Raw genomic sequence first — 144179 nt, 5'->3', positions numbered from 1 at the left:
ACTAAAGGCAGTCTGTGGCAGGGTACAGGTGGTAAGAATTGGCAGATTCAAGAAGTAATTTGACATTAGAAGTGACAGAATCTATTAATATCTATTCATAAATTAGAAGTGGAGTATAAAAGAAAGAGATCAATTAATGATAATTCCAAAGTCTTTGACCTGAGATATTGAAAATGAAAGTTTTTACTTACTTGCTGGGTGGAGAAAATTGTCAGAGGAATAGGGTTGGATATAAAATCAAAGTTTAGCTTTGGAGATGTTGTATTTAAAATGTTGAATAGGAAGTTTGGTATTTGTGTGTGAAGCTCAGTAGAAAGGTCCAGACTGGACATATACATTTGAGCCATCAATGTCCAGGTGACATTTAAAACAGTGAGTCTGACTAAAATTCCCTTGTAAGTGAATGAGATAAAATAGCATTAGAAGGACAAGCAGTGGAAATCGTAAATGTTTATAGTTTTTGACCAAGATGGAGCCAGGTTTTATGGATAAGAAGCTAAGTATGATAATTTTAATTTTATTTTTTAACAATCCTTCTTCTTTTAGTCAGATAAGCCATAACTCACAACAGAAATAATACAATTAATTAACAAAATTGTTGGCTGTTGATTGCGAGACTAAACTTTAGTTCAATGTTACCTTCAGAATTTTAGAATTGTGTTAAATTACACTTATTAACAGAATAAAATAACTTGTAAGGATTTCCAACCAAACCACAATTTATCATAAAGACTTTACTTCAGAAATCACAATGTTCCAGAGTATGATTTCTTTTGGCCTAGAATTAGTTGAAGAATTGATGCAAGAATTGTCATAAATAGAAAAAAGTGACAGGAACCGGTCTTTCTGAGGTCAGCAGAATTTGGACAAAGAAGCCTGTGATGCTGTCCAAAGAACAGAATCCAGACTAAAGGTCTCCCAGTTTGGTCTTCTGTTTGATCTTTTGATCTCTACTCCATGTTTCAATGTCATTATCTGACAGTAAAAGAGAAAAGTCATTTTTCCTTTAAAATGTAAGCCCTTAAACTTCAGTCTATCTTCATTTCTTTCTTTCCTTTGTGGTATCAATTTATCTCACCTGGTCCATGGTAGTCCAAAATTCTCAAACTGGTATAATGTGGAGACAAAGAATTCTCCCCAGAAGAACCAAGTCAAACAGCACAGCATAGTCATTAAAACATTCATAGACTCAGCAGCCAGATAGAACTTGCTTCTATTTCTAATTCTGTTTCCATTTAGCTAGGTGACTGTATCAATTGCTTAAAAGAAACTGGGTAAAAGAAATAACATCACAATCCCATGGTGGTGACTGCTAAAAGACTCAGGACAGACTTATGACATTGTTTAGGTAAAAATTGGATCCAGACTCTTTTGACAAAGGACTTCTGTATCTTCTTACGAGTGAAATCAAAACTTGATTAGCTTAACAAACAATTTTCAAGAAACTGCTATACAGAATTTCAGTAATGCGTTTCAAAATCTTTTATCATCTGTCATCTTTCCTGTCCCTCCAGCTTTCTTGATCATATTTTGTATCCCAAAATTTTAAATTGTTTCTGTTTCCCAGAAAATTCCTTAACATCTAAAGTCTCATTATCCTTCATTCCTCTCTCTGAAATATTTCAGCATAATCCTGGTATATCATCTCAAAGCCTGTCTCTGTGCAGAAACCTCCCCTGACTTCACCAGGGTAACTAAATCTCCCATCCTCCTGGTACCCATTCACTCCACACCATGCACATCCCTATGAATCTACAGTTTTATTATATTACAATTATTTGCATGTTTATTCCCAGTAGAATTTAAGCATGCATAAGCAGGCTCATCTTCTTCAATTCTCCCCTCTCCTCTTTTTAGTCTCAGACCTAGCACAGTGTCTGATACAGTTAGTTTTGTTAAATGATGAAGAAACCAGGGAGATGGCTGCCAAGGCAGGACTGGGGGCAATTTTTTTGGAACATAATAAATATTTAGTTTTATATGGGATATCGCAGGGCACATAGTAAGTAATCAACAGAGGTGATTCATGTCTCACCTCACAAACTAAATCTAAAACAGTCTGAGATCTTCTGGTAGCCAGAAATATCTACCTAAATATAACTCAATATGAAAATCAAAATACAGTGTAGTGCCATGCACTAAAGCATTCAATAAATGTCTTTTGACTGATCCATGCCATGAATACAAAACAAGAATGAATGAATGAATGAATGAATTCATTGTTTCATAGACAAAAACAAACAAATGGCTTTTACATTCCCTTTCAATTCTGAATTTAGATTGTGACTCCTGGAGTCACATAACTACTAAAAGTAGTTTTAAATATGCAATCCTGTTAATTTAGATTGCTTTTTTTTTTACAGATGATTTTTTTTTAAATCCCACATTTGTTGATGAGGAAAAATAATATTTTCTGTGTGACGGTCTATTCATGACTTTCTATAGAAGCTCCTACCTGAACTCTCTATCTTAATCCCCTTTTCTCTTCCTCTCTGGGGAGCCATTCTTCTAAAAGACCTACTTCTTCAAGAGAAACAATTACATTTAACAAAGGACAAGGACTAATGCTATTACTACGCATATCCTTGTGCATTGACTACTGGAAAATCATAGTAGATAGATTTATAAACATTATTGCTGTTTGGCACTGTAGGAAACTTGTAATTTGGTCAAGATCCACATTTAATTCCTGTCCTTATATTCAGATCTCCGTTGTATTTTCTCCTTGGCATCTTTAAAAGATATTTTATACAAAAGAATTCTATTAATAATGAATCAGTCTGCCTTTATATCTCACTATGAGCCCCAAGTTGCTTTAGATAAGTAAAGAGATAGGTAGCTCCATAGATAAATAAAAGAAATAATAGCACTGTGTCATATGATTTGCCACTACGTTGAAGATTATATCTTGTAACTTATGAGAAGGAAGCTTTAAATGAGTTTCCAAGGTCAAAACCTTATGGTGATGAAAAACATATACATAATACACAGTCTTCTTACTTTATTTTTCTAATAATATATTCCTTTTTGTGATAATAAAATATTAACTTATGTCTCATATATTTTCAAAAGTCTGCTATGATTATCATATATGTATGTTGAGAGGCATTCTTGCATCAATAATATATATTAGTTTTTTCACAACTGGATATTTTGTTCAAGCATCTTGATAAATTATTAAACTTTTGAACATATGTATCTTTCTGTTTCAAGAAGTTTGAAAACACCACTAATAGAAATAAATTTTATAAAAATCTATTTTTTACCCATATAAAAATTTCTGCCTTTCTAATATAAACATACATAGCACATATAAAATTACCCACAGACTACCTGAGAGCTGCTATTGTGAAAAGTACAAAAATACTATAATAAGAAACCTAAATTTAATTTGTTCACTTGAGATCATAAATAAATATATGTACATTCTTTGTATGACAGGCATCAATTCTGGAGGTGACTAAATGGGATAAATGATGATTGTTTTCTTAGTATATCTTGATATTTTAAAACATGGTCTTACTCTCAATGTCAAGGCTCCATTCTGTTCAAAACTTGAGGATTAAAAGTATTATCTTCCACAACCTGATAAAAAATGGGGCAAAGGTACTATGTCCGGGTTTCGGTATTTACTTAAAATGAAATATATATGAACACTGAATGATTCTTTCCAAGAATATTCAAAAATGTTTGTAAGTATTGCTCACTCCTAGTTTATGTCTTTTGTCTTAAAGTTGATGATTATTTCAATGCCCAATGTCTGCTATTATTTGATGTTTAATTTTAAGACAAAAAGTGTATAACAACAGATTGTTTCCTCCCTTAATGATGAAAGAAAAATCATAGGGAAACATAGAAATCCTGAGATGGCTAAGACATGAAAAATTCATCCTAACAAGAAATGGATATTATTCTTTTTTTTTTTTTTTTCTTTTTGCGGTATGCGGGCCTCTCACTCCTGTGGCCTCTCCCGTTGCGGAGCACAGGCTCCGGACGCGCAGGCCCAGCGGCCATGGCTCACGGGCCCAGCCGCTCCGCGGCATATGGGATCCTCCCAGACCGGGGCACGAACCCGTATCCCCTGCATCGGCAGGCGGACTCTCAACCACTGCGCCACCAGGGAGGCCCGATATTATTCTTTTTATGATGAGAAGACTTAAGGCTAACATCCCAAAAGGAATGGCACTCTAAGTGCTATGTCAGAATAGGTTCACCTATTATATAGGTTCACCTAATAGGTTCACTAGTTTCACCTAGTTTCACCTAGAAACTCCATCCCTCATTCCAATTCAGTCTTGAGTACCAGTTTGTCTGAAATTTCTAGGAATAAACCCCAAAGTAGTGACTGAGAAGTTGCACCTAACAAGCTGTACAAAGTCTATAGAAACGTGTTTTCACTGAGTGTCTCAAGGCTACTAATACGTGGGAGAGTTACTGGTTAATCCCTGGATGGTCCCTAGGAAGTTTCCTGATTAACCAAACTTGCTGGTGCAAGGGGCGTGCTTCAGCTTTTTAACTGTGTCAGTCCCTGGCAGAATGCTACAAAGGCCCTAAGCAGTAATCGGCAGCTCACTCTGTGAAGGCCAAAAGGAAAACCTCCTTAGATGAAGCCCCAAAGGGTTTCATGCCTCAGAACTGTAAGATTGTGTAGATGGAATGATTTTAGAGAAATTTACAAGGAAAACTTTATTATGAATCTCTCATGCAGGATGTCCCCAGAGAAGCTTATCACTGTTTGTCAACTGCAACAGAAAGCATAATGCTTTTTTATTAATAGAGTTCTCTTTTTTTTCCCCAAAGGGATAGTTGTAAAATACCATGATTAATTGAAGATTTCTTTTTACTTCTGATTTGCCTGATTGACACAATAACCCTTATTAATTTCCCCAGATGCCTAAAGCAGCAGTGGCAAAAGAACACAAGATGATGCATTATTTATTCTGATATTCAATGGTCATTTTCATCCTCATCACAAGTATTAATTTAATGAGGTCACATTACCATGGTGCACACCAACTCTGACATGCATAGTGTTGATAAAACTGATTAAACTCTCTAGATTAAGCATATTTACTCAAATCCATGTTCAGATATTTAAAACTCTTATCATGCATTATATCATGCATAATAAGTCTCATAGCTAGTTGCATTAAAAAAGGATAGAACAAAATAATTAATGCAAAAAAATTAGAAACTCTCACTAAATGCATCACATCTCTAATAGTTTCCTACTTAAAGCAACTTGACAATGTCAGTTCATAAAATTTAATGAACTCGATAAACTTTTGCTTCACTCATTTACTTAGAGAACATAATATTTTTATTGATATTTCCTATAGATTTTAACTTTGTGAGACTCAGATAAAAAGAACACTGTGTGTCAGTCTGTCAATTATATTTTGTTAAATGCTGTAGATCTTACTAAAATATGTTATTAATCTTTAAAAGGGTATGATGTATATCTCTACCCATGAAATAAATTCTAGACCTCTTCCACTACCTCCATGGGCCCTTGCTTTCAGTTAATATTTAAATATATATATATATATATATATATATATATATATATATATATATATATATATGTTAGACATGTAATATTTCTTAAAATAAACTAAATATTTCCTTAAAGATAGACTTTGAATTTTTGAAGCCCAAAATTCATGTAATACTTTTTCTTACCTTCAAGTACAAGTTACAAAACACTTGTTTCAAACTGTCAAAATCATTAGCAATAAATAAATATTTTCAGAAAGTCTAGAATTGTGTTGATTATTGAAGAGTTCAGACCTTTTGTATTCAGGAAGCTGAAAATAATGGCTTCCAGTATTTTTAATTGTCTCTATCCTCCATTCAAATCCCAGAATTCCTGTCTAAAATACAGACATAGTCCTATCCTTTTGCTCTTAAAAAGTATTAATTCATTTTTTAGCCCATAAAGAAAAAAGAATTCTTCTCAATAATTTTTTAATTCCATGACATTGTCTATGCAACTGCCATTTGCTCTTATAGAAGAACCTAGTTTGTTTACTTTTTTTTTTTTCTGAATTAGCCTTTAAGGGTCGGTTATTGTATAAACTCCTCTATGAGACCGCCCATGACCTTGTCTCTCTGACTTGAGTGCTCAAAACAACCTTGAATGTCACACTGTATTATATATGACATCACTGCATTGTGATTCTTTATTGATGAGCTAACATCGACTCTGAGTTTCTCCAGAGGAAGGAGAACTTCACATCTACAGTGTCCAGAATTGTGTTTAGCATAGGTGGTTGTATAGACTACTGAACAGATAAGTGAATTATTTCAGGCCACTAAGCATTACTGAAAATTATGTTACTTCTGAAGGAAGGTCATAAGAAATTTGGTGAAATTTGTCACAGGGTCACAGATACAAAGAATGAAGAAATATCATCAATATAAAAGTCAGCAGCCAGCTACTTGTTCATCCCCTGGGAAACTGCAATCTCCCCATTACAGGAAAAGTGGCTCCAATCTTCCCTGTATAGTCCAGAAAAGAGAAAATTCTAGGCTGTCAGAATCAGTAAGGAAGGACAAGTCAGGACAAGTCAGGAGGGATTACTGGGGCCAAGTAAGCCCCAGTTCTAAGCCCTTAGAACACATTCCTAAACAAAATAGCTAAGACTTTCTACTTCTAAGTGTTTACATTCTCTATCAGTGCCTTAACTTAGGATGCATGGGGTTTTAGGAGCTGGGCACTATTTAGTCCCCAGCTTTATTTCCTGACTCTCTCACACATGTAACCACCACTTCAGTTTTATCTATCTCTCTGTGCTCTTCCATCTGTAGTACCCTTCATGTTTCTTTCTCTCACTTGTCTAACTACTGCATTTAAAAAATTCAGCTCCATCCTCTTTTGATGGTTTCAGCCTCTGTTTGCACCTCTAGGGCTCCCATAATTCCTTATCCTGTTAATTCGAGAGGGTGAAAGAAGGAGGTTTTGGGAGATAGATTGTGGATCTTTGTGTGGACTTAGAGGGCAGAATGTTATACTAAGCCTGATAGGTTAGTTTGTGAAGTTGTCAGGAGAAGATAATGAATTTAACTTTTCTCTAAATTGAAGAAATATACTTAAAAATAGACAAGTTATCTATACTTCTGACCCTTTCTTATAAGTAAATTATTGTCCACTTTTTCTTTCTATATCATGAACTTCATCTGAAATTATAAATGATTATAATTTATTTTAATTCATCCCTTCCTACATAGATGTGGGAGTAATTCTAACAAAGTCTAAGAAGCTTTCTATCTCCTTACCTCACATTTGCTCTACAGTAATTAGCTACATAAAAAAAAAAAAAAAAAGAAAAAAATCTCTTTAGGAACCTATGTTTGGTAAATATACTTAATAATATTCCATACTTCAAAAAGCCATGTATTTATATGTCCTTTGACATTTAAATAACATTATGCAAATTCCATTGCTTTATATATATTATTTAGGTTTAGTTTTAGTGTAAATTATTTATTTACTGAGGAATCAATTAAGGGGTGATCTACTGATAGTTCCCATTTGGAAAAAAAGTCATTAAGATAGTGAACATACACAGAGTATTTATTACGTGACAGTCACTGTTCTAGGTGATTTACATCTACTATTTTTTTTTTTTTAAGTTCTACAATGTAGGGACTATTAGTATTCCCATCTTACAGAAATACAGTGGAGGGCCAAGAAGTTTAAATGTTTTATCCAAGGTCACAAAACAAGCAAATGACCTCTTGAGGAGTTGAAGGAGTTGGAACCAGATACTATCGATGTTGCCTCTCTGAGGGGATATACACGTTTGTGTGTGTGTGTGTGTGTGTGTTAATTTTGATGAGAATTTAACATATTTATTTCAAAACTTTTAGTTTTTCCTTTAATACTAAGGTCATCGTTTTTGTGTAATGTTTTACTCTTCTCAGTGTGAAAAAGAATCTCATAATTGCTCAAACTATTCAGAAGAGCCCACAAAAATTTTGACACTTCATGTATTATAATATAATTATACTTGCTTTTCTATGTCTTGCTTCAAGTGGGTTGCTTCGTTATTGATTTAATATAGGGATACAAAGGCTGCGTTATTTTAGTATTGCCCTGTTATCAACCATATACATAAGTCCACCTAAATGTTAGAGAATAAAAAATATATATATACATTCCTATTTCTAAACAAGCAGTACATTGAATGGCCCTGAATGAATACTTGAAAACCTCTTCCTTTATCTTTAAAAGTGTGTGGGTGTTCCAGGCGTCAGAGAAGCTGGGATTCAGATATGAATAAAGTAGTAAGACCAATGACATATTATTGAATTTTAATAATTTATTATCATACATTTGTAAGGAAAAGGTTACAACAACATTGGAACTGGTCCTAGATTTGAAAGTATATCAGAAGCCAATAATTTGACACTGTTAAGACTGGTATTCTTTAGGTACCTAGAGGAGAGGCTGAACACAGCTTGGAGGGAGGTTGAGAAATGTGTATTCACTCTGCTTGCAGACTCTACTCACAAAACTAAAGGTCTTTAGTTCGCTGATTCATTCTCACCAGAATGTAGTTTAGCTAATATCTATTGTTTCTCATATATCCCCATGGGTGCTTTACCTCTCACCTAAGCAGCAAATCAAAATAGCCCTTTTATCTACGTGCAAATATATACACTTTATACATTGTATACGTATGTCTCCATATATATGCTAATATATGCAAATATATATCTCCTCTATCATTTATCTATTTATGTAATCAACTATTTGTCCATTACCTTAAAATTTCAGAGATGTTTCCTGTAGATCCTAAACTGGCTGATCTACGGTTCAATCGTGCTTTACCTTTGCAATGCATAAAAACCCATAAATGGCTTCCCGTTGCACTTAAAATGAAATTCATGCTCCTCATTGTAGTTTCCAAAGCTCTGGATGATCAGGCCCCTGTTTGTCTCTCAGTCCTCTTCTAATAGGACACTTACTTTGGTCATCAGACTCCACAAATTTAAGCTTTTTTCTTTTTCCTTAGATACTTCAAGCATTTTTTTTTTTTTATCTCTAGCCCTTAAATGTGTTCTTCTATCTTGTGAAAACTCTCTTTAACCATTGTTTAATATATTGGGATTTCTCATTCAAATACTGCATCCTCAATGACATCTTTCCTGCCCATCACACAACTAGTCACTATCACATTATCTGTCTACTTTTTAAAATAGAATTGTTAGTATTTGAAATTAATGTATTCACTCATTTCCTTTTTGGTTTATTTTCTAATTCCTTGTGGTGTTTAGTTGTGTGTGTGTAAACTTGACTAGGCCATAGAGTGTTCAGATATTTGTTTAAACGTTATTTCTGAGCACGTCTGCAAGGGTGTCTTGGGAAGAGATTAACATTTGAACTGGTAAACTGAGTAAAGTAGATTTCCCTCCCCAGTGTGGGTTGGCCTCATCCAATCTCCTGAATAGATTAGAAACTGACTAAAAAAAAATAGTTCTTTCTGCCGGTCTTTAAGCTGACACATCAGTCTTCCCCTACTTTTGGACTCAGACTCTGACTAGAACTTACACACACCATTGGCTCTCCTGGATCTCCAGCTTGTTAACTGTAGATCTTGGACTTTTCAGGCTTCATAATTATGTAATATCTCTATATGGACTGGTATACAGAACCAATAGCCTATACAGTTGACTACTGAACAACACTGAGTTTGAACTATTGTGGGTCCACTTTATACACAGATTATTTTCAATAAATAGATACTATAGTATTACACAATCTGAGGTTGATTGAATCCTGTAGATTCTGAACCTTCAAACTGGCTGCACCAGTTTATATTCCCACCAACAGTGTATGAGGGTTCCCTTTTCTCCACATGCTCGCCAACATTAGTTATTTGTGTTCTTTTTGATGAAAGCCATTCTGACAGGTGTGAGGTGACATTTTGTTGTGCTTTTCATTTGCATTTCCCTGATGATTATTGATATTGAACATTTTTAATGCGCCTGTTAACCATCTGTATGTCTTCTTTGGAAAAATGCCTATTCAGGTCTTCAGACCATTTTTTAATCAGTTTGTTTTATTGCTATTGAGGTAGGAGTTCTTTATATATTTTGGATATCAACCCCTTATCAGAAATAACATTTGCAAATATCTTCTACTATTTAGCAGGTTACCTTTTCATTTTATTGATGGATTCCTTAACTGTGCAAAAGCTTTTAGGTTTGATTAGGTCTCATTTTTTATTTTTGCTTTTTTCCCCCTTGCCTGAGGAGATAGATCTTATAAAGTACTGTTAAGACTTATGTTAAAGAGTGTACTGCCTATCTTTTCTTTAATTGTTTTATGGTTTCTAGTCTTAACTTTAGTCATTAATCTACTTTGAGTTTATTTTTGTGTATGTTGTGATAAAATGTTATAATCTCATTCTTTTACATATAGCTTTCCAGTTTTCCCAACACCACTTAATTGAAGAGATTTCTTTTCTCCATTGTATATTTTTGCTTCCTTTGCCACAGATTAATTGACCATATGTATGTGGGTGTATTTCTGTGCTCTTTATTCTCTTCCATTGATTTGTGTTTGTGCCAGTGTCATACTGTTTTGATTACTATAGCTTTGTAATATTGTCTGAAGTCAGGCAGTGTGATACTCCCAGCTTTGTTTTTTTTTTTTTTTTTTTTTTCAAAATTGTTTTAGCCATTTGGGATATTTTGTAGTTCCACACAAATTTTAGGATTATTTGTTCTAATTCTGTAAAAAAAAAAAAAAAAAACATAAAAAATGTCATAGGTATTTTGATAAGCATTGCATTAAATCTGTGGATTGCTTTGGGTAATATGGACATTTTAACAATATTAAATCTTGCAATCCATGCACACAGAATAACTTTCCACTTATCTTTATTATCTTCAGTTTTGTTCATCAATCTCTTATAGCTTTTGGCATATAAGTATTTTATTGATTAAGTTTGTTCCTAGGTATTTCATTCTTTTTAATGCAATTATAAATGATATTGTTTCTTGCTTTATTTTTTGATGGTTCACTATTAGTTTATAGAAATGCAACAGATTTCTTTATATTAATCTTATATCTTGAAACTGTACTGAATTTATTTATTACTTCTAATAGATTTTTGGTGGAGACTAGGGTTTTCTATATATAGTATCCTGTCATTTGCAAATAAGGAGTTTTTCTTTTTCCCTTTTGGTTTAAATGCCTTTTATTTCTTTTTCTTGTCTAATTGCTGTGGCTAGGACTTGCAATAATATGTTAAATAGAAGTGGCAAGCGTAGCCATCCTTGTCTTGCTACTGGTTTTAGAGGAAAAGCTTTTAGCTTTTTGCCATTGAGTAGCTGTGGGTTTGTCCTAAATGGTCTTCATTATGTTGAGATATGTTCCCTCCATACCAACTATTCTGAGAGTTTTTATCATGAATGAATGTTGAGTTTTGTCAAAGGCTTATTCTGAATTATTGAGATGACCATGTGATTTTTATCCTTCATTTTGTTAACGTGGTGTATCACATTGATTGCTTTACAGGTATGGAATCATGCTTACATCCCTGGACTAAACCTCACATGATCATGATGTATGATCCTTTTGATATATTGTTGAATTAGATTGGCTGATATTTTGCTGAGGGTTTTTGCATCTATATTTATCAAAGACACCAGCCTGTAATTTTCTTTTTATGTACTGTCTTTGTCTGGTTTGGGTATCGGAGTAATGGTGTCCTCATAGAATGAATTTGGGAGTGTTCCATTCTCTTCAAATTTTTTTTTTTTTGAATAGTTTGAGAAGGATAGGCATTAACTCTTCTTTGAATGATTGGTAGAATTCCCTCCCCTGTGAAACAATCTAATCCTGGACTTTTATTTGTTTGGAAATATTTTTTTTTTATTACTGATTCAATTTTAATACTAGCAATCAGAGTACAGAGTATCTATTTTTTTTTCTGTTTTTTAGAAATTTATCCATTTCTTCTGGGTTGTCTAATTTGTTGGAATAGAACCATTTGTAGTATTCTCTTATGATTGTTTGTATTCCTGTGATATTGGTTGCAATTTCTCCTTTCATTTCTTATTTTGTTTATTTGGGCCCATTCCCTTTTTTTCTTAATGAGACTGCCTACAGGCTTGTCAATTTCATTTATTTTTTCACAAAATCAGCTCTTGGTTTTATTAATCTTTTTTATTGTTTGTGTGGTCTCTATTTTATTTATTTCCTCTCTGAGCTTTATTATTTCCTTCTGCTGACTTTGGGCTTTGCTCATTCTTCTTTTCTAATTCCTTTACATGGTAGGTTAGATTGTTTATTTGAATTTTTATTGTTTCTTGAGGTAAGCCTGCAATGCTAAAACTTCCCTCTTAGAACTGCTTTTGTTGAATCTCATAGATTTTGGAAAGTTCTGTGTTTAATTTGTCCCAACGTATTTTCTGATTTCTGCTATGATTTATTCATTGACCCATTGGTTTTTAAGTAACATGTTTAGTCTCCACATGCTTGGGTGGTCCTAACAAGGTTGCTTCTCTTCTCTTCCTAGCAGATTCTGTGTGGCTCCTTCTTTACAGACTTAGTTGTAGAAAAGCCATTCTGCTAGACTTTAGGCCAACTTTAGTGAGAGTTGTTCTGTATGTAATTGTAATTTTAATATGTTTGTAAGGGGAGGGGAACTCAACGTCTTCCTACACCACTGTCTTGATCCCTGCTTTATTTCCTTTACAATTTTTTGTGTGGGCCTGAACTTACAAAAGTTAACTGGTAAGTTTTGAGTCAATATTTTAAATGTTTACTAGGGTTTTTTTTTTTTTCCTGAAGTCTGTATAAATAGCTTATGGTGATAAGCACTATGCTCAAATTTTACATGAAATACTTTACTACTTTTTTCCTTTGGAAATTCTGTACTTCCATAGAATGAATAAGTCTATCAAGGAACATATTGCATATAAAAATGCATTACAATCTCAATGCTAGGAAAGGAAATTCTGCTTCACAGCTCCCTGCCACTGTAAGAGTTCAGCAATGGTATATACAATTGACCCCATGATGTCTATTTCATTCTATTTAAAAGTCACCTGTAGTGTATTGTAAAAAGAAGCTTCTTGTTCCTTAGGTCTTTAATTATGTGATAATTTCAACTTAAAAAATATCTATCGGTTCTATTAGAATCCAGACTAATACATTCCCTTAAGTAGAATATAAGCTTCATGAGAGAAAGAACATTTATGTCTTAGTCACCATTGGCTTCTCAGTACCTAGCACATAATAACTCTTCAATAAATTTTGCTGACTGAATGAATATTGTTCATGATTACTACTATCTTGAGAGGTACCATGGTTTTAGGGAAGAGTAGTTTTTACTATGTAAATTATAATGCATAATGAGTTATTGTAATGGTCCTTTACTCTCTCAAATCCTCAGTTTCTTTATCTGTAAAATAGAGAAAATAATGCCATGCTATTTATATTTATTTTATTTCATTCAATAAAGTACTTGAGGTAGCTCTAAAATTCATGGCATTATTCATTATGTGATAAGTGTAAACACCAAAGAAAAGAAAGATAAAACACACAATCTAGGAAGAGGTAAAATGAAGATAAATTTGGAAGCTCCTAAGTTTAATAACTACTTCAAAAATAATATCCTTTATAATCTCATTTTATTTTGATCTTTAAAATAACTCATATATGTAACAAACTAAGTAACAATAGTACCTATCCCATGATACTCAGAGATTTTTGGGGTGAGTGGGTGGGCAATACTGAATAAAATAATTTATTTGATTGGACCTGTCAAACAGTAAACATACATTTACTATTATTAGTATTACATATGTTCTTTTGAATAGCCTTCTCCATAAACATTATTTTCTTACTTTATATTTCTTATAATATTTTATCATACAACCCTCATGCTAAACATGTAGTAGACAGAAACTGAAAGCTGGCTATCAACACACTTATAACTCAAGATGCCTAAAAATTAGAGAAGAGACATTATAAGTTTTAAAATATCAAAGGTAGAATTTATGGCATTGAGAGAATCCTCCATTTTTCAGAACTGACTTTTCCTTCTGTTTTGATGCAGTATGTTAATTTATATCTCAAGTTTCATGAGTTATTTAGATATTACTCATGATGAGCACAAGGCCTTGTCTATCTAAATACCCTCCTACCACAATGAGATATTTTTTGCACAGTCTACTCCTCTAGAATTGGCTTCCTATCTCATGACTCATAGAGGCTATCTTCAACATAAGAACAAAAAATTAAAACACATAGTCGTAATGTGTTTTACATATAACATACTACACTTTTAATGCAACTTATCTAATTTAAGGGAAAGGAAAGAAAACTTATCATGAAATTCCCCAATATAACAAATGCCTTTATCATATCTACAAAGAATGGAGGTAAGAATAATGGCCAAAATGTACCAGTAAATAAATCTTAAGTCTGTACCAGTAAGAGAAGTAAATTTTATCCCATACTAAATACTAAAAAGAAAATTTTGGGAAAATAAGTAAGAAAGACAGCTCTGATGTGTTAAATGTGACTGGAAAATGACATTAGGGATGCAAAATCATGTTTTTTTCTGTTTATTTTGTTTGTTTTGCTACTGGCAACAAATCTTCAGTGGAAGACACCTCCATGGAATTTCCTCCAATATTCCCCAGAAGAAAACATTTTTTTCTATAGATATATTATATAGCAGTTAATAAAATATCTATTATAATGCTTAACAAAGTATACCTAGTAAAAGAACCAAAGTTTAAAAAAATTGAACAATTTAACATATTATAAAAACATAAAGAGAACCTTAAAAACACCAGCATGATTTTTTTTGTATAAATGTTATAAACAGGAAAAAGCCTCAGTCTACTTGGAGTAATTACAGGAATACCTGTCTAAAACTAATAACATTAAAATTAACCAGTAATCTATAAAGAATTTATAGCTGCATTTAGCATAACATATTTTTTAATCTTCCCAAACTGTCTGTTCCTTTTTTGTATTACTTTTGGTTAAAGCTGTTAGAAAAAACAATCCAAATTAAACTTTGTATTAAAGACAAATGTCTCAACTATTTTTAATTGTTTTTATTATGGATAAAATAGAACTTTGGTGTACTTTGAATGGACACTGAATGTTGCTGTTAAGAAAGAGTGACTACTGTGAACAAGACTAATTTAGGCTGAACTTCCTCTTTAAAACAATCTGATGAAATTCTTTCTTTGAAATAATGAGAATTACTTTGTGGTTGTGCAAAGCTATAATTCTTCTGTGAGGAGTCAGAGTAAATATGTGATGGCAAAATTTAAAAAACAATAATATTTCATCCATTTCCTTTGGCCTCACACTTTGTTTATATAGTGGTGTGAGGGTTTCAGTTACTTCTTTGTCTGTGAAGTTTAGCCTTTTTTGGGGGTGTGTGATAACATTTAAGATCTACTCTTTTAGCAACTTTCAAGTGTATAATATAATATTGTTAATCATAGTCACCATGTTAGATCCCCAGGACTTATTCATCTTATTACCTGTAAGTTGTACTCTTGGATCAACATCTCCTCATTCCCTCTAATTATAGAAGTATTCTTATGCTCAATGCTAATAATAATAAAATACTTTTTATTTTTATGAATAACAAATTATTTTTAAAAATATTTTAATTTGTATGTGTAACAAATCTATTTGGCTTAAAATTCAGATATATATACATATATATCTATGTAAATACACACAAATGTACTTTTTGTATCAGGTTTACAGAAAAATTGAGCAAAAAGTACAGTTTCTGTATGTGGCCTCCTCTCTATTTCTCTTATTATTAACATTTTTGCATTAGTGGGGTAAATTTCTTTGAACTGATGAGCCAATACTTATATATTGATAATATCTGTAACAGAAGTCCATAGATTACATTAGGGTTGACTTTTTATGCTGCATCTTCTAGGGTTTTGACAAATGTATAAGGACATATAACCACCATTACACCATCAGACAGAATAGTTTCACTGCCTTCCAACTATTTGCCCAGACTGTTTATAGTGAGATTACTATATATATGTTAATGATTTACTAATTTATGGCTCTAGTGCAGACTTCTCCTTCATCATCTAGCCTCCGATGTTCAACTACTCTTTTGATGTCTTAACTTGGATGTCTGATAGAGATTTTAAATTAAAATAATAAACATTGTTCATCCTTTAATCTGCTTTTCCAGCGTTTTACCAATTCAGTTTGATGGTGAATCCATTCTACCAAATGATCAGTCCAAAAAGCTTGGAGTAATTCTTGACTCTTCCATTTCCATCACATCCCACATCCAATTCATCAGGAAATCTTACAAGTTCTAATTTTAAAATACATCCAGTATCCAACCAATTTCTACTTCCTTCATTCCTCTTACCTTGGTCTGAGCCACCAGGATATATAGACTAAATTATTGTAGTAACCTCTTAACTCCCCCCGCCCCAAGCTTATATGGTTGTTGCCAAACTGTCTATTATTATAGAAGTACCAAGAATAATTCTTTTAAACATGAATCAGATCCTGTTACTCTTTGCTCAAAATACTGTTTTGCTTCCTCACATTGAGTCAGTCCCTACCATGGTTGTTGGTACGCCACCATTGCTCACCACCATCACTTCTTATTCCCTTAAATCCCTCCCCCTTGTTTTACTCAAGCCACAATTGCCTCTTGCACTCCTTCACCAGGCACACAGCCACCTTCAAGGCTTTTATACTGGTCACACTCCCTTCCTGGAATGACCTCACTTCTTTTACCTCCCTCGCCTTCTCTAAGTCTTTGCTCAAATTTCACATTTTCATTCATGTCTTCCCTTTCCTTGATCTCCTTTTTATTTTATTATTTAGTAGCACTTATTGTTGCTAACATATTATTATATATTTACTTATCTTCCTTATTGTTTATTGTCCAAAAGATAAGAAGCCAAACGAAGAAAACATTTTGAGAAGGAAAAGCACTATGTGAGTTTTATTTTTCCTTTTTGAAATTTATTAACAGTAGGTGAATGACATACTGTATTGCGAGAAAATTAAAATTTTAGATCATAAGTATAGTCTCTGCTTTTCCAAAGATATATGTTTTACCAAGTGGTGAACCCAAGTTTGATTTCTTGACAAAAATTTGAAATTCTTTTAGATCCATTTCCTCAACCATTTGTGTTTATTATTGTTATTACATTATTGTTTTTATTACTGTCACTCTATGATCTACAAATCTTAAGATCTTATGTATTCATTTGTGTATATGCATATATATATATATATATATTTTTTTTTCCTCTGAAACACTAGTATCATTAAATTTTCTCATTCTTATCTCATTTATTTTGGGAGAAAAAGGTCTAAGCCATGAACAAGTTTAATGAAACAGTCTCTCCAGGTATTAAATTCAGTGAATATATTAGTCAGATTTTAAATACAAACAAGATACCTTTAGAAAATGTAATATTTTTAAGCCTATATAGGAGCCTAGAAATATTTGATTACCTATTTTTGAACAGATAAAAAAAATTAGCCAAGCTTATACATTATAAGTCTTCAAACTGCCTGGTTAAATATTGTAAATGCTTCTAATTTAATTAGATATTGTTCTTCTTCAGCTTACTGAAAAGAAGTAAAAAGCTTCAAACCATTCCACTCTACTAAAAAGCAGGTATCAGCTCTAACTCCTTCTGAAAATATTTAATGTATTCAGTTAATCAAATTCTCTAGAGAATGTTACAATCCTGTTCATTTGTCCTAGTAGTAGATTTCTTCATTATTTACTGTGCTCCTTTACATTCCATGATAAAATTATATTTAAGATTTTTCTGGTTTCCCTGTAAACTCAATTTTAGCCTTCTTCAGCCTTTCAATCAATAAACTGAGCATCCCAGTAGCACCATATCCTGACTTCTAGAATCACAGATTTTCATTCTGAGAATCCTGAGACTAACTTGGCAATTTTGGAAACTTTACTTATCTCAGATTAACACACAGTACTATGTCAAATACCTTAAAGCTCCATAGATGGGTGTGCCTCAAAACAAGGACGTGATTTTTTTCTCACATTTTTCTTGAAGGTAGCCATGGCTTTGAGGACAAAAGTGCTTTGAGGTTTGGGAAGGGCCCCTGTAATTTCTTGGAGCCTTGTCATTGAGAATCAGGAGGATGTTGGGAAGGCTGATTAGAGGGCTTAAGGTATCTGAAGTGCTTACATTTGCAATGATGATCTCTTTTGCAATGTACTAGTTCTTTGCAATGATAGCATAAAATAGGAGGATTTTGGTTTCATTTAGATGCCTTCATTTGCTAGAGTTGAAGATTAAGATTAGGATTTTGGTGGTCTTTCTTGAGGTTACACATCTAGAGTGCAAGTGAGGTGGTTTGCCAGATTATTTAAAATCTGAAGTGAACATAGTTTTCTATCCCATCCTAGTCCTTTTTACCAGAAGGGAAATGTCCTGGTTCACTCAAATAATAAACACAGTTAAAAGTTACCTGGGAGGAATCAATATCTGAAGGAAGACCAAAATCTTCTTTAAAAATAATCTGATGTCTATTATAATATTTATGGACAGGTGCATCAGATTTTTGTATGCAAGCCTGAATTTTGCCCAATCAACAGGCTTTGGAATAGTCCTAGGAATTGCTTGATGAAGTCATCTAGTGATTGCTCTAGCCTGATCATATAAGTTAGCAGCCTGGCCTCCTGGATGTAATTCTGGAGACTTTTCAGGATTTTCCTAATTAGTAGTTTTCATTCTATACTGGGCCTGGTCTTCACTGAAAAGTATATTAACTAGCTGATATAAGTCAGAGCAATCAGGTTGATAAGATTGAATGACTATATTTAATTCCTCAGCAAATCTGTGAGAATCTTCGGTTACTTTTGTAAAATCTTTGACTATGACTCATAGTTCAGCTTTATTTCAGGGAGTATAAGAAATTAAGAGTTTAGCATCTGGATCATCAGAAGACTTAATTTAAAGGGAGAGATTATGACAAGTTCAGAAGAAAAGGGAGTGGGGAAAGTTTCAGAGAAAAAGGGAAGTTTGGTGAGAGAATTCGTATGTGGGAACTAGTATCTGAGAGTATAGAGGAGGCATAGGCAAAATAGATGGGAAGGAGGAAGGTGGAAGTGAAGTTGGGATCTGGCCATGAGGAGCTAAGGGAGAGAGACAAGAGGACACCAGACATGGAGTATGAGACAAAGAAGCCAAGGAAAAGTAGCCTGAAGCTTCGGGAGCCATTTTATCTTTTATCTAATTGTTTGTTTGCCTCAGTTCATCTTAAAATCTTATTTTGAAGAGAGGAGGCAATTTTAAACTAATAATGTTGGGAAGCCTCAAAATACCAATTGAAATAGGTATTCCACTCAGTTTTGGAAATATTTGAGCTATTGTAATACAACTTGGCTTTAAGGAATTTAAGTTTGGGGATTTTAAAAGTTCCTCACCACAGTCATTGATACTCTAAATTGCCCTTGGTCAAGTTGATCCATTTAGAAAGAAATGCACATAAGGATGTTCCATAATTCTTAAACATAAAATTGGCTAGAGTTCCTGTGATGGGGCACCATCAAAATATTTAGATAACTGGGATATCATTTCTTAGAAGATTTTCCTTAGAGTAAAAATATAATTTTCAAGCAACTCAAACAGCTCAAGTCAAACAGCTTGCAAGCTAATAACAGCTACTTCTAAGAAAACAGCTTTGTCCCAGTGGATTCAGGCTAAAGCCTTTTCAGCCAGTTTCCAGAGAACAGGTCCTATTCCACAGGGATGGGCCAGCTTCTGAGCTGGTACAGTTTCAGTGGAGCAACCCCTGTTCCTGAAGGAATGGGTTGATAGATTCTCAGCCAGCTTCGGTTGAAATAGTCTGATCTCAAAATCAGACCAAAGTGCCAAAAGAGTATCCACATACAGAACCAGGCCTTAACCAGAAAGATAAAACCTTAAAATAGATTCTGAATAAAGCCTAGAAAGCTTCAAATGCAAAAAGGGTCTGAGATCAGCTCCAGGAGAAATGTATACCTTTAATATCCAGGATTGACCAGAAAAACAGTGAGCTCAGTGGACTCAATTTTGGGTATAGCACCTATTTGTGCAACAGCCCTGGAGATTTCAGGGGTCTTCTCTGGTTTCCATATGAGTCACCAAAAATTTGACCTAAAACAAGTAGACTACCAGATAATTCTCCAGCAATAATGAGTTTATTTGGGATGAGCAGAGAATTGCAATTTGGGTCTGCAGTCCTGTGCAAGTCCCCACATGGCAAGGGAAGAAGAGAACTTTTATAGTGGGGAAAAGGAAGTTGGGGAGGGCTGGAGTAAACAAAGAATCCATGACTTTTAATTGGTTGAGTCCTTGCCAGGAAAAAAAAAAAAAACCTTTCTTCTTCCTGTTTTGCTCTGCCATCTTTTCAGGGTGTGAGAGCTTCCTCTTCTGGACTCCAAACTCTATTTAATTAAGGTTTCTGTTTATTAAGTTTTTATATAAGAAACATAAAGATGTGTGATATATTTATGTTAGTAAAGAAAAAGGCAAAGTCTCATATAGGTAAGCCTAAAGTAAATGGCATGTGTTCATGGAAAAACAATCAAAGTTTTCATAAATGGTCACTCCAAAAAGAATTAAGTAAATTTTGCCTCTTCTTTTCTTTTCGCTGAGATTTAAAAAGACTCTTTTAGTCCAAATTCTAAACGAGTCTTCCCATTTTAATTGACTGATATTATGTTCAAACTGACAGAGAATTTTTAAGATAAATTCAATCAAAATTCTGATTGACTTGGGTAAATATAAGTGTGATGTATTTGTGTATGTGCTTTTTTTTAATATTGTAATGAGAAACATTTGGATGTCAAATCTTAGTGCTGAAGCTACTAGGTTCAGAGAAATAGTGTAGATATTAAATATTATTGTATTTCTAAAGATTATGCAAAATATTGACAAGTTTTTCTTAACTAATTCACTTACTTCCATAACAGTATACACCTTAATTGTAAGTGAGTCTTAAACTTCCATGAAAACATTTTTGTTGTTTTTGTTATATTTCATTTTGCTATAACACTTTCCATTTTATTATGCAGAAATGTTATAATTAAATACAGTGATCAATAAATATCACATAAACTTAGTAATAAGTAAATGTGGAACAGCAGTTTGAATATTTTCATATACATATTCTGTATCTCTCCCTTTGTATACATTGCTATTTCCAACATGCTAAACTATTACCTCTTTAATGAACTCTTCAAAATTTAATTTCTTTCTCTCACTTTCTCACTCTCCTCTCTCTTTTTTAGTCTCTGTACTTCTTTGACAACTTCTTTATGCTTCTCAGGAATCTTCATTGTTTGCCTGGAATCAACACAATAAAACACATACTCCTTAATTTGTCAATAAAATTTCTATCAATTTGTCATAATTTATTGTCTAGGTTAAAATATTTTATCTTTTATATCTTCTATTTCAAGTAAGTGTGTGTGTGTATGTGTGTGAATGTATGTTTTTATCATTCCTGGATAACAGTTTTGCATTTTTCAGTCCATCACATTGTTTACATGATCCCAAATGTTTGCAATGTCTTCCCTTTTCTCTTTATCTAATTAAATTCTATTAATCCCTTGTGTTAGCCAAAGTAACTCCTATACCTTAGGTAAAGTCCACTGGGTCAGATGGCTCAGGTAACTCTCTTCTGTCTTGTAGCTGCGCCATTTGGAGGAATGTGTGACTTCCAAGGCTACAAGGCAGAAGATAATAAAGGAGGAGATTCACTGACATTGCAGGAGAGCAAAATCTGCCAACCCAAAATGTACATGAGGATTATTTTGGGTTGGTTGTTTTTAAGGAAAAAAAAAAAAAAAAAAAGCTCAGTAAGAGCTTTTACTTCCTTCCTCTTAACTGCCTAAAAGAATTTAGACTGTGACCTATCCCAGGAAGAGTGCTATCACCAGCACTAACTACAAGGGAGTGGTAGACTATGGGAAATTTAGCAAGACCTGTTTGAATAAAGACTTCTCTGCATCTCATTGTATCTGCATAGCATGGAAAACCTTTATTTACTAAACATTTGTTTCTCCCATCTTTCTGTAAATTGTTTCTTCCCTTTTGAAGTCCCAAATTCCTACCCCCTTTTCTTTCTCTCAGATGGTGTATAAGCCACAATTTCCTTACTTGTCCTTGAGTCTCATTTTTTCTTATAAGGCCCCACATGTATGTAATTAAATTCAATTTTCTCCTGTTAATTTGTCTCCTGTCAATTTAATTCTTAGACTAGCCAGAAGAATCTAGAAGGGTGGAGGACAAATTTTTCTTCACTGACAACACCTAATTGCCCTCACCTAGAAAAGATACAGTTCACTTCCTTTTATAGCCTTCTGGCATGGTTACATGGCTTCAACCTAACTGAATAGCAGGCTAGAAAAAATAGGAGAACACATGGAATATTTGTTTTAGTCAATTCTATTAACACGGACACAATCAATTTCTACTGTAGAAGCTTAACCCTCCACCTCAGCCTAAATCAATCTTTCGCTCCTCTGAAATTCTACACCAATTTTCTATAATATTTCCCAGCCTGATTATAATGAATAGCTTTGCAGCATCTTCTCTACCATCTTTCTGACTGAGACAATTTTTCCAAAATTTATTTTTTCTCTCCTGAATTAAATTGTAAGCTTGTTGAGGACAGGATCTAGTAAATATCACCTGAGAGTGCTTAGCAAGATGCTTTATATATAGTGGAAGCTCAACCAGTAGTTCTTGCTAATTTCACATTCAAACAGTTTTAGTTAACGGAAAAACATCTAATGAAACAAGACTCCATTGCACTGCAGGCTTCTTTGGTTGAAGGACAAATTCATCTGAAAAGGATTTTTTAAAGGGGCAGGTCACATGATGTGTCACTGCTCTTTTGAATTCCTCTATACTCTCAAGACAATGTTGAATCCTCCTAAAGTTGCTAATATCACTGTGACTGATGACAATAACAACAATTTTCAGTGGTAATGTATGGTTTCCAAAAAGTTAAATAATTTGATTACTCTGATTCTCAGAACAATCCAAAAGAAAGCAAAGATGTTATCATAAAGTACATCACTTGAAGGAGGAAACTGAGATTGAAAGTAATTATGGAGCTCGTACAATTATACGAATTTAGCACTGACAAAGACCTTAAAGATGTTCTAATCCAGCAGTTTCATTTACAGTTGAGGAAATCACAGCCCAACTAGTTTAAGTGGCTTGCGCAAGGTCCCGTAGAGAATGAGTGGATACAGCAAAATCAGAGCTCCTCAAGTCCAGTGATATTTAGGCTGCACTATTCTTTCTTTTGTTTAATTAAGCACAACCCAAAATATGCATTGTTTTAAAAAGTTATGTAAAACAGCATCCACCTGAAATGGACTAAATGTCAAAAGGACTTTATAAGTCATAAGTTTTTAACGTCTTTTACTTCTCTTCATTAAACGGGAAAAAAGGAGCGAGCGAGAGAGAGCTCTCTTAGGTAAGAGTGTTCAGTATAAATCTTGAACCTTAATTATATTTGATTTTAAATTGGGTATGCAGCAAGTATATGAAGTTAACTATAAGCTTAAATTTTACTCAATACGTTAACAAAGCTGGCAAGTATAGCGAATAGAAAGACAACATGAGATATTTAGAAGTCTTCTTAATGCAGAATTGATGGAACCACGTTTCGTTTCCAAAATATTTGATAGCATTTATTTTAAACTAGTAACTGCAATTCGACTATGAATTATTTCTGCCATTATTTTAAAACTAGAATACAGTTATAGTATTTAATATTAACACTCTCTATGCCCTAGATTCTGTAAGAAACAAATAAAATATGCAGTTCTGTTGCCAGGACAGTTTCATTTGCATTTCATTACACTTTTAACCCTCAGTTTTTATTTTTTAGAGGCCATTATAGGGGATGGTAATCATACCTTATATATTATAAATAACACTTGGGTCATCAGAGAGATCGTGTGGTCCATTCCTCTGATTCTGGGCATGACAACCTTAGATCATGCAAAACTAAACTTACTTCTCTAATTTTTCAAGATAGCAGGTGTGAAGATCAAATCAGTCAAATGAAAAAAAAAGTGTATTTCCTTGGAAGCAGATATGTAACAGAAATTGAGTTATCTCTTGTGAGGAATAAAATAATTTGCATTTGTTCTCAAGCTCACAATCAAAGGATAAAAACAAAACAATACAAGATGCAAAATTTTGATAAAGCAATAGTGATGTCATAAAGTGATATTTGATTTATTCTCATATGATTGATTCAGGCAATATGTATTTGGTAGAGTTCAGAGAAGGGAGAAATACATCCATTCAATAGAAATTCTCTCTTGCTGTAATTAAAGGCAATTTTATTTGACTTAGTCTTTTGTGATCACCAGAACTGGCAAGTTACAAGTATGCTTCTTTTTTTTTTTTTTTAAGTCTTTATATTTGCAACATTACCCATATCTTCTTATCTGTCTATGAAACTTTTCCTCTAGGGTTCAGCTGAGTATCTGTTAAATAATCTATAATTATTGATAATTATGCTTTAAGTCAATTTTCATGATATATCAAACTCTAAACTAGTGGAAAGCTTATATCCTATTCCCCATGTACATACAGCACAGTTAAATCCATGTCATCACCTCTTATTACTTCCAAATCAGTCTGGTCTTATTTGAGTCCAGGTAGGCCTTTGTCACCTCAAATATACACAATATTTTCTTGAAATAATATGTACTCTGACCCCATTACTATATCTTTTTTTGAAAGCAGCTTGATTCAATTCTACTCAAATAAATTAATATTGCCATTGCAAATAACTCACTTGGTGGGAACAAAAAAGTTCATGTGTCAATGTGATTAGAAAAGAGGTTGAGGCACTGGAATAAGTGAGAGAGGCATTTTGGAATTAATCAAGATAAGGGTATAGTCACGTCATATCTCATATTTTACCCAAACAAAAGAACAGGGTATATGCAATATATACTTTTCCTTGGCCGTATTATTTTACTTTGCCTTGTAATTGATAAATCATTCGTTTAGTTAATTCTATTTCTAGACTACAAAATATTAGATAGAATGTTCTTTTTGATTTGTTTTTTTTTCTTGCAGCCTAAATTTCTGAATATACATCTTGTTGTATCAGGAATAGAAATAATATATTTGGGGTAGAAAGCAGATATTAAAGACTACAGTGTAAAATTTAAAAAAAGCTGTTTTAGTTATAAACTAAAATACAACACACACAAACCTGAAATACTCTTGAAATAATTTGAAGGGATTTTCTTCTCCAGTGATGAAATGCATATGGACTCAGTAATGTATGCCATTGTGTTCATGACTGGTAGATACAAAATGCCTATTCTATTTTTACTACTCCAAGTCGCTGTTATAATATAAAATTATCAGTAGGTAATAACACAACCAAATCTTCTGTAGCACCCCTTCGTAGGTAAACATATTGTTGGAGATTTTCTGTCAGGGTATGAATACATGAGACTGAAAGAGTGAAAAATGGTCTTCTCTACCCAAACTTTCCTTCATGTTTACTGCACCTCGCAAAGAGGGAGGAGATCTGAGTACGGAACAGAGAACAAGTAAAATAAAGCCATACAGAGTAGTGAATCTTATGTGCTTCATACTCATAGGTGCTGATGTACTTTCTCCCCAGAGGAAATAGTACCTCTCTTGCAGACACCGAAGAATATAAACCAACCATTTACACAAGAGAAAACATAAACAAGCAAATGTGTTATTAATCTTTAGATAAAACTTTATTTCCACTAAATTATCCTCAATAATTTTAATAACACTAAAAATGAGAAAGAGTGCAGAGAAACTGGGAGAAATTTAAACCTAGACTACAGTTGATAGTATTTAATACTAATAGTCTGGTGCCAGTGCTCAATCAAATGACTACATACCAATAATTATGTCTTTTGCCCTATTCAAATCATTTCACTGAATGAGTTTCCTGGAAATCAAACTGGGTATAACAAATGCTTTCCCGGGAGCTTAATCTGTATTTGTTCCTAGGAAACAACAGAACATTTGTTGATGAAAAATCAGAACCTGAGCCACCCAACCTCACCTATATTGATATCGAACCATGTTCATATATTCTCTGTATTTCCAATGTGTTATAGAGCCACCTATAATAATGGGTCATTCACTCATTCAGCCAAGAGTTAAATAGCATTCTTTTAACGCCAATCACTATGCCAAATGATAAGCTTTCAAAGAAAACTGCAATCCACTGCAAATGTCAATTCCTTTCTTTGCATTTGCATAAAAACAGACTGAGGTTTAGACCCATTAAATCTATATCTTATTAATGGCTGCATGTCCACCACAGGAACAAATAGCAGTAATGTTAGGAAGAAATGCTATACTTATCACAAAGCATGTGTTTGTTTAAATAAATACTACCTTGAGGGTGTAAACATATTGTTCCATAATACTATTCCATGATCAGGATGAAGATTCCTTTTAAGTCAGGAGGGGAAAAAGGGGAACCCATGAAAAACCCCATGACTTCCCAGAGTTTAACAACTGATAATGTAATGAACCAGAGGCTTTTGGTGTATCACATATTCTTCATACATCACATCACCATCTTTCAGTGACATATTTGAGCACTGAGGGTACAGGCTGTTTGTGTACATGTGTGTGTTATATACACACAAAAGCTACAGAAATATAGTTTATATTTATACATATAAATACACACACATGTATTTAGAAAATATATTACACCTATAATTATTAAGAAGAAAATGGAGATAAAAGAGAAAAATGCTTGCTTTAAAAGTGTAAAACTTTTATAATGAACCCACATATCAGAAATTTCCACACATTAGAGGTTATATTTCGAAAGCGTATTGTCAGAACCATAAGGCTTACTGTCATTACTCTTACAGCAATGAGCTTATGAGTCATTTCATTGGGTTTCATTTTAAGAAGGAAAGAATATATGACAGTTAGAATATGAAAGGTTTTGTCACCATGACCACGTTCTTGCAAGAAAAAAGTAAAGAAAGTTGAGCAAGTCTTCTTAGTCTAGAAATAAACTTCAGTGTGCCTTTCACCTTTCTAACCGATAGAAAATTGCCCTCAGTTATCTGCATAATTTCCATTGATTCCAAGAAATATTTAATTGGATAGGAAAAATAAGAAGCTAATTTGTTCATCACGTCTTTTGTTATTAACTTTGATTCTTCAGGGGTTATTTCTTTTGCTACTTCTATGTGACCCCTTTTCATAATGTGACTCTGGTGTAGTGAATGGCATAATTTGACATAGGCAAAACTAATCTTTTTTTCTAACTGGATTTTCTTATATTTGACAACAGAGATAGTGGCTTAGTTAAAAATCCTCATAACACACACACACACACACACACACACAAACATACTAACCTAGTTTTCCATATGCTTCTTTGAGTGATTGTTCCTGACCACATACACTGAATGACTGTGCTGATTAAATTCTGTGATCTTTTCTCCACATTTAATTCATCTTGTCAGGTATGGAAGACCAATGGCTTCATTTCAAAAAAGAAAAAGAAAGAAAGAAAAAAAAAAGCCCACAGTGCTTTGTTCCTTGACCTTTAGTTCTGAGGAAAAAAGAAAAACACTGAAACACACCCATCTAAGTGGCAAACGTTTATAGATAATTTCTATTTTATGAAGGAGAGTGAGACATTTTTAAGTTTTAAAAGGAGACTATTTTTTTGGAGTCAAGGCAGTGTTTCTCCTCTACCTTGGACAACTGGTAGAGAAAGGGCCTTCCATGTATCTGTCGGATTCCCACACACAGCCTGTGAAGTTTCCCCGAGTCCAGGCTGGTTATCTCACAAATCTGTGCAAAGCTCCAGTGAATAATTTATACCAGGCAGGAGGTGACAAGTTAAACACGCCTATTTTGTCTAAAACGCTATGAAGGCATCGAGATGGAGCCAAGCTGCAGGGTGAGGGGAGCTCGGCTGATGGGAAACCCAGTCCGTCTAGAAGAGAGGATGCCGCTGTAAAGAAAATGAAATGTAATGAGATCCTCTTTCATGCATAATTCATAGGTGAAAACACGACTGCATAAAAAGCTATGGATTTTAACAAGGCAAGCCTGCAATCATGCACATTATCTTCCCAGAGGAACTTTATATATAATATTGGTCAAAAAGGAAAGGATTCTGAATACCAGTACAAAATAAAGCTGACGGGTTTTCAAATGCAGCACAATTTACTTTAATGTACAATGCCTGTAAAATAAACAATTTCTATTTACACCCGAAAACTATTGCTTAGCCAAAATTTACCTTAAAACATTTGCTATTTCTTCTTTAAATGGAAACAAACAAACAAAAAAAAGAAACAACCCAGAGAAGGAGAGAATAGAGGACTCAGGTGGATAAACATAACGACAACGCACCAGCTGTGTTTCCTGAATGTTGCGGGGTCAGGTGAAACTGGACTTGGCAGGCATTTTACCTCCACCAGCAACAAACGTTTAGATAGAAAAGTAGGCAATAAAGAAGCTTTAAAGATGATGACATGTTAGCTCTTGTCAAGGTAAAATTTAATTTGGATGTGTTGTCAGAACAAACTTTGTAATTCAGTTTTCAAGACCAGTTTTGGAGCTAACACATGCCTGATTTGAAATGGTGTTTAATGCATGGGACTCTTAGTTGAAGGATTAAAAAAGAATGTTGATTAAACTTGGGCTGCCTTAAATTTATCAGCGTCAAACCCTAAAGACGCCTTAGCTTGAAAGAATTGGAGGGATGGAGGCTGGAGTTGGAGAGAGTCCTTTGATTGTCCACGCTTAGAAAGTACATAGGAATACAGGGAATACAACAGAAGCACTCAGAGGTGTCTGCGAAACATATAAGCCAGAGAGCTGTGCAGGCTTGTTTGCTTGGCTTATGCTATGTAATAGCAATATTTGAAAGAAAAGCAAAGTAGTTACATGGCATCCGGTTACAGTTTTGTGGCTCTGATATTTGACTGAAGAAAGCAGTAAATGTTGAAAAAGCTTGATGTAGAAATATCAAAGTGATTTTCTGTCTACCGTGGGATTTTTTTAAGGTTCATAAGAAGCAGAGATATGCTATAAAGAACAGTGGGTTGAAGTGGCTTAGATGTCAAATAAATCTATTCCTCTTAAACAAAACTGTAAACTCCATTTGATGTTAGTTGTGCCTCAAGTTTTGACATTACTTGAAAAAATGTAAGCTTTGGGAGATAATGATTTAATTTCTTAATTTAGAATCATAGCTTTTGTGACTTAGAAGCAGAACAAAGCCTACCCACCACTGGAGCTGGTCACAAAGGGAGTCCTTCCAGGATTCTAGGGCTTTTAGTATATCCAGGTTCCAGTGATAAATTTGGAGCCTAAAGTTTACCACTGTATTATGTTTAACTATTCAGTTTAATGCTACTCTGATATATTCTTGGAATTGTTTTGCTTTTCAAAAATGTTTACAACCCACTGCCCCCTACATAGCCTCAGTGACATGAGGTTATCTCTCCAAGGCATCCAGAGCTAACCAGCTAATCACTTCAGAGCTTAATACTCCACTGCTTGATTTCCTTCCTTTCTTCCTTGCTTGCTTTCTTCCTCCCTCCCTCCCTTCCTCCTCACCCTCCCTCCCTCTCCCCTTCCCACTTCTTCCCCCTCCCTTTTCCTTCCTCCCTCCCTCCCTCCCTTCCTTCCTTCCTTCTTTCCTTCCTTCCTCCCTTCCTCCCTCCCTTTTCCTTCCTCCCTCCATCCCTTCCTTCCTTCCTTCTTTCCTTCCTTCCTTCCTTTCTCCCTCCCTCACACCCTTCCTTCCTTCTTTCTTTTCTGTCATAAACACACGCTCGCAGAGTGACTTATCTCTGCTTGTAATAAATCCATATTGGTAGTGTGACTGGGAAAAGACCGTTCAGGGTGACAGTATCTATTCCTGACTCTGCTGGAAGGTGAGAGGAGGCGATCACATCTGTTTCCTCTACCTGACAGCTGTGCACTCCTGCACCTCTTCCTGCTAGCCCAGCACACTGCTGAGAAGTTAGCTATATTGAAGGATCAATTTTCAAGCACAGAAAGAATTTGTTTGCTTGTACACCTGTGTTCTAAAGGAAGTTTTCCTATTGCTTATGCCAGTTGGATGACTTGCTGAATTCTTTAGCATATATAAAAATGCAAAGTGCCTGAAATGGGAATGAAATGATAACATTATTAGAATTCTCTCTTGGGGTCAGATGAGACAGACGGTTGCATTAGGGGGATGCTGGGAATAGCTTCTCTAGTCTAAGTTTGTTTACTATTTGTTTCCCTTTCTGTGAAAGCAATGCACATATTCAATATCCTACAGGACACAAAGCACATTTAAAATAAAGAGGGGGAAGGCAGCAACATGAATATTAAAACTCCCACTGACCGAGTTTCAGGCACAAGCATTGGTAAAGGCCATTGTAGGTCTCCTGGATTCCACATTTCTCCTGAAACCTTCTGCATTCAGGAAACCTCGTGAAAACAAGTCATATGTGTAGGAAGATGCAATCCCCAAATCAAGTGAATTTGCTTTTCTCACTCATTCAAATAAAATCAGACTATATCATCCTTAGCCATTAGCTTAAATTCTTCACATGTCCTCTTATGAAGCTTAAAACATATGTCTCTTTTGGGGTTTGGCCTCTGCCTCTCTCTCCAAGTTTATTTCCCACCACTCTCCTATCTTACTCTGCTTACTCTGGATTCCATGGTAATAAAGAAGTTGATGGGGTCTAGAAGCAAGAAAGAAAAAGTTGGCTTTTAAGGTAAGAACTGTACTCCCTCCATTGTAATGAGAAAAAGATGTACAGACACAGATAGTAAAATAGGGAATTCTCCTTTAATTTTTTTTTTTTTTTTTTTTTTTGCGGTACGCGGGCCTCTCACTGTTGTGGCCTCTCCCGTTGTGGAGCACAGGCTCTGGATGCGCAGGCTCAGCGGCCATGGCTCAGGGGCCCAGCCGCTCTGCGACATGTGGGATCTTCCCAGACTGGGTCACGAACCCGTGTCCCCTGCATTGGCAAGTGGACTCTCAACCTCTGAGCCACCAGGGAAGTCCTAATGATGTATTTTTGATGAGTGACACGAGATAAAGGAAATTTTTCAGAAGGAATTCAGATTTCAGGTTTTCTTGTAAAATGACCTGGAGAAATTAGTGTCATGCTATGCATCTAGAAAAGGAAATGATGATAACTAGAAACGAGCATGGATTCACTAAGAATAACAATGTGGGGAAAATTTTCTTTCTTTCTAGACAGTGTTATTAGATGAGAATATTAGGGCATAATAATGACATTTGACAAGGTCTGTTGTGATGAAAAACCTTGACTCCATGCTTATAAATTTGATAGACTGGAAGCACTAAAAATGATTTTGCCCTAAGATGCCAAACATTAAGCAACATAGAAGGAGGAATCTAGTTGTGAGTCACAGGGTTCTCTACTCCTGCATTTTGCTCACAATGTATAAATAATTAGGATGAAAAAAAGCAAGACACTTTTGTCAGATTGGTGGGTAACTTGAGGATGGGAAGGAGAATGGATAATTTGCATGCAGATTTTTTTTTTTTAATCATGGCAAGCAGAAGCACGTGCTTGATTCTTGAAGTCCTTCATATGCTGTGTTTCCTTTTCTTTGAAAAGCTGTAAAGATTGAAAAGAAATCCATGATTTAAATAAAACTAGGTTTGGGATGGGACTGGATAAAAGTTCTGAATGCGTGAGAGTGCAGGGCGATGGTATCTATATAGTTCTCAAAGTGACTGAAGGTGGGAAGAGATGATCAACATTAGTTCCCTTCTACCTGAGGAAGAAGGTCTCCTTGTCTCTGTCCTTTCTATCCTGATTCCTTTTTTTTTTTTTTTTAACCTCTTTATTGGAGTATAATTGCTTTACAATGCTGTGTTAGTTTCTGCTTTATAACAAAGTGAATCAGTTATACATATACATATATCCCCATATTTCTTCCCTCTTTCATCTCCCTCCCACCCTCCCTATCCCACCCCTCTAGATGGACACAAAGCACCGAACTGATCTCCCTGTGCTATGCGGCTGCTTCCCACTAGCTATCTATTTTACATTTGGTTGTTTATATATGTCAATGCCACTCTCTCACTTCATCCCAGCTTACCCTCCCCCCCTTCCTGTGTCCTCAAGTCCATTCTCTACGTCGGTGTCTTTATTCCTGTCCTGGGTTCATCAGAACGTTTTTGTTTTTTTTTTTTTTTTTAGATTCCATATATATGCGTTAGCATACACTATTTGTTTTTCTCTTTCTGACTTACTTCACTCTGTATGATAGAGGTGGTCCATCCACCTCACTACAAATAATTCAATTTTGTTTCTTTTTATGGTTGAGTAATATTCTATTGTATGTATGTGCCACATCTTCTTTATCCATTCATCTAGTGATGGACACTTCGGCTGCTTCCATGTCCTGCTATTGTAAATAGTGCTGCAATGAACATTGTGGTACATGACTGTTTTTGAATTATGGTTTTCTCAGGGTATATGCCCAGTAGTGGGATTGCTGGGTCATATGGTAGTTCTATTTTTAGGTTTTTTTGTTTGTTTGTTTGTTTTTGCGGTACACGGGCCTCTCACTGTTGTGGCCTCTCCTGTTGTGGAGCACAGGCTCCGGACGCGCAGGCTCAGCGGCCATGGCTCAGGGTCCCAGCTGCTCCACTGCACGTGGGATCTTCCCACACCGGGGCACGAACCCGTGTCCCCTGCATCGGCAGGCGGACTCCCAACCACTGTGCCACCAGGGAAGCCCTATTTTTAGTTTTTTAAGGAACCTCCATACTGTTCTTCATAATGGCTGGATCAATTTACATTCCCACCAACAGTGCAAGAGCATTCCCTTTTCTCCACACCCTCTCCAGAATTTATTGTTTGTAGATTTTTTGATGATGACCATTCTGACCGGTGTGAGGTGATACCTCATTCTCGTTTTTTTTTTTTTTTTTTTTTTTCTGGTACGTGGGCCTCTCACTGTTGTGGCCTCTCCCGTTGCGGAGCACAGGCTCCGGACACACAGGCTCAGTGGCCATGGCTCACGGGCCTAGCCGCTCGGTGGTATGTGGGATCCTCCCGGACTGGGGCATGAACCCGTGTCCCCTGCATAGGCAGGCGGACTCTCAACCACTGCGCCACCAGCGAAGCCCCCCTCATTGTCGTTTTGATTTGCATTTCTCTAATGATTAGTGATGTTGAGCATCCTTTCATGTGTTTGTTGGCAATCTGTATATCTTCTTTGGACAAATGTCTATTTATGTCTTCCACCCTTTATCCTAATTCTTTTTGGGTTCATATTTCCAATCACTTCCTGTTTCTCTCCTCTGATTTAATTCTATCCTGGAAGCCAGGATCATCCAATATACGGACTGCAGTGTTTCTACTTTTTAGATTAATTTTTCTCCTAGTAGGATCTAACTTCTTGGCCAGAAGGAATGTGACATATTTGGTCTAAACATTGAGCTCATTTGCTACAAATAGACTCCTATAATGAAATAATGTAGAAGTGTGTGTTTTAAAAACTTTATTCAATCCAAAAGGCAAGTTTCTGTCAATGGACTCTGTGCTGAGAAGTTTGCAAGTCAGCTCCACTGCAAGAGGTAATAAGAAAAGTTTTAAAGCTTCTGAATTTTTTGGTAACTGTGCTTTTAACTGTTACCAATATTTGAATTAAGACGAACCAGAGGATGGGCATTTGGTTTATTTAAATATGTCAGATGACTAGTTCCTGGAAACCAACTGATATTTACTTAGCTGCTTCCTCACATCAAGGGCTTTATACTTTCTTGCTCATGTAACAAAATGCTTAAACAAGCTGAATTATCATCTGTGAAGAAAAAAAACAGAGGCATTGTAGAATGTTCAAGGAGGATTAAGAATTCCAGTTTTAAAATGCATTGATTTCATGAAAATGTGAGACCTGCACTCATTCGCCATGGCTGAATGAGTTAAATTTAATCTCTGACTTTTAAAAATTTCAGAATTGTTTGCTGAGAAATAAAGAATTTGAGAAGAAATTTTGGAGAATTTGATAATTATAGTTAAGTCCTCTTGTCTGTTTTCCTTCTAAATTATCTTAATGTTATACAATTAAAAAAAAAACCTTCAGATGTTTTCAGAATTTATGTGGTAGAATTATTATGGAATTAACATATGTTTCCTGTAATGTATGCATTTGAACTAGTTTCTACATAGTATAGTAAATTTTAGAAGAGTCACAAAGTTTATATATCTACAAACCAAAAATGTCTAACAGCAGGTGATGGGTAAACAAATTGTGTTATATAAGTATAATGGAATACTACTTGCTGAAGAAAAGGAATAAACTATTAATAAATACAACAACATGGGTGAACCTAAACAAGAATAGCTGAGTGAAAGAGGTTAGACATAGAAGAGTATACACTGTATGATTTCATTTATATGAGCGTCTAGAACATGATCTTGATTATGTTGGTGGTTACACCAGTGTGTAAATGTGTTAAAATGCATGTAACTGTATATTCGAAATTGGTGTTTATTCTATGTAAATTACAGCTCAATAAATTTGTTTTAAGAAACAAAACATACAAAACAAAAAAGCTTATATATGTGGATCTCTGACTGTGTGGTCCACCATGAAAATATGTGGACACCTCTTCTTTAAAACACCAAGATAAAATTTGTGAATTTGTTGAAACTTTCTCCTCCCTAAGTACAAAAGTATCTGCAGCCTGCGGTTCAACCAGAGCTTAACGTGGAGGTTGCCTTGGAGAAAAGTGAAGGGACAGCTAATCAAGCATCCTTTCAGATTTGCATAAGGTGCTTTCAAAACATGTGTGTATATTGTGTTGTGTTTAAGAATTTCTTAGGGGAGAGGCCTTCTCTTGTCAGGAAACTTCAAGATAAACCAGGTGCTGGGGGTACCTTCCATTCAAGAGGCCTGAATGTGGTAGAACCATCCTACATGAGCCAAAGGCAGGAGTGTGTTAATTGCCCTGGGAAGGAATTTGTAAGCATGAATGTAGTAGGCCAAGTGGTCAGAGTCAGTTGTTGGGGAAGTTTGTGGGATTCATGATGAAACCCTGTCACATAACCTTCCACATCTACAATAGAGTCTGTAAATGATTGCAGCAGCGTTGGTAGCTTGACCCTGGGGTAACCCAGAGTAGAAAAGGAGCCAGAAAAATTGCAGGAGTTGGACTACTCCCTAGAAATTAGAAGACTCTTGCAAGGTCCCTGGTTTGCCTACGTACAATGTCTGAGTACTTCCTACCTAAATCTGTGGAACTCACTTGACTTTCTGGGTTACACATTTATAAAATCTTGATTTTACAGTATATGCATAACAACTTAAAATTTTTTTCTCAATGTAACAAATTTTTTTAAAAAGGCTCTAAGATGTCAGAGTTGAAAAAGGGGAAGGAACCAAGAGGGCTGGCTTTCAGTTGGTTGAAAGCCATACATTCCAAATGTGACTTGACTCTTATTGTAGGTAAATTCCATAACATCCAGCGTTTTCTATGTCAATATGTATTCTGAAGCCAAAATTTGTTTGTGTGAGACTTCGTTTTGGCATATTCTATTATGTTACACTGTCACTTGAGGTGGTCAAAAATTTGAGAATAAATTTAAGTAAACATTTCAAATATTACTGATAAAAGTTTATTTTAAATGTTAGATTCACTGTTATAAAGTTTCAGAACTGATATCTTTTTTTCTTTTACTATAATTCTCTTTAGAGTTCACTCCTGCTAAATTCTTAAATACTTCTTTCTCATTCTAAATGAGACTAATACCTGGGGCCAGGACAAAGAAAATCAGTTTTCTTACAAGTAAGGGAATTCTTTATATTACTTCATTAAATATAAGCATTGCTTGCCTAGCAAATACAAAATTACAATGTTGCTGGGCAAAGAAAAAGTTAATTCTGTTTTGTTTTGTTTTTTTCTGAATTTGGTGTTTGGCAAAATATTGCAGAACTGTGCTAATTTTTCCCCTGAAAATATAAATAACTTTAATTAGCCTATAGTAATTGGTCTAGCTCTTTGTCTTTTGTTTTTAATATATAGATCAGAGTGTTCATATTGCTGAATGACCTTTATAACACTCTTTCAATTGAGACCTATTGGTGGCTCAGGAAATCAGTTCAGTAAGTTGCAAGAAGCACTTTTTTAAATGAAATGATAAAAAATACTAGAGCTCATCACACACGGAAACCGAAAGCATTGTTCTGTGAAACATTTTTCAGCTATATGTGCACGTGCCTCTTTGTGTGTGTGTGTGTGTGTGTGTGTACTAGGTTGAAAGATAAAGACTGTTTCTTCCTGTGGGTTGAGAAAATCAAAAATATTTTTAAATAGTATTTTAGAGGATCATTTAAAATGTGACAGCTGAAATAATTGAGCATCCGTCCTATGAAGAAAGAGATAGTTAGTGATAATTGAACACTTAGATTAATAAATTTCATTACAATGGGATTGAACAAGAAAATTAGGTTGAAGATGCCTCTCCTACGTCTTTTTCTGAAGTCACTGGAAACTTTTTTATCCCTTAGATAACCCACCTTAAAACACTACATTCATATATTTTTAGGACATTTCAAAAATTTAAATATCTTCAAACCTCCGTGGTTCACATTTTGATCAAATATAAATATTCCCATGAGCTAGTTTATTTTATTTTTTTATTCCCTTTGCCTGGAATGTTCTACCTACAGCTGGTCATATGGACAGTACTCATCAGAAAACATCTTTAATATTTCTTCTAGAGAAGGGTTTTCTGAACCACCAAATCTAAAATGTATCCCCTCAGTATGTCAGAATATGATTTTTCTTTTTAATAACACTTATCATGTAAAATAAAAAAAAATATTTGTTTTCTTCCTCATTTTGCTAACTACTCGATCTAACATCCACCTATCCATCTCTCTACAATGTGGGCTCCAGAAAGGAAAGTCTTTGCCTCTCTTGTCCACTGCTTGCCTCAGAAAAGTGTCTGAACACAGAGTCGTCCCTCAATAAATATTTATTGACTACATGACTGATTTAGTTTAAGAAATGACCGCAAAATTTGCTTCTTGCTTTATAAAAACTTTCTAAAAGTGGAAATCAGGACATCTATAGCAATGTACAATTCAAAATTATTTGGGGGGGCTGGCTTTCCCCTCATTAGACTTTATTTATTTTTCTTATTTACTCTGAGTAGGAGTGTTTGGTTTCCAAACCTTGAATAGCTTAGGAAATAATCAGAAAAAAAAAAGAGTTTATTACCAACTCTGACCAGCAATCCCATTTAAAACTAGAGTCAATAACAGCTCTGATGAAGGCAATTAAAATACAGTTTGTAACTAAGATGGCTACTTTAGTAGATCATTCTGTCTCCATCTGCTATTTTAGGGGTCAATATGAGCCCTTTGTGTATTAAAATCTGTCAAATATACTCCTGAAAGTTCTTTTTTCAGTTAACAAATTAAGAGGAGTGGATGACTACTATCTCTATTACAGGCTGGAAAACCAGTATATCTGCCTGAGTGCACTTATTTGAATGGAAAATTGCTAGATATAAAGTACACTGAAAAGAAATATGATAAAGCCTTTAAGCTAAGAGGCAGGTGACCTTATGTTAAAGGTTAAGTACTTCAAAAGTAATATTATTGGGGGGAATTTTTGCCTCTATGGGTGATTAAATTTAGTCTTCAAGAATTTGGAGAGTTAGAACATTTAAATTGTTAGATGAGCTTTTAGTAAAACAGTGACCTTGAGATTACATTGGTTATGTACCTAACCCACTTAAGATATTACTGTGATCATGAAGCCATTATTTGAAATATGCTGTTTGGCAGATAGATACTATAATAAATGTTACCTCTATTTTAATACCAAGGTAAAATTAATAACTTTCAAGTGGAAATTCAGTTTATTTATATACATCCTCCTCCAAATTCTCATCAAGTTCTACCATTGTTTGTTATGTTATAACAGATGTAGCAAACACCAAAGAGGAAATACGTCAAATCAAACTGTTTATTGTTTGATCTTGAGAATGATCCAGGGAAGCAAAAGTCCAATGTTTAAATTCTGAGGCTTAAAATAAATATGTCAGAAAGACTCTCATCTTTTGTTGATTGGTAAAATACACCACAGAATATCACTTCACCACTACTTAATTCACTGTAAAGAAATATAGAAATTTTTAAAAAGAATTGCTTTGTCTGGTAAACGTGGAAGGTCTACTGAAATAGACATTTAAAAAAATAGATTGTGCTAGCTTTGGCAGCATATATACTGAAATTAATATGATACAGAGAAGATTAGCATGACCCTGTAGAGGATAACATGCAAATTTGTGAAGCATTCCATATTTTTGGTATGTGTGAAAGTTGTTGAGAATTAATCCTTCTCATCACAAGGAAAAAATATTATTTTCTTTTTCTTTTTCTTGTATCTATATGAGATGATGGATCTGTATGAGATAATGATGTTAAACTTGTAGTAATCACTTCATGATATATGTAAGTCAAATCATTATGCTATACACCTTAAACTTATACAGTGTTGCATGACAATTGTATCTCAATAAAATTGTAAAAATAGATTATGCCATAAAAACATAAAATTGAAAGACAATCATTATAATAGCAACAAAATAAGGGTCTATTTTATTGCATACTGAGTTAGTGCCAGATTCTGAACCAGGTACTTTCTCACAAAAACTCTGGAAAGTCACTACTTTCTAGTAGTTTTTAAAAAGTATACATTGTATACCTCTTGCCAATTTACAGACATAGAAACTTTCTTAATTGAACTATATAAACATTTATACTAGAAGTGCATGAATATCAATGAAATAACTTTATTTCCAAAACGTGGCCAGTAAATAGAATATGTTTTTGGGAAATTATACATTCCTTCTATTACTGGCACAAAAATATAACTTTGGTTAAAAAGAGATTGAATGATTTATTGATTGATTTGATGACTAGTTATGACAACCTTATTTACCCTCACTTTCAAATCTACCATCAGGAATTGTCCAGCTGCTAAAAGTTTCAAAGTGTTGGTAAGTAAGAGAGACTGATCCTGATAAAAAAAGTGTCTTACTTTGTGAAAACATGACAAAACTTTAAGAAGTGACTATTGTTAACACAATTAAAAAAAATTAAGAGTGTGGTTTTGGGGGTTTTGATTTTTTAATTCCATTATGTTAATTTCAATTTCCTTCATACAGTAGAAATTGAAGTCTTCAAAGGGATTCCCAAAATGTTGTCTGTGTTAAAATGTCATTTCTAAAAGATAATCAACAACTGATGTTTGTAGGTTATTCTCATGGGGATCACATATGACAAATATAAAGCCAACTGACCATTATCATATTACCCTTGACATGCACTCCATTCTCATAATGAACATAATACTGAATGGGGGACAAGTAGAAAATTTACATTTCAGAACTGAATCCAGAGAATTACAGATAAACTTGGTAATATAGAATATGAGGTAGATTAGTGAAGCCCAGGATCCATAATTGTCACACTAATACCACTTAAATATGTATGTCTTTCAATAAAAGCAACTACAAAAGTGCATATACAATTAATTTTTTTTTGCACTAGAAATGTATAACATTGCTCTATGTAACTCAAATACATTACTTAGTATATGGTAATCCCCTGGTAGCAATGATTGATTCAGGATGCTCCAATCATAGTGAAGCAATTTATTCATTAGTTTTGAGAAGCAGCCTCTTCCTGTACTGAAAAAGCAAGTTATGTAATCCAGGTTGCAGCAAACATTTATGTCCACCGTGAGCAGACCTAGCTTGCAGGTAAAGCTGCAATACAGAGGAGGGTAGAACAAACTGCTGAAAAATTGTTTAGTATCATTGGTCAAGCCATGCTTGGGGACAGATTAGTTTTAGACTTTTAGTTGTGTTTAACTAACCTATTTCATTTGCATTGGATTTTTTATTACTTGCCACTTATAATGGTCTGGCTAATAGTTACCAAATCTTTAAAAAAAGATATTTACATATTTTTTTCTCCACTTTGATATGAACATTATTACTCTGTCTAACTTCTCACACTCAACATATTATTTCTATAAATGTTCATTGATAAGCCTTGGGTGGAGAAAAGAAAAAAGTTTCCTACAAGAATCTGTTCCATTTATTTTTATTATTAAGGAGGTAGTAGTTATAATCAAGGTAAGGGAGACAAGTATAGCATATTGATTTAATGTGATCAGCCCCCTTCCAAAAAAAAATGTTGTTGAATATAGCAACATTTTCAAGCCAGCCCACAAAAAATATCCTCAACCCCAAAATAATTGTCTGCCTTTCTATGCTCTTAGAGATATTAATATCAGAGTTAAACTGCATGGAATGTTGAAGAGCCTTTGAGAGTAACCTATATATAAAACATGCTAGTAGACCATTATGTCCTGTGTTTTTAAAAGTTACTAAAAAATAAACAAATCTATCTAAAATATTTTATAGCTAAAAGAAAAATTGGTTAAAACAATTTTTATAAAGTATTAGGGAAAGGAACAATATATAGAGTGTTTATTTATTTTTACTTTCATTAATGAGTATTTAATCTGGCCAAAGAAATTCTAAAATACAACACAAAACAATGTAATGTACACCTATATGTGTACACCCAAATCTCTGAGGGGAAAGTCCATAGTATTCATCAGATTTTCAAAGGGATCTAGTATCTAACATTAAGGATTAAGGGTTTAGAATTCAATTTTCATAGGTTTGTTTGTCTCTCATAAGTACCACAGTTTTATTACATCAATGTGTAAAGGGTAGTGACTATTTGATGGTTCACAAAATCAAATTCATGTAAAAGAAAGTAGCTAAAAAAGAAGATTCTGGAATATGTCTGCCAAGGTTCAAATCTCAGGTCTGCCACGTGCTGACCAAGAGACCACAGACAAATATAGTTCCTTGTCTCCTTTTACTTACTTGGAAAATGAGAAACTTATAACACTTACCTCTTAGGTTTATTGTGAGGAATAAAGAAAAAAAATACTCATGTAATACATTTAGAATATTGCTCTGAATGGAATAAATGTTCATAAATGAGCTCTTATTATACTACTTGTCTTTCCTGAGGAGGGAGGGACTTGCCCAGTTACATGTATGTGCAGTATGTTTATTTATTTTACAATCTACCTGGATTATACATTTGTCCAAGATATCAAATGACTTATGGAATTTGATGTCATTTTAAGTAATAAAAATAGTATATATTGTAAGAATACATATATTTTCACAAACATATATGTAGTTAAGAAGGAAAACTCAGTCTTTTTTCTTCTGTTGTAGGGAAAACCTCAGTTCAGTCTATAGTGGATGGGGGATAATGTGTATCTCCTTTACTGTTCACAGAAAATACTTCACTTCTGACACGTCTGGTCACCAAATGTGGGCTGTTGTTTTCCCCACAAAAAACAATTCTCTGAGACATCAACTGGGTGTCCTATAATTTAACTCAATTCTAACATTATCTACCTGGAGATAGTGTCAGATCCCACAGGTAAGGACTCAGTCTCACAAGACTTCTCCCACCCCGCTTCAGATGACAAAGGATACAGATAAACAGCAGGATGAAGAGATACAAAGGGTGAGGTCTAGGTTGTCCCCGAGCACCAGAGCTTCTGTCCCTGTGCAGTGATGTGTTTGCCAGCCTGAAAGCTCTCCAGACCCTTATTCTTTTTATGGAAAATCCCATTGGGATTTTATGAAGGTTTCCTCATGTAAGCCTGATCAATCATGAACTCTGTTTCCAGGTCCTTTCCCCTCTCTAGAGGTATGTGGGGGCCAGACTGAAAATTAGCAGCTTCTAATCATAGTTCAGTCTTTCTGGTGACCAGCCCTCATCTAAGAGCCATCCATGGGTCCATCCAGAATTACCTCAGTAGAACAAAAGATGCTTCTGGTGCTATTATCACTTGGAGATTACAAAAATTTTAGGAGCTCTGTGCCAGGGACTGAGGGCAGAGACCAGTATATGTATTTTCTATTATCTCTCAATAGTAAAATTATATAGCAAGTGCACCATATTTCAAAACATTTGTTACCTTAAGAAAAAAGTTTGGAGAACATGATAGGGAAGGTGTCTTTAGCTCTTTCACACAGAGAAGAGGAGGGAGAAGTGAACTCTAAATATAGAAAGATAGATGCATGAGTGGATATTATACCACGTTATTTTCTACATGTTTGAACTGTTTTGATAAAATATAAAATATGGGGGCTTCCCTGGTGGCGCAGTGGTTGAGAGTCCGCCTGCCGATGCAGGGGACACGGGTTCGTGCCCTGGTCCGGGAGGATCCCACATGCCGCGGAGCGGCTGGGCCCGTGAGCCGTGGCTGCTGGGCCTGCGCGTCCGGAGCCTGTGCTCCGCAACGGGAGAGGCCACAACAGTGAGAGGCCCGCGTACCACAAAAAAAAACAAAAAACAACAAAAAAAATATAAAATATGTACAGATGCAAATATTCTAGAAGTTTTAATGAAGCTGGGTAACGTTGGTAACTTTTTATTAGAAAATTACTGACTCAGTACTACAAGCTATGAAATTATTCTAGAGGACCTTTTCATTGAGTATTATCCCTACCACTTCTAAATATATACCAGATATATTGTTCATAGATAAGATCCCTGTAATTCACAATATGTAACACTATATTGGATAAGAGCAAAATGCAATAAATATTTCTCTTAGTAAAACAAAATATTTAGACATTGACAGAAGTGCAAGTATGTTATAGGTAGATATATTTTCACCCTATTAGTTTTCCAATCTGATATACAGAGAGATACATTACATTGCCCTAATTGCAAATCATTTAGTTTAAATAAGTCTTTATAACCCCTTCAAATATTTAATTGGTTACAAGGACTACTTCTTTTGCTGGATTTTAGTTATCATTAGAATTAAAAAGGATATATGGGTCTATATGTTTATACCCAAGACAGACAGACATGTAATGCTGCCTGGTAATTCCTATGATGGGTAAGATATTTAGACAATTATTTAATACCTAATAAGTGCAAAGAGCTGGGATAGACTTTGAGAAGAAATCATTACAAATTATTTTGAGGATGACTCATAATCAAATAATTATAATATTGTGAATTACAAATTATGTGTTAATATATCTGTGTACAAAGTGTTATAGAAGGCAAGAAAAAATTGTGAAAACTCATAGACTGTGATTTACATGAATTTCTTTCTCAAAAGCAAGGCTTCTGCATTCCACCTTGGATCCCATTCATACTATTATCTGTGCAGGGATAAGCTGGGGAAGAGTGGAATTGCTGCTAATTACACAAAACAAGTGAAAAGGATTCTCTTGGTTGTGCCATGAGGTGGCTCTTTGCAGATAGTAATTTGTCTAAATGAAGATTGTTGCCTTGATTAATGATATAAAAAGTATAGAAGTTTGTGAGATTAAGTTCTCTCTTAGAAAGGCAAAATTTGATAGAATAAACATGCTTTTGAAATAAAAACATTTTATTTACAAGCTGACACCTTTTTAAAATTTAATTTAATTTAATTTTTATTTTTGGCTGCATTGGGTCTTTGTTGCTGTGTGCTGGTTTTCTCTAGTTGTGGTGAGTGGGGGCTCCTCTTGGTTGCGGTGCATGGACTGCTCGTTGCAGCGGCTTCTCTTATTGCAGAGCACAGGATCTAGGTGCACAGGCTTCAGTAGTTGTGGCATGTGGGCTCAGTAGTTGTGGCTCTCGGGCTTAGTTGCTCTGCAGCATGTGCAATCTTCCCAGACCAGGGCTTGAACCCGTGTCCCCTGCATTGGCAGGTGGATTCTTAACCACTGCACCACCAAGGAAGCCCAAGCTGATATATTTGACTCTTATTTGCTGTCAATAAAAGGGCAAAATTCGTTATATTTGTATCATTTCTTTTGTCTCCCCAAATTCCCTAGCCACACCCTCCTCAACACAAATATTTACACGCAAGAAGATATATGACTGAAAATGAAGGACCCTCACACACAGTGCAAAGGGGACATTGTGGTAATTAATATGAAGTATTGAATAAAAGTTAAACTAGTGACATATTCTATGAGGAAACAGATCTTCATTAAATAATGATAGTCAATCTGTAAGCATTTAGTTTCTTGTGAGATTCAGATGATATACTCCAACACTTAATAATTTAGTACAGATATAAAGCATATATAAGGAGTTAATAATACAAATAAGTGATTAAAAAGTTAAGCAAGATAAATAAGTACAGTGTACTTTACCTAGTACCTTTCCTACTGTTATATGATAAAGTATTTTGAATTTATTAATTAATTTGGGATTGGAGTGTACTTAAACCAGGATTTTGAAGATTGTTACGGTTTTGTTAAGCGGAGGAAACATGGGGGCCATTTTATTAATTCATTCAGTAATTCATTTACTTAGTCAATTAGGATGTAGGGAAAAGTTTTTAGCATCTAAGATGAACGTCTAATTAGCAAGATGGGCTTGTCAATAGACAGTTATAAACCAATTAGATATGGTCCCTGACCATATGGGATGACAAGTCCCATGATGAATACAATGAAATAAATGTGCTATAATGTTAAATCTGATGACTTTTAATTTATAATTCAGATAGGTCACAGAGACAGTCCATTTCTGGAATAAATACTCAAGACTAGAAAAATTAATGGAGTACAGAGAGATCAGTATGTTCTCTGAAAATCAACCTTAGGAGATCTTTCTGGGTTGCCTGGCAGTGGTCTTCCTTCCAGTAGCCAAATTACACATCCCCCAGAAAAGTCTTACTTGTAGGCATGGAAGAAACTTCTCACTCAGAATATTGTACAGTTTGGCAATCCCAAAAGCACGGGGTCAGAATCGGGGGGGTGGGGGACTTGTCTGTCTAGTGACACCTTCAGTATTTTGGTCCCTGGAATATTACTGTCTTTTAAATGGAAGTATAGTTGATTTACAATATTATAGTAGTTTCAGGTATACAACACAGTAATTAAGTATTTTTACAGATTGTACTCCATTAAGATTTATTATAAGATAATGGCTAGGATTCCCTGTGTTGTACAATATATCTTGTTACATATCAATTTTATACTTAGTAGTTTATATCTCTTAATCCTATACCTCTATCTTGTTCCTGCCCCTTTCTCCCCCTTGGTAAACACTAGTGTGTTTTCTCTAACTGTGAGTCTGTTTCTGTTTTGCTACATACATTTGTTTGTTTTATTTTTTAGGTTCCACATATAAGTGGAATCATATGGTATTTGTCATTCTCTATTCCTTTCCACTAAGCATTGTATATATATATATATAATGTATATATACATTATGTATATATATATACATATATATATTATATACATGTATATAATATATATATACCACATCTTCTTTATCCATCCATCTGTTGATGGGCACTTGGGTTACTTCAGTATCTTGGCTGCTGTAAATAGTGCTGCTATGAACATTGAAGTGCATATATCTCTTCCAATTAGTGTTTTCATTTTTTTTCTGGATATATACCCAGGAGTGCAATTACTTGATCATATGGTATTAATAGTTCTATTTTTAGTTTTGTGAGGTACTTCCATACTGTTTTCCATAATGTCTGCACCAATTTACACTCTTACCAACAGTATACAAGTATTCCCTCTTCTCTACATCCTCAACAGCATTTGTTATTTGTGACAGTATTCTGTCAGGTGTGAGATGATATCTCATTGATTTTTTGATTTGCATTTCTCTAAAGATTAGTGATGTTGAGGATGTTTTCATGTGCCTGTTAGCCATCAGCATGTCAACTTTGAAAAAGGTCTCTATATAGGTCTTCTGCCATTTAAAATTTTGTTCTTGTTTTTGTTTATTTGATATTGAGTTGTATGAGCTGTTTATATATTGTGGGTATTAAACCCCTGTAGGTCAGATCATTTGGAAAAGTTTTCTCCTATTCTGTAGGCTGTCTTTTCATTTTGTTGATGATTTCCTATACTTTGCAAAATATTTTAAGTTTAATTAGGTCCCATTTGTTTATTTTTGCTTTTGTTTCCTTTGCCTTAGGATACAGATCAAAGAAATATTGCTACATGTCAAAGAGTGTTCTGCTTATGTTCTCTTCTAGGAGTTTTATGGTCCCAGGTCTTGTATTAAAGTCTTTAATACATTTTGAGTTTATCTGTTTATATTGTGTGAGAAAGTGTTCTAATTTCATTCTTTTACATGTAAATGTCCAGTTTTCCCAGCACCACTTATGGAAGAGACTGTCTTTTCTTCTCTATATTTTCTTGTTCCTTTGTTGTAAATTAATTGACCATAGGCATATGAGTTTATTTCTGGCCTCTCTCTTCTGTCATGTTAATCTATGTGCCTGTTTCTGTGCCAGTACCATACTGTTTTGATTACTGTAGCTTTGTGTTTATTTTTTTACATTTTATTTTATTTTATTTTATTTCATTGGCTTATAGTTGATTTACAATGTTGTGTTAGTTTCAGGTGAACAGCAAAGTGATTCAGTTATACATACAGTTATTAAGTTATACATGCATATATATCTTTTTTTCAGATTTTTTCCCTTATAGGTTATTACAAAATATTGAGTATAGCTCCCTATGCTATACAGTAGTTCCTTATTGGTCATCTATTTTATATATAGTAGTGTGTAGATGTTAATCCCATACTCTTAAGTTGTCCTTCCCCCACTTTCCCCTTTGGTAACCATAAATTTGTTTTCTATGTCTGAGGGTCTCTTTTTGTTTGTACATAAATTCATTTGCCATTTTCAGCAGTATGGATGGACATAGAAATTAATCATACTAAGTGAAATAAGCCAGACAGGGAAAGATGAATGTCATAAGGTATTGCTTCTATGTGGGATCTAGCTTTGTAGTTTAATATGAAGTTAGGGAGCATGATACTTCCAGCTTTGTTCTTTTTCTCGAGATTGTTTTGGCAATTCAAAGACTTTTGTAGTTCCATATGGACTTATGCATGATTTTCCTGGTTCTATGAAAAATGTCATGAGTGTTTTGATAGGGATTACATTAAATCTGCAGATTGCTTTTAATAGCATGGCCATTTTAACAATATTAATACTTCCAATCCAAGAGCACAGGATATGTTTTGATATCTTTGCATCATCTAAAATTCCCTTCATCAATATTTCATAGTTTTCAGAATATAAGTATTTCCCCTCCTTGGTTAAATTTATCCCAGGTATTTTATTCTTTTTGATGCAATTTTAAACAAGATTTTTTTAAACTTTCTTTTTCTGATAGTTCATTATTAGTTTACAGAAAAGCAACAGATTTATGTGTAGTAATCTTGTATCCTGCAACTTTGCTGAATTCATTTGTGAGTTTTTTGGTGCAGACTTTAGGGTTTTCTACATAGAGTATCACGTTATTTGCAAATACTGTTAGTTTTACTTCTTCCCTTCCAATCTGGATGCTTTTTATTTTTTCTTGTCTAACTGCTGTCATTAGGACTTCCAATATTATGTTAAATGGAAGTTGCAAAATTGGGAATCCTTATCCTGTTCTTGATTTCAGAGGAAAAACTTTCAGCTTTTCACCATTGAATATGATGTTAGCCGTGGGATTATCATAAATGATTATGTTGAGAAATGTTCCCTCTATACCAACTTTGATAAGAGTTTTTGTCATCAGATGTTGAATTTTGTCAAATGCTTTCTCTGCATCTGTGAAGATGATCATATGATTTTTATCCTTCATTTTACTAATGTAAAATTAATCATTTTGATTGATTTCTGAATATTGAATCATCCTTGAGTCCCTGGAGTAAATCCAACTTTATCATGTTTTATGATTCCTTTTGTATGTTGTTGGATTTTGTTTCCTTTTTTCAGGTTAGGGATGTGTTCAACCATAATTTTATCAATTATATTTTATATTCCTTTCTCTATTCTTCTTTGGGACCCCTAAACTAGAAAATGTTAGCACGCTTGATGTTTTCCCAGAGGTCCCTTAAAGTATCCTCATTTTTTTTTAATTTGTTATTATTTTTGCTTTTCTGATTGAGTGATTTTCATTATTCTATCTTCCAGATAACTTATGGTTCTTCTGTATCACCTAATCTGTTGTTAATTCTTTCTATTGTATTTTTCCTTTCAGTTATTGTATTCTCAGCTCTGACTGGTTCTTTTTTAATATCTTCTAGTCCTTTGTTGAAATTCTCATACTTTTTGTCTATTATTTTCCCCTGTTCAGTTAGCATTTTTATTACTATTGCTTTGAACTTTCTATCAAGTAAATTATTTACCTCTGTTTCATCAGGTCTTGTTTCAGGGTTTTTTTTTTTTTTTTAATTTTTTTGAAACACGTTCCCTCTGTCCTCTCATTTTGCTTAAGTTTCTCCATCTCTGGGAAATTAGGTGAAACAGTTACCTATTCTGGTCCTAAAGGTGTGCCCTTGTGTGGGAGTGTCCATATGCATTCTGTGACTGGCAGTAGGTTTGGTGAGAGTTGGGTCTGAAGTGAGCATTGCCCACATCTTCTTTCAGGGAGTGCTGGCAGCCACAACCTTGGTCGGGAAGTAGGGCTGGAGTTGGAGGGGCTAGAGCTAAGTTAATGTGCAGGCTAGGGCTGCTTCTATGCTCAATGGTCATTACTGTCCTATGGTAATTATCCCTGAGGGAGTTGTGTTTCTCCCGATGGTCATGGTAGTCTCCACTTTGGTTCAAGTCATGGCCGAGGCCTGAGGGCTTGGGCCTACACTTCTGTGCTAGTTGCACTTTTTTCCTGATGTGAGCTCCTTGGTTAAAGTCTGAGTCGGGGCTGGAGCAGTTGGTGACACAATACTGAGCTAGTTTTGTTACCATAGGCAATGGCTGTACGTTCCTTGGAAGTAGTTTCACTTCTCTTAAATGTGGGTGGGGACATGCTTGCTGGAAATGGCTGCCTCTGCCCTGGTTAGAGGCAGGATCAGGACCCAATAATGTCTTACTGTACATATTCTCCTTGGCAACAGCAGCCTCCGCCTTACTGAGGAGCAGAAAGAGGAGCTGGAGCAGGAGCCTGGCACAGACTGGCAGGAAAGCTGGGGTGGTCCTGCAAGCCAACCAGAGCCCCAGGCAGTTTTCAGTCTGCTGTCTCCACACTGAGACCAAGAGTAAGCAACGCTGTGTACACACTCTTCAGGAGAAGAATCTTTGTTTCTTATAGCCCTTTGGTAAACTCCACTGGGTTTCAAACAAGCTAAGAGGGCTTTTCTCCCTGGTGTCAGATCCCAAGGACTGGGGTGCCTAATATGTGACTCAAACCCCTCCCTCCCCAGGGAAGATCCCAGAGCCCATGATATCCTCCTCCTCTTCTGTGTACTCCCACAAGCGGTGTGGGTCCCAACCTGATCATTTTTCCTTCCATCCTACCAAACTCTGTGTGTATCTTTCTTTACAGCCTTTGTTATAGAAGAGCTGTTCTGCCAGATTCCAGGTCATTTTCAGCAAGAATTGTTCCACATGTAGTTGCATTATTTTGTTTGTTTTATTAGGGGAGTTGAACTCAGCATTCTCCTACACCACCATCTTGATCTCCACTCTCTGAAACACTTTTAGTTGAGCAATGCAATGTTCTCACAAAGTATTTTGCACACCAAAACTCCTCTTTTCGTTTGATGCAAATGGGCCTTCATACCAGAATGAGAGGCAGATACCACTCTGCTTGTCTTCTCTTTTCATATCCTCACCAAATAAATAAATAAATAAGTGAATTGATCAATACTTTTAAGATGGAAACTGAATCTTGCCCTGACTCCTTTCGACCCCATATAAAGATTACATGTATCCCTACAAATATTTGAATATTTCCTTCAAGTAGGAAATGTGCTAAAGAATCTTGCAAATAACATCAGAAGTTTACAATAATGATTTTAAAATATCTATTGGAGAAAATCCCTAAGGCATTCAAGGTGATGAAAGCAGGTGTGATACTGGCTATTTATTAAGGAACTGATATATTGAGTATGACAAATATTTCCAAATACACTAGACTTTTGTCCAGTCAAGTGCAACGCCTTTTCTAAGTAATGTAGGCAGGAACTATCTAACACCCAAATTTCCTTTAGTTATAGTATCAGTATCAGCAATCATAAAATTACATTGTGTTCTCCATCCTCTATATACTATATATATATATATATATATATATATATATATATATATATATATATATATATATATATATATATTTTTACAGCAAGATAATGTGCAGTGGACTATGATTTACTTCCATGGATACAAAAATACACAATTACAGACAGTGAAAATAAATGTTGAAAGATGACATCAATATGGTATAAATCTAGAGAGAGAGAGTTTTCATTAACATTACTTTAGTTACCTTCAAAATCTCTGATTTAAAGACCTCTCAGAATACGTGTATGTAAGAATATGTAGGATGAAAACATATGACTTGGAATTCTTTTAGTTATACATTCTGTGCAGAAATATCTGTATTAATGAAATGTTGCTTTCATACCCTTCTCTACAATGCTCTCAATTTCTATGGATGGAAAGATTTCCATATCTAAAATACAAGACATTATGCCCAATACAACCTAAAGAAAGCTATTGTCACAAAACATTATATGCCATCTCATCCTGACACATTTAACTCCTCAGGGAAAAACAAATGTCATAAAAATCTTGTCAGTCTCACAGTAGTAACAATCCAATATGGCTACCTACCTCTTAGTGTTAAATTATGTTTTCTGTTCAGTTAACACAAAGCCTTTTTCCAATGTCCACATTTAATAATGTGCCTACTATACATAGATTAAAAAATTCTAAGCTTAAAACAAATATGAAAAATCAGGAGAACAGATGAAAAATGCATATAGTGATTTTGTTTCTGTGGTGTTAATAGCTGACATGTGATTAAGCTAGCTCTAGCCTAAGTATTATTATTACTATGTTTTAGTATTTCTGGACTTTTGATTACTTGACATGATGTGTGTCAACTTGCTATTCACATATCTCTATTTTCAATTGTATTGTTTTCTGTCATACTTACATTGTCATTTTTTCTGTTAATATTTTAATTTAATGGTAACCATGGAAAGTTTCTAACCCTTATGTTTCTGAATATAAATATTAATGAAAATGGCCCCAGCAGTTTTGATTCTGTTTTCTGTTGTTTCTAACTGGCTGAAAGCTATGAATGTTGAGTACAACTGACCCTTTCAAAAGGAATCCAGCAGAGACTGAATTAGAGACACTGTGTGAAAAGAGTTAATTGAAGTTGTTCTGCCTCAGGGATTTTCATGAGATTTCAAGATATTGGCTGGAATCACAGTCATTTGAAAGTTTGACTGTGGCTAGAATATTTACTTTCAAGATAACTCATTTACATAGCGAGTTGGTACTGGTGTCACCAGAAGAACTCATATTTTCCATGTGGGCCACTCCATGGGACTCTTTGAAGTCTGGTATCTGACTATTCCCAAAAAGCAAGGTGTAAGTAGCCACATTTTTTTTATGACTTAAAAGTCACACACCATCACTTCATCAGGTCCTTTTCATCACACATATCAGTCCTTTTTCCTGTGGAAGCTACCAGCCAAGTGTATGAACACCAGGAGGCAGAAATATTGAGGACCATCACGGTGCCTTGTTACCAGAGAATATGTGATAGGAGAGAAGGTATTTAATATGCACTTGAGCTATAACAAGAAATGAAAAGGTCCTGCTACCTCAATTCAAAAGGGAGAAAAACCACCTGTTTTTTACTTTATGTATATTGATTGATTAATAATGGTGATAGACTATTTGATATATTAATTTTACTCATATCAAATTGTCTGTTACTTTCAGTCTTCTTTCATCAAATCTAATTATTTCAACACATTTATAATTTGTTTCATTCTTCTTTTGACTTTTCTACTTTATTTTTTTTAATTCATAATCACAAATGTTCAGGTGAAGAGGTTTGAAGTGACACTGAATCAAAGGGGAGAAAGCTAAGGTATCTCACTATTAGTTCATTACAACGATGTCATTAAAGTCTTATTTTGCACTACAATTCTATGCTATTTTGCTAAGAAACATTAAAAAAGTTTTTTTTTAATAAAGATATTACTTGTAAAATTCACATAACTTTCTGACCTTTTGTTGTAATGTCATTAAAGTAAAATTATATTACTAAATGATAAAATATGGTAGAGAATATGAAAGAAATAGTTGGCATTAAGAGAGTAGAAAATGTTGAATATGTAAAAAAAAAGACAAGAAGAAAGAAAAGGAGGAAAATTTGAGAACATAGATTAAGAGTTACAAACTCAAATATGTACAGGGATCAGGCAGGTAACATAAATGGGTAAAGCAAGGCTAAGTGGACATTGTAGAGAACTGAGAAGATGCCACACTTAAAGAGGGCAGTGAATATGAAGCCCATGCCAATTTTTGAAATAACTTTTCTCGTACTAATAAAAAGAAACTAGAAATGTGAACTTTTAGGGGAACTCTTTTTATGTAACAGCTTTATTGCTATGTAATTAACATACAATAAAACGCATCCTTTTAAAGTGCAAAGTACACTGTTTTACAGTATATTCGGTTGTACAACCATCACCACTATCCAATTTTAGAACATTTTCATCACACCATAAAGAAACCCTGTACCCATTAGCAATCAATTCCCATTTCTCTCTCCACACAGTTCATGGCAATGTCAACCACTAATCTAATTTCTGTCTCTATGAACTTGCCTATTATGGATATTTTATATAAATGGGATTATATAACATGTAGTCCTTTTTTAGTAGTTTTTTCTGCTTATGTGATATGTCTGAGCCAAAGATGGCTTCTCTATATTATTCTTATGTTGTTGGCTTCTTCATAGCAGACTAGCACCTGTTAGCTCAAAAGCTCACTGACATCAAACTCAAATTGTTACACATCCCGTTGTTTTTAAATAAAGCCCAAATAAGCAGATTTTTAGCCATAAAGCAGCCACTGCTGTCCTTCAGATATTTCTGGTCTAGAGAAACTACACTCAACATCTACTAACTATAGATAAGATCAACTCCAAGGCTATAGTGACCCAAGCCACTGTTGCCCTTCGGAGATCTCTGATCCAGACTCTCCCCATGGTGTTGTGCAGCAACATCACCTAGACACATAAACTCCCCTCTCTGATTCTTCTCCTTTTTTCTGTGAGTTCCTCACTCTGCTCCTCTGTGAGTACCCTTGCCCTTCTCCTCTTTTTCGTTGTGGTCCTCATACCATAGCCTCTGAAAAGTTTCATACTATGAGGGGCTCTCTTCCCCATGCCACCTCCAAAGCAAACCTGCCAAATTGTTGCCCACATAAAGCTCATTACGTGCTACTATCACCTCATGGTTATATGTATTTTTCTTGACCAGCTTTGAAATTCTTCAAAATCACTACAGCTTAACACAATGTTTTCAAGATTCATTCATACTGTAGCATATATCAATACTTCATTTTTAATTGTTAAATAATATATTATTTATGGGTATACCACTTTTTGTTTATACACTCATCAGTTGATGGACATTTGGATTGTTTCCTCTCTGGACTACTATACTAGTATGTATATTCTTATACAAGTTTTTATATGGTTATATACCTAGGAGTAGAATTTTTCTTGGTTATATACCTAGGAGTAGAATTTCTGTGTAATATGGTGACTCTATGTTTAACATTTTTAGGAACTGCCAAACCCTTTTCCAAAATGGCTGCTTCATTTTACAATCCCACCAGCAATGTACTATGGTTCCAGTTTCTCCATATCTTGCCAAAACTTGTTATTGTCATAGTTCTAATAGTTTTTTGTTGTTGTTTGCTTTTTTATGAGGAACAAGGCTGATTCTTAGTTTGTTAAGTGATTTTTGTCATGAAAATATTTTGGATTTTGCCAATTACCTTTTCTGCATCTACTGAGATAATCATCACATTTTGCCCTTTTGTCTATTAACATAGTGTATTATATGCATTGATTTTTCAGATGTTAAACCAATCTTGGATTCTAGAAGTAGATCACAGTTTGTCATAATGTATAATTCTTTTCATATATTGCTTCATTTGGTTTCTGGGTATTTTATTGAGAATTTTTGCTTCTATATTCATAAAATATTGGTCTGTAGTTTGTTTTTGTTTTGTTTTGTTTTGTTTCTTGCAATGTCAAGGTCTGGATTTGGTGTCAGAGTAATCCTGGCCTCATAGAATGAGTTAACAAATTGTTTCCTCTTCTTCTATTTTTGGAAGAATTTAAAAATGATTGGTATTATTTATTCTGTGAATCTTTGACAGAAATTACCAGTGAAGCCATGGGGATAGTTTTGTGGAAAGCATTTTGATTATTAATACAATCACTCATTATTCAGATTTTCTTCTTGTTTTTGAGTCAATTTCAGAAGTTAGTGTCTTTTAAGAAATTTGCCTAGCTTGAATTGACAGCTATTAAATTGAAAATATACAAAAAATTTGGATACAATTTAGCTCCATTTCATTTACCACTTTTTGTTATTTTTGTCACATAAAATACATCTTTGTTCACTTTAAACCCAACACAGATATGTAATCAATTTTTAATGTAGTTGTCATTTAGATTCTATGGAAGAAGAAAAGTATTGTAAACAAACATACATTCATACTATGTTTTATATTTGCCTATGTAGATATTTTTGCTGATGATCTTTACATATTTGTATGGATTTTGTTACTGTTTAATGCTCTTTCATTTCTGCCTGAAGGATTTTCTTTAACATTTCTTGTTGGGCAGGCTGGTTTGTGGAAAGTTATCTGGAATTTCTAAACTTTTCTTTATTATTGAAGAATAGTTTTAATGAAAATAAGACTATTTTTTGACATTTTTATTTAGCACTTTAATATGTTATTCCACTTCCTTCTGGACTCCATGATGTTAAATCAATTGTTATTATTGTGCAATATAAATAACTTTTCTTATGCTGCTTTGAAGATTTTCTATTTGTCTTTTCCTTTCAGTACTTTGACAGTTACTTGCCTAAGTGTGGATCTCTTTGAGTTTATCTTAGTTGGAGTACATAGAGCTTCTTGGATGTTCTTTGCAACAGTTGGGAATATCTGGTTATTATTTCTTTATATTCTTTCTGCTTCTTAATTTTTCTCCTCTCCTTCTGGGAATGCTATTATGCATATGTTAGTGTGCTACATGATCCACCATATATCTCTGAGGTTCTTTAAATTTTTTTCTTTCTTTTCTTTTTCCCATTCCGCAAACTGGATAATTTCAATTGTCTTATATTCAAGTTGGCTGATTCTTTCTCTGAAAGCCCAAACATGTTGTTGAGCTGCTATAGCATATTGTTCACATCAATTATTTTTATTAATTAATTTACTTATTTTTGCTATGTTGAGTCTTTGTTTCTGTGTGAAGGCTTTCTCTAGTTGTGGCAAGAGGGGACCACTCTTCATCATGGTGCACAGGCCTTTCGCTATCATGGCCTCTCTTGTTGTGGATCACAGGCTCCAGATGTGCAGGCTCAGTAGTTGTGGCTCATGGGCCCAGTTGCTCCGTGGCATGTGGGATTCTCCCAGACCAGGGCTCAAACCTGTGTCCCCTGAATTAGCAGGAAGATTCTCAATCACTGCGCCACCAGGGAAGCCCCACATCAATTATTTTTATTTTCTATTTCAGAAGTTTTGTTTTACAAAATTTCTTCACAATTATTTTTTAATAACTTCTACTTCTTGATTGATAATACACTTTTGATGAGACACTGTATTGTACTTGTACTTTCCTTTAATCCTTTAGCCATGGTTTCCTGATTATATTTATAATAGCCAATTCAAAGTCTTGTGTAGTAAGGTCATCATCTGGGCTCCCTCAAGGACTATTTCTGTTGATCTCCCCCTCCCCACATCTGGGTATGGTCAATACTTTCCTTTGTATTTGTATGTATCATTTTAATTGTTGTTGAAACTGGACTTTTAAATAATATGTGACAACTCTGGAGGTCAGGTTTCCTCTCCCCCTTCAGAGTTTGTTTCTGTTGCTCTTTGCTCTTGATGTTTTTATTCCCATTTGTTTATTTAGTGACTACTCTAAACTGATTACAAACCTATATGTTTGCCATGTGCAACCATTGAAGTCTCTGCTTAGTTAGCTTAGTAGTGACCTGTTGTTTGACTGAGATTTTCTTAATGTCTTGAAACTTAAAAACTTCCAAGCTTTCACCAAGAACCTCTGTGTATGTGTGTGGGGGGGCACACCTCCAGCACTCCAGCAGTTTAAGTCTCTCTGTAGCCTCATTTCCTGCTTGGACAGAGTCTTGAGGCTTAGCCAGAGATGAAAGATTAGGGCTTTCTCAGGTCTTTCCTGGACATGAAAATAGCCTTACACATGTGCATGCAATTCTATATCTACAGAAGTATGTTAGAGTGTTCCAAAGACACTTGTGGGTATCTCATTCCCTAGCAATTCCTTTTAAATGTCTTGGTCAGCCTCTTATTTTCCCTATCTCATATTGCCAACTCAGTCATTGTGATGTTAAACAATTGCCCTGTTTTTTTTTTTTGTTTTGTTTTGTTTGTTTTAACTAACTCTGTAAGAAGAGCTTTTCCCACTGAATAAGTTCTGCGTTAGATCTGATAAAGATAAGTCCTATGAATGGATCTTTTCCAAGAAGCTATAGAAATGTCAAGTATTGATAATTCTCTGAGGATGGGGGTTGGGGGAGGTTTCTAATCCTACTTCCTTCTGCAGTGACTGCTGGGTGCTCACTTTCAAATCTATCTTGGTTGTAGGTCTTGGTTTTCAAGAGCCCTATGGAGTTGGGGAGAAAAAGGTGAAAATAGGACAAGTTAAAATGTTCCAGTGCTCACTCTTACAGAGAGTCAGCTGTTTTTCTTGGAAAAACATTGTTAGAATTGTTGCAAGATTTTGGTTAATTTCCAAGGTTCTAAAGAAGTTAATTTTGATAATTTTTTCATTGTTCTTTTTGCTTCAATGGAGGAGTCAGTTTTTTGGAACTCATTACTCTGTCATTCCAGAAGTTCTTCCCAATTCTCTCATTTTGAAAGGTTGAATATTCTATTATTTTTTCTGAATTTTTCAGTGTGTTTCAAACAAAACATATCTATGGGCAGCCATAGATATAGCCACAGAAAGAGAAACAACTTATAATTGCTTACATAATTTCATGTAGTGAAAGTCTACAGTATTAACTGAACACCATTTGATAAAAAACTACTGATATAGAGAGCTTCCTAATACTATATCTTTATTACGGTAATCAGAATGAAATAATTTTATTTTATAATCAGCCAAAAATTAAATTGTTTATTGTCATATTTGTATAAATCAGTAAAGTGAGTAGTTTATTTTTAAAATGTTGTCAAAGCAGAAAATGACAATTTTTGACACATGGATTAGGGAGTCCTTTCTCAGGCTGCAGATATTTTGGTTGAATTGTGAGTCAACATATCTGTACAATTCACTTCTATAGACCACAGCATTCTTTACTGAAGATATACTCTTATTCTTGAATCACAAGTTATTTTTGACTCCCTGTTCACTAGTTTAGACTATACCACCTCCTTTTCCTTTCAAACAAGTGCCAGAAATTGTTTCTATATATTCATATATGCAGGGAAGATTAGTTTGGCAGCTAGATGAAGACAGATGATGTTCTCTCATTATAACAGTGAGGCATTGGGATGAAAAAAGGAAGTGAGAAGCATAAACTAGAGTAGAAAGTCTTCTATAGCATGCTAAGTGTCTTGGGGTGAATTTAAATACACTGTAGATTTGGGAAGTTAGGGGCAGATGCATATGGAACTAGTTAAGAGGATTCAGAAGACAAAACATTAGTTTTCCTTTTCTCTCCAGAGCTTAGGACATCTATCTCTCAGTATCCATGGGGGATTGGTTCCAGGTGACTCCACAGATACCAAAGTCCTCAGATGCTCATGTGCCTTGTATAAAATGGCTTAGTATGATGACTACAGTCACCTGCATACATATGAAACCTGGGTTTTGCATCCTTGGAAACAGAGGACTGTACCCTCCTGTTTTTCCCAAGATTGGGGAATCTGGGGATATCAGAATATAACAGGTGTACACATTAATTATCCCAAGATGTGTGGTGGCAGCATCTGTGCTCTCCAACTGGCTTTGCTCAAGAGTATGCAGACAAATAGGAGATGGAGCAGGAGAGAAGGAACAAAGCCACCGAAGGTAACTACAAAGAGATTTTGAGAGCTCCTCAGAACAACTAATCAAACACTTGAGGGTAGAGACTGTGGCCCTGTTTTAAATGGGTAGTTGTTTTTGAGACCACAGACCTGCAGGCTATATTTAAATTTTATTTTCCTTTTATCCTGATGAACTGTTTAGTTGACCTGTGTCTCATCAGTTCAACCTTCTTGTTTCCTTAGAACATAGTTGGTGATCTGTCCTTATGCACTGATAAACTAACTCCTTGGTATCAAGATTACAATAAGTTTACTTCAAAGATGCATTGGTTCATGTTACACAGATAGACAACTGTTATAAATCTCAATACCCAGGTTGACTCTGTCCAAATATGTGTGAAACTCAATTTAGCTGTTGAAATGATTTATTATTTATACTTCCAAATATGTATATGTTTTTGAAAGGTCTGTTTACTGCTCGCTCAGTGAAACATACTTGTAAATGAGTGAATTGCTGATCTAAGCCACTGACCCACACAGTTCTCTTAGATGTTCTGGTCATTAGCTGGAAGAAGTCTGTCCAGTATCTACTGGTTTAGTTAAACATTTCACAACCTCACAAAAAGTTATACTCCTAGATTTATCTTCTTCCCTTGAAAATTCCTGCACAGGGTGACAACTTGAAGCTCCTCCCTGGGATGTGTGTCCTGTTCTATTCAGATACCCAAGGAACTCAAGCATCAATGCTCTACTTTATTCCATCTGAAATCTCACCTTTTATTTAGAGTTTGTTTCTATCCTGACTTGATTCACCAATTATTTGTACTAGTCCCGATGTTCTATTTCAAAAGCCTTTGCAGTACAGTTGATAAATGGCTCTTTAAGCTCCAAGTATTAAATTAATTTCCTTAATTCCTATATATTATTTTGTCTGACCCATGACTTTTTTGAGAAAGAAAGAGGCCATTAACTGATGGGACACTAAAACAATTAGTGCAAACTGAATCTATGGCCTCCTTACCTGTGAAACACAAGAAAAGATTATGTAGATTAATTAAAAACTTTGAGAGCCACATGTACTCATCTTTGTGTATGTGCTTATAAATATTCTTTACAGAAAACATTGAAAGACTTTCTAGGGTGTGTCCTTTCTCTCTTTCTCTTTCCTGTCTCTCTCTCTTACTCTATGAGATTAGAACAATGACAAATTTATTTTTGAAATGAACAGCACATTATGAAAAAAGCTCTTTCATTAGCTTCTCTTTGCTTTATTTGCTGCAAGAGAGAGAATACTCTGAAAGCAAGCTATTTGCAATAGCATTGGATTTAAAAATTATATCCAAGGCTCTACCTTCAAGTGTAGAATTTCACCATAGAAAATTCAACTAAAAGTGCTATAAATTAAATAGATGTTCAAATTAGCACAGGATAACTTTTAAAATGATAAGAACCCTGAAGATCCAACTGAGAAACCAGGACATTGGAGAGGTTATCATGAAGATAGGATTTTGTCCTGACTGTGCAACATTTTCTTTCCTTTAGCTGACGGTTTTGGGAAAAGGAATACATTCAAATCTTTGTCAGGTCACATAGTCTGAGTCTGTCTCGCACAATATCAGTGATGCTGATATGTGATAAATATTTGGTCTTTGACCTTCTTTAGGCTAACTTTCTCTAATTTGCTTACTTTCCTCTTTTTATGTTTTCTCCTAAAAACATAAAATCAAGCTTCACTTGATTTCCATTCAAACTCACTTGGCCAAAGAGATAAAGGAAAACAAAACCAAAAATGTTACACACATCAAATGAATACATTTTAAAAATGTTTAAGTTTTGCCATATATGCTTCATTATAATTGCTTATTAGAAAAAAGACTTTTTCTATAAGCTTTTAAAAATTCTTACAGAAATTTAAAATTTACAGGAATCTAGATTGTATTGTGGGAGGAAATAAAATGTACTGGTTATGATCAGAAATCTAGTCAGACTGACTTGAAAACAAGTCTTGGGTCAACATTTACCACCTTTATGATGTTGAGCAAATGATTTAACTTATATATGTGGTGCGTACTATTACTATCACAGGTTCAAACACCCTCTCTCCCCCAAAATTTCCTATTTTGTGTTTAGTTCATATGTTTTTAAACCAATAGAGTATAATGCTGTTAATTGAGTTTTTCCTTGAAATGAGGACATTTTACTTTATGACAAAGTCAATATTTTAACATTCATTACACAACTGGTTAGGAAACAAACTCATGGCTTTGTACATAGCAGCCTCTTCAGGCACAGTACTTGATTTCTGAACAGGGCTCGTAAAACCCACCTAAATGCTGTGGATAAACTAGATGGCCTTCTGACTTCCCCTCTTGATTAGAAATCTCTGAGTCTGATAATTGCCCTTAGAAAATAAGTACCAAGTACAATTTAAATATACTAACATGATTCGCTGCCCAAATAATTATGAAGCTGAAAGAACTTAATATCAGATAGAATATGACGCTATATACTGATATTGAAAGTAGTTTGCATTCAACTTAGTTCCCCTGCCACTCTTCTCTGCTGCTTGTATTGATACCCTCTGTTTCTCACTTACTCACCAGCTTTTCCCTAATTGTCATCCAAGTAGACCATCCTGTGCTCTCTGTATTTGTTAGTGCTCCAGGCCTCACCCATCTAGTCAGCAATATGTGTTAGGACATTTTTTGTGGACAATGATTAATATGCATGGCCATCCTCAGGTACCAAGCACTTGACTAACTCATTATTTTGTGATTTTTGAACATTAACTAGTCATTTTACTAAAAATCCGTTAAAAAGCTCTCATGTTTAGGCAGCTTTACGTACTCCTGCTATTTTCAAGTAGATCCCTGATACACTTTTAATAAATGCTCGTTCCAAAACCACAGAATCAAATAATGTTTTAGTAAATATGCTTTAGCATATATATAACAAATAGGCTTCAATATGAAAAGCCCTATTATCACAATTCATAATAATTAGTAAATGAAACATAAGAAAGCTAGATGTGTAATCTCAATTTCCAGTTGAACAGGTTGACCCTACCACTTGCCTCTCTGACACCCTGGAAAAAATGTTCAGTTTTTTAACTTTGATTTTACATGGACAGCAACTGTTCTCCCGAGGGAAATATTCTCAGCAGAAAATCTGAGAGTCCTATAGTCAATAATAAAGGGAAAATATATGAGAAATGGGAAAAAAGGATCTTCTGAATAAATGCATAGGTCAAGAAAAGAATGATATACTTAGAGGCATTTTTATGGTGTCTATATATCCTCTTTTCAAGGCTGGATTTAACAGGGAAATGTCCAGCAAAGCGTGACTTGGTGTGATGTTACAGCATTCAAAAGGATACAAAATTTTGAGCAAGGTTGTAAATGATATAAAATATCTCCTTTTAAATCTGAGTACATACAGCTATATCAACTCTATAGTTGTAGCACAAGTTAAAGTAACTATAAACAATAATGTTTTCAACTAATAATATCTGGAATAGTTGTTTTATCTTGTAATAGGTAAGTTCAGATCACCCCATAACCAGAGTGTAATGAAATTGTCAACATTTTCTTCATTTCTTCTTTTCCTGACAAATGGTGTGAACATATCACCTTTTTCTCTTAATGGAAAACCTAACTGGAATACATCAAAATACTATTAGGTTTTTCATTTTCTTCTACAATGCAATGCTGGGGAACGCATGCAGCCTTCATCTGGGCACCACTGTGGAATATTCCTTGTCCCTGATAAAATAACTGCAAAGGAAAATCAAGCAGAATTGTTCTCTGGTTTGTACTGCAGCTCCTTTGTTACAGTCTCTCTGAGAATGTGTGCAGGGGGATTATCTGTGTTGCAGGAATACACATGTGCTATGTTAACCAAAATGTGTTTAAAATTTTACCCAAGTAATTTTAATGTGCAAACATATTTAATGAATAAGTCTTCATGTCCAACAAGACTTATGCATAGGCTGTATTTTGGAATAAAAAACAGCAGCAGTATAGACTGCTTGCTAGGAGTTTCAAAAGACGTTTACTGTAATATTATGTAGGAAGAGGGGAAAATAAAATCAAGTGTCCTTACCCCATGGGAAATATCTGTAGCCTATTCATTGTTTAATTTATTTTGTCTTGAACTAAACCAATAATGGGATATAAAATAAATCCAAGTGAGCATACATGAGGCATAGAAGTCGGTATAGGAAGAGGATATTCTTTCCATCTGTAAAATTTTACCTATGGATTACAATTATTAAAATAGTAACATTTTGCTCTAATGGCAGTTGAACAATAAGAAAACCTTAAGTAGTATTTTTGTTGACATCATAAGCAATTGGATTATCTTGTGATAAAATGAAAGCAATAATACTTAAATGGAGTATATATAAACATATACACACACATATATGTGTATATATATATATATATATATATATATGACATCAATTTATGAAGAAGTTATGTGGCAGAAATACAGATTTTTGAGCAATCAACACAAATTCAAACGCCATTTTTAGAGAGATGGTCCAGTGTGACATAAGTAATCCAACAATTTAAGAAATCATATAGCATGCAAAAAAAATAATTTAAAGTTATTTTGAACCCCCTTATTATTCAGCACAATAAAAAGTATTTCATACTTGCATGTATCAATCAGTTCTAAATACTCTAAATTGTTAATAAATGAAGAGACAATTGAATCTTCTCCAGTTATGTTATTCTTGACAATGCTTTAACAATTCTTCTAACAATGTCTGAACAGTGGTATCTTGATTTGCTCTGAGTGACAGGTCTAGAGCATTTTTCCTAATGCTTGGGAAGAGCAATAAATATTTTCTTGGAGCTCTTGTTATGATTTATTTTTAAAATCCTAACTAGTGTTATGGGAAGATTTCATAGGGAAACATTTTTATTTTATTTTCACCTCAACAAAAATGCACCAGCTATGTAGTGAAAGTCATTTCAAGTACAAAAATGATGCTCCAATATTCAATAACTGAACTTCCTAGAACAAGTGACTATTAAGAATACACAGTGCAGTCCTTTCAATTCCCAAATAATTTACTACTAAATGTGGGATGGACACTCTAAGGTCAGAACAAACATATTTATGCCTATATCCTTTTCTCTTTTCTGTGTCTAAATAACTTAAAGGCCAAAACCAAATATTTATGCATCACATTTTCCTTAGGAGGATAATTTTATAAGGAAATTTACCTCTAAATTGAAAATTAGAATTTAATATTATACCTATATATATATATATATATATATATATATATACATACACATACATACACACACACACACATACATACATATACAGTATACATGTGTGCATGTGTACATCTCCATTAGAGTGATCTGGTGGCTACTCAGCTACTGTGTTCAAATTTGGTTGACGTAAGGTACAGTAGTCACTATAGAGAAATTCACATTTTTTATTCAGGCTCATCAGTGTGTTAAATCTACAGTCTCAGATAGATAAATTTTCAAGTCAGAAAAATAATAAAATAAAATTCACCTAGAAATCAAATGTCAAGGTCATTAGTACCACATTTGGTCTTGCTGTAATAATATCCCAATTTCATGCATGGCAATTTACATAGCATTACCCATTATGCTCTGTTCTGCAATTTGGCTTTTGTAGGTCACTGTACCTTGATTTACTTTGTTAAAAGAGAGGATTTTCTAAGCATCAAAGCCATGCAGTTTCAGGGCCCACTGTATCTCTGCTGACAGCTTCTGTAAAAACAAGGTGCAATGACAAATTGAACTGGAAATCCTGAAAAGTTAACCATTAAAAAAAAAAACTTTAAGAAAATTTCATAATCTTCTATTGTAAAAAGAAAATCAAAAAGAAGAAAGCTAAATTGGAAATTGATGTCTGTAAATTTCATCCTTTGGTGCATTTTGCAGCTATGACAGATTTCTCACACTTCCATTATTTGTGTGGCATTTATTTGTTTTATTTTTAATTAAAGGTGTGAAGTAGCTGCCTCACTGATTCATTTACTTCAGCATTAGCTGCTCATGGTAGATGCTTAAACCACTAGATACCTGTCACAATTTTGGATTGGATACCCATTACCGAGATTGATAGCAGTTATCAAACCTCAAAATACGTGTGTGTTCTCTTTTAAATATTAGCTGTCAGAGTGTGATAAGTTGTGTTGGGTTGTACAGAGCGGGGTTGAACATATGACACGGTGAGGCTTAGTTTTAAAGACAAACACACTTTATAGCTGAAATCCATGACAAAAGAGAAAGGCAGGCAGAATGCCAACGTGTATAGAAGACAAACACCAGGGTTCAGTAACGATTCCAGATAAAGGAAAACAATTTGACCTTCCTACTTTTGTCTTATGAAATAATTTGTTTAACTTTTAGCTTTATAAAGCATAAAAGGGAGAAAGCATAAAATGGCTCTCCTGCAATGGGGAATGTGAGATTTATTCTAAGTTCTCAGAGAGGCAGTTCTGCCAAAGAATTATGAAATTCTTGAAATATGTATTCTGTGTAATGACATATTTCATGAAAGTATGAAAAATATTTTCATTTTGGAGAGTTAATTGAAACTGGTGTGGAATACTTTGGGAACTGATTTTTATAAGGCCCTTAGTTGAAGTATCTTTTTTTGTCATATATTTAACATATTTATGTTAAACACCACCTATTCAGCTTAGAAGTAGTACACGCAGGCATATCAAAGCTACAGCGCATTTATTTTGTCTTAACAATTTTATTTTTTCCATTCCTGAATGGTCTTTAAAATTTTGCTTACATATTTTTCTGCAGAAATTTGTACATTAATTCTATCTAATTGGTAACTACACAGCCTTTATGGTCTCCTGGCCGAAGAGACAGCTGTAGTAAGGAAGCTCTGACACAGCGTTACCTCTTTAATGGATACTTTAAAAGTATATAATTGTCCCTTTGTCCATACAGCCTAACAAATATGCTCTTCTTCTGACAAAGGATTATGTTGATTTTTATTACTATGATGTTTTATATCTTTAAAATATACTTGTGAAGAGTTCACTTTTAACCAAGTAATTGCCGTGTTTTAATTAAGCAGAAAACTTGCAAAGAAGGGTTTCTGCAGAAAGGCTCAATTGCTTCCTGCAGCCTTTATGAAAAGGGCAGAGTGTTAAAACATACCTCCCACTTTTATTTTCAAAGGATAAAGAAAAAAAATCAGAGCTAAAGATAATCTCTCCATTAGTATTATTAATAGTGTTCAGCTTTCTTGACATGCTTTCGAAGCAGACAGACTTGTCATGAGCATCACATTTGCAAGCACTGTCACAGCTCCTGAAGGCTCTGGTGAAAGCAGGGAAGTGTGTTAACAGTAACTGCAAATGGCCTTTGGGGACAAATAGGCTTACCTGAGACTGTACCTAGCTTTTCAAAAACCAAGTTGCTATATTATACTCCATAATCACGTTAGTGCTCACATAATACTTGACCCAGCATCATTTTTTGAAGTACCGTTTCCAATTCTAAACCCCTCTCTCATCCCCTTTGGATCATCTAATTGGAGTGTTACAGCATCCACCCACAAAACAGTGATTCCAGCACGCGTGTCCAATGGTTTCTTGCACAAGGACTTAGCTACTCAGATTAGTGGATATATGTTTTCCATTTATTCCAAAATATTTGACTTCTTAGTTCTGCTAAGTCTCCTAGGACTTAGGTGTCATAAATAGTTATCTAATAAAGCCCATGGTATTAAGCTAATAGCTAGAGATGATCCTAAGATTTTCAGAACAATTTGTCACAAAACTGTTCAAGCATATCTGAAACATTAAACAAGAACAGTGTAAAACTCCTATAGAAATGTGTGTAACTAGGAAATAATTTGTTTCACTGTTCTGTTTTATAATTAATCTGCTCTATGTTGTAGGTGTCATTGAATAAAATACTTTGTAATGGCAGTTTCTCTATGCAGACTGGCCAAGAGAATGGACTAAGTTTGCATTACTGTATTTTGTTCCAAGAGAGCAGTAGCTGGGGCATAATCAGTTTGAATAAGTAATCAGCTCGGATATTGTTCCGAGATTTATTTTTTCCTTAGGTCAAGTAAGTCCCTAACTGACATAATTTTATAGAATTAGGCAAGGAATAACTGAGTTTGGCATCTATTGTCTTTTAGCCAGTAGTTCATTTTATAGATTGTCTGCATCCATTGGGAGTCCAAGCTGCCCATCATACAAACAATGTGTGCTCTTATTTCTTTGTAGAAATGGTATAAATTTTGTTTCAAAGATGAAATATGAAACCAAATATTTCACATGAAATAAAATGTACCACAGAAAAATCTCTAAGGACAAAGGGGTAACCAAAGATAAAGCGCGCACACACACACACACACACATACACACACACAAATATCAGGCATATTTACACAAACAAAAAAGCCATTATAATTTTAGAAAGTTATGAATAACAATACCTTAATTTCTCTTTTTTATTTGCACAGGTATATTTAACATACATTACAATGTTCATGAGGAATATGTCTTGCCCTGTAACATTTTTAAACATACAGGATGGAAAGCCATCTTGTAACTGGATTTTTGCTGCATATATTTCTGTTTAGAATCCTAGGTAAGATTATCATAGAAACATACACAAGCCAACCAACATGTGGATTCTCATTTTAAATATGATATTGGGATACTGGCATCTTGACATAGAAGACATTATAGGATGCACAAAAATAAGGAGTGTTAATCCACTATTATAGTTCTCAAAATGTGACGCACATAAAACATATAATAGAAGATAACAGAGAAAAGAAGCATGGATTATTATTCTTTGTTAAATTTGAGTGAGTCATGTAAATTTCCCAAGTATTTTGCTATTATTTTAATCTGGGAGAAAAATGTACTCAAGTCATTAGGACTTGAATTTACAAAATTATACATGTGCCTATATATATATATATATATATATATATATATATATATATATATATATATATATATATATATGAGGGTGTATATATGTATATAAACATGTAGATGTGAATGCTTTGAGTTTGTGTACAAATGTACATTCACATGTACCCTCACATAGTCTAGTAACTTTTTCTTCTTTTGTTAATTTAATTTGAAAATATTTAAAATAAAAATAAGAAATGATAGTGAACTCATCCATACCTATGTTAAAAAAGGAATATAGAATAAATATAACATTATTTAGTGAGGCACTAAAAACTTCTGTGGCTTTTTTGCTTAAAAGAAATTCAGAAATGTAATATGGTTTCATCCGTTGTTATTTTTCTACCACTGAGCAGATCTCTCTAACTCTAGGCTCTGATGCTCAGGGAAAGTAAAGCACAGCAGTTGAATTTCACCCACTCACACTATACCTGACTTGTGGATAAAGATAACAGTTCTGGTCTCTGTTGCTTTCAGTTCTTTTCTTGAGATGACTTAATTCATCACAAACAGGGTAAGCGATAAAAAATAAGGTTGAAGCTTGTGCTTTAGTATGAACATAAACTGTGCCTTATATATATTCAAATTCATGTCTAGTTGGAGGAAATATTCATGACTAATATTAAACTAAGCCCAGAATTAGGCAAAATGCAACAGACATATATTGAAGTGAGCATTTTATTATGTGCTATGTCAGCCAGATTAAAGAAAAGAGTGCATGACACCGACAGGATATTGCATGTATATCAAGCAATCTATTTATACGTGACAGGGAGGGTTTAACTTCTGGAAAGAGTGACAACCCAATGAAATAACTGCTCACCTTCAAAATTTCTATAGTATAAATATGCACCTTTTAAGGTAGAATTTTAAATTATAATTAACAAAATGTAGATAAATATGTTTAGGAATGAATAGTGACATACCGAGAAAAAGAGGATGAAGAAGTCTGTATAAATACAAAGGTTTTTCAGTCCTTTGTCACTGTCCAGCACAGAACATTAGTGGAAGCTTGCCATGTCCCTTGATCTAAAAGCAAGGAATTTCAAACAAGTTAATACTCTTCTGCTACCCAAACAGAGAAGGGTGTGGGTGTGGGAAGGACTTAAGTCACCAACTGGGCAAAGCTAGAATATAAAATATAAACACTACTGTGTTATTGGCAAAAGCTAGTCAGAAAATGATTATAAAACTCAGGTCTACTCTCTTTTTTATATTGGCACTATTTCAAATAAAATTATATGTTTTGCGCTGTAAGAAGTCTGCTTTTATTTATCTAATTCTTCCTATCATTATTAAGAGTTCAGAACAGAAGACAGACCATAGTGCTCAAGCAGTATAATGACTATTTGTCTGTCATGGAAGTGGCCTTTGAAAAGGGAGGGGGGGAGAGAAAGAGAGAAAGAGAGAGACTAAAGTTGAAACCACTAACTTCATTACCAGTAAAAATAAAGTGCAGTGAAACAGAAATTCTTTGAGTTTACAATCATGACACTTGGATGCTCTTGCCAGGTACTGGGATAAGAGGAAAGGCCTATCGATGGTCAATTGACTTTATTTCCTTTTCTTAAATAATAATTTGTATGACTTTTACATGTTTCTAGGATTAGCTGAGCAAACCACACAGAGACCACCTGACAAGCAGTCCATAAAATAAGTTAAATGAGAAAAACAGAGGTTGGATATGATGCTTGTCAAACTGGGTTCTTATAGCAGAAGCAGGAAGAGCTATGACTGAAGCTTCCCTTTATTCCATTTCCAAGATTGAGGCAATATCCAAGAGGTGCATATGGGGGAGCTACAGGACAGATGCAATCAGAGCTGGCTTTGTACATCAGTAATGGCAAACTGTATTTTCTCTTAACCTTTCTTTCTTTGTTCAAAAGAGGGCTTCCATTTTAAACTGTAATCTGTGACTTGAAACGGACATTAAGGAATCTTGCCGAAAAATATTTCTGGCTGATTTTCTTTTTCTCTCCCTCTTGCTGTTTTAAAAGAAAATCATCATGACAGCCCTATGTGCAGGTGAAAGGTACCAGACCTTCAGTAGACAATTAAGTGTCCCCCACGCCAAGATTTCTAATGGGATTACGTTTTTAGGAAATGTTAATCAGAGTTGTACACTAATGTTACAGTTCAGTGAATATTGACTGCACATACTCAGATAAAGCCATTTCCACAATACCCAGACTAAGATCTTGGTTTGAATATTTTCTACTTTCAATTTACATTTACATTTTATTTAACTATCTTCAACTTCTGAGTGTATTGTTAATGCCGTCTTAAGCAAAAATGGATATTTGACAGTGTAACAACAGCAATAAAAAATGATGAGTTCAAAACTATAAAACTCTAATACATGAAGTACGATAAAGATGCTTTTTGTATCTAACTGGTCATTGTAAACTAGTCTTGACAATCCCTAGGTAGACAAATTTAGCAATGTTTGATTGGGAATGATTTAGTAACCTCTCTCTCCCTCCCCCCTCCCCGTCTTTCCACTGAGAGTGAGACTTTTTGACCGTGTTATTTGTAGATATGCAGCACACTGGCTAAATCTTAGACAAAAAAAAAAAAAAAATCCTTTCCCAGGAGAGGTACACACTTTGGACCCTGTATGATACATCACCCATAATAAAATATATCTTGCTTGGACACCTTGTACTAGGAAACCTCAAATAATCCTATGCCTTTTGGGAAAATATTGAGAAGTTTAATCTTTAAAATACTTATGAAAAACATAGAGGAAGGAGAGAGGAAATAAACAACAGTATTCTGTAAGGTTTAGTTATAAATTGGGCTTCAATATTTTTTTTTGGGTAGGTTTGTAATTTGCAATGCCATGTTTCATGGACAAAGTTTAACTGCATCTGGCATGTGTACCCTCCAGATGAAAAACAAGATGTGCCTAGTCACCTGGTGGAGCAATTTCAGTATACTGCCCCTACAATTAATCGCAGGGCAAACCTTCTCTGAGTAAGATACAGAAAAGTGTTTTTTTTTTTTTTTCTAGAACATTAGAAGACACAGGATATTTGGAGATTAAAAAGATCATTCTGATTGCCTTGTAAAAGCTAAATACATATACAAAAGTAATGATTGTGAAAAAGCATTGGGGTAGTCTCTGTTCCAATAACGAGGTTAATTTGGGGATGCAAGCTAATGTTTATGAGCAAAAAATCAAATTCTAAATATGTGTACTGTTTTGCTTATGATGATATTGCTATTAGCTTCCTTGTATGTACTATTGTGGTGGGAGAATAAAAGTTTTCCTGAGCTCTTGTCCTTTGTCTTCTCAATATGCTGAAGTCTGTCTACAGAAGCAGCTATTAGCCTGCACAGTACTGCCTCTATGCTTCACCAGATGTAAGGAGGCTTTGCTTAGATGCTATCCTATATCCCATAAGGAATGAATACATTGAGTCAGGAGGGAAGTGTTAAATGTTTGAATATATAGCCTCAGAAGCAATAGCAAAAAGTATTTTTTAACGTAAATACATTCTGTTGCTTATATAATGTAAGTAAACAGAGTCATTGGATAATAATCATATCTAAAAACCAATATGAAGAGAAGAAAGACATTTTATTGACATGGATATTTAGGCCTAGTCTAGTGGTACCTAAACTAGCAAGAAATAGGAAAAACTCAGCTAGTGTTTTTTTTTTTTTTCCCTCACATGCCCTAATAATATTTTATTTAGAATTTATTTTTTTCACTAATTGTACAGCAGTTACTTTGTTACTGACTCTGCAGTATTTGCAATTATTTTGGAATCATGCAGACAATGAATGATTGATGAAAATTGTAAAGAGAAGTCTAGAGAAGTGTCACGAAGTGTCACTTTGTATTCACCTTTAGAAAAATCAAAGTCTAACTCAATTCTTTATTCATGGGAAATTCTTCATACATTGTTTAATAAATGAACGAGGAAATGAATAAATACACAAATGTGTTAAACCTAGAAATTTGAATGTGCAATGGCAAAATGTAAAATAAAGTTAAAATTGAACTTGGACTCATGATAAATATTGAATGATATTAAAAAATATTGTTATTATTATTAAAAACAAAAGGTTCTATAATTATCTGACTATATAGCTAGTTTAAAAAGAAAGGACTTATTAGGTGTCTACTTTACACGCAAAAGTGTGCTAGGTGGAGTGTAAACAAGAGTGCTCCCAAAGAGTATTAATCAAGTTTCTTCCACTGAAGGCACCCCATACTTGAGTGTCTTAATAGTGTGGTGCAATCCAGCAGCCCTGATTTTAAACATAAAGTTCCCTCTGTGTCTAATTTCTTTTCCCAAGCCATATTTCTTTTTTCTTTTGACATTCAGTCCATGCAATTGTCTTTGTTGGCATTTTCCTTATCTCTCTCCAGCCCTTGATCACTGGTTCACAGTACTTAGACAACCTCCCCAATCCCACAAGACTCAGTGTCTATGCTTTTGTGATAATATTTTCAAGATGATATTGCAGCAGTCTATTTCACTCTGCAACTCTTGAATTACTCCATGTTTTAATTATTTTTTAACAAAATACTTAGCCCTGTGCCTGACAGAAATGGGCACTCAGTACACATTTGGTGAATAAATCTAGACAGGAATATATGAATAATGGATAAAAAATGGTCCTGATAATACATGTTTAATTACCTAAGATGGAAGGGAATATATATTATGCTAGAAAACAAACATTGGAAATAAATAAGGGGAGGTACTAGCAACTATATTTGATAGGGATAAATACATAAAAACAAAAATGTAGAATTCAACCATAAGGATTTGACTTTCAGATATTTAGTAAATACATGTAAGCAACGACGTCTCTCAATTTAAAATATTTTTGAGCTACTCACCCAAATGAGTTGCATATGCTAACATATACCAAGGGCACTCCTTTCTTAAAAATATTTAGAGATTAAGTAAATCTTATTTTTGTTTTGTTTTATTTGCAAAACATGTGACCCTTGCCGTTTATAACTTTTGAAAGTAATTGAAATTTTTCCTATGGTATAGTATGTGATTGCTTTTGCAAAACTTTATGAACACTCAGAAACAAGGTTTGGCAGATACAAAGTTTGATAAATATGTATGGTATCTTAACAATTACATAATTCACCTTTATGTCTTTAATTATATTTTATCCAGTAAGTCTACTAGAACATGAGTGTATGATCTTAAAATTCTCCCATAAAATTTTTACTTATGCTATTTTCTCCTAGTATTTCTCTATCTTATAACAGTGATGCAGTGATATTTAGCACATATAAATTCAATACTCTTATATTCTGTATAAATTAAATGGATTAAATTGCTTATCAATAGAAAGTAATCTTGTTCCATTAATCCTTTTGACCTGAAATTTCACTATCCCTGGTAACCTTGCTTTTATTTTGTTTACATTTGTTTGACATATCTCTTACTATTGCTTTTTTAACCCTTGTAAGTCATTGTATTTTATTTTAGGTGTTGCTTAAATCAGCATATGTTTAGATTTTGACTGATTACACTTTACCATACATTATGGATTACGCTATATCTCTTTCATTTTTCATGCTTTTGTTCTATGTTTTCATTTTAAGTGTTTCCTTAATATTTCCTTTGTTTTCTGGATTTATTTAATTTTTGCTTCTTATATTACATTAAAAGTAAATATGTGATTAGTAGCTCTACCTACTGGAAAGTTCTTTTCTATGTACTCAAGACATACTTAAATTCTCATATACCTAAAACTCAATGACAAAACAAAACAAAAAGCAATGATGTGATTCCACACCAATGTAATATTATGGACAGTTATGGACAGTTCTATGAAAATCATATTTCAGGAAGGATTATGTCTTTTTTGGAGTCTTCAAATTAAACTTACGTCTGTTCAAGTGTCCACTTGCTTAACAGGGGGTTTCACTGTCTTCCTTTCTCTCTTTATCGTTTTAACTTTTTTTTTTCCCCAAACAATGAGAGGCATTTACAAATTCCAGCCAGAAGGACTATCTGACTATAATTAGAAGAGTAAGGCTCTTGTTTATAATATTCTTTAGCTGCTATTCCTGCCACTGCTCTTTGTTGTCATGAGATGTTGCTGATGAACACTAGAATGGTACTCTACAATAAGATCACTGCTACTTGTCTACGAGGTAGCAAATATCTGCTTGTCTGCAGTGAAGTAAGCACTTTTTGAAGGATGTTAAGTCTATGGTGACTCCATGATCTCAGGGTACCATTTTCATGGAAAAGGGTGAGCTCTTTCATACTGCAAATTTTCTCCTACAAATATTTTGGGTATTATTTATTATTTAAAGTTGAGTCTCAGTTGTTTCTATACCAATAAGTTCCTTTCTTTATCTTCTATTTTTAAATAGGCAATGTTTTACAACAATATTAAGCTGTAAAAATTAATAAGTATTAAGCTGTAAAAAAATATTGAGCAGAAAGTAAGAGATTTCCCATATACCTCCTGCCCCCACACATGTATATTTTCCCTTATTATTAACATCCCCCACCAGAGTGTTACATTTGTTACAATTGATGAACCTATATTGACCCATGGTAATCGCTCAAAGTCCATAGTTTACATTAGAATGAATTCTTGGTGTTGTAAGTTCCATGAGTTTTGACAAATGTACCTTGACATGTATCCGTCATTATAGTTTCATACAGAGCAGTCTCACTCAAAAATCCTCTGTGTTGTCTACTCATCCCTTCCTTCTTCTTAAGCCCTAAAAAAACCTCTGGTCTTTTTACTGTCTCTCTGTATTTTTTTCATTTTCCAGAATGTCATACAGTTTGAGTCTTCCACTACATTCTTTTTAAATTGGCTTCCTCCTTTTAGCATCATGACTGTCTACACTGAATGGTATACCATTGTCTGGATGTATTACAGTTTATTTATACATTTACCTAACAAAGGACACCTTGGCTGATTCCAAGTTTTGGTGATTATGAATCAAGCTATAAACATCTGTGTGCAGTTTTTTTTTGTGTGGACATAAATTTTCAATTTATTTGGGTAAGTACCAAGGAGCATGAATGTTGGATTGTACGGTAAGAGTATGTTTAGTTTTTAAAGAAACTGTCAAACTATTTTCCTAATTGCCCATATTATTTTGCATTCTCACCAGCAATTATTGAGAGTTCCTGCTGTTTCACTTCCTCACCAGCATTTGGTATTGTCAATGTTCTGGATTTTTTGCCATTCTAATAAGTGTATAGTAAATACTATCTCATTGTTGCTATAATTTGCATTTCTATGATGACATATGATGTGGCTTTTCTTTTCATGTGCTTATTTGTCATCTGTATATCTTTTTTTTGAGGTGTCTGTTAAGGTCTTTGGCCCATTTTCTAATTGGGTTCTTTGTTTTCTTATCGTTGTATTTTAAGTTTTTGTATATTTTGGATAACAGTCCTTTATCAGATGTGCATAATGCAAGTCTTTTTTCCTTGTGTGTGATTTGTCTTAACATTTTCTTGGCATTATCTTTTGCAGAGCAAAAGTTTTTAATTTTAATGAAACCCAGCTTGTCAATTATTTCTTCATGGATCTTGCCATTAGAGTTCTGTCTGAAAAGTCATCATAATATACAAAGTCATCTTGATTTCCTCCTATGCTATTTTCTAAAAGTGTATAGTCTTGTGTTACATTGGGTATATGATTCATTTTGAATTAATTTTGTGAAAAGTGTAAGGTTTATGTCTAGATTTATTTTTGTGTGTATGGATATTTAATTGTTCCAGCACGATTTGGTGAAAAGTTTGCTTCATTGCATTGTCTTTGCTCCTCTATCAAAGATTAGTTGAATATATTTATGTGGGGTCTATTTCTGGTCTCCCTACTGTGACATTGATCTATTTGTCTATTTTTTTCAACTACACCACTTGATTAGTGTAGTTTTATTGTAAGTATTGAGTCAGGTAATGCAAGTCTTACAACTTTGATCTCCTTCATCATGAGATTGATTATTCTGGGTCTTTTATTTCTTTATATAAACTTCAGAATCAGTTTGTTGATATTTACAAGATTGTTTTCTGTAATTTTAATTGGTATTGCATAAATGTATAGATAAAGTTGGGGAGGATCAATATCTTGACAATGATGAGTCTATCCTTGAACATGGAATATCTCTCCATTTATTTAGTTCTGCTTGATATCTCTCATTAGAGTTTTATAGCTTTCTTTCTATAGATCTGTACATAATTTGTTAGATGTATATTATTTCATTTTTTGTAGTGCTAATGTAAATGGTACAGAGTTTTTTACTTCAAATTTATGTGTTCATTGCTGAAAGTGAGTGACTTTTGTATATCAACACTGTGTCCTGCAACTTTGCTATAGTCACTTATTAGTTCTAGGAGGGTTTTGTTGTTGTTGTTGTTGTTGTTGTTAATTCTTTTAGATTTTCTACACAGTAATGTCATCTGTGAACAAAAGCAGTTTTATTTCTTCCTTCCCAATCAATATACCTTCTATTTCTTTTTCTTGTTTATTCATTTGCCAAGATTTCCACTACAATGCTGAAAACAGTGATAAGAGGGGATAACCTTGTCGTATTTCTGATCTTAAAGAGAAAACTTTGAGCTTTTCACTATTAAGTATGATATTCACTGTAATTTGTAGATATTCTTTATCAAGTTGAGGAAGTTCCCCTCTTTCCTAATCTATTGAGTTTTTTTTTAATCATGAATGGGAATTGGATTTTTTACAATGCTTTTTCTACATTTATTGATATGATCATTTCTTTTTTGCCTGTTAATGTCATGGATTACATTAATTGATTTTTTAAAGTTGAACCAGGATGAATATGTGGGATAAATCCCACTTAGTCATGGTGTGCAATTATTTTATACATTGATGGATTGGATTTGCTTATATTTTATTGAGAAGCTTTGCTACTTTGTTCTGGAAAGGCATTGATCTGTAGCTTTCTTTCCTTGTATTGTCTTTGTCTGGTTTAGGTATAGGGTAGTGTTAGCCTAATAAAATGGCTAGGAAGTATTTCCTCTGCTTTTATTTCCTGAAAGAGATTGTAGGGAATAATTTCTTCCCTAAGTGTTTGATAGAACCCAGGGAATCCATCTGGGCCTGATCTATCTATTTTAGAGGGTTATTAATGTTTCATTTAATTGCTTTAATAGACACAGACCTATTCAGATTGTTTATTTCTTCTCGTGTGAGCTTTAGCAGACTGTGTCTTTCAAGGAATTGGGCCATTTTAGCTAGGTTATGAAATTTGTGAGCATAGAATTATTCATAGTATTCCGTTATTTTTTATTTTTAATGTCCATGGTATCTGTAGTGATGTCCCCTCTTTCATTTCTGATATTAGTAATTTGTATTCTCCATCTCTTTTTCTTAGTTAGCCTGCCTAGAGGCTGATCAACTTTATTCACCTTTTCAAATAAGCTATTTTTAGTTGATTTTCTTTATTGATTTCCAGTTTTCAATTTCATTGATTTCTGCTCTAATTTTTATTATTTATTTTCTTCTGCTTACTTTGTATTTAATTTACTCTCCTGTTTCTAGTTTCCTATGGTAGAAGTTAAGGTTGTTGATTTAGATCTTTCTTCTTTTCAAATATATGTATTCAATGCTATTAATTTTCCTCTAAGCACTGCTCTTGTAGTCCCACAAATTTGGAGAAGTTGTGTTTTAATTTTCATTTAGTTCAAAATATTAAAAAATTTTTCTTGATATTTCATTTTGATCCATGTGGTATTTAGAAGTTTGTTTTTAAATCTCCAGCTATCTTTCTGTTATTTATTTTTGATAGCAGACATTGTAAGATTTTTATTATTTTAATATTTTCAATGTTTGTTAAGAATGTGATTTATCTTATTGAATATTCCATGTTAGCTTTGAAAAAATATGTATTCTGCTCTTGTTGGAAGAAGTAGTTTATAGATATCGATTAGATCAAGTTGATTGATAGTGTTTCTTTTGGTTAATTTTAGTATGGTATATGTTTCTTCATCCATTTACTTTAGTTTATATGTGTCTTTATACTTAAAGTGAGTTTCTTGAAGACAACATAGAATTAGTTCATTTTTCGATCTACTCTGACAATCTCTGTCTTTTAATTGGCAAGTTAAAACATTGATGTTCAAAGTTATTAATGATATATTTGGATTAATATCTACCATATTTGTTACTCTTTTCTATTTGTTGCCCCTGTTCTTTGTTTTTTCTTTATCTCTTCCACATTTTCTGCCTTTTGTGATTTTAATTTAGCATGTTATACAATTCCATTATCTCTCCTTTCTTAACATATCAGTTATACTCCTTTTTAAACTTTTTTTTTAGCAGTTGCCTTAGCATTTGCAGTGTACATTTACAATAAATCCAAATTCACTTCAATAGCACTATACAAGTCATGGGTAATATGAGTACCTTATAATAACAAAATAAACCTAATTCATCCCTCCTGTCCTTTGTATCACTGCTATTGTTAATTTCACTTGTACATTAGCATACATAAGCATATATATGTGTGTGTATGAATATATATAAACACATAAATAAGCATATGTAGTCAACAACAGTGTTTCTGTTATTATTTTCAGCAAACAATTATCTGTTAGATCAATTAAGAATAAGAAAAAAGTTTTTATTTTAACTTCACTTATTTCTTCTCTTATGCTCTTCCTTTCTTTATGCAGATCTGTGTTTCTGATACTCTAGCAGTATATAATCCACCTCCAGTTTCAAGAATCTCATGTCTTGTTCACTATTACATATCCAGAATATTTTAAGGAAGTTTTTAGAACATTGAAAAAATGAGGGGGAAAGGTAATAATAACAATGACAGCTCTCAGAATTACAAAAAATATCTTTCTTACCAGGACCCTGTTTACATGTATCAAAGATCAACAGGAAGAATATCAGCGGCATTTAATTATGATACTTATTGTGAATAGAGGGTTAAAATGGAAATAGGAATGTTTAATAGTGGAGACTGTAGCTGAAGGCTACTAGCCAAAATTTTTGTGCATGCTTAATGGCCCATTTCATGATGTTTAAATGCCACAGCTTTTCACATTTGCCCAAGTTTTGGCATGCAAGCCTAAGGAAACTGTTTTGTCTGTGAAAATCTCTCATTTGAACAAAGATGAATTAAAACAAATCCATAGTAGAAAATTTTGCAACCTGCTGAAATTAATTCAAGTAATTTGGAGAGATGTTTATTCATCACAGCAGTTCCAAAGGTGTATATTATTATCAATTGGCCTGTTCCTATGGTGAACAGGAATGAAAAGAAAGAGCTTTCTGAGAGTAAAGTGCTTCATCGCAAAGACTAGATTAACTCTTTATGAACAATGAGTCTTATGTACAAGTAACCTCTTTATGGTGCTAAGTTGTTTCCTAGAGACTAAGTAAAGTTAATTTATCAGACTGCAGCTATAATAACAAAAACAATATAACTTCAATTTGCTTCAACTGATTTCTAGAACATGCTTTTTTTTTTTTTGTGCAATCACAGAATTCAATTTAAATCACACAAAAATGCCTGCACACAGAGAAGAAAATGTAGTGCTTCCAGAAGCAAGTGAAGGAAATAGTTTGCTGGAATGAATATTTTTGTCCCATTGTTTACTTAGTACCTGCTTCTATGACAGACTTCTTTGTTTTCATTTTAAAAGATAAATTATAGTATAGTTCAGTCTCTAGCCCAATCTATTTTGGATTTACTTAAAGAAAAAGTAGTTTTTTTATATGTAAAACAGTTTAGTATTCTTTATTTAGAATTGAAATTTTAAGACATAATAACTAAAGTATATTCAGTTAAGTGAAGGAGAACACTGTTTACATAATTTAATTTGTTTTTCTTAAGTTCTTTTTGAGGTTTCTGAATTTTTATCTTGTTTTTATTATATTATTTTTGATATCTTTTAATTTAGCAGGATTTATTTACCAAAACCCAGGCCTTTCTTTGTCATGTTTCAATAATTATAAATCCACATCTTCTAGAAAGTGTTTCATAAGCTTCAAAAAATGAATAGCTTACGTAAAAAAAACCTATGGTCCTTTCAATTGGACTCATCTTTTTAATTCTATATGTGCTTACTACTCTCCTGAATATGAATATATATATAGGTATACACACACACACACATATATCCACACATGTGTACATACATGTAGGCCTATACATATATACAAATGTATATATTTTCATATATATGTATACATCTATAGAGATAGAGGTAGATGGATAGACAGTGATAGATAGATAGATAGAAAGGTAGATAGACATATACAAGACTCATTCATATTGTACTATTATACAATGTTAATAAAATTAAAAGTTAAAGTGGATGTTATCCCTCATTGCTTAGAGTGGTCAAATGCTATGTAGTCATAAAACAGATATAATCTGTATTCTTGAGACAGGAGTTTCACTTCACTAAATGATAAACTACTAAGGCAACCTTGTCATTGCAATCAGACACACCTTTTCGTGTTCTATATATCACCAATGACTCTTTTCTCCAGTCTAGTTCACTAGTTGCTTCAGTGGAAAAAAAAATTTTGAAATTGGAAAGAACTGGTACAATAGCAATGAAAATTAGCAAAAACTACCACTACTGAGAGTTTCATTTCAGATATAGATATAGATACAGTAATAGATATAATATAGTTAGATATAGATGACATAGATATACATAAAATTTTTGAGTTCCTACTATGCACTGGACCTCCACTAAGCATTGTAATAAACTACACTTTGCAGAATTGAATCAGAAAGATGGGAAAGTTTTGTAATTTCCTTACACTATTCATTTGTTTCACTCTTTCTTTCTTTGTTGTCACTTCTCAAAATGGTTGTAAGCCTCAGTGTGACTTCTCACTGAGATTCCTGTTTCTCCTTTACATTTATCCTTGGTTAGAGGAAGAAAGTTTAGGAGGAAAATAATTTTTTTCTTGGGTTTTTAAATTGTGCAATAGTATTTCCTTAATGCAGGGCTAAAAGTGTTCATGAGAGTAAAAGCTGGAGAAAAGTAACTAGGGATTTCAATAAAACGCAGTAAAGATGACAAAGAAGAAAGTGATGACAAGATGTAGCTCAGATTAACTGAAATGATGAAAAGTTGACTGCAGATAATCAAGTGTTGACTGGATAATCAAATGCTTGCAAAATAAAGGCATTGACAAAATAATCTTACCATTTCCATTTAGGTTTGAATAAAATATTTCTTTCTATGTTTTCTTAGTTAATGTCATACTGTTTTAGCCTAAAAAAGCTCCTAGAATTGTAAATTTGGCATTGTCCTGGATTCATTTAAGGGAAACTCTATGTGAGCATGAATGTGCTGAGCCCGAAAATAACAATATAGTGATAAAGCAACTATATATAACTTTGTTATTAATACTACTTTTGAAATTATTTCCCTAGGGCACTAAACAATCAAATCACATTTTTAGAGAGGTGATATGACAGCAGTGCTTGAAGCAAATTAAATAAAAGAAATGAAAATTATTTTCTTAGCATTTCGGAAATTCACCTATATCTTTATCTGCTCCTTGTTAGTGCCAGTGTAATAATTTATAAATGGTCATGAGTTGTGCTCAGGCTATAAGAAATAAAAGGGGGATGATAAACATGGTAAACATTAAATACTAAAACTTGACATGTTCTAAATGAATAGGACTTCCTTAGACCTGGGAAGACCCTGCCTTGATTATTTTGATTTAGTAAAACCCTCTAGTGTGTTTTCTAGCATCACCTCTCCCTATGGGGACAAAGGTTTAGCCGGCTAATGGGACATGCTCACCCAGACATCAGAACCCACTTCTAGACAGCCCGGATCCCTGAATTTATCTGTAGCTTCCAGTGGATAGCTAATTTGCCAAGGCCACAAAAACAAGTAGTGGTCTGGACTCTAAATCTGGGCCTAATCTTATAATTTGTGTTCTTAGGTACTTTCTGTGCAGAATTAACAGTTTACGTGATCCTGTTATCTAGAAAAGTTATATCTTAATTTTAAGAACCAAGAAAAATAAAATTATCATTCTAAATTTCTCAATTTTTCTGGTATATCAGTCCTTAAGTACTATCTTCTAGACATCTACCACTACCTTGGCTCAGAAGCTGATTAGATTTTGTCAAAGTTTAACCAGTTCCTTTTAGTATTATTCAATTCTGTCCAGCTTGATTTGATAATCTGCAGACCAGTACTATTTTCCTAAATGCAATAACTTAACTTTGTTTAGGCAGGTATCAGGCATCATGCATTGTGCCCATAACTCCACATTGTCTAATATGGGTTAAACTACGCTAGATTCATTTGCATTGTGTTTGCATACATGTCATTATTTTGGGAGGGGTCTTTTTATTTTCCACTTTCCGTGTTCCTATATTTAAGATGTATCTCTTGCAAGAAGTATTTAATTTTATTTTTTATCTATTCTGCTGGTGTTTTAAATAGAACATTTAATTTATTTATAGTTAATATAGATAATGACATGTATGGGTCTATACAAATATGTCAGCTTATCATTTATTTTTCTATTTGTCTCATCTTTTATTTTTTATATTTGTATTAGCCTATTTCCTACTTCTATTAACTTATAACTTATATTTTTTACCATTATTTTATACTCCTCTAGAGATTACAAAAATGTAACTTTACCATATTACAGTCTATTATTCATAAGCAATACTAGTATTTGGACCCTTTTAATTGCTTGTTTTCTCTTTTCTACCTTTTAGTTATTATGTCATTAATTTTAATTCTACAATTTATACCCCAAAGACATTATAATAATAATAATAATTATTATTATATAATGTAGTCAGTGTTTATTTAGATCAATCCATGTAGTTACCATCTCCATTGCTCTTCATTCCTTTCAACAATTTCATGTTTCTAAGTTCATTTTCCTTCTGCCTGAAGCACACCCCTTATTTTTCCTTTTGATGTAGTTTGCCCTTCAGGTTTGCTATTATGGATTTTTCTTTCATTTCTTCCTCAATTTTGAGAGAAACTCTTGCTGAGCATATAATTCTGGGTTGTCTTTTTTTATTTTTTTAAAGCACTTAAAAGGCAATATAATGCTGTTTACTATTTTTATATTATTACTCTTAAGAAGGGAGCTACTTATTGCTGCTGCTTTCAAAGTTATGTAATTTTATCACTCTATCTGCTTTTTAAATGTGTTTTTGGTTTTCTTTTTTAGGTTCACGTGGATTTTTTTAATATGTGGTTTTATATTTTTCATTATTTTTCAAATTCTCAGCCAGTATTTATTCAAATAGAGTTTTGCCTTAGTTTCTCTCTCCTTCTATTCTAAGCCTCCAATTACACACATTGCTTCTTATGCTTTTTTATGTATTTTCTTTTCTTTGTGCTCTCCGAGCATTGGCCCAGGTACTTTCACTCCATCTTTCTTTCAGTTCACTAATTTGCTCTTCTGCTATGTCCAGTCTTCTACCAAATGTCTCATAATTTATTTTTAAAATAAATAGTTCTTGGTGACATTTTTCATCAATTTTTGAACATATTTATCACAGCTATTTTAAATTCTATGACTGACTGCCATCTCTAAACCTGTTTCTATTGTCTGGCATTTTCACTACTGTTGTTTATTTGTGTTTGTGTTGTGTATGTATGTGCTATGTGTGTGTATGCATGTGTATTGGTTTATCTATTAATTTCTGATTGAATGTCATGCTTTCTGTATAATACATGATGGAGGTATATGATGATGTGGTCTTTCTCTTGAGAGAATGTATTCTTTCCTCTGATAGGCTAATAGAGTTAAAGGAAATTTCCTTCTTTCATTGGGTAATCATCTGATTAAAAGTCAGATCAGACATTTTATAATGTTCCACTCATGTCTGGTTCACTCTGGCTCTGAGAACACAGCTCTCCGGGGATCCCAAATGAGAACTGTGGTGTTTACTGAGACTTTCTCTTTTAACAGGTTCTGAACTTTTTTTTTTTTTTTTTTTGTCTTTGAGAACATGAGATTGTATAAACTTCCACTCTGCATTTCAGAAGATTTTTACTTAGATTTTGAGGCTCTTTTTCTGTGCAATTTAAGAATTTTTCTAATACTGAGAAACAAAATTATTAAATATCAAGTTCACTGCTTTAAACTTCACTTTTCAATTAACACTTGATTCCCCAATTCTTAGCACTTTGATAGCCTTGACTTTGTTTTATGCTTCTCTAGTACCTATACAATTGCCAAAATTTCTGCTTCTGTTAAAAGCTTCTCTTCTGTTTCACTTCTTGGCATTCAGCATAATGCCAATAATTAGCAACTCTTCCAGGAGAAAATTCACTTCTGAAATATAAGTTCTCCTCTGTCTACATTTCCTACTTTCCAATGTCTTAGTCCCTCATGTCCTGATTTACTTGGCATCTCACCAATATCTTCAAACATATAATTGTTTAACTCTACCTGTATTTCCTAAGTATTCTTGACTGAAGCATTGGTCTGTTAAAGATAAATCATAGCCCAAATCAAAAGTTTTCACAAAAAAATAGTTTCTGAAAGAGAATTATTAAATTCTATTGTGGTGGTAAAAATTTACAGAACAAAAACAGACTGAAAAAAGACCTCTTGTTTATATGAGCAGTTTTTCTAGTTTTATAATGCTTATCTCTTTCTCAACCCCCAACTTACAGGATTCTAACATCAAACAAACATACAACCATTTTTCTGCTTTCTTTAACTATATTCATCCCTAGTCCATGGAATTAATGCTTAAATCATTATTAAAATAAAAAATCTTGGAGAATTGTTCTTTAGAGAATAAAGGGTTCTAATACACTTCTGGCCTACATTTTAAAGCCTTTCTTATACTTCCTCTGAAGTATTTTTATTGGCTATTATTATAAGTAAAATATTTTAGACAAAGTATTTTAATTGCTTCACATGTCCCTTCTATACATTGGCATTGGCATTATGCACAGAAAACATTTTGCTTTTTAAATTCCACTTTCATTTTATTCAGGTTTTATTTGACAAAGTGGAACACAAAGATACCCCAAAGGGGACATGATCACATACATGAGTAATCGTAAGACAGAGATATGTATTAAAATTGGGTTCCAAGGATCATTCTGTTGACTTCAGAATTATTACATTTTAATAACACTCTAAAACATTATAAAGAATCTAGTCTATCAATATTTTTTGACAATAATGTATCTATTTAAGTAGGTATTGAGAGTTTTTATTAGCATTCAGAGCTCAAAATAAGAGATTATTAGTTTGAAAGTCTCCAATCTTGAAATTCTTATAGTCAATGATTACCTAGGCAAGCTTAATTTTCATAGATTATGGTCATAATAAACTATCTGATGAAGTGTTCATTGAAGGGTTTTAATACAATATTTTTTTAATACTATGATATATCTATATCAAACCCCATCCTTTGATCCTTAACATTCTATAAAAATTCTTTATTCTAATTATTTTTTTCCTATATATGGAAAACAAATTAATTCAAGTAAAATTAACAGACATATCCTATAAGGAACAAGGAACTCATTTCCATGGCAAGTGTACCCACAGAACTGGTCTGGGTATCAGGCCAAAATGTTTATGTCATTTACTTTATGGATATACTTATTTTTTCTTAAATGTAGAACTAGTTCTCTGCTATAATAATAAACTCCTCAAAGAACTATGGTTTCTAAATACCCATAAATAAAAAATAAGAAAATAGCTCAATTCTTTGACGATGACATGTGATGACATGTTATTGTGACAAGAAACAACATATGGGGCTTAATATTTCCCACAGAGACTACACTCAGAAAACACAATGTGATGTAATGTAGGATAAACACACCCTTTATGTGCCACCAGACATAGGTAATTTGTAAGCCCAAGTTTTGAATAGTTTTTAAAGATGAACAAAAATATTTCTCTTTCCAGGTGGAGCATCGTTCTATATCTACCATGTTGTTTTTGTGCACATGTTGATTGCTATTTAGAAGCAAGTGAGAAATAACAGTAAAGTAGATTGAACACGTTTTGAAGACATTATTTTCCACTGAACATATGTTTAGCTTGTGTGAATTCCAATTTCTTTATTCAGAAGTTGGATTAAATGTGTAAAGCTATGTCTCAAATACCACCCTAACTGTCTGCATTTTATTAATATGTGATTTAGTAAATGTTGACTGAGCTAGGGCTCAGACTGGGAGATTCTTAGTGAAATAATAAAGACACCAAATGTGGTTTATGTAACAGAACTAAACTAAACACAGTTAGTTTTCCAGAGGTTAACTTACAGGATTTTGAGGAAAGTCACATAACAGTATAAGGCCTACTTCCTGGTTTTATTATAGATTGAAATTACCTAAGATAAATTCAGTATTCAAAGAATTTCCTGCAACATGAACATGAGTGGAAAAATAATTTTCAAAGTTAAATCTGCTGAACTGCTGAACTTTGTTAATATTTTTTGCAGTGTTCAATTTAATTTTAATAAATTGCATAGCTCTGGCAGCAGAGTGAAGTCTAAAGATTGAAAGCCTGAATAGGTCAAAGGAAAAGTTGTCTTGCCAATGCAAGCCTGTTAAAACACTAACTAGAAAATTGGGCAGGAAAAACAGTTTAAAAAAATATTGTGAGTATCTTTGATCATCAGCTGGTTGAAAAGAAGTAATATGACAAACAGGAAATTACAAAGAATAACTATTTTGACTGTAGTGGAAATAGCGACTTAGGTAGCCACATTTCAAACCAAATGCAGAATATTTTCCTGGAATTTAAAGAAAAAGTACCCAGATGTCTAAACATTCTACTCAATGCAGCTTTTATTTGGAGTTTGGCAACCCTTCAGAAAACTAGTAGTCAAGTTTAGTTGTAATACTTTATCCAGCCTATTTACATAATTTTATAAATACTTTATGCTTCTGCACTACATTTTTAAAGTAGTGGCCATATTTAATTTTAGGTTTTCTGCAATGTTATATTTGTTTGCATGAATTATTTTATTGCTTCCCATCAAAATACTTTGTGGATAAACTCAAACCTGTGAACAACTCCTGCAAATAGTGGTGAAGACAAACTTACATAATAATATCATTAAATCCTCTAGTAAGTGTCTCCATATAATTATACCATACTGTCCCCAAATAGGAAAAATTCCACCCAAAAAAAAAAGAAATGGAAATAATCCCTTATTTGTAGATTTTACACAAATGTGTTTATTTTTAGGATTTAAAAATACTATATAAACAAAATTTACTTTACAGTTGTATTATAGCATATTGGACAATTGGGTTTAGTGTAATTACATGACAAAACTTCTCTTATAAAATTTTATTATGGGTGACAGCTTCAAGATGGTGGAATAATAAGATGTGGAGATCACCTTCCTCCCCACAAATACATCAGAAATACATCTACGTGTGGAACAACTCCTATAGAACACCTGGCAGAAGAACTCAGACTTCCCAAAAGGCAAAAAAATCCCCATGTACCTGGGTAGGGCAAAAGAAAAAGAAAAAGAAGAAGCAGAGACCAAAGAATAGGGACAGGACCTGCACCTCAGGGAAGGAGCTGTAAAGGAGGAAAACTTTCCACACACTAAGAAGCCCCTTCACTTGTGGAGATGGGGGTGGCGGGAGGAAGCTTTGGAGCCATGGAGGAGAGCACAGCCACAGGGGTGCAGAAGGCAAAGTGGAGAGATTCCCACACAGAGGATCAGTGCTGACCAACATTCACCAGCCTGAGAGGCTTGTCTGCTCACCTGCTGGGGCAGGTGGGGGCTGGGAGCTGAGGCTACGGCTTCGGAGGTCGGATCCCATGGAGAGGACTGGGATTGGCTGCATGAACACAGCCTGAAGGGGGTTAGTGCACCACAGCTAGCCAGGAGGGTGTCCAGGTAAAAGTCTGGACCTGTCTAAGAGGCAAGAGACCATTGTTTCATGGTGCACAAGGAGGGCGATTCAGAGCACTGCCTAAACGAGCTCCAGAGAGAGGTGAGAGCCATGGCTATCAGCTTGGATGCCAGAGATGGGCATGAGATGCTAAAGGTGCTGCTGCCACCACCAAGAATCCTGTGTGCAAGCACAAGTCACTCTCTACACCTCCCCTCCCAGGAGCCTGTTCAGCCCGCTACTGCCAGGGTCCCGTGATCCAGGGAAAACTTCCCCAGGAGAACACAAGGTGCCCCTCAGGCTGGTGCAAAGTCATGCTGGTCTCTGCTGCCACAGGCTCATCCGGAATTCTTTACCTCTCCATCCCCCCGGTCTGAGTGAGCCAGAGCCCCCTAATCAGCTGTTACTTTAACTCTCTCTTGTCTGAGTGAAGAAGAGACCCCCTCAGGTGACCTACACACAGAGGTGGGACCAAATCCGAAGCTCAATCCCAGGAGCTCTGCGAACAAAGAAGAGAAAGGGAAATTTCTCCCAGCAGCCTCAAGAACAGCGGATTAAATCTCCACAATCAACTTGATGTATCCTGCATCTGTGGAATACCTGAATAGACAACGAATCATCCCAAAATTGAGGCGGTGGACTTTGGGAGCAATGATATATATATTTTTTTTCATTTTTCCCTTTTTCTGAGTGTGTATGTGTATGCCTCGTTGTGTGATTTTGTCTGTATAGTTTTGCTTTTACCATTTGTCCTAGGGTTCTGTCTGTCCATTTTTATTTATATTTTTAATTAATTCATTTTTTTAGTATAGTTTTAGGGCTTGTTATCATTGGTGGATTTGTTTTTTTGTTTTGTTTTGTTTTGTTTTTTTGGTTTGGTTGCTCTCTTCTTACTTTTTTTAACTTTTTTATTACTTTTTAATTTTTTTACTTTTAATGATTATTTTTATTTTAATATCTTTACTTATTTACTTTTCTCTTGCTTGCACTATATTTTTCTCCCTTTTCTTCTGAGTTGTGTGCCTGACAGGGTCCTGGTGCTCTGGCCGGGTGTCAGGACTGTGCCTCTGAGGTGGGAGGGCCGAGTTTAGGACATTGGTCCACCAGAGACCTCCATGCTGCAAGTAATATCAAATGGCAAAAGCTCTCCCAGAGATCTCCATCTCAATGCTAAAACCCAGCTCCACTCAATGACGAGCAAGCTACAGTACTGGGCACCCTATGCCAAACAACTAGCAAGAAAGAAATATAACCACACCCATTAACAAAGAGGCTGCCTAAAGTCATAATAAGGTCACAGGCACCCCAAAACACACCACTGGATGTGGTCCAGCCTATCAGAAAGACAAGATCCAGCCTCATCCACCAGAACACAGGCACTAGTTCCCTTCACCAGCCTACACAACCCACTGAACCAACCTTAGCCACTGGGGGCAGATACCAAAAACAATGGGAAAAACAAACCTGCAGCCTGTGAAAAGGAAACCCCAAACACAGTAAGTTAAGAAAAATGAGAAGACAGAGAAACACACAGCAGATGAAGGAGCAGGTAAAAACCCATCAGAACAAACAAATAAAGCGGAACTGGGCAGTCTACATGAAAAGAACTCAGAGTAATGATAGTAAAGATGATCCAAAATCTTGGAAATAGAATGGAGAAAATACAAGAAACATTTAAGAAGGACCTAGAAGAACTGTGAGCAAACAAACAATGATAAATAACACAATAAATGAAATTAAAAATTCCCCAGAAGGAATTAATAACAGAATAACTAAGGCAGAAAAATGGATAAGTGATCTGGAAGATAAAATATTTGAAATACCTACTGCAGAACAGAATAAAGAAAGAAGAATGAAAAGAATAGAGGACAGACTCAGAGACTTCTAAGAAAACATTAAACGCTCCAACATTCAAATTATAGGGGCCCCAGAAGAAGAAGAGAAAACGAAAGGGACTGAGAAAATATTTGAAGATATTATAGTTGAACACTTCCCTAATATGAGAATGGAAATAGTTAATCAAGTCCAGGAAGTGCAGAGAGTCCCATGCAGGATAAATCCAAGGAGAAACAAACCAAGACACATATTAATCAAATGATCAAAAATTAAATACAAAGAAAAAATATTAAAAGCAGCAAAAGAAAGAGAACAAATAACATACAAGGGAATTCCCATAAGGTTAACAGCTGACCTTTCAGCAGAAACTCTGCAAGCCAGAAGGGAGTGGCTGGACATATTTAAAGGGATGAAGGGGAAAAAAAAACTACAACTAAGATTATTTACCCAGCAAGAATCTCATTCAGATTCAACAGAGAAATTAAAACCTTTACAGACAAGAAAAAGCTAAGAGAATGCAACACCACCAAGCAGCTTTACAACAAATCCTAAAGGAATTTCTCTAGGCAGCATACACAAGAGAAGGAAAACACCAACAATAACAAACCCAAAACAAGTAAGAAAATGGTGATAGAAACATACATATCGATGATTACCCTAAATTTAAATGGTTTAAATGCTCCAAACAAAGGATATAGACTAGATGAATGGATACAAAAACAAGACCCATATATATGCTGTCTAAAAGAGACCCACTTCTGACCTAGGGACACATACAGATTGAAAGTGAGGGGATGGAAAATATATTCCATGCAAATGGAAATCAAAAGAAAGTTGGAGTAGCAAATCTCATATTGGAGAAAATAGTCTTTAAAGTAAAGACTATTACAAGAGACAAAGAAAGACACTACATAATGATCAAGGGATCAATCCAAGAAGAAGATATAACAATTGTAAGTATTTATGCACCCAACATAGGAGCAGCTCAGTACATAAGGTAAATGCTCACAGCCATAAAAGGGGAAATCAACAGTAACACAGTCCAAGTAAGGGACTTTAACACCCCACATTCACCAACAGACAGATCATCTAAAATGAAAATAGATAAGGAAAAACAGGCTTTAAATGATACATTAAACTAGATGGACTTAATTGATATTTATAGGACATTCCATCCAAAAAGAGTACACTTTGTTCTCAAGTGCTCATGGAACATTCTCCAGGATACATCATATCTTGGGTCACAAGTGAAGTCTTCATAAATTTAAGAATATTGTAATTGTGTCAAGTATCTTTTCTGATGACAATGCTCTGAGACTAGATATCAATTACAGGAAAAATATGTAAAAAATACAAACACATGGAGGCTAAACAATACACTACTTAATAATCAAGAGATAACTGAAGAAATCATAAAGGAAATAAAAAAAATACCTGTAACAATTGACAATGAAAATATGACACCCTAAGACCTATGGGATGCAGCAAAAGCAGTTCTAAGAGGAAAGTTTATAGCAATACCATCCTACCTCAAGAAACAAGAAACATCTCAAATAAGCAATCTAACATTACACCTAAAGCAATTAGAGAAAGAGAACAAGAAAAAAAAAACTAATTTAGCAGAAGGAAAGAAATCATAAAGATGGGATCAGAAATAAAAGAAAAAGAAATGAAGGAAACAATAGCAAAGATCAATAAAACTAAAAGATGGTTCTTTGAGAAAATAAACAATATTGATAATCCATTAACCAAACTCATCAAGAAAAAAAAGGAGAAGATTCAAATCAATAGAATTAGAAATGAAAAAAGAGGAAATAACAACTGACACTGCAGAAATACAAAGGATCATAACAGATTACTATAAACAACTATATGCCAATAAAATGGACAACCTGGAAGAAATGAACAAATTCTTAGAAAAGCACAACCTCCCGAGACTAAACCAGGAAGAAATAGAAAATATAAACAGATAAATCACAAGCACTGAAACGGAGACTGTGACTAAAAATCTTCCAACAAACAAAAGCCCAAGACCAGATGGTCTCCCAGGCAAATTCTATCAACCATTTAGAGAAGAGATAACACCTATATTTTTCAAACTCTTCCAAAATATAGCAGAGGGAGGAACACTCCCAAACACATACTGCAAGACCACCAATACCCTGATATCAAAACCAGACAAAGATGTCACAGGGAAAGAAAACTACAGACCAATATCACTGATGAACATAGATGGAAAAGTCCTCTACAAAATACTAGCAAACAGAATCCAATAACACATTAAAAGGATCATACACCATGATCAAGTGGGGTTTATTCTAGGAATGCAAGGATTCTTCAATATACACAAATTAATCAATGTGATACACCATATTAATAAATGTAAGGAGAAAAACCATATGATCATCTCAATAGATGCAAAAAAGCTTTTGAGAAAATTCAACCACCATTGATGATAAAAACCCTACAGAAAGTAAACATAGAGGGAACTTACCTCAACATAATAAAGTCCATATATGAAAAACCCACAGCCAACATCATTCTCAATGGTGAAAAAGTGAAACCATTTCCACTAAGATCAGGAAAAAGAGAAGGTTGCCCACTCTCACCACTATTATTCAGCATAGTTTTGGAAGTTTTAGCCACAACAATCAGAGAAGAAAAAGAAATAAAAGGAATCTAAATTGGAAAAGAAGAAGTAAAGCTGTCACTGCTTTGCAGATGACATGATATTATAGATAGAGAATCCTAAAGATGCTACGAGAAAACTACTAGAGCTAATCAATGAATTTGGTAAAGTAGCAGGAAAGAAAATTAATGCACAGTAATCTCTTGCATTCTTATACACTAATGGTGAAAAATCTGAAAGAGAAGTTAAGGATACACTCCCATTTACTACTGCAACAAAAAGAATAAAATACCTACCTAAGGAGACCAAAGACCTGTATGTGGAAAACTATAAGATGCTGATGAAAGGAATTAAAGATGATACAAACAGATGGAGAGATATATCATGTTCTTGGATTGGAAGAATCGACACTGTGAAAATGAATATACTACCCAATGCAATCTAGAGATTCAATGCAATCCCTATCAAACTACCAATGGCATTTTTCACAGAGCTAGGACAAAAAATTTCACAATTTGTATGGAAACACAAAAGACCCCGAATAGCCAAAGCAATCTTGACAGAGAAAAACGGAGCTGGAGGAATCAGGCTTCCGGACTTCAGACTATATTACAAAGCTGCAGTAATCAAGAAAGTATGGTACTTGCACAAAAACAGAAATATAGATCAATGGAACAGGACAGAAAGCCCAAAGATAAACCCACGCACATATGGTCACCTTATCTTTGATAAAAGAGGCAAGAATATACAATGGAGAAAAGACAGCCTCTTCAATAAGTGGTGTTGGGAAAACTGGACAGCTACATGTAAAAGAATAAAATTAGAACACTCCCTAACACCATACACAAAAATAAGCTCAAAATGGATTAAAGACCTAAATGTAAGGCCAGACACTCTTAAACTCTTAGAGTAAACCATAGGCAGAACACTCTATGACATAAATCACAGCAAGATCCTTTTTGACCCACCTCCTAGAGAAATGGAAATAAAAACAAAAATAAACAAATGGGACCTAATGAAACTTAAAAGCTTTTGCAGAGCAAAGGAAACCATAAACAAGACAAAACGACAACCCTCAGAATGGAAGAATCTATTTGCAAATGAAGCAACTGACAAAGGATTAATCTCCAAAATTTACAGGCAGCTCATGCAGCTCAATATCAAAAAACAAACAAACAAACAAGCAACCCAATCCAAAAATTTGCAGAAGACCTAAATGGACATTTCTCCAAAGATGATACACAGATTGCCAACAAACACATGAAAGAATGCTCAACATCACTAATCATTAGAGAAATGCAAATCAAAACTACAGTGAGGTATCACCTCACACCTCTTCAAAAAGAGTCATGTACCACAATGTTCATTGCACCTCTTTTTACAATAGCCAGGATATGGGAGCAACCTAAGTTTCCATCAACAGATGAATGGATAAAGAAGATGTGGCACATATATATAATGGAATATTACTTGGCCTTAAAAAGAAACAAAATTGAGTTATTTGTAGTGAGGTGGATGGACATAGAGTCTGTCATACAGAGTGAAGGAAGTCAGAAAGAGAAAAACACATGCCATATGCTAACACACATGTATGGAATCTAAAATAAATAAATAAATAAATAAATAATGGTTATGAAGAACCTAAGGGCAGGACAGGAATAAATATGCAGATGTAGAGAATGGACTCGAGGACACGGGAGGGGGAAGTGTAAGCTGGAATGAAGTTAGAGAGTGACATGGACTTATATATACTACCAAATGTAAAATAGATAGCTAGTGGGAAGCAGCCACGTAGCACAGGGTGATTAGCTTGGTGATCTGTTACCACTTATAGGGGTGGGATTGGGCAGGTGGGAGCAAGACGCAAGAGGGAGGAGATATGAGGATATATGTATATGTATAACTGATTCACTTTTTATAAAGCAGAAACTAACACACCATTGTAAAGCAATTATACTCCAATAAAGATGTTACAAAATAAATGTCTAGAGGAACACTGAGAAAATTTTATATTAATGTTGTGTATGTATGTGAGAGAGAATATATGTAAATAAAATATTCAAGAAAATTTTTATTATGAAAATATAAAAATACAATTACCAGCAGCTGCTCAATAAATAAATCAGCAGCTGCTGATTCTAAGAACAGCAACAAAAATAGAAAATACGTCATTTATTTGTATTATCAGATTAAAATTTAATAACTAGTTACCCTTTGTGTTAGATACCAAAATTATGCCAATTTTTAACATGAAAAAGCTTAGCCATATGGAGTTTTAGTGCTGTGCCTAAGGTCAAGAGCTAGTATAATTTAAAATCAGTATTCAAATCCATTTATTCTGACTTAGAGAGTTCACATTTAACAGTCTACTAAGAAAAAGAAAAAAAAAAGAAAGAAGGAAGAATAAACAACAAAACAGAAAGATCAGCAAACAACTAAGCCAAATTAGTTAGAAACATGGACACAATTGCAGGAACCAGATTCATATATTCATAGACACATGCAAGAAACATTTCTTAGGTAACACTAGAAAAGGAGAGAAAAGAAGAGGAATAAACAGTTCCTGATCTTGGGGAGTTGAGTCTAGGTGGCAAATACACCTGTCAACGTTCTTAGTTGTAACCAACAGAAACTAGTGGCTTATTAAATAAGACAAGAACTGTGTCGAAAGTATATTGTGTAATTCATAGATGCCTTGGGAATACTAGAGTACTGGGGTAGAAAATGATTAGGAACAAAGAAAGATATGCAGATAGAATCATACCATGGAGCTATTCCACTGACAACTCTCTGCTATCCCTTCCAGATCCTTAAAGCTTCAGCATACATCATCAATTGAACGGACACTGGATGCTGGTTTTGTGCTCTGGTACTATTAAAATTGAGTGTTGATAGTGTCCTTGCCAGAGAAGGAGCTCCACTGCATCTGTTTCTTTGCATCACTGTTCTGATTCTGATGCCTTGGATGGCTGGTCCTTCTTATCACGCCCATATTGAAATATTTGCAAGGAAGCCTAAAAAATGAATATATAGTATATCAATAAAGGGTTTAACCAGAGGAGCAGAACCAGTTTGAGATATATGTGTGCATGTATATACATACCTATGTTTGTGTGTGTGTCTGTGTGTCTGTGTGTCTCTGTCTGTGTGTATGTGTATATTAGAGTTGCAAGTTAAAGAAGCCCAATTCCACAAGTAAACAGTCTGGATGGGAAAATCCAGGTAATCCAAGGGACAGAAATTACAGTCCCTCCTGTTTTTTTGAGTCCCTAATTTTCAGGAAGGACCTATTCCAACTTAAAAGGCTCACACCTGATTTATTCATGTCCAACCATAATCTCCCTTTTGGTCAGTTCAAAGTCAACTAATTTGGAACTGTAATTACATTGGCAAAATTCCCTTACAGCAACATGTAGATTAATTTTGGATGGGATAACATTGAGAGGTACATGTATGCTGTCAGTGGCTACTTCCTCCCTACATTCTTCAATTTTCACTAAAGAAACTCTCTTATATTCTACCCTAACTGGAAACCTACCAGAAAGGGAATTCTCGGAAATGCGATTCAGCCCACACATTTATACACATCACTAAGCCATCAGAAGCCACCTTTTGTCAATCTGGTATATGTACACATATCTTTAAACCATACTGCATCTTCAAATAAAGACAATAACAAAGTCATACTTTCACTTAACATAACACAACTGTCCCACATACACCAAAAACACACTAAACTTATCTGCAGAAGAGATGAGAAGTCCTTGAACATAAATATTCACTCTCTCTTTTCCTAGGTGATCCACACTCTCCCTTTCTTTGATATTCTATAACTTCCATACTGAAAAATAAATATATTATTTTATTAACACACCTTATGATAGAGGATAAGGGGAAGAGATGAGAAAGATAAAAATAGTTGGCTAATATATCAATATATGCACAGCAAATCCAAATAAAAAACATAGAATTACAATTCTTACTAAAGTCCTTGTTTCTGCAACTGGTCATGTGAGTAGAGCTGGTATATATAACTACTTTTTCTACTATCTTTTCTATATTCCCTTTGGTCTTAGTAAATACTCCAGTTGATTATGTTTCTTTGCCCAGTGGATTGATCCACATCTTAATTTTTGAAAAGTATGGGCCACACTCTTGCGAATTGGACTTTAGTTTTTCCACTTACTTTAGTCACAAGACAGAATATCACCTGTGTTCCAGATGAACTCCTCTTTACTCCCCTTGTATAATAGCAACCAAATTTCCCCTTCATAGTCAGGATCAATCAACCCAGGCAGTACAGTAACTCCTTTCTTTACCTGTTTATTCAGAGACATAAGAAGACCAAAGTGTCCAGGTAGCAGTCTAAATTTCCAGTTTAATAGAATCAATGTGTCTCCTGGTGGAAGTTGCTCCCATTGAAACCAAGACCTCTAAGCCAGCAGAGCCTAAAGTCTTGGGCACAGGAAGAAATGTTTTGCAGTAGATAATAAGAAGGAATAGTTAGAGAAGCCATGCCTACTTACCCTCCTTTTTTCTTGACTATGGAAGAAATAACACCATATGTAAGACACATTTAGAACATATACCACATCCTGAAGGACATCGGTTTAGCACTATAAGGTATTGGCATGTATCTGGTACTGTAATTGAGACTTCAAAAGGCTATTACACCTTTCTATCAATCCAGCTGCTACAGAATTTTGGAGGCCATGGTAAGATCAGTAAATTCCTTGAGCACGTGCCGATTGCCACACTTCATTTGCTGTGAAATGGATTCCTTGGTCATAAGCAATACTTCATAGAGTACCATAGTGGTGAATATGGCTTTCTCTTAGTCCATGGATGGTGGTTTTGGCAGAATCATAGCAGGCAGGAAATACAACTCCATACCCAGAGTACATGTCTATTTCAGTAAGAACACATTGTTATCCCTTCCATGACGGAAGTGGTCCAATGTGATCAGCCTGATACCAAGTGGCTGGTGGATCATCCTGGGGAACAGTAGTCAGTGTTTGCCTCTGATGCCGGCAGATTGGGCACCCAGATGTGACTAGATCTAGGTCAGCCATGGTGAGTGAAAGACCATATTGCTGAGCTTATGCCTAATCTCTATGGTCACTTTTTTTATGTACCCATTGGGCAATGACAGGAAAGGCTTGAGATGCAATCTGACTGGCATCCACAGACTGAGTTATCCTTTTGAGGGATTATTTACATTTTTTACTTTTTAGGGCAACTTTTAGGGAGCATTCACATGGGACACAGATATCCTGACATTCTATACTCATTCAGAGCGGTCTATCCCAGATCTTGCCATCAGTTTTCCAATCATGTTCTAAGTCCCTAACCATCCAGTCAAAAAATTGTCCACAGCCTATGAATTGATGTAGGTTTCTATCACTGTCCATCTCTCTTCCCAGGCAAAATGAATAACTAATAAGCTGTTTGAAGTTCTGCCCACTTTGATAACTTCCTTTCAGAAAGCTACTCAGAGTTCTCTCAGAGTGAGAATGAAGGACCACAACTGTTAACTGTTAGGTGGTACCAGGACCATTGGTTAAACATACTCAAGTTTCTATTTCCTCAGTAAACTGGTCATAGGGAACGTCTCATGGGACCATATGTGTTGACTGAGAGAAAGAAAAGGCAATATATTAGGAGCAGGGACCATGGATAGCTACTTCCATGCAACTTACTTGTGCATTCAGGGTTTGTTTGAGTCTGATATCATATATACTATTTATATCTGATGATGGAGTGTTGCCGTGTACTTCCAATCTTCTGCCTGGGTGGGTCAGACATCCAGTTCATGACAGGGAGTTCAGGTTACATGGTAGCATGGTCTACAGTCAAGCAAGCAACCTCTGCTAAGGTCCTATCACAAGGCAAAATCTCTTTCTAAAGGGAGAGGGGTTGTCTCCAGAGAACCTATAGTTTTACTCCAATATTCTAAGGGTATGTGCTCTCATTTACCTATACAGTCCTGCTATAGATTCCAAAAAGCATCCCTAAGAGCAGGAAGAAGAAACCAGACAGAACTTTTATACTTGCTTGAGATTCTCCTTCACTCTTTTACCAAGTTCATCACTTATGTTTTCTGTTTTCCACATGACTGCAGGAGGAAATTTTGCTAAGCTATCTGTTACTACCTGACAACCATCCCCTTTCTTCTACTTTCCAAGAACATTTTCCTCATGTCCTTCTGAGCCCTCACTAGCAGTGGCCTAAAAGCCTAGATTTTTATGAACAGTCTGGTTAAGACAATTTAGACTTTCTCTGTTATGCCTCTCAAAATTCTCCCAGCCTCTACTTTAAGTTTCCTGTCTAGCCTATAAGGAGTTTAGAGGTCACTCCTCTGTCCTAACAAGTAAAAAACATGAGCAAAACTAAAAATTCAACAAGTCTTCTCAGATCATTGGAGAAATTTGGTCACACAGCAACATGCAACCCAAAAAGTTGTAGGGACAGACAAATTCAGAGAATCACAACTTACTGGAGCAGGAGGCCATGAGCAGAAATCTCCACAGCAACAAGAGCCAGGGTAGGAAAACCTACACCATAACTGCCCAATTGCTGAAGGCTCAGTGTGGACAACTTGGAAAGTTAAAAACTCCAGGGGGACCCAGTTATCTATGTGGGACCTCCCACACTTTTGTGAATTTTACATCCAGAAATTCTACTAGGTTCTCACAGTAAATATCAGACAAAAATTTTCCACAGATTTATAGCAGTGGGATGGGAGAAGGAACCATTTTGAAATACTTATGAGCATTCTGTTCTTAACAAGACCTGTTCTCAGGCGAAGCTGTTTAACCAAAGCTTAAACTGCTGAGGTAGTATCAGAGCCTAACCTACCTGAGGGGAGGGAAATACCCAACTTCAGACTCCTCTAACCATCCTGTCTCATCTAATTAGGAGGGGGAAGTCATTGCGAATCACTTGGTGATGCTCACTGTTCAGGGATCCAGGCTCACCAAAAGGCTGAGACCTAATCATAGGACTATAAATCACTTTCCGTCCCCATGGTTTACTAATATTGGGGTAAGCTGAAAATAAGCTCATGTCATTCTAAATGGCATAATAGCACCTTTGAATATAATTAAAAAAAATAATTATAACCTATGTCACAAATCGTACGTGTGGAGAAGTGTTTCCATTGAATAACTGAAGAAAAAAAAAAGATGCTGCAAACACTTTAGACAGTACTCCATGGCCTGAATTGTATTATCTATTTTTATTTCTGTTCAACAAAGGAAGTAAGTATTCAATCCCTTTCAAGATATAGACTACAGGACCCACTGAATAATTTTAAGCTAAGTATTATATTGTTTTAATATCAATAAGATAAGAATAGTTTCTTAGGGGAAGTTACAATTTTATGACAAAAGCATTAAAAATCAAACCACGATCTCTGAGAAGCCCTGAGACTTGTGATTTTGTTTTTTGTTTTTTATTTTGTTTTTGTTTTTTAATATATACAGTGTCATCTCTGAAGAATCTTTGTCTTTTTCCCCTATTATTTTCTCCTTTAGTTGTTTTCTAGCAGTTATTTGGCTCTTCCTCATTTTAATCTTCTTTGTGGTTCATATTGTAATATTACAGAAAACACCCAAGAGAAATTAGAGGAAAAGCAATTGCAGCCTCAAATACAGAAATAACTTTTTTAGTTAAGTCAGGATCCCTTGTGTCTCTCAGATATCTTTTCTTTAAAATGGGAACACTCAATTTAGAAAATGTGTTGATATTTACATAAAACCAAATAATTCATATATAATCAGGAGGTAACCTTTTAAAATTGTCAAATTATCATCTATAAACCCTTATCCACCATTTTTTTTCTAGGTGTCTCTGATGCTGGATGGTTTTCTGCTTCAAGTTTTTGTTTTCCCACTCCTTCATAGTGAACCAAAATGTAGTTGATATCATAATTTTGTTAAGGTTTATGACTTTGTTAACATTTGTTAATTAGAACATAGGGTGCTGGGTGGTGAGCCACAGTTGAACAGGTCAACAACAGACAAGAGAAGCTGAAATACATAAGTTTATTATACACAAGTCCTGGAGGAAGTACATGGCATGGCTCCAGGGGCCATATGGGGAGCTCAAGGCAGAGGGCAGGCAGAAAGAAAGGTAGGACTAGGGGTGGGGCACATGTCTTTATTAGGGTCCATGGATGAAATGTTTTGGGGTTCTTGGGGTAAGGTTGGATAAGTCAATTCAAACCAAAAATAGTGGGGCTTTGGTTAGCTATACAGGGAGATTTATCTAAGGGGAGCTCAAGAAGACCCTGGGAGGTGGGGGAGATTGTTGATCACACAGACTGTTGGGAAAGTCTGATTAGGAATTTATACTTGCTTGTAAGTCTGAGGGCTGTTATCTAGGCCATACAGTTGCATGAGGGGTCTAGTGTCAGTTTAAGTTCCCCACACCACTTGGACAAATAAAATGAATGCCAAAGCAGCAATGCCATGGAATAACTTAGTTAAACTCTCAGAATGAGAATTTTCTCACAGCAAGTTCCAGAAATGTTTGCTGTGTCTCACTGAAAACTCTCAAGACTTTATTTGGAGATGCAATTTTGTTCAGATAAATTGTATACTTTGTTCTTCTTAGATGCCACATCATTATTCCTACCACCAACCACCACTGCCACCACTACTGTCATCTACCATAAACAACTTTTATGTCATCAAAGAGTTGCTTAATTCTTTGTGGATGCACTTGGGATGTGATTGCTACATGTTGTCTTTGACTATGCTTACATTTTTGCAAGAATCATAACATAACTTAGCACAATGTAAGTAGAATTACTTCTTCTCTAATCTTTACTAATGAACCTTTTGAATTTTATATATCAGAATAGTTTTTTAGAAAAAGAGGGAAATTTTAAGTGATATCTAACTTTTCTTGAGGGTACTGAAATATATGAATGCAATATTTCATTTTCATTTTTAATATAAACCTATGAGATGGTATTGTCATTATTACTGATATACAGCTACCAAAACTGAAGCTTCAAAAAGCCAGGAAAATTGCCCAAGATAGCCTACCAACACTGATGCAATATTGATTAATTTTTACCACAATATCACACACTCTCCTGTTCTGGATTGTTTTCATCTAGAATCTGGTGAGGTTTGACAAAGGGGAAGTGAGGAGAGCAGAGATGATAAGCAGAGCTCCCTTTGCCTTTAGAGTCTCATGTGAGGTATGTTTCTTGAGGAGTAACTTGTATTAGTCCACTGAGAGAGTCTATTTTCTTTCTCTTTCTTTTTTTTTCAACTTCCAAATTGTTTCATTATTTTCTGAAAACAATTCTTTGTTATATTAGTGTATAACATAGTGGTTCAATATTTTTATAGATTTTACTCCACTTAAAATTATTATAACATATTTCTTATAATTCCCTGTGCTGTGAGGTGTACCCTTGTAGCTTATTTATTTTATATATAAATTTTGTACGTCTTAACCACCTACTTCATCTTGCCTTTCCCTCTTCCCTCTTCCCACCAGTAACAACTAGTTTGTTCTCTATATCTGCAAGTCTGTTTCTGTTTTGTTATATTCATTCATTTCATTTTTTTTAGATTCCACATACAAGTGATAACATATAGTATTTATTTTTCTCTCTCTGACTTATTTCACTAAGAATAATATTCTCCAGGTCCATCCATGTTGTGGCAAATGGCAAAATTTCATTATTTTTATGATTGAGTAATATTCCATTATATATATATATATATATATATATATATATATATATACCACTTCTTATTTATCCATTTATTTGTTGATGGATACTTAGGTTGCTTCCAGATCTTGGCTATTGTAAAAAAATGCTGCTATGAACATTCGGGTGCATGTATCTTTTTGAGTTAGTGTTTTGGTTCTTTTGGATACATACCCAGGAGTGGAATTTCTGGATCATATGGTAGTTGCATTTTTAGTTTTTGAGGACCCTCCATACTGTTTTCCACAGTGGCTGCACTAATTTATCAATACATCCCCACCAAGAGTGTACTAGGGTTCTTTTTTCTCCACATCCTTGCCAACATTTGTTATTTGTGTTCTTTTTGATAATACCTATTCTGACAGGTGTGAGGTGATATCTCATTGTGGTTTTGATTTGCATTTGTCTAATGATTAGCAATGTTGAGCATCTTTTCATGTGCCTGATGGCCATCTGTGTATTTTCTTTGAGAAAATATCAATTCAGTTCTTCTGACCATTTTAATTTTTTTATATTGAGTTGTATAAGCTGTTTATATATTTTGGATATTAACTCCTTATTGCTCATGAGAGTCTATTTTTTTTTTATTTAATGTGGAGTAAACATATTCAAAGAACATAGATATTTGACCTTCTCAAGCAATACTTTTGAGATGTTTATCAATTCTCCATATCATGAATGCTATAAAAGTATATTATTCATTTAAAGAGTAGTGGAAACATGTTCTATAACTGTCAATATTTGATGACAATGATGCCTTTAAGATGATGAGTGGAGAAAAACAATGGTATGTTCATATGTGAATACTGGGTAGCTCTCTAGTTCTCTTTGTTATTGAAGAGACAGTCCAGGCTAAGGAGAACAAAATTAAAATTTATACTACACCATCAAAGAGTTGAAATCAGTGATATCAAAATGCAAATGCCAAGAGTTTTGTTGTTGTTGTTGTTGTTGTTGTTTTGTGGTATGCGGGCCTCTCACTGTTTTGGCCTCTCCCATTGCGGAGCACAGGCTCCGGACATGCAGGCTCAGTGGCCATGGCTCACAGGCCCAGCTGCTCCACAGCATGTGGTATCTTCCCAGAGCAGGGCACGAACCCGTGTCCCCTGCATTGGCAGGCGGACTCTCAACCACTGCACCACCAGGGAAGCCCCACCAAGAGTTGTTTGACTCTGTCAGAGATTAGTTGAAGACCAGCAGAAAAATTAATGTCTCAAGCCACTACTGCTCAGTCTCAGTGAATCACAGAAAGAGTTCCTGTGACCGAATATATAGAGTAATATATGAAGTGCATCATGGGCTATAAATTGCTGGAAATCTCAGCTATCATATCATCACTTTACAAAAGCTACTGAATTTATTTATTAAGAATATGAGCAGATTATTTGGTATGTACAAACATCAAAAAACAATTGTTAACTTGAAAATAGCTATATTTAAGTTTACTTATTTGATTTGGATAACGTACATTTTTGTAAGAGTATGATAGGTTTTGTAGTCACTGTTTTTATTTCAGTCATCTCTTAAAGTTTGTTAACTTTATACTTTAAGAAAAAGTTCAACAGCCATTTCAGAGGAAAATATATCTGAAAGGAAAAATACACCGTGTTTCTCAATCTTTTTAAATATGTGCTTACTTTTGGTAGATGTTTTTCATATCCATCTTTATATTAATTTGGAACCTTCTAATAAATTATACCACATGGCTACTAAAAAGCAAACTCAAAACAATAATTATTTCATACCATGCTTTTTTCAAATTATCTGAACTTCTGGCAATATGTACTTGACCTTTTATGGGACCATCTCCTTGTTTCATGGTTGCTATTCATCTTCTCCATTTGAGTATGTAAGACCAGTTAAAATTAAAATAAAACATTTAAAATAAATTAGCCTCAGTCTAGAAAGAAGTTGAGGGAAGAGGAGAGAGATATGTCTCAAGCAGAATGAGAAACTTTAGAAATTTATAAGCATTTGAGAAACAAGACAGCTAATTAGAAGCATGAGGGCACGGGGTTAGAGTGAGGAGGAATGTCAATTATAAGGTAGAACATAGAAAAGAAAGATTGAAAAATGGAAGATATACACACTCAAAATAACTTGTAAATTGGTAGCTGAAAAGTTGCCTGAGAAGAAGGCAAACTAAGATTATTTATAATGCATTAAAGCTTGACTAGACAATATGATAAGTATATGCACTGGCTTGAATTATGTCACCCTCAAGTTCATATTCACTTGAAACCTCTAAATGTGACCTTATTTGCCAATAGGGTATTTCAAATATAATCAAGTTAAGATGAGGTCATACTGGATTAAGGTGGACCCTAAATCCAATATGACTGGTGTCTTTATAATATAAGGGCAATTTAGAGCTGGAGACACATGAAGAGAGAGGAAAAGCCTATTTGAAGACACAGAGGCACACACGGGGTAGAACACCATGTGAAGACGGAGGCAGAAATTGGAGTGATGCAGTTTCAAGAAAAGGAGTGGCAAAGTTTGCCAGCAATCTCCACAACCTGGAAAGAGGAAGAATGAAGACTTTCCTATGGTCTTCAGAGAGAGGACAACCCAGCCAACACTTTGATTTGGGACTTCTAGCCTCCAGTACTGTGGAGAATTTCTGTTGTTTTAAGTAACCAAGTTTATGATAATTTGTTCCAGCACCCCTAAGGAATTAATAGAGCACATATGAAGATGCAGAAAAAATAAATGAACTTACCACATAAAGATGACACAACCTTTTAGATTAAAGACAGAAATTGGTTAGGGTGCATTTATCACTGACCGAGTAGGAGCCTGAATAAGGTTTCAAAAAGTCATTCTCTTGAAAAGATTTTCACTGTGTTAAGAAACAGAGTCTCAAGCAATCTTAGCCTGAGGACTTTTTTGTTAGAATGTTTATATCTCTTCTACTATAATTCTACACTCACCAGAGTAGTACATTGTCAGATAACAATTTGGCTCCTTGTTCAACTCTCTTATAAGAGAGAATGTCTTTCATCACTTAAACGTCAATTTTTACAGTTTCCATGGAAATGATGCCTTACTGAAAATTAATAAATTGAGAGCTATGAGTATCTTAATCATGGTTTGTATTTTTGTGGGGTCTGATAACCCACAGGCACTGATAAGAGCAATAATTCTGAAAGGACTGATAGCAGGATTACATGACCACTCAACCATGACCTCCAAATGCCCACACTCCTGTTCCTAAAACTTGCATAACACCATGTCAGACTCTACATATACAAATGATAATGTAAAATAATTTCAGAATTGAAAGGAGTTCTTACAGCCTACTAAATCCTATCTCTACATTAGTGGATCTCAAATGATTCAATGGAGTCCAGAGGTGGTTCTCCAGAAGTGCCAGAGGTAACCCCTCAACTGTTCCAACTTCAGTGATTTGTCAAGTGAATCTGTTTTTTATAGTGAACGTCATAAGGTTTGATTTGAAAGAACATGTCTAACACACACACACAAAGTTTGAAAGATGACCTCTCCTCAATTGTCTATGTTCTATCTCTTCAGACCATAATGAAGGAGAATAATGTGTTCTTTCTAAAGTTAAGTGGTACAAAAATAAATAAATAAAGTTAAGTGGTACAATATTAACTCAAAATAGAGTGTGAATATTAAAAATGCATAATGTGGGGACTTCCCTGGTGGTGTAGTGGTAAAGAATCTGCCTGCCAATGCAGGGGACATGGGTTCAATCCATGGTCCAGGAAGATCCCACAGGCGGCAGGGCAGCTAAGCCCATGTGCCACAATTACTGAGCCCACATACTGCAACTACTGAAGCCCATGTGCCTAGAGCCCGTGCTGTGCAATGAGAAGCCACCGCAATGAGAAACCCGTGCACTGCAACGAAGAGTAGCCCCTGCTTGCCACAACTAGAGAAAGCCCATGCACAACAATGAAGACCCAATGCAGCCCAATCAATCAATCAATCAATTAATCAATCTTTAAAATAAATAAATAAAAAGCATAATGTGAACTCTATAACAACCAAAAATGTGAAGAAGTATAATTACATTCCTCAAAAAAATATCACAAATGGTCCAAATGAAGGAAGAAAAGCTGAAACAAATAAACAACAACAGACAAGGAACAGAAAAACAAAGATTATTAACATAATGATCTTAAATATAACCATATTCATAAATATGGTAAATTTTCATGTGCTAAACCATTCTATCAAAATGCAGAGACAGCTAGAATGGATTTTAAAAGAAAGATACACAGCTGTTTACTGCCTAGATGTGATATAGTAGATAGAAGTATAGTTTAACAAAGAGTATCATCAATGATAAAGAGAGCATTTCAGAATTTAAAAAAACAAATCATCAGAAAGACAATATTTACAAATCTTTATGAACCTTATATTAGAGCAGCAAAACAGATGAACCAATAGTTGATAGAATATCAAACAGAAACAGAAAATTTCTATTAACATAGAAAATGCCATAATTAAGATAGAAACTTTAACACCCTGCCCTTGGCAACTAACAAATAACACAGATTACTAAAGATGTAAAATACATAATCAACACTATCAAACATTTTGACCAAATTTTAGTTTGAAACAACCAAATAGAATACTCATGTTTTTTTAATGTGTCAATTGTATGATTACCAAGACATGCCATATACTAGCCATAAAATACCTTAATAAATTCAAAAAGTATTGATATCTTAGTATATTATCTGAGCAAAATTAAATTTAAACAGAAATCAATAATGATAAGGCACATATAGGGAAAACACAAATCTTTGGAAAGTAACGATATACTTCTAAATAATTCATGAATGAAAGAAGATATTGTAAGGAACATTTTAATATATTAGGTATATTAAAATCCTAAAGACTTGGGGCTTCCCTGGTGATGCAGTGGTTGAGAGTCCGCCTGCCGATGCAGGGGACATGGGTTCGTGCCCCGGTCCGGGAAGATCCCACATGCCGTGGAGTGGCTGGGTCCGTGAGCCGTGACCACTGATCCTGTGCATCTGGAACCTGTGCTCCACAATGGGAGAGGCCACAACAGTGAGAGGTCCGCGTACAGCAAAAAAAAAAAAAAAAAAAAAATCCTAAAGACTCTATTTAAAAACATAGTTTAAAGAATCTATAAAAAAAAAAAACAAGTAGACAAAAGCTAAAAATTGAATTCAGTAAGTTTGCATAATACACAGTTAATGTATAAGTATCAATTATATTATTCTCTACTAGCAGGAAAAAAATAGAAATAAAGGTACAAGTATATTTATCATGACATCAAAAACATAAAATATTTAGCAATACATTAAAAATATGTATTTTGGAGGGTAAGAACACTTGATATCTACTCTTTTAGCAACTTTCAATTATACAGTACACTGCTATTAACTGCAGTCATCACGCTGCACATTAGGTCTCCAGAACTCATTCATCTTAGAGCTAAAAGTTTATACTATTTGATATCTCCCTTTTTTCTTGACTCACAGACTCTGCTAACTACCACTTATTCTCTGTTACTATGCGTTCAATTTTTTTCACTACACATATAAATGAGATTATGTTATATTCTTCATTATTAGTAATATTGAACATCTTTCCATGTGTCTAATTCTGTATGTTTCCTTTGCAAAAACCCCTATTCAGGTCTTGTGTCCATTTTTCAATTAGGTTGTTTGGGTTTTTTTGATATTGAGTTGTATGAGTTTTTACCATATTTTGGATAGTAACCCCTTGTCAGACATATCAGTTGCAAATGACTTCTCGCATTCTGTAGGTTGCCTTTTTGTTTTGTTGATGGATTCATTTGTTATGCTAAAGTTTTAAGTTTTATTATGGCCCATTTGTTATTTTTGCTTTTGTTTTCCTTGCCTGATGAGACAGATCCAATAAAAAATATTGCTAAAGGTCATACTGTCTGTTTTTTTTTTCTAGGACTTTTATGATTTCTGATCTTACGTTTAGATCTTTAATCCATTTTGTGTTTATTTTTGTATATGGTTTGAGAATATGTTCTAAATTTATTCTTTTACATGTAGTTGTCCAGGATTCATAACACCACCTATTGAAGGTAACGTCTTTTCCTTATTGTATATTCATGCTTCCTTTGGATAGATTAATTGACCATATGGGTGCATGGGTTTATTTCTTGGCTCTCTGTTTTGTTTTATTGATTTATGTACATGTTTTTGTGCCAGTATCATACTGTTTTCATTTCTGTAGCTTTGTAGTATAGCTTGAAGTCAGGGAGTGTGATAACTCCAAGTTTGTTCATTTTTCTCAAGATTGCTTTGGCTATTCCAGGTCTTTTGTGATTCCATACAAATTTTAGTGTCATTTTTTCTAGTTCTGTGAAAAATGCCATGGGTATTTTGATAGGAATTACATTAAATATGTAGATTGCTTTGCATTGTATGGACGTTTTAACAATATTAATTCTTCCAATCAATGAACACTGGATATTTCTTTTTATTTGTATTGTCTTCAATTTCCTACATCAATGTCTTATAGTTTAAGAGTATATGTCATTCACCTACTTGGTTAAATGTGTTCCTAGGTATTTTATTATTTTTTTATGCAATAGTAAATCTCTTTTATTTCTTGATTTATTTCTGGTAGTTCATTATTACTGTATAGAAATATAACAGATTTCAGAGTATTTAATCTTCTATCCTGCAGTTTTACTCAATTCATGTACTAGTTCTCTAAGTTGTCTTTAGGGTTTTCTTCATTCAGAATTATCATCTGCAAATAGTGACAGTGTTACTTCCTACTTCTTAAAACTTCTTCTTGGTTTTATTAATCTTTTCTATATTTTTCTCTAGTTTATATATTGCCAGTCTGATCTTTATTATATCATTCCTTCTGCTGACCTTGGGCTTTCTTTGTTCTTTTTCTAATTCTTTTAGATAGTAGATTTGGTTGTTTATTTAAATTATTTTTTGTTTCATCATGTATGCTTATATCACCATAAATTTCCCTCTTTTTTATATTCTTTTTTTATATTATCTCATTCTGTGTTAAAATTCTCACTGTGTTCATCTATTCTTTTCCCCAGTTCAGTAATCATTTTTATTGCTATTGCTTTGAACTCTTTATCAGGTAAATTATTTGTCTCTGTTTCAGTAGGGTTTCTTTCTGGGGTTTTATCTTGTTCTTTTATTTGAAACATATTCTTCGGTCTTCTCATTTTGACTTTCTCTGTTTGTTTCTATTAAGTTGGGTGAAACAGTTACCTGTCGCAGTCTTGAAGCCATGTCCTTGTGTGGGGGTGTTCATATACAATCTGGGGGTACTCAGTGACATTGGTGTAACAGTTGGATCTGAGAGGTAGTAGCTGAACTTCTGAGCTGACTATATTTTCCCAGGTGTACAGTCTCTGCCCTGGCGAAAGGCAGGGATAGGACTCCAGCTGGCTCCACTCCTTTGCCATTGCTTGTGCATGCATTGATGACAGCAGTCTCTGCCTTAGCAGAGAGAAGTGCCAGAGAAGAAGGTGCAGGAGCAGGAGGAGGAGCCTGGTGCAGGCTGGGGGTACCCTGTAATTGTCCTGGCAGGCTGGCCAGAGTACTAAGTTACCTCTGTGCTGGGACTGAGAGCAAGCAAGTCTGTGATTGTGTTCTTCAAGAGGGAAGTCTCTGTTTCTTACTGCTCTTCAGTGAGCACCACTGGTTTTCAAAGCACCTAAGGGGGCTTATCTACCCAGTCTCAGCTCACAGTGCTGGAGTGTCTAATATAGGTCTCAAGCCCTTTGTTCCTTAGTGAGTGTCCCCAACACTGTGATATTCCCCTCCTCTCTGGGTCACTTGCTAGGGTTGTGGGTCCCAACCAGATTGTTTCTCCTGCCTTTCTACCAGACTCTGTGATGTTCTTTCTTTATAGTCTTAGTTGTAGAAGAGACATTCTGGTAGTCTTCTGGTCATTTTCAGCAAGTCATTCTATATAGAGTTGTAGTTTTGATGTGTTCATGGGGGCAGGTGACCTAAGGGTCTTCCTACTCTACAATCTTGATCTCAGTCCAGACTCAGGTTTTTAACATATCTTGGCTACTATGAATAATGCTGCAATGAACTTGGGAGTAAAGATATCTCTTCAGGATAGTGATTTTAATTCCTTTGAATATATACCCAGAGTGAGATAGATGGATTAAGGGAATAAAAAATGTAACTATGGGAGGTGGCAGTTGTGCTAATTAGTTTGACTTTGGTAATTATCTCACAGTGTATACATATATCAAAACATCATTCTGTACACCTTCAAAATATATCATTTCTATTTGTCAAAAATAAATAGTAACATAAGACTTCTACACTGAAACAAAACCTTGCTGACAGAAATTAAAGAAAAACCAAATAAAATTTTAGAACAGGAAAAACTTCACTATGGTCGAAAAATATCAGGGCAGTGGTTTCTTCTTGGTGAGTGCAATAATTAACTAGGAAGGGAAATGAAGGAACTTTCATGGTTGATAACAACCCTCTATGTTTTGATAGAGGTTTGGGTTTCATATATGTATATATTTGTCAAAACTCAGCAAGTATACACTCAAGGTTTGTATATTTAATATATGTAAATTTTACATAAAACTTTAAATAAGTAATGATATCATAGTTAATGATATACATCTGCATTGTTTTGGTGGAAGCATACTGGTGATAGATGGATAAAGAGATGGACAAATACGTATATGATAAAGCAGTATAATAAAATATTAATGGTAAATTTTGTGTAGTGGATATATGAACAACTGTAAAATTATTTCATTTTTCTCTATATTTGAAAAATTTTATTAAAAATATTGGAAAAAAACCTTTTATTCAGAAAATAAACATTTGTTGATTTGTAGACATAGTGATGTATGACCCATATCTCTCTTCAGTGAAGGGCTTGCTTTCTCACTTGTCTGGAATGTAATTGCTTGAAAGGCACAGCCTTCAGCTGTTAGCCCCTTAAGAATTGTCTCAGCTGCATAGAGCTTCCTCACCCAAACTCATACGCTCCCCAGGCAATCCAGTGACTGATGGAGGTGGAGGATATAAGGTTCTAGCCATTTTGGCCCAAACTGGAACAATTCTGACTGGCCATTTCCAAGCCAAGAGCTTCCACTCCCTTCCACAGGTGCTGTTACAAAAGACGTTCCCTAGTAAACTTACACATGCAAATATGTCTAAATTCTCAGAGTCTGGTAAACACAACCTGTGAAGGAAATTGATTAAGTTAATTCAAATATTATACTTTTTGTATTGAATAGAAAATGTTTAGCTAAAGCTAAGTCAACTATAGGATACCACTTTATTTTACTCAGCTCTTTAAAATTCAGGGTTGATTATCTTATATATGTACATAATTACCTCTCTAATTATTTAAAAACTTTCCCTTGACAATTTACTTAAAAATTTTCATTACTTTTGTCAATCTCTTTTTAAGTTTTCAGAAAAATTTACTATCTTGTGAGCACTTTACATTTAAGTTTTGTTTGGCAATAATTTTTTATTTTTCTTCATTTTCTAAATTCCATCTATTTTTTTTTGTCTGTTTACATCATGAGCTTTAAATTTCTGATAGTGCCTTTTATCAGAAGGAGTTTTACTTTACAAAGTTCTCTTGATTAGTGGTTGTTCATTGATAATATACTTAACTCAGATTTTCTGTTAAAATCTATTCTTACAGAAGATTTTGTGAATGTTTCCTTCATATTTCAGTTCTTATTCAAATGTCTCAATCTTTCAGGACCAGCATTATCAAGGAATATATTCTTAGTTTAAAACTTCCCTATTGCCATGGAGAGTGAGTGAAGAACATAGGTACTGTGAAGAACCAGATATTTAAAAATACTTGCAAATCAGCCAGTGAGACTGCCATTTTGCCTGTTTTCAGCTACTGGTACTATGCCACTGCCCTTTTCCTTTTTATTTGCTCAGATGCCCAGTTGTTACGTATTCTAGAACTGGTTAAAATTGTTTCTGAAAGTTTATCTCCTTATGTGTATGTCATTGACATTTTTAGGGTTCTTGTTCCTTTGGGATTTGAGTGATTTTATATGTTCTCCTTGTTGGATTAAATGGCTTTGGGGGGAATGTGTAAGAAGATTAATATTTAGATGGCTTTAATTATCCAATGTGTGAACACTAAAATTTTTATTAAAACTAGATTAATTTTACAGATTACCTAGGTGAGAATGAACACCTTTATAATATTAGAGTTTGCATCTAGAATAATGCTATGGATCTTCATTTATTCTTGTTTCCTTTTGTACTCTCCTATAATTTTTTGTCTATTTTAATAAAACAGGTCTTATTAAGTTTGTACTATGGTGCTTTATTTTTATTTTTATTATAAATTTTATCCTTTAAATTGCTTTCAGACTGATTTTTGCAGATACTCTGTAATGCAATTTAATTCTGCATATTTATTTAATAAAAGACATGTTTTCAGAATTCTCATGAGGGTTTTAATATTTTTTAAAGTTGTTTCTCTTGTTTTCTCTCCCAAGAGAGCATTCAACTAATGAAAATTCATTTTCCTCCCTTCCAATATTTATAACTCATATTTTATCTTCTGATTTCTTTGGATAAACTTGAAAAACAGAATTGAATTATGGATACAAGAGTAGATATCATTGTTTTGGAACCCATTATAGTGGAATTACTCACAGTTTTAGTGTTGTACATAATGTTTGTTAATACTTTTTATATAGATATCCCTTACTATATTAGGAAATTATCCTATTCTTATTCTTATAGCTGTCTTCATAAGTGAAAACTGAATTCAATCAAATAAATTTTTAGCATCTACAGAGAGAGTAACAATTATAGGTAATTACTGACACATTTTGGGGGAGAAGAGAAATGGGAATATTATCTGATTAAGCTGTGTTGATGACACCAGCATTGTAAGAACGGCCTTGGACACAAATCCAGTTGTTTGATCTCCAAAAATCCTGTAAATGGAGCATAGAAGCCATTGCTCCCGACCTCACAATAAAATAAATGCTGACAAACCTGAAATTTAATATCTCTTCTTAGATACATCACAGAATTTAAGGTCACAGGGCAAACTGTTGCTCTCCACCCCCAAATTGGAGAGACAGACAGGTCTCAGACAGAGAATCACAACTTACTAGGGCAGAGCCCAGGAGTAGAACTTCCATGGGAACCAGTGCTGGAGTAGGAAAATCTATACCATAATTGAGAAATTGCTGGAGGCTCGGAGTGGACAAATTTGAGAGATAAAAAATCCTATCGGGCCCAGTCATAAAGACGCTCCCAAACTTTTGGGAATTGTTTGCCTCTAAGAACCCTACTAGGTTCTCACATTAAAGATTGGAGAAAAAAACCCTGAAACTGCTCACAGGAGGAGGGGTAAAGTAGGCATTTAAAAATATATCCAGAGAAGTCTGTTCTTCTTAACAATGCTTACTTTCAAGAGAAACTGTTTTACCAGAGTCTAGCTGAGCTGGGTTTAACCAGACTCTATGTAAACTGAAGGAAGAGAAATACACAACTCCAGTCCTCTCTGGCCTTTCCTTCACACCTAAGGTGGATGGGGAAATAGCCTGAGAAGAACTTGAGAAGGTCACAGCCCAGGGCACAAGCTCACTAAAAGACTGAGACCTAATCATAAGATTAGAGAATGCTTCTCTTTCTTCCTCCATACCTTACAACCACATTAACAGAGTGCCTATATAAAAGTAGGGGATTACAAGAAAAAAAAAAAAAAAAAAAAAACCCTGCAAGCTTCAGAGCTTATTTAAGAAGAAATCTCTAGAGAAATCCAAAAGCAACAAGGAAGACCAAAACAAGGGTACAGGAAGAAATTTTAGTCTCTGACAGTTATAGTTACATCAAGAAATAGATACAGCCTAGCTCCTAGTCAGATAACCATAAATCCTCACACTAAATGCCTATTTACCTCAGTTCCTTTTCCCTAGTACATTACAACCTGCTTTCAACCAAATATTACAAGGCACACTAAAAGACAAAAATCACAATTTGAAGAGACAGAGTAAACAATCAGAACCAGACACAGATAAGGCAGAGATGTTGGAATTATCAAATGGGGCATTAAAAACTAGGATAAATATACCATGGGTTTTAATGAAAAAAGTGAACAACATGTAAGAACAGATGGGTAATATAAGCAGAGAGATGGAAACTCTGAGAAAGAATCAAAAGGAAATGTTAGAAATCAAAAACATTGTAACTCATCAGGAGACCAGACACAGAGGAGGAAATAACAAATGATCCTGAAGAGATGTCAGTAGAAACTTTCAAAACTCAAATACAAATAGGAAAAAAAGAAGAAGAAGAAAGACTGAATAGAATATCTAAGAAATGTGGGACAATTATAAAAGGTGTAACAGATGAGTAATGGTATACCAGAAGGAGAAAAAAAAAGATTAAAAAAAAAAGAAATCTTTGAAGCACTGATGACTGAAAATTTCTCAAAATTAATGACACACACCAAACCTATAAAGTTTGCCTTTCTACCAGTTCTTCCCAACTCACCCCCACCTACATTTACATTTTATTATAAAATCATGTACAATCATAATATGAATTTATTTTATTCCCCCAAATTGGAACTGCTTTTTAAAAATCATTTAAAATCACTGCTTTCTTTCACATTTTATTTTATTTCTCTCAAGTTTTATTTTTTATTTTTTTATTTTTATTTTTAAGTATCTTTTTAAATTAGTTTTTATTGGAGTATAGTTACTTTACAATGTTGTGTTAGTTTCTACTGTCAGCAAAATGAATTAGTTATACATATACATATATCCCCTCTTTTTGGATTTCCTTTCCATTTAGGTCACCACAGTGCATTAAGTAGAGTTCCCTGTGCCATACAATATGTTCTCATTAGTTACCTATTTTATACATAGCTTCAATAGTGTATATATGTCAATCGAATCTACCAATTCCTCCCAACCCCACTTTCCCCCTTTGTATCCATGTATTTGTTCTCTATGCCTGTGTCTCTACTTCTGCTTTGCAAATAAGAAATGCTTTTATTTTATCATTGAAAGGAGAACATCAAATGCCTTTATTAGTAGCTTTCTTACACATACCTTCTGAATCACATAGAGTGCTTTACCTATACTAGTTTTTTTAATTTCAACTCTGTGAGATTTCCTAGCCAGGGGATATTTGGCAATGTTGAAAACATTTTTTCTTATCACTGGGGAGGGGTGCCACTAACATCTAGTGAGCAGAGGTCAGAGATGCTGGTAAACATCCTACAATGCACAGGACAGCCCTCACAATACACACAAAAAACTATCCAGTTCCAAATATCAATAATGTAAAAATTAAAAAAAAATATTTTCTATACATATAAATTTCCAGATACCCTGATATGTTTATGTCATTGTGCCATTTGAAATTCCCTTTGTCCTTTATCTTGGCCTAATCAAAGAACAAACTATAAGCTGCCTTCCTCAATAAAATCTGACAAAAGAAATATGCTTCTCAATCACTCTCTCAATCTATTAAACATTTGATGGTCATTGGATGCGTTGTGCATTTTCTATTCCTAAATACTGTCCTTTTGGATCTGTTGCAGGTTGATCCAGATGCAGACACTGAGACAGTTTGGCATACAGATTATTTATTAGGAATCATCCCTTATAGAAGGGAGATAGAATTGAAGGATTGTGCATAAGAAGAAATAAACTAAAATGTAAGCCTAATAAATCCTTGGCCAAGCCCAGTGGAAGCTTTGGGACACATATGGCCATTCAGAACTTATGCACATTTGGGCCAGGAGAGCTGAGTCAGGATTTGGGTCACCTTTGAACAAGGTGGCTTTCTGAAACTGAGTCAACTCTGAAAGAGAGTTTTAGCTTAGTCCATCTCAAAGTGACTCAGTGGATCCTTGAACCTATCTTATGATTATTTGTTTAATTCCAGAATACATAATTGGAATAGATATACTCAGCAACTGGCAGAATCACTATATTGGTTCTCTGACCTGTGGGAAAAGCCAAATGGAAGACACTAAAACTGCATCTACCTAGAAAAAAATAGTTACCCCAAAACTATACCACATTCATGGAACGATTTCAGAGATTATTGCTAGCATGAAGGAATTGAAAGACACATCACATTCAACTCACTTATTTGTCCTGTGCAGAAAACAGATGCATCTTGAAGAACGACAGTGGATTATCAGAAACCTAACCAGGTAGTGACTCAAATTGTAGCTGCTGTACCAGGTGGTTTCATTGACTGAGCAAATTAACCCATCCCCTGGTACCTTGTATGTAGCTATTGATCTAGCAAACACTTTTTTCTCCATACCTGTTAATGAAGACTACCAGAAGAAGTTTGCTTTCAGTTGGCAAGACCAGCAATACATCTTCAATGTCTTACCTCGGGGTATATCAACTCCTGCCTTGGACTCCTCCTCCACCATTGGCTCTCTTGGGTGTCTATCTACCAGTCTTGGAACTGGAACTATAACATATGTTCTCCTGGATCTCCAGCCTATGGGCCTACACTGAAGATTTTGTACTCACCAGCCTCCATAATCACATGTACTAATTACTTTTAATAAATCTCTGTGTTTGTTGTGTTTCTCTGGAGAATCTTGACTAATAGAGGTGTGAAGACCTCTAATCTTGCAGAGCTGTGCAGATGGGAAGACAAAGGGTTCTAGTGGGTCATTGGGAATGATGGTCGGTAAGATTTTTCTGTTTTAATCCTTTGTTTCCATACCTATATATTCTTCCTAATGGAAGCACAGTGACATGGAAAGGTGTTTGATACAATGTGTGTCCTGAAACCTAGAAGATAATGCTCAATTCTCTTATTACCTCCCCTTAATGCTTCTATTGCACTTCAGCAGGCTATTTCAATACTCCATCTAAACAGTGGATTTTATATGGTATTATGTGGAATATGACCAGTGGGTTTATGGACATGGGTTTGCAACCACACCTTCTTTGTTGTCCATTTTATTTGAATGCAGACTGTTCTGATTCTCTTTTATGACTAATTTATAAAATATTTACCAAATCAATGGGTGCACTTCATGTAGCTGAGTCCATATTAATTCACTCTAGTAAAACTACTACATCTGTCACAGTGGCTAAAATTGAGGTTACTACATTTATGAGTTTATGATCATCTACTCTCATCTTCTAGAATTCATCTGGTTTCTGCAAGGCCAGATTGATAAATTAAATGAAAATATGATGGGGACTGCTATCTCTGCATCCTTTAGATTTTTAAGGACAGCACTAATTTTTGGCCATTCCTAGAATGCAATATTGTTTTTCTGCTTTTTTGTTTCTTACTATTTCGGAGGAGGATCAGTTTTAAAAGATTCCACTGGCCTTCTCCACTGTAATGGTTAATTTTATGTGTCAATTTTTCTGGGCACAGGGTACCCAAATAGTTGGTCAAAGATTATTCTGGGTGTATCTGTGAGGTTGTTTTTAAATGAGATTAACATTTAAATTAGCAGATTGAGTTGATTTCCCTCCCTAAGGTGTTAGACTTCATCCAGTCAGATGAAAGCCAGCATAGAACAAAAAGGATGAGCTTCCCTGACTGAAGGATCTCCTCCTGCCTGAGCTGGGTTTCTTTTTTTTTTTTTTCCCCTTACCTTCAGACTCAAACTGAAACATCACTCTTCCTGGGGCTTAAGCCTGCCAGCTTTTGTCCTGGAACTTATACATAATTGTCAGGACTTCAGAGTCAGACCAGATTCACACCATCAGCACCCTTTATAACAAATCACATGTATATAAAATATACTACTCCATGTATGTATATATGTAAGTATATATCTTTATATGTATATACAACTTATACACTGATAACTTTTATACATATATGTATATGTGTGTGTGTGTGTGTGTATATATATATATATATATATATATATGAACTTGTTAGTTCTGTTTCTCTGGAGAACCCTGAGTAATAATTCACTATAATTTCCCTTTTCCAAAGGCCAAGGACTCCTCAATATACTTAACTACAAAGTATGCCAATCTCAATTAAACATTCAGGGACAAGACCCAATAGACATACATACAGAAGCCTAGAATCAATTTATTACCTGGCATATATATGCCCCACTCTAACAAAAGCATTAAACTACAGCTATTGATGTTGTCTCTGTCCCTATATCCAAAAATGTTCCTCAAAATGCTTCCCTTTACCCAGTGTACAATTAGCCAAGAAAATGACTTTAAGTCCCTTTGAGGAAGGACTAGGAGAATCATTATTGTGTATAATTTTCATAGAGTCTTTCCTTTTGTGGACCTGGCCTCCTCTTAAGATTTTAGGTTCTAGATCTGAAAACTCACTTAATTCTGGAATCTGAGGAAAGAACTGTGACTTTTATTGGAATGAGTGCCTATGTCATGCCACCTACCCTTGGCTTCTTCTGATGGAACACGTTGAATATTACCGTTTCTACCTGCCCATCTAGATTGTTCCCAGGAATGCCATGTTCTATTAACAATCTCTATGAATGTGTGGGTCAAAAACCCTTGGCTATCACTCTGACCCTGCAGCTCATTATGAAAATTGCATCCTCCTATCGGCTAGTGTTTAAATTCAGCTGCCTGGCCTCTATTGTTTCAAGGTCCTATCATTTTCCTTGTTATTAGTGAGTCTCTCCTACTGCCAGTTCTCCTTATAGAGGGGAATCACCACCAAATTTTAAATACTGCTCACTAGTGCATTCTTTACGGCCTTGGTAATGGCATATCCACTGTGTCCTCTGTGGTGAGTATTCCTACCTTACATGGTTTATTCACTCCAGCATGTTCATATTCCTGAGTCTTTTAATCCTATTTTCTATAGTCTGCCATGCAGTTCTGGCATTTTAATTTCAATTATCATGGGCCATTGCTTTTTCCTTGTTCCTAGAAGTTCTGCTAGTAGTAAGTTCCCAGCATCTCATGGGGTCATTGCTAAAGCATTTATATCTATGTCTTGGGAAAACTCTCCCAAATAAATAAATAAACTTTGATCCAATTTTATGTTTCAGTTTCTTAGATTAAGTGTCCTAAGAATCTAGTCCCATACACTCTCTACTGGCTCCTGCTTGTATGGCTGGTGTGTGTTGGTTAAGTCTTACTACTTTGGGGAGATTATATCTATCTATCTATCTATCTCTCTCTCTCTCTCTCTCTCTATATATATATATATATATATGGACCGAGCATACCTCCAACTAATTTATGCCATGACTGAACCCTATTTCTAAGTCTAGAGAAAGGAGAGGAGTGTCAGCAGATGATGTCTTGCACAAAAAAGCATCTACAATTTTGTTCAAGTGTGGAGTATTAACTCTTAAGAGGAAGAAATGTGCCCTTTTTACATGCTCAAAGTTTTCAGAAAATTCTGTGGGTTGAACGTTTTCATTCACATTCAACCAGATATCCCCATCTCAACTGACAGGGTCCTGTTTATTTCCAACCAGGGCCCTGGACTTGGCATAACAGATCTGCCTTGGCCGGGCATTTATCCTTCTCTGGAATTCTTTGGAAGGCTCTGGTAATTATGGTCTAAGCCTGATCTTCACCTTTCCCTGTCTTCTACATTCCTGATGAATGAGATGAGAACTTTGTAAATTTCTAGGGAAGTCATCTGGTTTTCAAATGCCTGTTAACCACCGGCATCTTGTATTTCTGTAGGGAATCTCAATGACATTTAATTATAGACTTCCAATCCCATTATCAGTAGACTTACTGTTTCCTTCCAAACTCCTCAACTGCCTGACAAATCACAACAGTCGGTGCATTCTTTTCTATGAATAAATCATCTCTATTCACTACCAATGAGGGTTTTAATTATTGGGTCAACATTTTGTACCAGGAGATATCTGTGCTCTGCATACTGCCAGTATGAGGGTCTTCATTTCCAGCTGGATAGTGTGGGATACAGCCCCCCAAATCACACCTTATCACCTGCTTTCTAGGATGACTCCCACTACCATAAAACAAAGGAAGGTTGCTTTCTTCAGAAGCAGACCAGACACTGAGGAGGAGATTTGTGTGAGGGATATTTATTAGGGGTTAACAACTGTAGAAAAGAGAGGTGGAAAGATAAAGCATTGGGCATAGGAAGGAGTCAAATTGCAAAGAAAAATCAACAAAACTTTAACCATCATCATATGGAGTTATGAAGCATATATGAACCACTAGAATTGTCCCTCAATTCTGGTGAGGGCAGGGCTTTCTTACTTCTGCCTTGATCAGTCATTAGATTTGAGTCATTATAGAAAGAGCATGCCCTTGCATAGCATGGCTTTCAGTAGCTGCACCAAACCATATAAATGCTGATAAAAGAAGTCTTGATTGTTGGCTGGGACAACAAGGCATTTCTTGGGAAAGGAGGATTTGAGCAGTCTTTGTACATCTTTTTGTCCACCACAGCTTTCCACTAATAATGCTGATTTACATGGTTAGTTAATATTTGTGTATGTATGTTTTATCCATCTAATTAAAATATGTGTTTCCTGGAGACAGAATGTGTATATTCTTTGTCTTAAAAGAGTAAATAAACAAAGGATTGTGTAATTATTTATATAGATTCTGGGTGGAAATTAAATTTGATAAAAGCAAGAATAATCCTTCTTTTTCTTCTTCAATGTTAGGTTCTCAATAGCCAGGACAATGATTGCTACATACTAGGTAAGCAATAAGTGATTATAAGTGAATAAATGCACCAATGAGTAATAATAGGTATCATAGAAAATTTTTAATGAGTTGCTAGATGAAGATTTTATCAGTGCTTCAAAAGCAAACAGTCATTATATAATTTTCTGAAGATAAAGTATAAAATAAAATATATAATTTAGTGCCTAAGAAACTGAAGACCTTCTGAAGTAGAAATTTCTTTTTCATGTGTATGCTTACTCTTACCCCACCGGCACAGTGTTATAACAGTTAAGGAAGTTATAATGAGCATTAATACTGAAATTAATTCATCTGAATTTCATCTTTTTATTTATCTGCACAAATATTTTAGGATCTAATGAGTCTTTTGAAGTATCATTATGATTGAAAACATGATTGCAATTGTGTTTGACCAGTAGTTATTATCACCACTTTTCACTACCACCTCTCAATAAAATACCAATGAGGCAAAGATAATGGTAGAAGTTTACAACAAGCTATGAATGCCAATCACTGTAACTGTAGAAACTGGGAATATTCCACATTGACTCTAAAGCAGTAGGTAGAATGAATTAGAAAGAAATTAACACTTTTCTTGGTCTTAAGATATTCTTAGGCTTTTATTTAAGCTCATGAAATAGATAAGATCTAAAAAAATATGAAAGGTAATATTTTTTAATTGATATCTTCTCCAACTGTTTGCTCCCTAAAAATAATTTTTCTTCAGTGTGCTGTAGTTTTGCTCTTACCCAAAGACAGCTCTCTTCATTTCAGAATGCAGATGTTTAAACTTCTATTCTTAGGGTTTTTTCCTGCTCATATTGTTACTCATATCTAATTGTTGTCCTCTGTACTTAATTGTACACTGATCTTGAATTTGGTATTAAGTAAGTTTAGTGCTGTCACCTAATCTGTTTTACCTAAGAAAAATCTAAGCGTGAGTTGACAAGAACTCTTAGTCCTGGGCTATGAAAGATAAAGAATGTACAAATCGCCTTGGTGGGCTATAAAACCTGTAAATGTGGAGTTATCCAGCCTAGTTATACAGAGGAGAAAAGTGGTAGGCTAGTATTGAGAGCTAAGCTTTGTCTAGTAGTCCCAGCTCAGAACTAGCATCTAACTTCTTACCGTAACCTGAAATGTGCAAATAAAATGTCACATAACTTTGTCTCTCACTGTTTCATATGCTTTTTCTTCTTAAGTAGATTGTATAATTCTCGAATATAAGAAGCACACCTTTTTAGTGGTTATGCTCCTTGTGACTTCTACAATAATGTGGAGTGTTCTTATTAATAGCTTCTTGCTTTGAAATTAAGTTATAATTGATTCCTACACTAGTTTTTCCATATGATAAATGTTAAGGAAATGTCTATATATTTGTATTATAAATAATTTTCAAATTGAAATAAACAAATTTTTCTGACAATTAGAGTTTTATGTAGGAGTGTATTGATGTCACTTTGAAAATATGTAGAATGTGCGTACATGAGGTTTCAAATAAATAATAAAACATCCTTTAAGAGAGGATATTAATTTGGAAAATATACGTGATGATTATTTTATATTGTTTAGTTTCTTGCAAAATGAACAAATATTCTATTATTTTTCTCAGAATGCTGAATGTTAACAAGAAAATTCCTCTTTTTAATAAAGGAAGTGTCACATGTTTTACTCTGAAAATCCTGGGCTACTACTTAATTTTGTTTATTCATCAATGCTTTATAAAAGTAGGATAACCAAATATCAGGAGTATACTCTTAAAAGATTTTTCACCCTTTTAAGTTTCAAAATATTTGGGGTATTGTTTTGACTTACTTCAGATTTTACTGAAAACCAAATAATTCTAAGACTTTAATACCAGAAAAGAATACAATATTTGTTTTCCATAAATTATTTGAATAGAAATCTCTTTGATTTTTAATATTTTGAAGTATCATTGCTCTAGGCTCAAAACTTTAAATGAAAAAAAAGGAAATAATACAATTCAGTTATTTGGGGACAAATGTTGCATAATCATTTAAAGGCCTTTTAAAACACATAATTGATAAGAAGACTTTTGATTTAAATCCACCATCAAACAGATTAAAAAAAATTATGCCTTACTGTATTTGAATTTAAATATTCTCTATAAGATACAGTATAAGCATGAAAACTCAAATAATAATCTCAGATTAAATATATTATACAAGTATTACATAATTCATATAATATATCAACTATTTTCTCCTTTTCCAAAAATAGTAGGTATCATTATATTAAACTTTGTTATAACCATGCTTCCACATATATTAGAGTATAAAACAGACTTTCCAAAATTACACAAAGAAACAATGTCTCTGATTTTTTCAGATGATATTTTATTCAAAAGGATAGCTTTGAGTAGGTTGTTAGATATTTTCCATGGATACTTATATAAGTAGGTATATTTTTAATGATAATGAATCTATTATACATCATAGGAATGCATTTTTAATTAGTCCATATTAGTCCAGGGCTTCCCTGGTGGCGCAGTGGTTGAGAGTCCGCCTGCCGATGCAGGGGACACAGGTACATGCCCCGGTCTTGGAAGATCCCACATGCCGTGGAGCGGTTGGGCCCATGAGCCATGGCCGCTGAGCCTACACGTCTGGAGCCTGTGCTCCACAACGGGAGATGCCACAGCAGCCGTCACTCCTCAGCAGTGAGAGGCCCGTGTACCGCAAAAACAAAAACAAACAAACAAAAAAACTAGGGAGATTATAAGCAATGATAGAATCATTCTTGCAGGAAGAAGAAATCAGGGGGCAAAATGAGTAACTAGTTATATAGCTTTAAGCAAGGAAGCAAACAGGTTAAACTTCAGAACCTTGAAATTTTGCAGGAATGGGGATCCTTTCCAGGGTCCAAGAGTGGGCTCTTGTCTAACACTCTGAAATGAACTGTCCAAAGAGACACATGTACTGACAAAGCAAAAGACTTTATTGGGAAGATGTGTGGGAGTGGAGACCAGTAGGGTAAGGAAACCCTGGAGAACTGCTCTGCCATGTGGCTCAAAGTCTCAGGTTTATGGTAATGGGGTTAGTTTCCTGGTTGTTTCTGGCCAATCATCTTGTTTGGCCTATATTTGGTCTGACTCGGAGTTCTTCCTGGTGGTGCACACATCTCTTAGCCAAGACAGATTCCAGTGTGAATGATTCTGGGAGGGTAGTCATCTCCTTTCTCCTTCTGACCCCTCCCAAATTCTCCCAGTTAGTTTTCAGTGGCAGCACCATGTTCCTTATTGGGACTGTCAACTACAAATTATCATTGGTCCTCCAGTATTAGATACTTTCAGGATAAACTTTATGAACTCAGTTTTTATATCATTCCATACTTAATAAACACTAAAACCATTAACTAAGATACATGTTTCTTGTGACTAGCAGTAACCTTCACGTGACTAGAAGAAACCTTCTACAAAAAAATACATGCTTCACTGCATATATTCCCCCTACACCAAGATCACACATATACTGACCTTCCGCCCTGCCTCTCTGGAGCAGTTTCTCAGAGCTATCTGGGATACTGTCTCCGGGGCTGCAGTCCTCATTTTGCCCAAAATAAAACTTAACTCACAACTCTCACGTTGGGCCTTTTTTTTTTTTTTTTGTCAACAGTTATGGCGACCATGAAGGGACCTAGAGTGGACTTCTCTCCTTCACCTGAACTCTACAAGGAACCGGAGTCTTGGTACCAGCAGAGGCCCCTTGCACCCAACTGCCTCCTCAGAGAGTCCAGACAAATTTGGGTAAGTCTCTCCTGGTTCTCAGATCTCCCATATTAGTTGATGATCCTGAGTTTTATTTGGTGGTATAGCAGGTACCTGCCTCCTTCCAGTTGAAAGATACTCGGGAGGGGCATGGTTGAAAGATACCAGGGAAATACTCACCTAGTGGAAAGATACTGAGTGAGGCTTGGTTGAAAAATACTGGGGAATACCCACCCAGGTGAAAGATACTGAGGGGTCCTGGCTGAAAGACACCAGGGTTTGCTCAGTTGTAGGAGACTGAGTGGTCTGCACTGGGTGGTTACAGTAAGAGGATGATCTGATGCTTTTCCTCAATTTGACTGCCTTAATAGAATTTGTAGGGATAAAAGTGAAGATATTACATGAGAGTTTTGCTCCGAAGAAAAGGGACAAGACTCCTCCCAGCTTTCTCAGGTGACTGAGAAATTTACGTGAGTGATGGAGGCAGAGTCCTCATATTGTGCAGTGATCCCGTAGGGAAACCCATTCATTAATTAAAACACTTGCTCGTCCAGGGGTTACGGATAAGAATTGGCCATTCAACAATCCGAGCACCTGCAGTGGTCTTAGACTACTGAAGGGAGAAACTGACACATAAGAGGGCTGAAATGACTCTAATATGACGCCTAGAGAAGTTAAGCTCACAAGCAGCATACTGGCCTGCCACACAATTTCACTAGTAAATTTTATCCCTGACAAATTCAACTTTAAAATGGGAAATAGAGCCTCTCAAACACAGAAACAAGGGGCATCAGAAAGCCAGCCTCTGTCTAAAACTCCAGTCAGGTTCACATACGTACAAAAACTCATACTAGCAAGTACCTAATCAGGGAAATTATACAAAAAGAGATCTCAACCTAAAATGACCAAATTGGGGTTACTTTGATACTCCAAAATTAATATTTTTGCACACAGAGTTAAAAAAAATCCGACCGTAAGATCAAACAGACTGAATGGAATGCTTATTTTGATTGGTATCTAGAAGCTTCTAAAACAGGAAATGATAGAGTAAATTCTTTGCAGGAAACCAGTAATTAATTACTTGAAACTATATTAGACAAACTTTTCAAAACCATTAAAAAGAAAGAAAAGGGGGTATCTGTGAAAATTATGAACCTTCAGTTGTACCAATTAAGTACACAATGTCAGTCGAAGGTTAACCAATGCCCGTTTAATTCCCAACCAGTAGAGAAACATAGCTTGAAAAAAACAAACAATCTCTTTAGAAATCTGACCTTAATGGAATAAGTCCTACTAGGAGAACCTGATTTTCTTTCCCTGTGCCTTGAGACCAGAGCTCTCAGGAACACTTATCTTATTTAGACCATCTCTAATTCTTGATATTGAGAAGGAAAAAAACAAAAACAAAACAAAAACAAAAACTGGAACAAGCCTTTTAAAATAGTTTCTTACTCCAACTGTCATTTATAAACTAGTGAATTTATATTATGATATCTGATTCATGACTAAGTTTAGAAAATGCAGCTAGATCTTTTGTTGTGTCTGTCTGGATATAAGTATGTCTCAGTATGTGTCTTTGTCTTTGGATAATATTGCTGTGGTTAATTTGTAAATGAGCTATATTTAATTGGCTTAAAGAAAAGTAAGTGCTTACAAACTGAACAATTCTAAATACAAGAGAAGTTAAGCTAAATAAATTTCAGTTTCACATGAACTGGGAATTATTCAGTATTAAATTAATATATGGTAATAATGTTTAAGTTTGTTGATCTAATTAATATAGACATGTTTTTAGAGTCATCAACATTAGGTATAATATTTTTATTGTGCTTAGGTATAATATAAACTAAATAAAATCTTTTTATATCTGTTACAAATTTGTCAGCAAGGTAAGTAACATGATGTGTAGAAACATTTAAGGAAAGAAAATGTAAATGAGATAAAAGCTTTCAGATAAACTCTATTAAAAATAATTATGCTTTAGGAATGTCCACCTAAGATAGTCTCGCCAGATTCTGGTAACTTGAAATTCCAGAGTTGTGCTAAATAGTAAACTGATGGAAGCTTATTGATTAGCTAGCTCATTCCCAAATAAAATAAGATACTGAAACATTAATTACTGAACTTTGGCTTCCTTTTACAGAGAAACAAAATGTATTTAGGACTATTAATGAATATTTTTGGTCCCACATTCTCTAAAGAAAGTAAATGTTTTTAAAAATATCACTGGTATTTATGGTCACCAATCTACAGAATGCTAATCTAAAGGACAGTTCATAATTACTTACTTCTTAGTTTTTACAAAGAATTAAGGTTTTAAGAGCTGAGAGTTCTAATTCAAACATGTAACTAAAGCTAATAGAAATAATAAATTAAACATTTCAGTCTATAGTAGGAAAGCAGGATATATGTTTTCAGTAAAGAAGGGATGAGGAATGGAATTGCATTTTATTAAGGGAAAAGGAAGTAGGTCTGACTATAGCTGGTTGTTTCTGAATGGGAAAATAAAGTGATGGAGACAGAGAGTGACAAAAGCGTTGTGGAAAGTGGACCCCAAGAAAAGAGTTTTGTGCATGGTCAAGACTGACTAAGTTTAAAATAAATTTAATTGAATAAATTAATTTTAAAAGTAAGAGGGTGCAAAACTTGAATTTGGCTTCTCTTTCTCTTAATAGGACACGATTTCTTAAAATGTTGAACTGCCTTTGATAACAGATTTCAAGTTTCTTTACCTTTTAAGTGATCTGTTCTGTATTTGCTGTTGAAATATTTTATTGTTACTTTGGCTAAGTGAATAACAATTGTTTCACAGTGACCTGTGATCCTATCTGACTGAGTGTTTTAAACCCTTTTGATATTTTTTAACCAAACTTCCTAAATCAAATTTTAATGAAGTCCTTTTGACCTCTAGCTAGCTTTGGGATGCTTCAAAGGGCCACTGAAATATCCCAAAGAGAGATATAAACTAGGTTCATTTGGTATGTTAAGTTACATGAGGAATATTGTCAATTGAGTAATAAATCTTCTTAGGTTTTAGTGTATGGTAAATGTTATTAATACAGATATTCTAAAAGTTACATGGAGTTCCTAAAATTCTGATATGTCCTGGTAAAATGTTATCAGTCATAATTCTAGTTATTTTCTTAAAGTGTTGTATGTCAGAGCAGTAACCAAGTTTCTTTGTTGACTTCATTGTAATCAGATTTTGAATGTGCCTTCTTAAGTCTTTTGTCATTATAGACACTTATGGTTTCATCCTAATGCCTTTGCAAAAATGCTTCCTCTTCAAGAAGATTTATTAAAAGGACTTTTGGATAAATGCAAGTTTCTGACTTTCAGACCGTAATGCCGAACTGGGTAAGAAATTAAAGAATCCTAATGAGAAAACGGATGGCTTCATAAACTGTAAACAAAAAAGAGTTAGGTATATAAGACTGAGTGAACTGGTGAATATGATTACACTTTTTATGGTTTCTATCTGAAAATGTACTAGTTTAAATCTTTGTTTTTGAGGTGTAAATTAAACCTTCCCCTCAAACTAATTATGACTTACAGTAATTTGGTAAATTATACCTTTATAAGCAGAATTGAAACATTTATCTTTTCCCTCTATCTGCTCCCTCTAGAGAATTGAAACTCTTAGGTTCCCAGCAGCTTTAACAGATAAATTAGGAAGGCCACTCACTAACAGGTACAGGAATCTCAAGGTATTTTGGGAACCTTGAAAAGGGAGGAATTCACCTACATCTGTTAGGCAAAATCTGTGGTAAGCCCTTGGCATGATTTTCCTGGCCCTGAGAGGTCTTTTAAAAGTCCTGTCTGAGACTCCTTATAAAAGTTTCAGCAAGCAAAAAGCCTATATGATCAATTATAGTTATATAAATCACCAGATCAAGTTTACTGACACCAGATCTATTTTGCAAACAAATTAGTCTTAATTTGGTTATATTTGGTAGAAGTGAGGGTAATTTTAGAGATAAAGATGTTTCAATGAATGTTAAATCCCAGTTTTGTTAATGGAGGTCTGTATTTACTAACTTCCTAGCTAGTTCCTTGTTATTACATTATATTAATGAAAAGTTAAATTGAATTATTAAAAGGACAATCTAAATTTATTCCTGAAGCTTATCTCAGTAATCTGTCTTTGGATGAAGATTAGATGCCTCACAGCCTGCAACCAGGGGACTATGTATATTGGAAAAGATATCATTTAAAGGATTCACTACAACCCAGATGGAAAAGCCCTCACCAGGTATCTTAACTTGCTCATGTGTAGCAAAATTAAAGGGAATTCACTCTTAGATTCATATTTCCCACTTAAAAGGGTCCCTGCACCAGACTGGTCTATGGAGAGGAGTGCTGACCTCAAACTCACCTTAAAACTATGCTCAAACAGAGGAAACTACACTCACACCAGGATGAGAAGAAGATGATATCAGAAGTAGACAGCTTACCAAGATGCTGGACCTGACTCGTATGATCATTTATGTTTACTTGACTTCTTGGACCTCTGCATATAAATCAAATGTTTTTCTATCATGGATACAATCCTATGCTAGTTTAAAAAATCAATCCAATTGTTGGGTATGTGGCCAATTACCTGTGTCTAGTACTTCTGGATTACCTTGGTGGACTTCTCCTCTCCAAGGTTTTAATTGGATGACCCTTAGGAAATTTATTTTAGAAGGAAATTATAGTCCTGTTCAGAGGATCACCTCACCTAGACAATTAATAATACCTGCTCTAATCCTGACCATAAAAACTGAATTTTCCTTTAAAGCTACTCAAGCTCAATCAGAGCAACAAGCAAAATTTCAGCCAAGGAATAAAACCCCCCACAATTATGGGATGGATTTATTTGGTTAACACCAGGCTATGGTCATTTAAGCTTTAAGGCACCCCTTTATCTTGGGAACAATTAAATTACACTAAGGATAACCAGCCTAGTAACTAGGAAATTGAGCTGGAAGCCTTATGGACAAAGCCAATATATCATTTCCCTGAAAGATAAGGACTGGTACAGAACAGATTAAGTCAGATGATCTGAGGATATACTGGACTGCACCTAATGGAATTTCTTGGCTTAAATATTTACTTATAGCTCTATTAATGTTATTAGTTTTATTATTTATATTTTGCCTGTTGTACAAGATTATCATTTCTTGTATTACCAAATGTGCGGTTGAGCTTCCAATGAAAATAATGATGACTAAGTGACTTGAAGCAGTTGATCAAATATATAATTCTGTATGAGATCAATGATTCCAATAGTGTAACTCTAGATATGGGAAGATGCAACAAGAGGGAATTTTTTCCTGGACCATAACAGACTAGGAATACAGGTGGTCGAGACCTTTGTTGATAAGACCTAGTCCAGTAATAGCACACTGACCTTTCACCAAAATCACATATATACTGACCTGCCTCTTTGGAGCAGTTTCTCAGAGCTATCTGGGATGCTATCTCCCAGGCTGCAGTCCTCATTTTGCCCCAAATAAAACTTAACTCATAACTCTCATGTTGCGCTTTTTTTTTTTCTTAAGTTGACAGGACCTCCACTTGTGAGACAACTCATGCAACTGGTTGTCATTGTGCCCATGGTTTTGGTCAATGGTTCTCTAACAGAAAGAGAAAAATATTCATAAAAACGTTAAAGAAGGGGTCTGAGGTTTGGTGAAAAGGTGACTATGTGTCCCCAGGATTTGAGCACAGCTATTCTTATTTCTTCTTCAATAACCTGTAGAGTTCTCAAGTTCATTGAAAATTACTTGAACCTGTGACTAAAGTTAACTAGTTAACTTGCCTAATTGTCTAGCTTAGCTCTTCAACTTATGGAAGTATTTCTACGTTTGTTTGCAAAAGGATTGAGCACTTTGCCTCTAGGAAGTATCTTTCTCTGGGCTTCTAATAATTATATCTGAATCTGCATTGCTTCTGTGGGGACTAGGGTGGAAAGTGGAGGGTGAGACCATCATTTTCTGTTAGGGTTTCAGAATTCCATATTGGAATTTCTATCTACTGGGAAAAAATTTAAAAAATAAAATTAAAACACATAATGTAAGAACAGTGAGTCAAGTTTTTCAGTATCTTACTGATGACTATAGCCTGGGACCCAGGCTCTCAAATAGCCCTGAGAATCTGTTCCAAAGAGGTAGGGAAGGAGCTAGTATATATACTATATATGTGCAGTCAAGACTTTGGTGAAAGGTTACCACTAGTACAGATTGTCACATATCTCAACTAATGATTTTAATGTTTTTCTATGTATAGGAAGATTCAAGAATCTGGAGTCATTGAAATTCTTTCTTATATATGCATTTTAACTCTCTTGTGGCCCATATATCAAAAACACAGACCTCTTCATCCTGAACTCCTTTTGGGGTGCACTTGTAGGTGAGCAACTGCAGTGGCTAATGACTTAATCCTTGTAGAATGGTGTTGGCAGGCAACATTATTTGCCTACGCTGCATACTAACCAGCACCAATAATTTTCAAACTTTCTCTAAAACATATGTGAGTGCATGCACACACACACAGGTGTCAACTTTTCTTTGCCTTTAAAACTAATGTAGGACACTAATTTATTTGTCTTGCACAGTCACACATAACTGCAGGCAAGATCAACCCTGCCCTATTTTTCCCCTTCAGATTTCAGAGTCCTTTCCACCTTCAAATTGTTCATGCCATTTAGGAATAGGGGTTAAAATGCTGGAACAACATCCCTTAAGAGCATGGACCTAGCAGAAACTTTCCCAGTTTACTTATGCTAAAAAAGAACTTGCTCCAAGGGACTTGATCAACCACTCTATTGTTTGACATATTTAAACTTAATGCCCTTTTGCTGCAGTTTAGTGTGTGTCTTCTAGTCTTCGCTTGAGGGCAAATTGCAAACATCTGGTTAGTGTTTTAGAGTAGGAAGATTTGATCCTTGTTGGAGGTTGGATAGTAAAAGGAGAAATTCTTCATCTAGTTGTCAATATTTTTCAAAGACCGCGTTGAATGTATTGTTGTAACTTGTCTAAAAGATTTAACTAGAAATTAAGAAACATAATTGTTCTCTATTGTGAATTTTATAACTAATTATTCAATTAATCCTTTTAAGAAAATTTCACAGCAAAATAATTTCCTCAAGGAATAGCAATGAGAGAAGAGCAGGGTAGGCAATGGATGAAGAAAAGCAAGAGGTGGAGGGGTGGGACAAAACATTGGGTCATTAGTAGATAAAGATAAATAAGAGGATGCCTACAGAATAAGCTTCTGGAGATGGCAGTTTAATAATAACCTACATTTTAACAGAAGTAGCATATATAAATAAATTGAAAAAAAATTTAATAGTAAAAAGGAGCCAGCTTTGTTCAAGTTCTATTTTAGCTAATGTGTAATTCTCTTTTATAATTCTTGGATTCCTAGTGCTTGCCTTTCAATTAGGTTCCTTTTGTAGAATCATGGTGGTCTTGCAAAAACACAAATGAACAAGCAAACAAGATCTACAATTCTTGCCTCTTTTGGTAAATATGTATATATGATATATATTTATAAACTATATTTGTATTTATAAACTATATTTATCTGATAAATAGAGTTTCATAGACTCCAGTCACATAAATATATGTAAATGTAAACTTTTGAATATAAACTGTGAGAAATATATGATATGATATATATTTTTTTAATTTCTTCAGCAGATGGGAAGTTCTAAAGGAAACACATGTGAACATATTTTAAACTACGCTTTGATTTGAATTATCTGGGGTGAAAGAAATTTAGGTAGGTCCATATCAAATCAAACTATGCAAATGGATATTTAAAATTATTTCTTTGGCTTTGATATTTCTATCAACCTGAAAGTGGGATAGGATATTAGAAATATAAAATAAAATATTGTTAAAACTTGGTAGTAAGAATAGTCAGGTTGGCAGCAAAATTGGATATGGATATAGGATATCTTTCATATCAAGACATATGGTATGACAAAGAGATTTTCTGCCCTGTAAATATGTTTATATATAAAAATATACACATAGAAAATTTTGGTGTTATGTAAATTTCCTTGGAACCTAAATCCATTGTTTCTGGTAGCATAATATACTGGGTGATACCAATTTACAAGGAAACAAAATCAAACCAAATAGAAAGAAAGACAATTACTAATAGATGATAGGGATTTGAGCTAAGGAGATGGTTTAGGAGAAGGGTACAATTCAGATGTGAGTATCTTGACTTCCTCCTCAAGGATTTTTTGCTTTTTTATTAAAGTACAGTTGCTTTACACAGTTGTATTAGTGTCAGATGTACAGCAAAGTGATTCATTTTATATGTGTATATATTTCAGATTATTTTCCATTATAAGTTATTATGAGATATTGAATCTAGCTCCCTGTGCTGTGCAGTAAATCCTTATTGCTCATCTATTTTATGTATAGAAGTTCATAAATATCTATTAATCCCATACTCCTAATTTATCCTCCTCCTTACTCTTTTGGAAACCATAAGTTTGCTTTCCATATCTGTGAATCTATTTCTGTTTTGTATAGAGATTCATTTGTATCATTTTTTTAGATTCCACATATAAGTGATATATTTTCTTTCTCTGTCTTACTTCACTTAGTATGATAATCTCTAGGTCCATCCATGTTGCTGCAAATGGCAATATTTTGTTCTTTTAATGGCTTAATAATATTCCATTGTATATATGTACCACATCTTTATCCATTCATCTGTTGATGGGGACTTGGGTTCTTTCAATTTCTTGGCTATTGTGAAGAGTGCTGTTATGAACATTGGGGTTCAATTATCTTTTCAAATTAGAGTTTTCATCTTTTCCACATATATGCCCAGTAGTGGGATTGCTGGATCATATGGTAGGTCAATTCTTAGTTTTTTAAGGAACCTGCATACTGTTTTCCATAGTGGCTGTACCAATTTACATTCCCATCAACAGTGTATGAGGGCTCCCTTTTCTCCATACCCTCTCCAGCATTTATTATTTGTAGACTATTTGATGATAGCCATTCTGACTGGTGTGAGGTGATACTTCATTGTGTTTTTTTTTTTAATTAAAATGGTTCATGATAAGACATTTATTTTTAACTTGCAAAAACGTCTGAGGCAAACAATGTAGAAATTAACCTTTATATTCCTGTTTTCAGAATTGTCTCATTGCTATGTTTGGTTCAGTTGTGTTCCTCCCAAAAAGCTGTGTTGGAATCTTAACCCCCAGCACCTCAGAATGTGATCTTATTGGACATTTATAGGATTTTTTTTTTGGCTTTATAACAAATTTAATCAGTTATACATATACATATGTTCCCATATTCCCTCCCTTTTGCGTCTCCCTCCCACCCTCCCTATCCCACCCCTCTAGGTGGTCACAAAGCACCCAGCTGATCTCCCTGTGCTATGCGGCTGCTTCCCACTAGCTATCTACCTTAGGTTTGATAGTGTATATATGTCCATGCCACTCTTTCGCTTTGTCACAGCTTACCCTTCCCCCTCCCCATATCCTCAAGTCCATTCTCTAGTAGGTCTGTGTCTTTATTCCTGTCTTACTCCTATGTTCATTGTGGTTTTGAGTTGCATTTCTCTAACAACTAGCAATGTTGAGCGTCTTTCAAGTGCCTGTTGACCAACTGTATGTCTTCTTTGGAGAAATGTCTATATAGGTCTTTTGCCCATTTATTGATTGGGTTGTTTATTTTTTTTTGATATTGAGTTGTATGAGCTATTTATATATTTTGGATATCAGGCCCTTGTTGGTTGTATTATTTGCAAATGTTTTCTCCCATTCTGTAGGTTGTCTTGTCATTTTGTTGATGGTTTCCTTTGCTGTGCAAAAGCTTTTAAGTTTAATTAGTTCCAATTTGTTTATTTTTCCCTTTATTTCTTTTGCCTTGGGAGACCGATGTTAGAAAATATTGCTACAATCTATGTCTGAAAATGTTTTTCCTTTGTTCTTTACTAGGAATTCTATGGTGTCAGGTCTTATACTTAGGTCTTTAAACAATTTTGAGTTTATTTCTGTATATGGTGTGAATGAGTGTTCTAACTTCATTGATTTATAAGTAGCTGTCCTGTTACCCCAACACCACTTGTTGAAAAGACTGCCTTTTCTCCTTTGTATATTCTTGCCTCTATTTTAGTAGATTGATTGACCATAGGAGTGTGGGTTTATTTCTGGGTTCCCTATTCTGTTCCACTGATCTATATGCCTGCTTTTGTGCCAATATCATGCTGTTCCAATGATTGTAGCTTTGTAGTATTGTTTGACACATGAAAGGGTTATGCCTCCAGCTTTGTTCTTTTTCCTCAGGATTGTTTTGGCAATTCTGGGTCTTTTGTGGATTATTTGTTCTAGTTATGTGAAAAATGTCATGGATATTTTGATAGGGATTTCATTAAATCTGTAGGTTGCTTTGGGTGGTATGGTCATTGTACAATATTAATTCTTCCAATCCAAGAGCATGTGATATTTTTCAATTTCTTTTCCATCTTCAATTTCCTTTATCAATATTTTATATTTTCCATGTATAGGTCTTTCACCTCCTTGGTTAAGTTTATTCCTAGATATTTTATTTATTTATTTATTTTATGCAACTTTAAATGGTATTTTTTTTTTGCTTTCTCTTTCTGATATTTCATTATTCGTGTAAATAAATGCAACAGATTTCTGTATATTACTCTTGTATCCTGTTACCTTTCTGAATTCATTTATTAATTCTAATAGTTTTTGTGTGAAGTCGTTTTAGTGTTCTCTCTATAGAGTATCATATCATCTGCAAATAGTGACGTTTTTACCTCTTCCTTTCCAATTTAGATATGTATTATTTCTTTTTCTTGTCTGAATCCTATGAATAGGATTTCCAGTATTCTATGTTGAATAGAAATGGTTAGAGTGGGCATCATTATCTTGCTCCTGCATTCAGCAGGAAGGCTTTCACCTTTTCACAGTTGAGTATTATGTTGGCTCTTGGTTTGTTATAAATGGCTTTTATTATGGTGAGATATGTTCCCTCTATACCCACTTTGGTGAGAGTTTTTATCATGAATGGATGTTGAATTTTATCAAATTTTTTTCCTGCATCTATTAAGATGATCATGCAGTTTTTGTGTTTCCTCTTCTTAATGTGGTGTATCACATTGTTTGATTTGTGTATGTTGAACAATCCTTGCCACTCTGGAAAGAAACCAACTTGATCATGGTATATGATGCTTTTTATGCATCATTGGATTCAGTTGGCTAATATTTTTTTGAGGATTTTTGCATCTATACTCTGAAAAAATTGCCTGTAATTTTCTTTTTCTGTAATGTTTTGTCTGCTTTTGGTATTAGGGTGATGGTGACTTCATAGAATGAATTTGAGAGTGTTCCCTCCTCTTCAATCTTTGGAATAATTTGAGAAATATTGTTATAAGTTCTTCTTTGTATTTTTAGTAGAATTCTCCAATGAAGTCATTTGTTCCTGGACTTTTATTTGGTGGAAATTTTGTTGTTGTTGTTGTTACAGAGTGTATTTCACTTCTAGTGATCAGTCCATTCAAATAATCTTTTTTTTTTTTTTTTAATGGGCCATGCAGCCTGTGAGACTCTGACAAAGGATTGAATCTGGCCCCTTACAGTGGAAGCACAGAATCCTAACCACTGCACCAACAAAGAATTCCCAGTACTTCTGCTTTTTTTTTTATTTAATATTCATTTGGCTGTGTCGGGTCTTTGTTGCCACATGTGGGATCTTCATTGCAGCATGCAGGATCTTTCATTGTGGTGTGCAGGCTTCTCTTTAGTTGTGGCATGTGGGCTCAGTAGTTACAGCACATGTGCTTAGTTGCCCTGTGGCATGTGGAATCTTAGTTCCCCAACCAGGGATTGAAACTGTGTCCCCTGCACTGGAAGGTGGATTCTCAACCACTGGACCACCAGGGAAGTCCCATGATCTGTTTCTTCTTGATTCACTTTTGGCAGGCTGTTTGTTTCTAGAAACTTGTCTGTTTCTTCTGGTTTGTCCAAGTTGTTGACATATAACTGGTTATAGTATTCCCTTATGATTTTTTTGTATTTTTGCAGTATCATTTGGTGTTTCTCCTCTTTCATTTCTTATTTCATTTATTTGGGTCCTCTCTTTTCTTGGTGAGCCTGGCTAGAGGTTTGTTGATTTTGTTTATGTTTTCTGTTTATCTTGGTTTTATTAATCTTTTCTATTGTTTTCTGATCTCTATTTTATTTATTTTCTCTCTGATCTCTATCATTTCCTCCCTTCTACTGACTTTGTGCTTTGTTTGTTCTTCTTTCAAATTATTTTAGGTGGTAAGTTAGGTCGTTTGAGATTTTTCTTCTTTCTTGAGGAAGGCCTGTAATGCTATAAACTTCTCTCTTAGAACAGCTTTTGCTGCATCCCATAGATTTTGTAAGGTTGTGTTTTTATTTTCATTCATCTCAAAGTATTTTCTGATTTCTTCTTTGATTTCATCATTGACCCACTGGTTTTTTAGTAGCATGTTTTTCAGCCTCCATGTGTTCATATTTTCCCCATTTTTCTTTCTGTGGTTGATTTCTGATTTTATACCATTGTAGTCAGAAAAGATGCTTGAAATAATTTCTATCCTCTTAAATTGTTTGAAGTTTGTTTATTAATACCAAACCTAGTATTTGGTTTATCCTAGAGAATGTTTCATGTGTGCTTGAAAAAAATGTGTATTTTAATTTTTATTTTTTTTTCTTTTCTTTTCTTTCTTTTTTCATTGTAGTGTCCTGTAGACATTAATTAAATCCAACTGGTCTGTTGCATCATTTAGGACCTCTGCTGCCTTATTGATTTTATGTCTTGAAGACCTGTCCACTGATGTTAGTGGGGTGTTAAAGTCTTCTACCATTATTGTTTTCCTGTCAGTTTCTCCCTTTATGTCTGTTAGTATTTTTTTTCTATATTTAAGTGTCCCTATATTGGGTGCATATATGTTAACAAGTGTAATATTTCTTCTTGTATTGACCCCTTTATCATTATATAATATCTTTCTTGGTCTTTGTTCATGGACTTTGTTTTAAAGTTAATTTTGTCTGATATACATATTGCTACACCCACTTTACTGTCATCTCCATTTGCATGAAATATCTTTTCCATCCTTTCATTTTCAATCTCTGTGTGTCCTTTGCCCTGAAGTGAGTCTCTTGTAAGCAGCATATTGTAGGTTCTTGTTTTTAAATCCAGTCTTGCCACTCTATGTCTTTTGATCAGAGCATTTATTTCATTGACATTTAAAGTAATTATTAATAGGTATGTACTTACTGCCATTTTAAACCCTGTTTTCCATTTGATTTTGTAGTTCTTCTTTGTTTATATTTTCTCTTTATTTTTCCTTTTTTGGTTTGATGAGTTTGTATTGTATTATGCTTGAGTTCCTTTCTTTTTGATTTTTGTGAATCTATTGTATGGTTTTGAATTCTACTTACTTTGGTTTTCAAGCATGTTGACCCATAACTGTATCTACTTTCTTTAGACTGATAGTCATATAAGTTCACACACATTTTAAAATATCTACAATTTTTACTATTCTCCTCCACATTTTGTGATTTTGATGTTCTATTTTACATCTTCATGTTTATTCTTTTGTTACTAATTGTACTTATAATAGGTTTTACAAAATGTTTGATTGTTTTTTTATCTATGTACTGGCTTATTTAAGTGATCTTCAATCCTTTTATATATTTGCCCTTCCTAGTGTGATTTTCCCTTTCCTATAGATTCTTGCTTCTCTTCTATTTAGAGAAGACCTTTCAATATTTCTTTGAGGTCAGGTTAATATTGTTGCATTCTTTAGTTTTTGGTTGCCTGAGAAATTCTTTATCTCTCTTTCTATTCTAAATGATAATCTTGCTGGACAGAGTATCCTAGGTTGCAGGTTTTTCCCTACCAGGACTTTGAATATATGTTACCACTCGTTTCTGGCCTGCATTGAAGTCAGCTGATAGCCTTAAGGCGGTTCCCTTGTAACTGACTCTTTGTTTTTCTCTTGCTGCCTTTAGAATCCTCTCTTTGTCTTTAACATTTGCCATTTTAATTTTGATATACTTTGGTGTGAGTCTGTTTGAGTTCATCTTATTTGATCCCCTCTGTGCTTCCTATATCTGGATATCCATTTCCTTCTTTATATTTGGGAGTTTTTCAGCCACAATTTCTTCAAATACATTTTCCATCCCCTTCTCTCTCTCTTCACTTTCTGGAACCCATATTATGTGTATATTCACATGATTTGTATTATCCCATAGATCTCATATGTTGTTTTCATTTTTCTAAATTTGTCTTTCTGTCTGCTGTACTGATCAGATGATTTCCATTATTCTATCTTCCAGATCACTTATTCATTCTTCTGCATTACTTAATCTGCTAGTCATTGCTTCTAGATTAGTTTTTATCTCAGCAATTGAGTTGTCTAGTTTGGAATGGTTTGTCTTTACACTTTCTAGTTCCTTTTTACAGTGATCTGCACTTCTATTGGCAATCTTAATTCCTTTTACATTTTTATTACTTATTTTTTGAACTTGGAGTCCAGTAGATTGATAGGATCTGTTTCATTATTTGTTCTTTCAGGGGATTTCTCATGTTATTTTAATTGGGAGTAGTTCCTCTGCTTTTTTCTTTTACTTAACTTTCTCTGTCTCTATGAATTTAGGAGAAACAATTATCTACTATGACCTTGAAGGGGTGTTTTTATGTGGAAGCATTGTGTGTAGATTATGGGAATCCATTATTTTTGGTGTGAGTTCTGGTTTTTATATGGAGGCCTGCCATGTCTTTCTTCAGAACTTGCTGGTTGCTATTCCCTTGATAGGGAGTATGATTGATGTTGTGGTGTCCAGAGACTGCACTGGATTTAGTTGGGGCCTCCTCTTTGCTCTGTGGCTGTCAGAGGTGGGGTCTACTCTCCAGTTGTTTGATTAGATGCCTTGAGGGCTTCATAAAGCTTCACTGCCCTTAAGTGTGTGCCCTGTCCCAAAGGAGGTTACCACTGAAGCATGTGAGACCCGTGTGGTCACAGTGAATGTATGCACCACCTGTGCAGGCATCCATGTTTATGCCCAGAAGCAGCTGAAAGTTGCAACACTTTCTCTGTTGTGCTCATCCCAGACCTAGTGCTAGGCTGTGGTGTAGAATGGGCTGGTGATGGGGGCTGGGGCACTGTGTCTACAAGAAGGTTGTGTTGCAGCTTGGGACCTGGTCTGCCTCTGTGGCAGACCTCTCTCAAGACCTGTTGTTGCCCCAGATTCAGCTCCAAGCTGTGGTGTGGGGTGGATGGAGCCAGAGTGCTCCCACTGGGAAACGAGCCTCTGCATACTCCTACCCAGAAAGACATGCATTTCTGTGGTGCTCCCTGGTGTGCACAATGACAAAGTTCTCCAAGGCCAGACCCACCCCATTCTGCAAGTGTTCACAATGGGCACTGCCGTTTGGCTTGACCCTCACCTTGGCTGCCACAGGGCAACTAGACTGAGTCGTCTCCCAGGGCCTGTCCTCCCGAGATTCAGTGCCTAGCTGCTGTGTGCACTAGCAGGTCCACCCAGTGTGCCTTTTCAACTGGGGAGTGTGGTGATGTGGCAGCCACCAACACAGGTCTCTCTCCTCTCTGACTGCTAGCAAACCAGTACATGCACAGTCCTCTTGAGCAGAGTCCAAGCCCCTCGAGCCCCTCTATTTTTCCAGGGGGCCTCCCAGCAGGCAAAGAGGCCCCCCAAGATGATGGTCTGCCAGTGTGGACCTTTCCTACTTCACATATCCCTCCCAGAGGAGCCAGTCCCATCCTGATGACTCACTTTTCCCTGTCCTACCCAGTTATGTGGAGACCTTTCTCTCAGCTTTGATTGTATAGGAGATCTTCTGCCAGTTTCCAGTTGGTTTTCTGTGAGAATTGTTCCACATGTAGATGTATGTTTGATGTGTTTGTGGGAGAGGTGAGATCAACATCCTTGTACTCCACCATCTGTGTCCTCCTCCATCCTCAAGTCTTAATGAAATGTATGTTCATATATCCAAGCTTAAAGTTATAATCTGCATGTAGAACTTGAAACTTTGCTTTTGATAAGTGGAGACAATTTTGAATTTTTAGCAGCTTTATTGATATTTTTCACATTCCATGTATTTCATCCATTTAAATGGTACAGTTTAGTGACTTTTACTATATTTACAGAGTTGTATTACCATCACCAGAATCAATTTGGGAACATTTTCATTAGCTCAAAAAGGAACTCCATTCTGATTAGCAGCCACTCTCCTTCCTTACACTCAACAAGCCCCTTAGACAACCATTAATGTACATTCTGTCTTTAAAGATTTGCCCACTCTGGAAATATATAAATCAAAGCATGCAACTTGGTGTTTTCTAATTAGCTTCTTACGTTCAGCATCCTATCTTCAAGGCTCATACATGTTGCAGTATGCATCAATACTTTATTCCTTTTTTTGGAGAATAATATTCCAGAGTTTGAATACATCACATTTTATTTGTTCATTCAGAGGTTGATGAACATTTCAGTCATTTTCACTTTTTGATGGATAATGTCAACATAAACTTTTATGTTCAAGTTTTTACATGGACATATGTTTTCATTTTTCTTTAATAAATCTAGATGTAAAATTGCTGGATCATATAGTTATTGCAGGTTGACACTTGATTAACTGTCAGACTGTTTTCTAAAGTAGCTAACCAGCAATTAATGTGGCTTCCAATTTCTCCATGTTCTCACCAAGTTTGTAATTATCTTTTTGATTATATCCAATCAAGTGAAGGGGAAATAGTATCACTGTGCTTTTAATTTCCTTAATGACTAATAATGTTGAATATCTTTTCATGTGCTTACTAACCATAGTTGGGGATGGAGATCTCATCCTACTTTTCTTGGAATAACTCTCCTGCTTTGTAAGTGCAGTGTTGGTCAGGGGAAATAGCCTCTGGTTTTATTTGAATTGCCTCTCCTGCTGTGGAACTTCCACCTTATGAATAACCTGAAGCAAGGGGGATTGGGACCCAGTATTCTTGGTAGAGCTCCTGCTATAGGTTAAGGATGAGGATTCAAGACCTCTCAGCCTCTTTTTCTTGTAATAGAGTTTTTCCAAGATAGAGATGGAGGGGTTGAGGTGTGGTAGCAGCCTGCACCTATTAAGAAAGGTTCCATAGCCCTACGCTGAGATCTGAAAGGAGACTTGTTTTCTTGGGTGCACCCTAAATGGGTAGAGATACTGTCTCCTTATGTGGGGAGAAGGGAGGGAATGCATTATAGCTCAAATACCATAGATTCTTATACTTATCAAGAATTAGTAGACTTTCTTGAACAATTGTTTCTCAATTGCTATACGACCCTAGGACTGTGTCAAGAAATGTTGAGTGGTTAGTTTTTAAAATAATTTTAAACAATTGTGGTTATTTTATTAGGGAGAGGATCCTAGAACTCTTCATGATGCCATTCCAAAAATATGTCTCCCTGAATATTTTGAATTTTGAAAGCATTCTTCTGCTTTGAAAAATATTGATTTTCAAAGTGATTTTCTAAAATAAAGGTCTAATTTGAAACACAATCTAGTGCAACAAATCCTACAATCTCAACTGTATCCATCTTTTTCCTGAGTGCAATGAATGCAAATTATATAATGGTAGTGGAAAGCCAAGGATCATCTAGGAATGGGTGATTTTAGAGTTGAAAACATTGTCCCCAGATATTGGCCTGACTATATATGTGATATATATATATATGACATCTGATCCATGATTGTGGTAAATGTTTTTTTGTTGTTATTGTTGTCATTGTTGTTCTGTTTGTTAGTTTTTATTGTTTCCCAGGAAATAAAATTGCTTTTGTAAATTTAATCTATTATGTGTGTTTATTTTGTCCTGAAGTATTTCCATTAATTTCATTATACTATATTCTGTGGCATTTTCCATTCACTGATATTCCCTATTCTGGAGTCTTTCTTCCACGTTCTGGAGTCCTATTCCTCTTGTTCCAGTCTAGATTATTTTGTCTCTAATGCTAATATGTAGGTGTTGTCCAGGAATGTCATGTCTCAGGTTTTTAGTTTTGCTCTACTGCTTTCTGAATCCAATGTCTTTGTATTTCTTGATGAATGTCACCTTTAACCAGAGTATATCCTTAAGCTACTTTATAACAAATTGTGTTTTTCTGTGTCCTTGCATCAGTGAAAATGTCTTTATTTTGCCTTATTTTGATTAATATATTAGATAGATTGAAACTAAATCTTCTTCAGTGAGCTGATAAGTACATTGACAGTCAAATTTTGATTTTTTTGAAAGTGACACTTTTTTCTTTTCCATCTATGGAATCTTTTGGTATTTTTTCTTTATCCTTTTCCCAGAATGTGAACCCACTCCTTGCTATAGCCCAGGTCTTACTTAAAAGTCTTCACTCATCAAACCATCATGGCCCTTCCCATCCTGCTTATAAATCCCTAATTACATAAAATGTTCCTCTCTAAATGTTCCTTTTACTTTCTCTTTTATGCTTATCACTGCTCGAAGTTCATCTATTTCCAAATGCTTACCTTGTTTCCTGATATCATTCATTAAACCTTTTTTTTTATTCCTTTATTTTTATTATTTATTATTTATTTATTTATTTATTTATTTTTAGCTGTGTTGGGTCTTCGTTTCTGTGCAAGGGCTTTCTCTAGTTGTGGCAAGTGGGGACCACTCTTCATCACGGTGTGTGGGCCTCTCACTATCGCGGCCTCTCTTGTTGCGGAGCACAGGCTCCAGATGCGCAGGCTCAGTAGTTGTGGCTCACGGGCCTAGTTGCTCCGCAGCATGTGGGGTCTTCCCAGACCAGGGCTCGAACCCATGTTTCCTGCATTGGCAGGCATATTCTCAACCACTGCACCACCAGGGAAGCCCATTAAACCTTTTAAAATAAATACTGACCATTACTATTAGAATGTAATGTCTTTATAGAAATCTACTGGTTTCAGAAACCTATGTCTATGCCTCTCTTACTTTTTAGTCTGCCTGGTTCCCTGTATTCACCTCCTGTTAACTGCACAGTTCAAGCCATTCAGCCAATTCAGGTATACTTAACTTGGCCTTAAACTTGGGGATCAATCAATCCCTGTAGTTAGCAGGAATCAACAGAAAAGATATCAGTAGGTTGTGGCACACAATCAGATTGGTTTCATTACATGTAAATTGGCAAGGCAAATGTAATCTATATGAGGCAATTAATTCTAAAGTGTGTCACACTGATTATTACTTCAAAGTAAGTTCATAAAAAATAGAAGATTGAAGTAACTACTTTGTTGTAAAAGTTAGAAATTGAAATGGCTCTAAATAACTACCATTTATTGAAAACCTACTATGTGCTACAGTTTTTATTTTTCTTATTTGTAATCTTTGCAACCATTTTTCAAGATACCATTTTTTTAGAAATTTTATAGATGAGTATATCAAACTTTAGAAACAAATTACGGTTCAAATTTACTTGCTTATTATTCACATTGTTCCATCAGGATACAAATTCAAGTCTCTGCCAAAGCCATTGAAATTTCACTGGGTTACTCTGCCTTTAAGAAAGTAGGTTTTAGAGCGTAGACTTTTAAGTGGAAGAAACAATAAGAGCACAAAGGAACACATGTTAATATGACTTATAGAAGCCAGGTTGTGCTTGCACTAGACACTCTTCCAGGCTTTGAGGTTAGAGAAAAGAGGCAAAAGGAAATAGGAAAAGCAGAAGTGGCAACAGCAGTAGCATTAATAACAGCAATTTATGATCCTGTTTTGTCTCTAGAAGTTGCAACGGGACATTAGTTCTTCTGAGCTCATCTCACTTCTAGATGTTCTACAACTTCTAAGGTAAGTTTAATTTCTGAGTCTCCACAAGATTCTTGCAGCATTGTATCAATTACTTAAGTCCAATCATACCATACATAGTTTGCTGAGGCATGAAATTCCTAAAACAAGACACAAAGGCTTTCATTCTACCATTTCAGACACAAGTGTAAAATGCAAATACTACTGAGAGGTAAGTCGTGTGAAATCAACAACAGATTTTTTTTTTCTGTTTTGAAAAGGAAGATAGAAAAGAAGGCAGCAATAGATCCGTAAGAGGGGAGAAGAGTTTAGCAATTGTGAAGAGGCCAGAGATATGTACAAAAAAGTCAGTCCTATTTCCCTTATGGCCTTATACCACACTTTTTTTTTTTATCTATTCTTAGGTAACCTGTGCAATAACTATGTACATTTGACTATGTACCTTAATATAGATACCACTCTTTGAGGGTGAAATTTTACCTTTTCTACCTTCCCTGTACAGCTAAATTTTACTACTATAATGATCAATTGGGTAGTGACCCAATAATCCTAAAGGAATTATGATAATTTTATATTTTAGTGATCATGACACAGGGCCTTATTTTAGAAAATCAACAATATTTACCAGGGGGAAATGGAAGGGAAAGATAAATTGGGAGATTGGGATTGACATATACATACTACTATATATAAAATTGATAACTAATAAGGACCTACTGTATAGCACAGGGAACTCTATTCAATACTCTGTAATGGCCTATAAGGGAAAATAATCTAAAAAAAAGAATGGATATATGA

The sequence above is a fragment of the Mesoplodon bidens genome, assembly GCF_964165515.1.
Source record: "Mesoplodon bidens genome assembly, chromosome: 16".
NCBI classification, from domain to species: Eukaryota; Metazoa; Chordata; class Mammalia; order Artiodactyla; family Ziphiidae; genus Mesoplodon; species Mesoplodon bidens.
This window is presented reverse-complemented; position numbering follows the sequence as displayed.